Source organism: Delphinapterus leucas, chromosome 20, assembly GCF_059928025.1.
Source record: "Delphinapterus leucas isolate spDelLeu-1000000601 "Yukka" chromosome 20, BTC_Dleu_Yukka2, whole genome shotgun sequence".
Taxonomy (NCBI): Eukaryota; Metazoa; Chordata; class Mammalia; order Artiodactyla; family Monodontidae; genus Delphinapterus; species Delphinapterus leucas.
The window spans coordinates 31301876-31446054 of record NC_143148.1 but is presented as its reverse complement, the minus strand read 5'-3'; the positions used below and the strand labels follow the sequence as shown (position 1 = coordinate 31446054).

At 44.9% G+C, this 144179-nt stretch overlaps 2 protein-coding genes across 26 annotated transcripts; one reads left to right on the top strand and one right to left on the bottom strand.

Annotated features, from left to right (window-relative positions):
• Positions 1-76038: 76038 nt before the first annotated feature.
• On the bottom strand, positions 76039-80960 carry IRX5 (iroquois homeobox 5). 3 transcript variants are annotated; one of them, XM_089903058.1, is made up of 3 exons: positions 80180-80960; positions 77544-77949; positions 76039-77383 (listed from the first exon to the last, which is right to left on the bottom strand). In XM_089903058.1, the coding sequence occupies exons 2-3, from the start codon at positions 77920-77922 to the stop codon at positions 76587-76589; spliced, it is 1176 nt and encodes a 391-aa protein (XP_089759184.1). In that variant the 5' UTR covers positions 77923-77949; positions 80180-80960; the 3' UTR covers positions 76039-76586. The 3 variants fall into 3 exon arrangements, with proteins under 3 accessions (XP_089759184.1, XP_022410882.2, XP_089759185.1); XM_022555174.3 differs by lacking the exon at positions 80180-80960 and adding an exon at positions 79010-79751; XM_089903059.1 differs by lacking the exon at positions 80180-80960 and adding an exon at positions 78737-78936.
• LOC115802825 (uncharacterized) lies at positions 79863-143937 on the top strand. Of its 23 annotated transcripts, none has more exons than XM_089903062.1 (7): positions 79863-81675; positions 85264-85409; positions 86807-86872; positions 117615-117741; positions 121357-121579; positions 124741-135459; positions 139527-143937. In XM_089903062.1, the coding sequence occupies exons 1-2, from the start codon at positions 80939-80941 to the stop codon at positions 85331-85333; spliced, it is 807 nt and encodes a 268-aa protein (XP_089759188.1). In that variant the 5' UTR covers positions 79863-80938; the 3' UTR covers positions 85334-85409; positions 86807-86872; positions 117615-117741; positions 121357-121579; positions 124741-135459; positions 139527-143937. The 23 variants fall into 23 exon arrangements, with proteins under 23 accessions (XP_089759188.1, XP_089759192.1, XP_089759190.1 ...); XM_089903066.1 differs by having other exon boundaries at positions 124741-124875; positions 139527-143935; XM_089903064.1 differs by lacking the exon at positions 139527-143937 and having other exon boundaries at positions 124741-124875; positions 135334-139518.
• The last annotated feature ends 242 nt before the right edge of the window (positions 143938-144179 follow it).

Sequence of the window (144179 nt, the reverse complement as noted above, 5' to 3'; positions counted from 1 at the left end):
CAACTGCTCCCTCCCGCTGAGGACAAGATCCTGGGGGAGGCCAGTGCAGTGAAGAGACCAGCTCTTCCGGAGGCCTGCTCGCCTCTGGCCCCGGGTGCTCTTCCCTCCTCCCAGAATGGAAGTCATGAGTAACTCCACACAGCGCCTGACAGAAAATGTATTTGCTCCATCCTGGCCTAATTACAAGGGCCATCCTGGGCCTGGCCTGGCCAGCTCAGCCTCTCCCTGCTCCCCTGCCCGTCTACTTTCCCGTGTGCTGGGGAATCTCTGGCCAACCCGTTTCCCGGACATGGTGTCCATTAGGCCTCAATTACCTGGCAGGGCCACGGCCTTTGAAGTGGCTGCAGAGGCCGCTGGGAGGCCATTTTTCTCTCACCTGTCACCACTTATTTTCCTGGGCTCCTGGCCTGTGGCCTGCCATTTTTAACTAATGGGGATTAAATAATCCAGCTGTAATACAAATGCCCACTCCTGGCCCCTGGGTCCACCTTGGAGTCATTAAGACCTCAGATGGAGCTGGCAGGCACTCCCTCTGGAAGGGGTAAGGAGAGGCTGGGCAGCACACTCTGGATTTTTTTATTGCCTCCTCCTTATAGCTATTATCCACAAACACAACCGCTAATGAGAGGGCTGAGGAATTTGGGAGAGGAAAGGTTTCATTTGGGCTAGAGAAGGAAGCCATCGTCTGCCCTGAAATAGCAATGCCATGTCTGAGAGCGCCTCTCCCCCAGCACCCCACAACCCAGGGCATGAGCCGTGAAACTGTGGGCAGAAGGGGGCGGGAAAGAGACCTGCAAGCTGGGTTTCTAGTACCTGAAAAGAAAGGGATGCCCACGTCTCACTCGTGGGCTTGGCAATATTTACCACACACAGCCAAGTGCCCGGGTCTGCATTAGGGCTGTGGAGGGACTGTGTAATTTATCACACAAACCAAGACAGCTCGGAGAGCGAAAGGGAGAAGCTGTAACAGTTTCTCCAGGACAACAGGCATAAACCAGGAATGTCCTGGGCCGGGACTAGGGTGAAACATGCGAGGCACTCACCTCGGTTGCAAAATTTAAGGCTATGCCCAAATACTCAGTCCTCAAGATAAATATTTTAACAAGCTGTTTTTAAAAAATCGAACTCAAGTCCAAAAAAAATTCCAGGCACATGAGCAGATGCTCAACATTGCTAATTATTAGAGAAATGCACATTAAAACCACAATGAGATTACACCTCACACCTGTCAGAACAACTATCATCTAAAAGAACACAAATAACAAATGTTGGTGAGGATGTGAAGAAAAGGGACCCCTCGTACAGCCTTGGTGGGAAGATAAATTGGTGAAGCCACTGTGCAAAACAGTATGGGGGTTTCTTAAAAACTAAAACTAGAACTACCATATGACCCAGCAATTCTACTCCTGGATATATATCAGGAAAAAAAGTGAAAACACTAATTTGAAAAGATACTCATGCATCAATGTTCACAGCAGCATTATTTACAACTGCCAAGGTATGGAAGCAACTTAAGTGGCCATCAACAGATGAATGGATAAAGAAGATGTGGTGTACACACACAATGGAATATTACTCAGCCATGAAAAAGAATGAAATGTTGCCATTTGCAACAACATGGGTGGACTTGAAGGGCATTATGCTAAGTGAAATAAGTCAGACAGGGAAAGACAAATACTGTATGATATCACATGTGGAATCTAAAAAATAAAACAAACTAGTAAATATAACAAAAAAAGAAACAGGCTCACATATATAGAGAACATTAACTCGTGGTTACCAGTGGGGAGGGTGGTGGGGAAAAGGGCAAGATAGGGGTAGGGGATAAAGAGGTACAAAGTACAACGTACAAAATAAATAAACTGCAAGGATATATTGTACAACACAGGGAATATAGCCAAAATTTTGTAATAACTGTAAATGGAACATAACCTTTAAATCTGTGAATCACTATGTTGTACACCTGAAACTTATAGTGTACATCAACTATACCTCAAATAATAAATAAATAGAAGAATTTAATTCCAAGCAACTTAAAAAAGAAAGAAAAGAAAAAAAGTTAATGGGTTAAACACTCTAATTAAAAGGCAGAGATTGTTAATGAGAATAAAGGTCATTGTAAGACCAGAGAAGACATACGGTTGCATGTAGGCCTGATGTTTACCTCGTAGGGGCTGATGCAGCTTACTGGTTGTTAGAAATACTTCCATACCAGTTGCTAACTAGGCCTGAGTGCTCACTTCATCCTAAACCCTAGCCCTTCCCTATGAAGCCCACCTCTACCACCCAGCATCTCAATGCTACATGCCTAGCACAGGACAAGGATCCTGGGACCCTGCTCCAGCACGGAGGCCATGGTCCATTCTATTTTGACATTTCCACTGCTGCACCAGTTGGCAATCTTTTGAATATCACCCTTGGCTGAATGTCAGAATTTGAAATCAGGGGTTACAAATGCCTCACCCCTGGTCTTGCCAGCCTCAGCATGTGATTCATTTCAGTATTTTGTTTCTTGCGCGCATTAAAAAGAGTATCCTGATTCGCACCGAAAAATAGTTTCAAACGATAAGAGTTTTATTTTTTTTTGTCCACAATCCAACTTGCAATCTCAGAATATACTTCACTTTAGCAAAGGCACACGGAGAGATTTTATTACAAGGTGTTCTCCCCACCAAATATTAAATTGGCCGTATACAGTAATGTAGCAATGATCTCCAGCAGATTTAAATTGGGGAACAGACCTTGACATGTCTTTTGATGTTTTAAATTTTCTGTAATATTGTTTTTATTATAGCTTTTTAGATACTTAAAACTATATAAAAATTTAAAACTGTAATTAAACATTTGAAACGCTAAGGGCTGTATAGAATTTACTTTAAACTCCGCCTGCCTGTCCCCGCTCTATGTGTGGGTGCGTCTGTGTGTGTGTACACATGTGGGTGTACACGTGTGAGTGTGCTGTAGGTGTGTGTACATGTGTGTGCTGTGTGAACCAGCACTGTTTCACAAGCATTATCTCCTAGGTGTTCACTAGTATCTGATGGAGGAAGGAGAGAGGACGGCTCTGTTTCCCGGCCTCTGCCTCTGCCTGGGGGCTTCATCTGCTCAGCCTGGAGGATGGCACGTCCCCCGCCACGCCCACCAGTCGCACCCAATTCCCATCCCGCCTGGCGACGCTGGTGGCTCCCTGTGTCTGAGTGCAGAAAGGTCAGTGATGGGGTTTTAGAGACACTCATGATTACATCCTGGATGACCTCGGAGACGGGCCATTTGGGGGCTGACACCTTTCTAAACATAGCACGGGGGAAGGGCTGACATCCCGTTCGTCACCAAAGCCACTTACCCACCCAGACAGGCCCACACGCCAACAGGAGCCACTTATAGACACCTTCAAAAGGGCCCAGAGTGGATGCAGTGCCCAGGGGAAGGGAGGGTGTGACGCTGTGGCCTGAGGCCTCTTGACCAGAGAGGAATCTCTGGAGCGTGACATTTAGAGTGGCCGAGAGACCTGCGTTCAAATTCTACCTCTGCCCCTGCCCGTGTGGGATCTCGTCACTGCTCTGAGCTTCCTTTGTCCCATTGGCAAGACGGGGATATCGTTGCCCTGACTGTTCCTAAGAAGCAGAGCTCGCTGCTGGGGCTGAGGCCTGGAACTGACCCCCCGCCCCACCTTTGGCCTCTCCGGCTCAGAAGCTGGGGAGAGGGTCTTGGCCGGGTCAGGGGCAGCTGTGGGCATGCGGGTGTGCATAGATGTCCCCGATTCAACGCCATACGCGCTGTGTGTCTTTGGGTGAACCGCTCTCCCTTTCTGAGCCTAATTTCTCTGAGCTGCCCCCTGTCCTTCCAGACCTATTGTCAGTCCTTCTTGAGCCACTGGTCTTTAACATCTGCATAAAACAGACTTCATCGCAAGTTGGGCTGGTCTTCATTGTGGTCTAATTGCCCCAGAGCCGGCCCAGCCCTGGGTCCCCACGAGGGCTTGGGAGCCTCCAGTAATGCAGAAAAGGCCCGGTTCCCTTCCTCTTGGCACACAATCTCATTTTTACCAGGGGCCCAGTAGCTTCCATGCTGCCCTCAGGCTTCTGTCAATGCAAATTAATTCACTCCAAGGTGGCAGAGACTAAATGTGTCTCCAGACTCATGGCTTTTTCAAAGAGGGGCTGAAAAGGGCCATGCTTAACCCAGCAGCATGACTGGGCGTGAGTGGCACCTTAGAGGTCCACGGGGAAGATGTCTAGAAGCAGAAGCTCCTAAAGTCATAGGTCAGCGCTAACAGCCGTGTCCCCCACGGGGCCCAGTTCAATAGGATTCTTCAGGCCTTCCTGTCTTGTTTGTCCCGGTACCACTGGGTGGCAGGAGAGATGGGTTCCAGGGGATTGGATGCAGGCGGACCTCCATCCTCAGGCAAGTCCTGCTGGGGTGGGGGGGCTGCTCTGGGTGAACGCTGGAACTTCATGGGAGCTTTTGGTCGTGAGCAGCCCCTCTGCCCATGGGCTCAGCTTCCCAGGACATTGTGCCCTGAGGCAAAGGACACCCCAGGGGGTGGTGCGCCCGGCTTTGAAGTCAGAGAGGCCTGCGCTTGCATTCTGTCTCTGCTCCCAAGTGAGTGTGCAACCCTGGGTAAGCGTTCCCCTTTCTGGGCCTCAGTTTCCTCATCTGGAAAATGAGGCCAATGTGTCCTCCTGCATGGGCTTGTGCGGAGGCTTCCAGGAGCTGAGCCACTGCAGGCTCCAAGCGCAGAGCCTGGGGCAGGATCCAGCTCTCCACAGACGGAGGCGTCGGAAGTGCTGGTGACCGTGGGGAAGAGGAGGAAAAGGAAAAGGACCACGTTAGAGATGGTGATGGCTCGGGAAGCAGGCCGTAGCTCTGACAGCGGGAGCTAGGGGTGCTGCAAGCTCCTCTCCCTGCCAGCGATGCTCTTTGCCATCAGCGACATCTGGCTCTCTGCCCTGGATGTGTATTAGGAGTGATTACGTGTCCCTTTAAATTCTGGGAGCTGTCGCTAACGGGTGCCGAGGTTTATCTGCACCGTTTATTTCAGCTCCCTTGCAGCCCCTGCCCTTCTCTCCTGAGAGGGGCAGGGGAGGAGAGACACCTGCTCAGTGTGTTTAATTTCCATGAAAAGCGTGCTTCCTGAGAAGGAAGCCCTTTGAAGTGCTCCGGGTTGCCTGGAAATGAGTCCCGAGTGACAGCCCCGACCCCAGACATGGGGCTCCCCCTTTCTGGAGATGGAGAGGAAGAGGAGCCCTTTCTAAAGGGAGATTCAAATTGGTTAGAAATTAAGGTGGAGGAGCAAAATGATGATGAGCTCGACCTGGGGGTGAGGACAGAGTGGGGCTTTGGGCAGGTCTGGCCGGCCTGGGCTCCTGTCACATGATAGTCACATTCTGGTTGAGTTTCAGGGCACATTTCCTAACCTCTGGATAAAAAGGAAGAGCTGAGCCCCGTCCCCGAAACACACACACACACACACACACACACACACACACACACACACACAGCCGGGAGGATTAAATGTGCTAGAAAATGTTGGATTCGAATTGCAGAGGTTGTTGCTATCACAACCACCCAGAACATTTGCGGAGCCAGGGCCAAGAAGCCCCCCTTTTAATATTCCTCCCCCAACTGCATGGCTCCCTGTGTGGGCCCCTCACAGAGGTGTGTGGACCCTCCAGCCCAGCCACCCAGCCCTGTCCACACACTGCCACCCCTCGGAACCGGGGACATACACGCCGGCTGCGTAGCTCACTTTTGGGGGATTGGACTCACTGAAAAGACCCACAGAGCCCCTGGAAGGACGATTTGGGCAAGAATTCACGAGTCCCAGGTACCCAGAGCATCACCTAGAAACGGGAATGCAGGCTCTGAGCGGGCAGCCCCCTTTAACCCTTGACCCTTGCCTCTGAAGGCACCTCACTTTGTGGGGTGAGGCGCGGCTGCAGGAGGGACAGAGCTGGGCTTCTCCGGCCAGGTCTCCATGGAGTACTGACATCAGAAGCTGGGGAGAATGGGAGTAAACAGCGGCCGTCAGCCACTACCCGTGGGAGCAGAAGTGGGCACAGCTATTTTGGAGGGCGATTTGGCGGTGGCTGCTGAAATTTCAAATGCAAGTAGATCCTATGACCCAGAAATTACACCTCTTCGTGGCGACCCCAGGAAAAAACACCACTGTGTCCAAAGAGGTGTGTGCAGAGGTCACAACGTGACATATAAAAGTCATACTAGGTGAAGTAAGTCAGAGAGAGAAAGACAACTAGCCTATGATATCGCTTATATGCAGAATCTTAAAAAACGATAGAAATGAACTTATTTACAAAACAGAAACAGACTCACAGACTTAGAGAACAAACTTACGGTTACCAGAGGGGAAGGGTGGTGGGGGGAGGGACAGATTGGGAGTTTGACATGTACACACTGCTATATTTAAAATAAAAGGCTTTTCCATGAAAAGAAAGAAAAGAAAAAAATAAAAATAGGTACAAGGATTCTTTTGGGGAGCATAAAAATGTTCTAAAATTGGTTGTGGTGTTGGTTGTACAACTCAGTGAATATTCTAAAAGACATTCAACAGTACACTTTAAATGTGTGAATTGTACAATATGTGTTGTACCTCAATGAAGTTTTTTAAAAGAACTATAAAAAAAAGTTGAAAAACTGGAAACAACCTAAATGTCCATCAGGAGGGGAATGTTTAATTAAACCACAGCGTGGCCACACAAGGAACACTGTGCAACCATTAAAAAAATAATGCTAAGTCTGTACGTTCTCACAAGGGACAGTCGTGAAGGTGTGTTCTTGGTCAGAAAGAAGCGTGGTATTTTGAGCCGATTTATAGCAAATCAAAACATAACACCACCATATATGTCTACGAGTATACGCACATGTAGGTAAACACACAGAAACGCGTCTGGAAAAATTCACAACGTGATACCAGAGATTATCTCTGGGGAATGGATTAGGGGACTAGGACGGGATTAAGTTCAAAGGAAATTTAATCTGTAATGTGTGAATATCTGCCTATAGTTATGTGTTCCTTGTGTCACTAAAATTTAATCTACATTTTAGCTGAGTGGACACTCGATTGAAATCCATCTATGTTTCCTTTCCTTTCATCTTTAGAGCACGTGACAGTCTCCAAAGCATTTCTCACCCAGAGTTTGTAAATCAGCAGAGCCAAGAGAACCCCATTTCACAGATGGGAAAAACAAGGTTCGTTACAGGGACTGATCAAAAATCTCCAAACCCCTCCTAGTGAGGACTCTACCTAGGAGCATTAAGAGGGTGGCACATAAGGAAAATATCTAATTTCTTTAATGAGATAGAAAAAAAAAGAAACCCGTATTCCCCTTATCATTATTCCTTAGCTGATGAAATGTGGTCATCTGAGTGTCCTGCTTCTGCTATGGCCTCTGCCTGGAACCCCTGCCTCACTCTACTTGTGTTCATCCTTCTCAGCATAGCTGTATCTCACCTCTTCCAGGAAGCCATCCCTGACTGCCCCAGCCCTATCTACCTCTCCTTCCTCTGCTTCTGCGTCTGCGAGAATAGCACTATGTATCCACAGGGATACTTACTGTGCACCTTCTATAAGCTAGCGGCATAAAACATTTTTTAAATGCACATGAAATATTAAGGAAACAACTAAATGTTAAATCATATGGCACCGGGAGTAAATTATTCAAAGTTTAATTATTTGGAAACCTCATTAGTCCAAAATACAACTCTAGAATATTGTTGCTTTATCCATACATTTTTACTTAAAGAAGAGTCCCATGAGGTCCTACTGAGGGCTTAATTACCCTTACGTGACAAATTATTCTAACAATCACAGTGATGTGGTTTCCAAATCTGAAGAAGGAACACAAATTAGAACGGCGAGAGAAATGGCGTTTCAGCAGTTGTACATCAGGAAACAGGAATGACATCCCCACATCCCGACAGGAAAATGAGAGAGAAACGCTAAAAAGCAGACAGGAGACTTGAAAAACCAGAGCCCCTTGGGACATTCAGTGCAAGGGCCAACAGTCCTCCACACTTGGGTGGGTCTTGAGCACATTCTCGATGTATTAAAACACAGAAAAATAATGACATAGTTTAAGTCATCCATAAAAGTTAAATAATGTTCAGAGCTCTCTAAGAAAATAGGGATATACATGATTTATTTTAGAAAATGTTCCCCTGGAAAAAATTTAAATAAGAAAAAGTTGTATCTAGAAAGGGCAGCCTTCAATTGTCTAAAAATTCAAATATGTGAAAAAGCTTTGTTGCCTCATGATTCTGGGTAGCTGAGGTGGGACAGGTTACAGCTGATTGTCCCGTGAGTGCTAGTCTCAGTTTCCATGATCCACGGAAGATGCATGTTCTGTGGCCACACCAATGTGGCCCTAGCATGAGGCTTGGCTCGGCAGAGGAAAATGCCCACCGGATCACAGGCTTACAACTCAGAACTGACTTTGCACTCCAGACTCCTGCCCAGCTCTGTACCTGGCATGCAGCTCTGGCTCTAAGACTCTGGTGGCATAAGAGTGAGCTGGAAAAAAGCATCTGAAACAGATGACGATAAACCAGAGGGGTGGGCATCTGTGGTCTAAATTAAACAACGCCTGAGAGGAGGTGGGAGGCGGATACATAGACATGAAAGAGATGGAGCGGCTGATTTATGGATAAAGCAACGATGTTCTAGAGTTGTACTTTGGACTAATGAGGTTTCCAAATAATTAAACTTTGAATAACTTACTCCCAGTGCCTTACAATTTAACATTTAGTTGTTTCCAGGACTTTGTGTGTCAGAAAGCCTCAAGCTCACTGAGAAAAGCAAGAGGTTCAACACGGTGAAGAGGGTTCACTTGATTTGCAGACTGCAATCATCTGTGAATGTCTGCCGGGGTTAGAAGATTCAGAAGCCAGGTCCAGACCAGCGGGAAAGGCTGCTGTGAGCGACTGGCTTTCCGCCATCGATGTCTGCCACAAGCAGAAGGAGAGAGGGGCAGCGAGCGTGATAAAGATTTGCTATCCTTGATCTAGTCTAATGCCTTTATTAAACAAATGGGATGGTGGGTGGTCTAGAGAAAAGAGTGATTTGCCTGGAGTCACCCAGCAAGAAGCAAGGAGATGATTTAGAACTGTGCTGTCCAATATAGTGGCCACTAGCCACATGGGGCGACTTAGAACTTGGGATGCAATGGGTCCGAGTTAAGCCGTACAATTATAAAATACACATTGCGTTTTGAAGACTTAATAGGAAATATCTCATTAACATTTTTATATTGATTGCATGCTGAAATGATAACGTTTTGGACATACTGAGTTGAATAAACTCTATTAATAAATTAATGTCACCTGTTTCATTTTACTTTCTTAAAATGTGGCTACTAGAGAATTGTAAATTCGTGGCTCCCATTACATTTCTATTAAACAGCGCTGTTTTAGAACAAAGCGGAGGCTGTCTGCCAGGCAGAGGGGAGTCAGCTATGGGGGACTAATTATCCTAATCTAGGAGGTCGTCCTGGGGGCGGGTAAGATCCAGAAACGTTTTGGTAAGTCCTGGTATGCAGTCCAATTTTATCTTCTTAAGATTATTAAAATATTGGAACAAATTGATACACCACCTTAGAAGTTAGAGTCACTTCCGTGTCCCTACCCCGTACTGTCCCACCTTTTATGGTACCTTCTATGTCCCGGGCATATGTGCTTACCTACCTCCGTATCATCTCATCTCACCCAAAGGAGGATGGCATCTCACTGGCTCCATCCTACAGCTGCAGCATTTGGGGCTTCAAGATGCCAGGGACCTTGCCCAAGCTAACAAAAGCTAGGCAGTGACAGAGAGTCAGTGCTCTTTCCTCCATGGGGGTGCAAGGGAGAAGGAACTCCTCAGCTGGTGCCTATTTTTAGGGCCAGGCTAAGCCAAAGAATTGCGTTCGTTCTCCTGAAAAGCTCTAAATGGAATGCAGCCTCGCAATAAACCATAATCAAAACCTGACTTTGCAAAGCAGGGAGGGAAAGAGCCCCCTCCTGTTAGTCCTTCATTCAAATTTCCCTTGGGAGGAAGCTGGGGCATGGCTGGGCTCACATCTGGTGGGTGATGCTGCAGGGCACAAGCCCTGGGTGGCCATCCATGGGCAGATCGTGACTCTCTCCAGGACTCAGTGTCCCTGTCTCTGCCATAAGGAGGGTTGAGGTGATTTCATTTAACCCCTCCAGCCTCTCCAATTCCAGAAAATCTGCTCTGCTTCAAGGCTGGTGACTCAGGGACACTTGATGGGCTCAGCTCTAAGGAGAGTGGAATGGAGACAGCAGAAATCTAAGGATAGGGTTAGTGACAAGGCTTAGCTTTCCCAGCTCTGGGGCAGCATGGTTCTCGGGACTGTTGTGCAGGTTGTTCACTGCACCAGAGCATCCCTAAACAAAGCAAACAGGAGAAGAACTCTACTCCATCCTCCGAGCCGAGTTCCTGGTGCGGGAACCACATCTGCCCTGACGAAGTTGCACCCGTACTAATGAGCACAAAATCACTGTATGGGCAAGCGAGGGGTCCTGGTGTTGCCCTCCCACTGCGCACTCACTCCCAAAATGACTCCACCCACCTTTTCTTGTCAATACCTTAACGATCAACACTGAGGTAGCACCCACTCATGAAATTGGTACATCTTATGGCCTGAGGCTGGAGAGAGTGTAGCACCAGCCATGATCTTGGAGCCAAACACAGACAAGGGTACAGGGGCTGGGTGCAAAGGGCGCATTCAGGTGGGTGCATGGAAGCCAAGAGACCAGGCCAGCGACCCAGGGACCATCTCTGGCCCTGGGCTTGGACAGCCTCACGGTCCAGGAGCCACTCCACCACCAGCTCCTCATATAGCTTTGGACAAGTCACTTTCTCTTCCTGAGCCTCAGTTTTCTCATCTATCAAATGGGGGTGATTCTCCCAGGACCCCACTGAGGGTCGGTGGAAAGGTGGATATGGAAGCACCTGGTGGGCCACAGAATCCAGCCATGGCCAACTGACAGGTGCAGTTCAGGGCATGCAGGACCTCAGCTTCCCCTGGGGCCTCCCTGGGTGACTCAACCCACCCTGTCCCTGGCCTTGCACACACAGGCTACCCTATTCTTTGTCCTCAGGACCTTCCCAGCTCACATAAGCCCTGCAGAGCTGCCCCCCTGCAAAGCTCATCTTGAGAATGATAGATGATGGGGTGCAGGGATGGGGTAAGGAGACATACACTCCTCAGATAGTCACAGAAATTGTCAGCCCCGTCTTCAGAGAACCTGAGGGCCTCTCTCCCCACCCGCTGAGGTCCAGCTGCAGGGGGGCAGTTTGAGAAGGCTGAGACTTGGTCCTTGCTGTTTGGGAGCTGTTCCAGCTGAGGGGACAGAGAACAGGCCCCTGAACCCTGATGCAAAGTCACGGACACATCCACAGAACTGGGGCATGACTTTCACGGGTGCCGAGCCCCTGGTGCACTCCAGGGATGCCTCCGTCTGCAGTGCTGGGGCTGACGAGAGGTAATATACCCATCCAGCCCCAACTCTGAGGCCCAGGAGGGCCTCAGCTCCCAAATTCAAGGCCAAGACCGGGCAAGCGCTGTCCTGGGTATTAGTCAGCTTCCATCTGACGTGTTCAGATCATTCGAGGTGACGGCTGACCCAGCCACTTTCTGTAATTGGGATCAAGTGCCCTCTTGGTGTCTGAAGAGGAGGCTCTGGGCCATAAAAGACCCTCCAAGGTCTGGCCTCTCAACTCTCCAGGAGGATAGGGGGGCCTAGGCCATCCCCACTTACCAGCCCCCTTCCCCTCTGCAGCCCACTGCGGTCTCCCTGCCCTTGCTGCCAGCCCACAGGCTGAGGAGGCGGGAGCTAGGAGCCCACTACTCCCCGGCACAAGTACAAAGCAGTCCTTTCTCTTCCTCAGGCCTCCCCTTCTGCCCCTGGCACCCTTGGCCCAGATACCAGCTTGAGTCAGACAGATGCGGAGTCCTATCCTAGCTCTGCCACTTATTGGCTAGAAGCAAGTCCCGAGGCTTCCTGAGCCTCAGTTTTCATGTCTACAACATGGGCATCTTCTTATCGCCCAGCCAGTGTAGCGAAGAGGATTAAAAGAGATGATGCGTATCTGTTGTATGTCTGCCATTAATGCTCAATACTATTGCCCCACCCCACATCCCCTCCCTGCATAAAATGGGGGAGAAGAATGCCAACGTGCCCAACTCACTAATTTAGCAATGGGTGCTCACGTTCTTTGTTAGCTCTAAAGTGCTATGCAAATATTTATTGTTATTACATCGGTAATGAAAATTGACATTAATAACAACAGCCAACAACCTATGAGAGTTTAACTATGTGTGTCCAGCTGAACAGACACCTGTGCTAAATAGATTCCTTTCCTTCCATTGTCTACTTGAATCCTTACATCAACTCAACCCAGTGGGTACAACTGCCATCCCACTTTACGGATGGGAAAACTGAGCCATAGACAGGTTGAGGAGCCTGTTCAAGATCATGGAGGACGGATCAGCCCAGATTTGAAGTCGAGTCTGACTCACTCCAGAGCCTGCATTCTTGAAGGCTGAACCCTGCTGCCCTCATTAGCAGTGCACTGTCTTTTACTGAGGCCCCCAGGACCCCGCCTCATGCTAAGGGCTCCCACCTAGATAAAGACGGGCCCTGCCCCTAAGGCCCTGGTTTAGCCCAGGTGCCGTCTACTGTCCCCCCCACGATGTCTATCTCGGAGCCTGTGCACGAAGGTGTTGGCAGAGGGCGAGAGGGCCAGTCCTGGGAGGGCTGCTGCGATCCTGGCTCCCTTCCTTCCCCTACGCCATCCATTGATCTCAGCAAGGACTCTGGCAGCCCATCCTTAGGCCGAGAAGCCAAGCATGGCCCCTGCCTCCCACCCTCCCACCATCCCATTAGGTTGTGTTGAGTCACACTGTATAGAGAGAAGTTTGGGGGAACCTGTCTTTTTCCCATGAGTATCACTCCACCTCTGCCTAGCATCTGCTGTGCATGGACTCAGAGACTTCTAGCATTTTACAGAAGCTGAAAACTTTGTGGAAAAAAAAGTCATGTGGGTGAGAAAGCCCAGGGCATTTTTGGGAACTGGTGAAGACTGGAGGGGGATATGAGAGGAGCTGAGGCTGGCACCTAACAGCTCAGAATGCTAAAAGCCTCGCAAGCTGCACGAAGCCATCTAGACCTCATTCCGTACAGGAGGCACGGAAAGTTGGGGATCAGGAGACTGAGACACTCGGCGGTAACTTTTAGGAAAACAACTTGGGCTGCGGGAATGAGGATTCACTCATTCATTGCACAAACACTTACTGAGCACCTACTATGTTCCTGATACTGTTCCAGGCTCTGGGGACTGATTGGTGAATAAGATTGACAAGGTCCTTGCCCTGGTGGGCTTACACTCTAGGGGAAAACACAGCCAGCACTGGAAAAGCTGGGAGAGTGGGGAAGGGGGCTCTTGGAGGATTTCAATTCTCTTTCAGATCCCCTTGTTCCTCCTCTCCAGAACAAGCAAGGCCACCCTCCATCAGGTTCTATGGATCGCAGACATGGCCCCTGAAAGAGGTTCTTCTGCGTAAGCACCTCCAAGAGACTCTGAGCCATAGTCAATGCCCAGCCCCTCTGTAGGAACTCTGATCCCTCTCCTATGCTCCCAGGCTCCCCTGCTAATCTGCTAGGCCCTTGCTTGTCTGTGCTTGGCTCCTACTTGCCAGCGTCCTTTTTTTTTTTTTTTTTAATTGTGGTAAACACACAGAACATAAAATTTACCATTGTAACCATTCGTAAGTGTACAATTCAGTAGTGTTAAGTATATTCACATGGTTGTGCACCCAATCTCCAGAACATTTTCACACTCTTTCAAAAACAACTCTCCATTTCTCCCTCCCCCCACCCCCAGCTCCTGGAAACCACCATTCTACTGTCCCTATGAATTTGACTACTCTCGATATCTCATATAAGTGAAATCATACGGCATTTGTCTTTTTGTGACGGGCTTATTTCGCTTAGCATAACGTCCTCAAGGTTCATCCGTGTTGTAGCAGGTGTCAGAATTACCTTCCTTTTTAAGGATGGATTTTGTCATCCATTCATCAACAGTTGGGTTGTTTCCACATTTTGGCTATTGTGAATAATGCTGCTTTGAACATGGTGTACCTATATCTCTTTGGGTCCCTGTGATTCTTTTGGATATATATCCAGAAGTGGAATTACTGGATCATACGGTAACGCTATTTTTAATTTTTTGAGGAATCCTTGCCAGAATCCGAAGTTATTAATCAGTATAAAAGCATAGGCACTTTACCATCTTCCAGCACAGGTAACAGGTTAAAAATCTGCCTTTCCTATGGACTATTCAGACGGGTCAGACACATCTCAGGAGACAGCTTTCTAGGCCAAAGCCCACAGGAATAGCTGGTGTACAAATGGTTATGATCTAGGCTTACTGACCAGTGACAAAGTAATCACTTGTCTGTTGCTTTAGGCAGCATTGATTGGCGATGTCAGTATCTGAAGACTGCGAGGAAGCTTCACATGGAATTCAAATACAGTAGGATGAGCTTACACACCTCTTCAGTGGCATTAAGAACCTACTAAAAGGAAAATGGTTTTAATAAGGAGCAAACAAATAACACACGATTAGCCTTGTCAAGATCATGGTAGCCAATGTTTCTCCACCTTGGCACTACTGACATTTGGGGCCAGATAATTCTCTACTGGGGCTGCCCTCTGCTTTGGAGGATGGATAACAACATCCCTGGCCTCTACCCACTAGATCCCTGCAGTACCTTCCTTTCATTGCACCAGCCAAAAATGTCTCCCATCATCTCAAATGTCCACTGGGTGGTGGTGGTGGGGGGGGGGGGCGGGATGCAGAATCGCCCCTTGCTGAGAACCACTGGTGTAGCCAGAGCGCCACTCATCGTGTGTCGCAGTGGCCACTGCTGTTATTTAGACTGTGATGGTCTGGTGACAGTAAAACCGTATACATTTGAACTAAAGCCAACTTGGGCTCACGGGGTCAAGAATGTTTACGGAAAGAAGGGCTCAGAGAGGACCGCTTGGTCCGGGGCGTCCTCTACTGATGTTTCCCCTTGTGCTGCATTTGGAAATGAACTTGTAGACCAGAGCCTGCACACAAGACTGCAGGGGGCAGATGTGGCCTTCTGAACAAAACCAGCTTTCCAGGGGCTCTGCATGCAGATTGCCGCTGCCGTGTGCTAATTATAAATAATTATGAATTATTCTTTGACGCTCATGAAAGCGGGTCTTAGGCACAGCCTCTGTTGCTCCCTATGGCATTTGAGAGGAGTGAGCCTGGATTTGGGGGCCATTTTAAAGAAGGAGGGCCATTTCCATACCCATGACAGAGTCGACTGCATCTCGGGGCGGGGGCTGTCTTGGAGGAGGGATGCAGAGAGGTGTGGAATTGCTCCGTCCGTGCTGGACTGCCGACCCGGGGCAGCAAGCTCCAGGTGAGGTGGGCAAGGAGACCCTCTCGACTCCCCCACTGATCCATCCTCCACCTGCCATGTCAGGCTTCAGCACTTGTGCTAGGTGGAGAGGGGCAGAGTTCTCAGAGGATCCGGGGTATCCCCATCGCTGGCCTCTGTTTTTCAGCGTTAAGAAGTCCATATAGCTGTTCAAACGAATTCCCTGAGGTTTCCCTCCATCAGGTTCCAGGTTTGCCGTTAGGCCCAGACTGTCCGTACTGTGCAGCCCACTGCGGTGTCCACACCTTCCCCTGGGCCCTGTACCACAGAATCATCGCCAGAGTCAGGTGCTCAGGGCTGGACCACCACCCCCTGAGGGTAGCACTGCCTCGGGCATTTGTCACATAACAGACACGTTCCCAGCTGGGGGAGTGCATGCAGAGTCCTTTTCACATTCACTTCAGCAACCAGCTGGATGGGCCAGAAGTAGGTTTCCAGTCAGATTAAGCCGCTATTTATGAAGTTATCGGGAGAGGCTGGGCACTCTCCCCCATGGACACGGAAGAGAGGAGAAGGGGCATTGGAGCTGGGAAGGCCTGAATTGAACTCCAAGAAGCCATTTGTTAAGGTTCTACATAGCATAAGTTTCTACATAGCATAGTCTGTGGACAGCACAGGCTCTGTCCCCTTGGGGCCTGGGTTCGAAACCCGGCACAGACACTGTGTGATGTTGGGCAGGTCACTTCACCCTCTACACCTCAGAATCTTCACCTATCCAGGGGGCTGATAATAGACCCTATCCCAGAGCATCCTTGTGCAGAGTGAGTTTACGCATGGAAAGCACTAGAACACTTCCTGGCATTCGAGAAACCCAGCGTGAGCCTTTCTCATTGCAGTGTAGTCTCCAGCAAGTCACTTGAAATCTCTCTGAGCCTCAGTTTCCCACTGCATAAGAGAGAAACCATAACGCCTCCTGAAGAGGGAAAATTAAACAAGAACGCACATCTGACATGCCGGGCACAGAGCAGGTGTACCATAATTGGCAGCAGTTATCTTTATGTGATGGACAAAACCATGTCCCTAGCCTCTAATTCCTCTACCTTCTCGCTGTATTGTTTTCTCTCCCTCTTCTGTGTTGGAGGAGCTGAGGGATGTTCTCAGCTCATAATTACTCCTTTCAATAAAAGGGTCTGTGTCTAGAAAGTCTATTTGTCAGATCAGAACACTGAGTGAGCTCAGAGGTGGTGGCCACTTCCTATCCTCTCCTTGGCATTTACCTATCTGGTGACAATTTCCGTTGAAAGTAATTATGGCCACTGAGGGGATAATTAGAGAAGGGCTCCATCTTCCTCTCCCAGCTATGAAAATGTCACAGCTGGTTTCTCATCTCTGAGTGCAGTGAATTCTCAGGAGGCAATCAAGCCCACTGCTGGGGTAGAGATAATGCCTTCTCATCAATGCCCAGCTACTCCCCCTGGCGGCATGGCTCTGTCCCCAACTTGCTGGGTGACCCTGGGCCAGTGCTTAAACCCCCTGGGATTCAGCTTCCTTAGAGAAGGACTGAGATCCCCAACACCATGTTAGGACTTGTAGAAGGCAAAACAAAGCACAGGGCATGGCCCTTCTGCTATCATTCAGAAGAGGGTGAACTGGCCTGCAATTCAAGGGATGTGGGTTCTCATCCAGGCTGTGTGACCTCAGACAAGCCACCCCACCTGCCCAGCACTTGTATTGCACGTCTGTAAAATAGGCATTACACACATGAATCAGTTGTTTGTGTTCCTAGCTATTTATACTCTGCCTGCTTCCAAAAAGGATTTGAGACAGCTTGTAATCAGATGTTGTGAAAATAGACATGGAAAATCAAAGACCTTGAGGAAGGTGGGGGAAGAGGCAAATAGACCAGCCACATGGACCAACATAGCTTCTGTGGTTAATCTGACCCTTTTTGCCTTGGATCCCAGGAAGCTCAGGACTAAATTTGTTATTCCGGAGTTACACAATCTACTGTTCAAAGAAAATCCACTGTTACCAGTTGTTGAAGGGAGACAACCTTTTTCCAGAAGTAAGTTCTGAAAATAATCAACAAAGATACCAAACCTCAGAAAACGCTCTATAAATATTCTTTACATTGATTCACTCAATAACTTTATTGAACAAGATGCCAGGTGTGGAGAATGTTGGGGATACGAGATGAACAAAGCTAACAAAGTCGCTGCCCTCGTGAAGTATATTTTAGTGAAGGAAAACACACAACATATAATAAACAACACCAAGTGCATAAACAAGAAGAGAGGAGATAATAAATGCAACTCCAAAAAATGATAGGGTGGGGGCTGGTGACCTTGGAAAGTCAAGAAAGCATCTTTGTGGAAATAACATTTGAGCTAAGAGCTCAATGGCAAGAAAACAGAAGCTTTGACAACGTTTGAGGAGAGACAATATTCCAAGCAGAGGGAACAGCATGTGCAAATGCCCTGGGGACGGGGGGGAGAACTCAGCACTTGGAGGAAATGAAAGAAGAGGGGCAAAGCATAAGATGAGGAAGAGAGCGATAGGAGATGAGAGATGAAAAGTTAGATCATGGAAGTTGGAGGTTCTCACGCAGAGCTAGGCCTTAGAATCACCTGGGGAGCTCTTGCAAATACACCACACTCTGGTCCCATCCCTCAAGATTCTAATATAATTGGTCTAGGGTGGGCCCCACACCATAATTTGTTTCAAAGCTCCCCAAGTGATTCTACAGAACACCAGCGTGAGAACCAGTAGTGTAGGGCCTCGTGGACTGTCTTAAGAATTCTACTCACTATGATGGGAATCCACAGGAGGATTTAAAAGTCTTCTCTGCTGCTGGGTGGAGTATGAATCTAAATAGAGTAAGAGTGGAAGGAGGGAGCCTAGGGTATGTTGGGCCCTGGGCAAATATTTTTTCAGGGCCTCTGTCTATATAAATAATTTGAGTCACCCTGAATCAATGAGTCAGCACCATTCAGGTGACCAGAACTCATAGGATCCTGTGAAAGAAATAGTACACTGTCTAGCGTGAAGGATCTGCTTGCCAGACTGCTCTCCTGGAACTATGGTGAGGCCACAGGCCCTGGGATGACCCCACAGGTATGTGTTCTGGAGCTCCTTGGGGCATCTGGTCTACCCAATGTATGTGTTGGGTTGGGATAGGGGGTTAGAGAGCACAGAGAAGGAGAGAGATGGGGACCATAGCCTAAACAAGTCCCCGTCTGGACTGAGGGTGCCCAGTGGCACTGCTGGCACCAACTGGCTCCAGGCATTAGAAGGGGACTAAGACTTACAAACTTTCAAGAAAATGACTCCAAAGCCCAGGACCCACTGAGGCCCAGCCCCCAGACCAAATCTAAGGATGGCACTGAGAGAGAACACAGGTAGTGGAGGTGACAAGTGATGGCAGCCTGGGCAAAAGTAGTAGCAGAGTACAGGGAAAAGTGGACTGATCCAGGAATCCAGTATACACTGATGGGGAGGCAGAGCTGTTCTTATGAACAGAATTTATGACAATGATAGTCATCAAGGCAGCTGACAAATATTGGGTCTTCTTGTTTGAGGGCACATGGTAGAATCACACTTCTTTGCCCACCTGAACTTTTGTGTGGTCATGTGAGTCGCTCTGGCCAATGAAATGTGAGAGGAAGTGATGTGGCACTTTGAACAGAAGTTCTGAGATAGCTCACAGCCCACCATGCTTTCCTCTCTACCTCTGCAAGATGGAGCCTCCACGACCAAGTCCCCAGGGTGGCTGTGTTGAACAGACATCCCCCACCCCACAGTGGGCATGCCACACGAGTGAAAATGTAGCTTTATTGTTGGAAGCCTCTGAGATGAGGGGCTGGGGATATTTGTTATGGCAGCATAACCAAGCTTGTCCTGACTGATGCAGTGGCTCTTGATTGGCCAAGGCTGAGGTTTCACCCACACTTTCCTCTTGTCCTTGGCCCACTGGGAGGGGGGCCCTTCCCAGCCTTATCCACTTGGCAGGACCCTAGGCAGCCATTTTCTGGGCCTTTGGAAGCCTCTGGAATAAAAACAGGCTGAAAGAGAATGTATGCGTGGCCCTTACCCTGCAGGCTGTCCAGCCGGGGCTCTGGCACCTCCACCCCGGCTGTGGGCTCATTAGATGAAAGTACTATCACCTGTCAGACAAACTGCTAGAACTGTGATAAATTAATGATCAAATGATACAGTCAGCGCAGCTACTATACGGCTTGGCTAGTTACAAGCCGGCCGGGTGCTTAAAAAATGCAGCCAGCATTAAAAAAAAATCAGGCATTAAAGGAAAATGTCACCTGGCTTTTCAAAAAGGATCTGTTTTAAAATGACCACAGACGGCTTGGTTTCAGGGTCTTTATTTGATTCCTGTTCTTTGTATTTTGTTTTATTGCTCACAAGGAAGGAAGGGGGTGGTGGTGGAGTGGGGAGAGGGCAGAAGGAAGGTTGGAATTTCTGACAATTTTCACCAGCCTCCAGCCCTTTGGAGCATCTGACATGGGACTCAGCCCCTCTTGACAAACACAGGGAGGTTCTTCCCAGGGCCTGGCTGGATTGAGTATCTGAGCAGTAATTACTATACAAATACAATAGTTACACATCTTTTGTTCTAGGATCTTTGCTTTCTTATTTCATTTACTCATCCTGATAGCTCTACTAAGTCCCCATTTGTCAGATAAAAAAACTGATACTCAAGAAGTTACCATGGTTAACAGTCTTTTGAGTGCTAACCATGTATACTCAATGCACCTTCCACCTCTTGTTTTATGAGCTTAATTTATTCTTTTTAATATAAAATCTCATTACCTGAACATGATACCACCACTTCCACTTTACATGCACCATCTCATACAACTGCCATCATGGAGCTGGGTGGATACTAACATGACCTCCTTTTTAAAGAAGAAAGAGAGGATCAGAGAGGTTAAGCCACTCGCTCATAGTCACACAGCCAATAAGTGGTAAAGGGAGGACCTCCACAGTTGCTTCTGGCTCCTGGGACACTGAAATCTCATCTCTGGGGGCTTATGGGAGCAATTTCCAAAATGAAACAGGAAAAAGAGTTCTCTTGACTTAAAACCCAGGCCCAAACCTGGACTCCTAATCATGGCGGATACACATTCCATAAATGTATAGGTTTCCTCTGTGTGTCAGCCCCGCCTGGTCCTTCCACCTCCCGTTTTATGAGCTTAATTTATTCTTTTTAATATAAAATCTCATTACCTGAACATGATACCGCCACTTCCACTTTATCTTTGATATAAGAACAGAGAGAAACCTAAATCAAACCTTTAAATAAAGTCTATAATCATGCAGCACTTTCACTTGCTTTTCAAATTTCTAAACAAAATTAAGTCAAAATAGCTCAAGGAGAGGAGTGTGGAAAGGGAAGGGGAATTAGGGAGGGGAAGACCCCCACGCATGGCTTTGCTGGGCAGCCACCAGGGATGTGATTACTCAGAGAAGGAGAACAGCTTCTGCTTGATGCTTGGTTCCTGCTGTTCTTTGGCTCCCCGGCCCAGGTTTGGAGAAGAAATCAAATGAAGTCTGCCCAAACCTGTGTTTGCCAGGGATTGATCTCAAAAAGCCATTTGCCTCACCTTGATATATATTTCAAGGCATTTGCTATCCGGCGTTAATTTTCATAAAGTGAAAATTGATGAGCAGTTTAAAGAAACATAGTCAAGGGTTTTTACTCCCCAGGAGCCAAGGGTGGGCAAGCTGAGGCCACGGGGGATCTTGGCAGCTGAGGGTGGCATGGGTTCCTGGGAGAAGAAGCTCTTTCCTGGCCTCCAGAAGCATGGGTTCAGACCAGGAGCTTGGCTGGATGCCAGCAGAGAAAGAGAACCGTGGGCAAGGCATGTCATTACTCTAGGCTCCCCTCAGTTTCCCCATCTGTGAAATGGGGATGAACACTCCCCACTTCACAGAGCTGTGCACATAAAATTAAAATAAACTATGGGAAAGTGTCCAGCTTTGTGTCCACAGACAGGGTAAGTGATACCCATTGTCAAATCTGAGCATGAAGAGCTGGACCCCTTCTTTCCTTTCTTCAACACATCACTTATCTTGGGATCTGGCCAAAGTCTCTCCTTTTCCAGGAAGACTTCCTTGATTTTTGATAATGGATCTGAAGTATCCATGGTTTCACTTTCTTTAGACCTCAGGTAAATAGCACACATCATTGCAGCGTGAAGGGAGCAAGCAGGCTCTGGTGTCAGCCTTGCCTGAGTCCAAACTCTGGATCTGCACATCCTCACCTGTGACCTTGAGAAAGTCACTTGACCTCTGGGACCTCAGTTTGTTTTCTGTAAAGTGAAAAAATTCCCCAGAATCCTGCTTCATCGTTGTTGCTTACATTCAATGTATTAATTGCTGTTAAGGAGCTTAGAAAAATGCCTGATACATAACAAATCTCAATAAGGGATAACTAATATTATCAATATTATTCCTGTCATCTCTCAAAGCAGCTTAGACGTCTATGGCTCTGTGTGTGTGTGTGTGTGTGTGTGTGTGTGTGTGTGTGAATCTTATGTAGGTGATGTTTTTATTGAAGTTTATTCTACAAACAGAAATACGAACATACCAGAAATCCAAAAATTTTCACAAAGCAAACACACTTGGTAACCAGCTTCTAGATCAAGTTGCAGAATACCACCAGCCCCTTGGAAGAGCCCCTTGTGCCTCTCCTGGGAAGCAGCAGTCTCCTGGAGGAAGAGCTGGAATAGATAGAATCCCAGTAGATGCCAGTAGTATAGCCAATCTTAGAACAAATTCTTGAACCCGTGGGGTAGATGGACAAGGGAGAGAGTGGCTGCAATGAAAGCCCTCACCGCTATTCTATTTGGAACAGACCCCACCCCTATCTCCAACTAGCTGTGAGACTAATCCCTTCCTCCCTCCAGGCCTCAATTTCCCCTTCTACACAAAGAGGCATTTGGTTGAGATAACCCCTTAGAGCTCTAAGGATGAATTCAGTCATTTATTGACTTAAATATTTGAGCACCTACTAGGTGCCAGGCTCTGTCCTAGGTACTTGAGATCCAGCAGTAAACAAAATAGATACCCATCCCTGTCCACAAGAATTCTACATTGTAGCAGGATGGAGTGAACCATAAATACCAGACATCATAAGTAATTACACGTGATTCTAGGAGAGTGCCCCAGCTAGAAGATAAAGGGTAGCCACCTGCCACAATTGTCTTGCTTCTCCAGTCCCCCTGGGTCTGTGTCACAGCCAGGCCACAAATGGCTACAAGACGTACTTTTCTGAACTGTGCTCCCTGAAGTGTGAGCCTATCCCTAAGGGGATGAAGGGACCGGGACATCATTTTTTCCAATTTGTCCAAATTAGGACAAAAGATTTCAGACACACAAAAGGATCGTAATAGAAATGAACACCCCCCAGCTTATGAGATGGAGTTGGAGCTCTTTGTACCCCTCTCTGATTGCATGGAGGTATGAATTCTCCTCATAAGGAGCTCTGCCCCACCACTTATGCTCTGTGGATTTGAAGGAACCAGTCCCCACACACCTGCCATTTTCCTGAAAATGAGCACATTGCCTTAGGGATCCCCTGCTTTCTGCCCAGAGAAAGATCTCATCAAATGCACTGAGACCTTGGAGAACATTCTCTCTGCAGAATGAACCTCCCGCTGCCTCTCTCTCCCTAGGTAGGAAGTGAAAACAGGCTGAGCTGGGCAGATGCAGGCCTTCGTTGGAACTCAGTCTGGGTGGAAGAGGCGATAAGAGGCTGGTGGGTGGTGGTGGAAGTGAGTCAGGAGAGACCAGGAAAAGGCTGATCTTAAATACCTGCAGGAGGGGGCAGCAGAGAGAAATCGTCCTTGAGGAATAGGATCAGGGGTGATATTTCAATTATTTAACTTGAGTGCGTTGCATGGGTCCCAACAGGCCTTCTGGAGCACATCCTGGGTGGCCCATACTGGGTCAGGTTTTTCCCTTTACCTGCTGGATTGTGGGAAATCCAGGCATTGTAAGGAGGGCCTGGAGCCGCAGGGTGGGAAGGCACTCAGGGACTTGCTATAGCAGTTATTTGACAACAGGTTGAATATATTTTAATATTTTTACAACCAATGTGACTTGTCCTAGAACGGCAGAGATGTGGGCTTTGATTGTAAAGAGCCTTGGGAAAGAATGCTAATGTAGGGCTCATACTCAAGTGCGGAAATGTCTATTCCATCTTGAGTTTTGAGGGTCCAGCTTTATCCTGAGCACAGGAAAAAGACAGTTTTCTGACATCAGTAGCCATTTCAGGGATCCAACGGGCATGGGTTATACCAGCTAGCTGCCTATAATCTACAAACTGATTTGCTGGAAACATAGAATGTTTTTTTTAAAAATTGTCCCTAGTTGTCCACATTTCCAAACAGGGAAATTTCACGTAAAAATCTGAACTTCCAGTTTCTCTTAACAGATCAGAAGAGGGGGCCATTGTCGGCCCAGCACCAGCTCTACATAGTGCCTGGAGCAGGGTGGGGCTGCTCTCCCAGATGGTATGTGCCCTCCAGGTTGCCCAAGTCCCTCTATAGCCCACTTCACTTGCTTATGTTTCCTTCCTGGCCCTGAGTTTGTCATCCCTGAGAAAATGGAAAAAGCAGAGGATTTGAAGCCAGAAGACCTGGGTAAATGTCTTACTCCTGTCTTCTCGAGCTCATCTAAACTCTTGGAACCTCAGTTACTCCATCTGTCAAATATGGGTCATAATAATTTCTTCTTCACAAGCATTTGTGAGGATCAAATAAACTGTACAGATCACTGAGAGGCAGGACCACACAGATATAAAGGGCAGAGGCATCTGAATCCAACTGTGTTTAAATCCTGGATTTGTCACTGCCAGGCTGTATGACCCTGGACCTACCTTTAACCTTCCTGTCCCTCATTTTTCTCATCTGTAAAATGGATATGATAAGAAGTCAGCCTGACAGGCTATTGTGAGGATTCTGTGGATTGACACACGTGGAGGGCTTAGTCTGCTGCCACAACATATGTGTTCAATAAATGTATATCATCATCATTATTATTACAATTACTCTTACTATTATATGACTTGCTCTTTTTGTGCAGCTAAAACTTACACCCCTGGATCCGGGAAGGTGATCTGTCTGCAGAATACCACAAGAGCAATCTCCTTTCACCCAGAATATTATCCCAAGGGAGGATAAATTGTAAGTTGGAAAATTATTATTTAAAATAATTTTGATATCAGTAAAATAAAAAACCAGTCAATGATAATTATTGTGTTCAATGGGACTCTTTGAGGGTACTTTTTATACACTTCCCGAAATGCTTCAGGAATCAGAAAACCCAATGGTATAATTGCTCTCCACTCATCCTTTAAGCATCTTCCTAGGATATCTTTCTGTTGTGAGCAGACCACAGAGCTATATATTGGCGACAAAAGAAAAAGGCTTGAACCATCAACTTTGGTGGGTGCAGAGCTGTGCTGGAAAGCTCTTAGACTGTGCTCAGAACCACTCTTTTGTCCTGAGGCAGTAACACGACCATGTTCCTTGCATTTTGCAACAAAAGCGGGCTCTCTCCCCTGTCCAGAAGCAATCTGGGAAGAAGTCATCTTTTTTTTTTTTTTAATAAATACATTTATTTATTTTTGGCTGCGCTGGGTCTTCGTTGCGGTGCGCGGGTTTTTCTCTAGTTGCGGCGAGCAGGGGCTACTATTCGTTGTGGTGCGCGGGCTGCTCATTGCTGTGGCTTCTCTTGTTGCGGAGCATGGGCTCTAGGCGCGCAGGCTTCAGTAGCTGTGCCACACGGACTTCAGTAGTTGTGGCTCACGGTCTCTAGAGCTCAGGCTCAGTAGTTGGGGCGCACGGGATTAGTTGCCCCGCGGCATGTGGGATCTTCCCCGCCCAGGGCTCGAACCGGTGTCTCCTGCATTGTCAGGTGAGTTCTTAACCACTGTGCCACCAGGGAAGTCCTGGGGAGAAGTCATCTTAATGGCCCATCTCCGACGGGAATAAAACGAACAGGATGACAAATGCAGGTCAGGCAGCCTAGGAATTTGCCAAGGATGGAAACCAGTCAAATGCTTCCCTCCGTGATGAAAGTCTGTTCCCCCAATGTATCATGCCTCCTCCCTCGCCTGTGCCCCTTTTCCCAGCAGGCTGCGCCCACGGTGGGTGCTTTTGAAGTCCAGCCAGCGGCCTCCCGTCTCCGCGCTTACAGCTAAACACGCCAGCCCCGGAAGCATGAGCCATTATCATTTTTGCCCTGGGAGAGAAAAGCAAAGATCTAAAACAGCTCTAGGAGATCCAAACAGGGAATATTTAAAATACCAAAGGAACGGGAAATGGGGTCGGGGGTATTTCTTTACTTTTGCCTCCTTTGCGCCAGCAGCAGGAAGACTTTTCTGAGTGCTCCGGGGGGAAGGAAGGGTCGAGGAAGCAGGGACGGTGTTGGGAACCAAGGTGCTGCTGGCAGGAAGCAGGATTTAGAAGGTGGTAAAGAGCAGCGAGTTCAGAAAAGTCCCCTCCTGCCAAAACCAAAATCACTGAGGTCACATGCACAGACTCATGTGTATGCACTGGGCATCTTGTTACAATGCAGATTCTGATTCAGTAGGTCAGGGATGGGGCCCAAGTCTCTGCAACTCCAACAAACTCTCAGGTGCTGCTGGCCTGAGGACCACACTCTGAGTGACAAGGGTTAGAGGGCTGGTTTTGAAGCTGGAGTTGCACAATTTTTTCTTCGACTGTGCCTGTATTTGGAAAGATCTTGGGGTATCTGATTATCAAGGGGCTACAATCCATCATGACTTCCCTTTGCTTTCAGAATCGAGTTCAAGCTTCTTCCCAAGACTTGCAGAGCCTGCAGCATTCATCCCAGACCCATCCATGGCTTACTGCTCCCAGGCCCATGTCCTGTCCATCTCAACCCTACAGTCCAGAAACCAACCATCTGAACTGCTTGCAATGTCTGAACACCCCCATGCTCTGGCACTTCCGGGTCTTTGCACATGCTGTTCCCCCTGCATGGAACCTCAATGCCCATCTCTCTGTATGGTGAACCTCTCTGCATCCAGGTTTCAATTCAGATGACTCTTCCTCCAGGAAGCCTTCCCTGACTGTAGTGGTTAATTTTACATGTCAACTGGACTGGACCATGGAGGGTCCAGATATTTGGTCAAGTATTACATTATTCTGGGTATGTCCATGAGGGTGTTTCTGGATGAGATTAACATTTGAATCGGTGGGATCAAGCAGATTGCCCTCCTCGATGTGGGTGGGCCTCACCCTATCTGCAGAAGGCCTGAATAGAACAAAAAGGCTGACACTGCTGAGAGTAAGGGACAACTACCCCTGCCTGACTGCATTCCAGCTAGAACAGTGATTTTTTTTCCTGCATCTGAACTTGAACTGAAACATTGTTCTTCCTGGGTCTGTAGCCTGTCAGCTTTCAGACTGGAGCTATACCATAGGCTCTCCTGGGTTTTTAGCTTGCTGACTGCAGATCTTGGAACTTGTTAGACCCCATAATCACATGAGCCAGTTTCATATAATAATAGTAATAATAATAATAAATTCTATTGGTTTCTATTGGTTCTGTTTCTCTGGAGAAACTTGACTAATGCACTGACCCACCCAGGATTTTCTCTCTCATTTCTGCTGTTCTTGTATTTTCAACTTATACCAGGGATTTCATCTTATACCAGTAAAAATACCATAGCTGTACTTTAGAGCTGTACCATCCAATAAGATAGTCACTAGCCCTATGAGGCTGTTGAGAACTTGAAATAAGGAAGTGTGAACTGAGATCTGCTGTAAGTGTAAAATACACACCAGAATTTGAAGACAGTATGAAAAAAGAATTTAAAATCTTATTAGTGATTTATTGTATCCATTATCTGTTGAAATCATAATTGTGATACATTAGATTAAATAAAATATATTATTAAAATTAATTTTCCCTGCTTTTTTCCTCTCTAATGTAAAAATAGAAAAAAATATTAATAGTTTAATGTAAAAATACAAAATATAAAGTTGTGTCTACACCTTATGTTTATATTTCTATTAGATTGTGCTGCTCCAGAGCAAGGCCCAGTCAAAAGTCTAGATCCAACCAAGCTAGAAATGCTGAAAGTTACCAGAGCCTTCCAGGCTCCAGAAATCAAATTCCCACACGATGGTTTCATAAGAAAATATGTTAGGGCACTAGAGCAGAAATGAGTAAATTACAACCAAGGGGCCAAATCCAGCCTGCCACTGGCTTTTGTAAATAAAGTTTTATTGGAACAGAACCATGCTTATTCATTCACATATCGTCTAAGGTTGCTTTCATGCTACAAAGGTAGAGTCGAGTAGTTGCAACAGAGACTGTCTGGCCTGCACAGCTTAAAATATTTACCATCTGGCCCTTTATAAGAAAGTTTGCCAAGCCCTGGTCTAAGGCAAGAAGGTGGATACTGTAGCTCCGGCAGACAGAGAGGCCAGTGATTGGGTGCCGGCTCCACGGCTCATTAGCTGGACGCTCTGGGCATGTTCCTGCGGACCTCTGAGCCTCAGTGTAGTCTGTAAAATGGGAGAGTTATAATAGTTACTTCATGGGTTGCTCTGAGAAGTGAGAGGATGCGGCTAAAGGGGCTGGTACCTAAATCATAATAGTAATTTATATGTCTGTATGTGTCTGTTTGTTTTGCTGAGTTAGGGGCCCTGCTCTGTGCCTCCACAGGCCCCTGCAATGCTCTCTCTATATAAGATATTTTTCTGCTCCACGGGTGTCTCCTTACCTGGACCATGACTTCTCTAAGGGCAGAAGAGTCTTTTTCTTGCTTTTGATAGTTGCAAAACCAGTGCCAGGAAGTGCTGTCCGGCTCCCTCTGGTCTGGCCCTCACTCCTCTTTGCTCTATGGACAGCTGAGGGGACACTTCTCTGAGGAAACTGAGTGAGCATGTGGCCTTCCCACACTGAATTCTCCTCAGTGCTCTCCCCATTTGGGTCTGGGGGCTATGGAACCCTGAGGGGCTGGGGGTGGCAGCCTCTCCCTGCAGTGTTTCGCCCGACCCGTCTTGTCCAGTAGTTTCCACCCTGGTTCCTTATGGGGTGCCTCTGAGTCATTGAGGGACCCAGAGCGGGCATCCAGATGGGATGGAAGCCTATTTTTATCCCCTATTGATCTCTCTTGCTCAGAAACCATCATTATCCTGGTGTAAAGTGGCCGCTCCCAATGCAGGAGACTCTTGGTGTCTCTGGCCAATGGACACCCAGCAAATTGCTCCAAGCCACACCAGCCAGGGAAACCAAAATAACGTCATGAGACAGCCGCCCAGCCAGGCCCTGCTGGGGCTCTCGGAAAACGGCTAACTTTGACCCTTTCTAACATTATCCACAGCTTGTCTTGTCTTGTCTTTTCGGAAACAAAGATGAAGCTAGTCTCTAATTGACCTGCTGTCTGCAGTTCTTGGCTGTACCTGCCAGCTGGGCAGAGGTGAGGGGCCTTTGCCAGGGTCGAGCCCGGCAGTGCCCATCCTCATGGAGCCATTGGTGGCCCAGGGCTCCGGGCTCACAGAGGAGCCACAGGGACCTCGTACACCGAAGGGCAGCTGCGGCCGAGGAGGAGGGTAATGTCTGGTCCTCATCCAAGGTAAAGCCAAACTCCCATCCAATAGCCCAGAAATCAGTCCCTGCTCCTCTGAGGGCAAGACGAACAAGCTTACCCCTTATGCACCCAGAACTGCCCTGTGGTATAGGAGTCAGCGAGGGGGATACAGTGGTGCAGGGGGCACAGTCTTGGTAGCTGGACCAAGTGAGTCCTGTCCCATGGTTTGCCAGGAAATGTTTGACAACCAACTTCCGGGGGAAGGGCAGTAGCCCTTATCTGTGGCCTTATTTGCTGATTCCCACAGTGGGAATATTACCCACATGGCCGATTTCAAGGCACCAACGTGACTAAAGCAGAGTTGGGAAAAGACGCACACGATCGGCTCTCCCGAGCCATTCCACACCAGCTCCAGCTCACCAAGGGTTCCAGCTCTACCCCTGGTTGCTCTGTGGCCTCCGACAAGTTACTTAACCCCTCAGTTTAACTGTGCCTCAGTTTCCTCGGGTGTAAAACAGGACTCATAATAGTGCCTACTTCTTAAGATGATCCTAAGATGTAAATGATAAATGACTGGAAAACAGTCCATGCTGAGCCTGGCGCATCGTAAGCACTCAGTAAATGCTGGAAGTAATTACGACCCCTGGGATTATTGCTATTAAGTTCATAACTGAGCTGGCAGGGAAGCACTCACGTACGTACACGCTCTGTCACTTAGAGATGGGTGTAAGACAGTGCATCACGGGGCTTCCCTGGTGCCACAGTGGTTAAGAATCTGCCTGCCAGTGCAGGGGACACGGGTTCAAGCCCTGGTCCAGGAAGATCCCACATGCCGCGGAGCAACTAAGGCCATGCACCACAACTACCACGCCTGCACCCTAGAGCCTGTGAGCCATAACTTCTGAAGCCCACGCACCTAGAACCCGTGCTCCGCAACAAGAGAAGCCACCGTAATGAGAAACCCGCGCACCGCAATGAAGAGTAGCCCCCGCTCGTCACAACTAGAGAAAAACCTGTGCACAGCAACAAAGACCCAACGCAGCCAAAAAAAAAAAAAAAAGATAGTGCGCCACTAACTTGTGAAGGGCCAGGCAAAGAGAGATGAGCCTCGAGCGGAGCAGTCCCAGCAGGCTTCCTGGGGAGGCAGGATCCGGATCGGCAGGAGGTGAGCGAAGAAGAGAGCAGTGAGTGGAAGACTGGGGGCCAGAGAGAGGACACACAGAGAGAGGAACACGTGAGGGCTCAGTCAAGGGGACGAGAGTTCACTTAGGGAGCGGGCCCAAACCCACTTAGTGTGGGCCGGCTGGCGCATGCGGGCTGAACCTCCCGGGGCTCCCAACAACCGGGGCCCAGAGCGGAAGTCCAGGCCACGGGGATTCTGGAGCAGGGCACCTGGACCCCGCTGGGTTCTCCTGGCAGGCTGTGACCTAGAGAATTGGCCTGAGCAGCGGGTCCCGTACCCCCGGACGCCCAGAGTTTGCAGCTGTGCCTCCCTCCACGCCCGCCGCCCACTCCCAGCCCGGCGGCCCCGACGCTGGTAAGGGCGGGTGATAATCAGCCAGTGTGTACAAAGGCCTGGCTTGTTTTCTCATTTGGGTGGGGTGGGTGGGTAGCTGTGTTTGCGCCGGGAATTGGCGTAGGGCCTCTGTCCAGCCAGCGCTGTCTCCTCTTTGTTAACATTCCTCCCTAACTGCGGCTCCTCCGGGGCTGGAGCCCAGGGCAGAAGGCGGCACCTCGGCCCGCTGGCCTCCGCGGCCCCGCTCCCGGCCCCGCAGGCCCCTGGGAAACCTTGGCCCGGCTTCCTTCTCGCCACGGCCCCCAGGGACAGGCCCAGAAATAGCCTAGCTCACCTGGCAGGTGCAAGACCCACATCTCAGGCAATTGCCTTAAACACGGGGCCTCCCCCGCGACCCCACGTGGGTTGAGAACACTCCTTAGGTGTCACTTTCTATGGCGGCCTTCTCTCTCTTCAGGGCCCGAGGGGCTAATTACACAGCTGGGCCCTCCCCACCTTGCACAGCCCCCAGGACAAATGCTACCTGGGTCCTCCCTCGGTTCTTGGAGCCCACTCCCACCCAGCACTTACACGGCCGACAAATGAATGTTTTTGCCTGTCCTCGGTTCACATAAATAGCCACAAATTCCTATAATTAACTACAGTAAGCTAGGCTGGGATTAAAACAAAGATGGGCTTGTTTACTGGGATGTCCTGAAACAAGCAATTTTCAACATTACAGTGACAACTACTGTCTCTGTCTTTGTTAAGCAAGGCATGGGGTAAGGAGGCGGGGGCGGGCATGAATGGTGAGGGGCCCCAGATGGGAGCCAGGAAGGCGTAGGGGATGATCGCTTCTCATGTTTCAGCCAAAACTCCTTTGTCCATGGGTCATCGGACCCCTGAGGCCCCAAGACCCACTCAGCGTCTAGTGCAGACAGTGGAGTCAGGCATAGCCAAAGAGACACCCTCTCCTCTTCCCAGACGTTGGGGTTCGAGTGTTCCCCGAAGAGCTCCCTCCCTCACTCTTGGCAAAAGTGTCTCCCACTCACCCAGCAAAATTCCCGAAATTTCCACCGTTAGGTGTTAAAGTGGGATAGGACTCTGGAAACTGTCTGGCCCAAGCCCGCCTCTTCCAGATAGGGAAAATGAGCCCCAGGAGGCTATCGTAGCTAGCTGCTCATGGTAATGGTCTAGCAGGACTTGGCCCCAACTTTTCTCATCGTAATCTACAAGGGTCAGCAAACTAGGGCCCACGGGCCAGTCCTACTCAATGTCTGTTTTATTTTGTTTTGTTTTTTAACAGCCTGAGAGCTAAGAAGAGTTTTTACATTTTCTAATAGTTGAAAAAACTTAAAAGAAGAAAACGACAAAGCGTGTGAATATTCCATGAAATTTAAGTGTCTACGAAAAAGAAGTTTTTGTGGAACGCAGCCTCTCATCCATTTACAGGTTGTCTATGGCCTCTCTCAAGGTACATGGGGTGAGTAGTTGCCCTCGACTCTATGGCCTGCAAAGCTGAAAAGATTTCCTATCAGACCCCTCACAGGAGAAGTTTGCTGGTCCCTGTGCTAGTATATTACACGCTACTCTATTACTTTAGTTAAGATAAAAAGGCAGAATTTTTTTCCAAAAGTTTGTTTTCTACTCAGGACTCTTTTTCCAAACAAAATCTTGGGCACACCTTTGGTGTAGAATGCTTATCTCAAAAGGGGGTCTGCTCTGTTTAGTTGAGTGGGAGTGGGGTAAAAGCCCTGAGGAGACTTTGTGGGCTCCCCGAGCAGGTGGAAGAGTGTCTGAGCCCCCAAGTAAAAATAGCATCTCTTGCTAAGGCCTCCCTGTCACCCCAGAGCTGCAGGGGTGTCCACATGTTACAGTCATCAGCGGATGAGCCAGGTCTCTGGGCAGATCCACTCTGAGAGAGGAATTTTAAGGAGACTTTTCTGATGGGATTGCCTTACTCGGCATGGGTTGGGCAAATGAATTTAACATTCAGTGACTATTTCCTGAGCTCCTCCTCTGTACCAGGCACTGTGCTAAACTCTGAGAATCCCGAGGTGAACATCAGGCAAAGTCCCTGCCCTCCCAGAGCTGACATTCTAGCAGGAAAGACAGAGCATGAAGACATTAATTAATTAATGCCAAGTAGTGACGCACTATAAGGAAGAAAAATTGAGTAAGGGCTTAGAGAGAGATGAGACAGTAATACGAAATAAAGGAAAGAAGGAAGGACCCTGACAGGGTGAATTTGAGCAGGGAATGAATGACTGAATGTTCAAAAAAAAAAAAAAAAAAAGAAGAAGAAGAAGAAAGAAAGGGTAGAGAAAAATCCAGACTTTGGAGAGGGCTGGGGCAGGCTGGCCTGCATAGGTCACTAGAGCGAAAACTCAGGGACCCTTAGAGAGCGGCAGGTTGGACATTGAAAGATGACCTTGTAAACTTGGAGATTTGAGCTGGGAGAGGGGTTGCGGCGGGGGGTGGTCCCCCTGCAGACACAACCTTAAAACCCTGTGTCCCATCACTTGTGATCCTAGTCAGACCACTGCAAAAGAACCCAAACCACTGGCAAGACCAGGTATCAAAGGCACAAAGAAATCAATGGAGAATACCCTGGAATCCAGGTCCCTTGACCCCCAGAGAGGTCTTTCTGGGAAGGGTGGGCTGCTGGGGGTCACGCCCTGCTCACAGTGTCACATGTCTGCAGTCTGTGCTCTTGAACTCCCCAGTGTCCAACCATTTATACGTGAATTTGTTGATCCTGATGGGCTGCCATAAAGGCAGCTCGGTGCGTGGCACGGTGACAAAGCTCTTAAAAGAGTCAAGAGTGTGTTTACTGGCCACCCAGCGGTGATGAGGGCTCCTGCCAGCTCTGTCTCTGGGCCAAGGGGCCAAGTAGCTGCAAACGCATTAGTCTGAGCCCAAGTCTGGGCTGAGAGGGCAGAGCACTGTGAAAGCAGAGGAAGCCAGGTGATTCTACCCAAGGTGACCTTCTGCAAGTCACTTACCCTCTCAGGGGCTCTGCTGGCACTTCTGAAAAGTGGGGGGAAATGAACAATGCAATCTCTTGGGTATGCTTTGAAGCGCCAATGAAGTGACATGTACAAAGCCCTTTAAAAAGCGTTAAAGGGAAGTGCAGGCACGGCAGAGGCAGAGCAATGGGTGTCCGGTCTGGCCAAGGAAAGGTCATGACCTCTCTGAACATCAGGAGTCTCATCAGACAACAGGCTGTACATGCAGAAATTAAGACGGGGCCTCTGGAGTCAGGCTGCCTGGGTTCAGATCTCAACACTGATACTTAGGGGTCGTGCAGTTTGGGTCAAATTGCTTTATTTCTTGGGATTTCGGTTTCATCATCTATAACGTGGAGATAATAATGGGTCTGACTTGACTTAGGGTTACTACCAGAACTGCCTGTGTTAGTAACATAAATAAAGCAGTTAGAAGGAGCTTAGGGAATTCCCTGGAGGTCTAATGGTTAGGACTTCGAGCTCTCACTGCTGAGGGCCCAGTTCAACCCCTGGTCGGGGAACTAAGGTCCCACGCACAAGCCACGCAGGGTGGCCCGCAAAAAAAAAAAAAAGGAGCTTAGTTCATTGTTATTAACCAGGACCTTCTCTGCCACCCAGGGCTGCAGGGCTGTTGTGAGGACAGAGAGTGAGCTCTGAGATCAGCAGATAGCTGGGTACACGGGGAGGATTGTCTTACTGGTGTCTGGGGGCTGGTTGGGGGAATTTGGTGCTGATGGGGCCTTGCTTCTTGCTTCTCCCTCTTCTTAGGGCTTGTCACTGCGTGGCAGAAGTCGGGAACTGGCCAGAGCTCTTGTTTTCTCTTCATCAAATTATTTGCTAATGTTGAATTTACTGAACGCCAGGCATTAGTCTAGGTGCTGAAGACACTATGGGGAACCAACAGAGCCCAGTACCCTGCCTTGGGGAGCTGGTATTCTAGTGGAAGAGGCAAGAGATGCAGACGCAAACAGATGCACCATATCATGCCGGGGAGTGAGTGGTGCTGTAAAGGAAACTAAAGCAGGTAAGGGGCTAGTGCCTGGGCCCTGCTTCAGCAGGGAGGGGTGAAGATCTCTGTGAGGAGGTGACGGCCGAGCACACAGTCCTCTCTGACCCTCGGTCTCTTCATCTGGATGACTTGTGGGACAGGAAGAACTGAGCAAGATGTTCGCTCTGGTCACCTTGCCCACCTTGCTGCTGCCTTCCTGGTGCCATCCTGCTGCAGACCCCGAGGCGTCCACCCTGAGCGAGCCCAGGGGCTGGCACGAGGCAGTACCTGGCTCCTCAGGCCCAGTGCTGCCATCAGCCCTGAGCAGAGCTATTTTTTTAATTCGGACCAAAGGTACAATTAACAGCCTCCGCTTGGGCCTCGCCCAGCCCCAGGGCCTCTGCTCAGCCTGACTGACCGGCAGGAGGGAGGAGACCCTCCCAGTGCCCCTCAGTCCAGTGCCAGGGCTATTTTGATGACTGTTATTTGGGCAAGGAGTGGGCTAGTGGCTTGTGGGAAGGAGGGAAGATGCTAAAAATACGGAGGCCAGACTGAGGTGACCGGCCTCTACCCTCTCACGGGCCTGGCCTCCCTTCCTGGGTGAGGAGGGCCTGGTCCTTGGTCTCTCCTGCGGGATGGGCTGCTGAGGGCTCAAACCCACTCAGGAGCCCTTTGGTTTTGGATCATGTTAGTTGTGGTTTCCATTAGTAGGGAGGCTGGGGGGGAGGCGGTTAAGTGACCTGCAGAGGTCATGCAGCTGGTAGGTGGAGGACAGATGTCTGAAAAGTTGAGAAACAGCTGTAATTGGAGCAAAGGCCAGCCGGTCAGAGTGGCGTCCTGCTGAGACGGTTTGGGAGAAATCTGCATGATGGCATCATCTCCCCAGGCCCTGCCAGTCCTTCCCTTGTTACAGGAAGACCCCAGCCGTCACCCCCCAACCACCAGTGCCCCTTCTCCACACATCCAGTCCCACAGGCCAGGGCCACCTCCTCCAGGACGGCTGAAGCGAGGACCCAGTCAGCTGCTTTCTCATCCGCTGAACTGGTGGGCCCAGGGGACCAGGAGGGAGAAAACTCTTCTGAATCCTGGTTTGGTCACACCTTGATCTTGGGTGACCTTGGACACAACACCCAACTTCCCAGGCCTCAGATCTCGGCTCTGACCACCTTGTAAACAGATATTTGGGTGACTTGCCATGACTTCTACCAGATGGGAGCCCCAGCTGAACTGTGGGCTCTTCAGCTTGAAGGTCAAGGTCTAGTGCATGAGTGAGCCCACCTCTACCTGGGAAGATAGGATCCACTGGGGGAAGGAACCTAAGAGGCCCTTGATGTTGGGATCTAATCATTCATTCATTCACTCATATGTTCCTTTCTTCAGTTATTCCTTCAAGATTTTTTGAGTAAGCACCACCTACATTTAGGCATTCTTCTAGACAATAGGAATCCAGTGGGAAGCAAGTCCAAGCCCTACATCCTTGTGGAACTTGCTTTGTAGAAGGAATGGACAGCCAGTGCACCAAGGAATGAAGCAATGTGCTCGGAGGTGATGGGGCCATGAAGAAGAAAAAGCAGATTAAAGAAATAGGGAGTGTGTGTGTGTGCATGTGTGTGTGTGTGTGAGTGTTTCTATGTGTCTATGTATGTGTGTATGCATGTATATGTGTGTGTATGCATGTGTATACGTTTGTGTGTGTATGTGTATGTATGCATGTATGTGTGTGGCATATATGTGTGAGTGTTTCTATGTGTCTATGTATGTGTGTGTATGTATGCATGTGTATACGTTTTTATGTATATGTATGCATGTGTGAGGGTTTCTCTGTGCGTGTGTGTACGTGTGTTGTGTGTATGTATGCATGTATGTGAGTGTGCATGTGTGTGTGTGTGTATTTGTGTGTGTGTGTGTGATGTGTAGGGGGCTAGGAATGGCGGTCAGGAAAGGTCATGTTTGAAGCAGGACTTGAAGAACGTGAGTGTATGAACCATTCAGATACCTGGGGGAAGAGCACTCAGGGAGAGGCTGTGAAGCACAAGGGCGCTGAGGCACGGCACGCTCGGAGGAGACAGAAGGAAAGACCTCCGCACCCTTGGTCCACCTTCTGCCACGGGTCCTGGGGGCAGAGGCAGTCCCTACACTCCCTCGCCCATCACAGCACCCTCTCCCCAGGGCGGGCCTCGCTCCCCTCTGCAGCCCCTGGTGAACCTTCACCCTACAATTACCATCCTCTGCCCAGGGCTATTTCCTGCAGACTTGTAAATAGAACCTCTTTCAGCTCCACACACATTATGGTTTGTCTAAAACGGTGTCAAAGGAGCCAATTTTCCTGAACGGGGACCGTTGACTAGAGGTGAAGTTTACAGAGGGTCCCCGCAGGACCTGGGTCTGCGGAGTCGAAAACAAGGACCCAGGGGTGACGCAACCACCTGGCAAATCCAGCTTGAATGCTTGAACAGAGGGGCAGACCTCGGGCATCTCTAGGGTGGATTTCCTTGGGGACGTGGAAATAAATAAGATGGTTAGGGCACAACCTGACTAGCTTTATCAGGGAGGGGCCCCAGCTCGGGCTCCGGGAGTAGGAGGGCCTGGGTGCTGGGCCTGGCCTCTCTGCTATCTTTCCCTCTCCATGGATCTGCTTACCTCTTGTGAGCAGACGCCAATGAACTTGACTAGCCAGCTGAGACGAGTTGCAGCCATCTTGCAGAAGGGAAGGAGGTTTATGATTGAGAGAGGAAAGAAGTATGAGTAAAGGGGAGATGGTTCTAAGGACTCTCCCCCACTCTCACGTAGCCCTTAGTGACTTCCCAGGAGGCTGCAGGTCCACGTGATGGCTGCAAGTTGAGAAACAGCACCTGCTCTGGGCACAAGCAGTCCACAGGCACGGGGCTTGGTTGAGTAGAAGGCAGCTGGACTGGGGTCCTCCTGTGAAGTGAGGGTGATGATCTCCATCCTATATATGAAGAAACCGAAGCCCAGAGATGTCACACATTTAATGCTCAAAGTCACACATTTGATAAGTGGCAGAAGCAGGGTTTGAACCCAAGCCCGTGTCGCCCCAAAGCCTGTGAGTCTTCCACACTTCTGGACGTCTCCCCGTCCTGACCCTGCTCTGCCTTAGCAAGTCCTGGGCACAGCCCTCTGAGCAGGAACCTCTACCGACCGTGACCTTCCCGCGGCCCCAGAGGAGTGTCCCGTGCCAGCTCTGCAGCTGCCGGCCCTTTCCAGGGGCCAGGCCTGAACCCTACAAGGCTGATGCTGCCCGTTTTGGCCCAGGTTCCTGTCTTACTTAGGCTTCTATGAATAAAGGTTCAGAGAGCATTTTAGGAACCAAAACCACCTAGTAATCTTCCCTGACTTTAAAACAAAACAAAACAAAAAGAACAGATGTGCAAGGAATATCCTAGCTAGAAAAGTACACTCACTTGAATTATATAAAGATGACCCAGGAAACAGAGGTCCAGGATAGGGTTCTGGACCCAGATTTACCTCTAAGTCATTCGACTTCGCTGAGCCTCAGTTTCATCATTTACCAAATGAGAAAGGTGTTAATATCTACCCTGTTCATATCCCACTTGAGAAACAGGGCAAAGTGGTTAAGAACACAGGTTTTAGGATCAAACACACCTGGATCTGAACCCTCAGCCTCACCGTTTCTAGCTGTGTGATATCTGACATCTGTTAGTCTCCTCTCTGAGTCTTAGTTTCCTTAGCTGCAAAACGGAATTAACAATCCTTGCCCTGCCTCTCTTTCAGAATGAGTGTGAGGATACTGAGAAAGCAGGGGGGTATAATGTATCAAAGGGTTTCTTTCTCTCCCTGGGGATTTTTAGTTGTTAAAAGATATATATATATATATTCACACACACATATATATGTATATATATATATATATATATTAAAATCATGATTTACATACAAAAAAAGGGAACATGTATCAAAGATTTTATTTAACTCATTAATTAATGAGGCAACAAGCAAGATGTTACAACTGTTCAAAGGAGAACTCAAAAGAACCCACATATATAGGCAATCGAGAAAGCAGGAAATGAATTTACAAATAGATGCAAAAATAATCCATCCACATGGCATTAATCAATTGCATTCCAACCAAACAAAATTCATTTGCATTCCTACGGACGAGAAGCGTTTGAATTATTATTAGTTCTCTATAACTTCAGAGATGTAAAATACCTTAAAGACTAAGAAATGCGGAAATAATCCAGAAGGGTGGGCTATACAGAAGACACAACAATTTTTTTTCTGTTCATTTCAAAGCATTTCACAAATTTTCCTGACACGGTCCTGGTGCCCTCCCCACCTCCCTCCAAAATAGAAAGCAAAAAAACATGTGTTGCTTGAGCCACTGGAATCATGGTGGCAGAAAAGTTTCATGTTAGGTATCAACTTCAATTAATCAGTAACAGCTGCCTAGAGAGCTCTTTGGAGGCTGCTCACCATGGGAGAGAATGGGTCTGGCCTGAGGGTAAGTGGTGCTCAGAACTCTCCCACAAACTCCCCTCTGTGGACCTGCTCCTCTCTTTCTCCTTCCAGCTGGCTGGACTAAAAAGGTCCCTGGTGTGACATTGAGAGTCAATTACTGCAAAGGACAGAGCCACGAGAAGGAAGGTGCCTGAGTCTCTGGACTGCAGGAGAACCTCCCAGTCAGGATACCGGACACAAGTGAGAAATAGACCTCTTTCTTCATTAAACCACTGAGATTCTGTGGTTTCTTTGCCTGTCTGGATTTGAAATCTTACTTACTTGCTGTGCGATCTTGGAAAAGTGACTTCATTTCTCTGAACCCTGGATTCCTCAAATGCACAAAATGGGGATTATGATATAACCATCACAAGTGAGGCGGGAGAATCAAATAAGAAAATGTTTATGGCAAGAGCCCATGCCCCCTTTCAGGCAGACACTTAAAATCAAAAGCATCTTTTCTCCTGGACTGCACAGACAGACCTCTTTACAGTCGATATGATATTCTCTATAAGAGAAGCCAGGGCCAAGCAGGAGCAGAAAGAGAGAAATGAAATGCTTCTTAGCACAATAAGGGTGGGGGGTAAGAATGGCAATAGTTCCCAGTGGGCAGCAGCAAAGCCACGCTAATGGGAGAAATGGTCCCTCCTCCACTTAGGAGCAAACTGAACCAACCCCAAAGGCGATGAATGCCCGCTGTGATGGTTTGTATCATTCTCGCAGGTGATCTAGAAAGAACATTGGTACATGTCTCTTGGATGCAGAGACTGAAGTGGAATCCACCCTCACTCATGGAACTTGATCCCATCCCTAGCTCCCTTTTGGGGTTTGCAATGGCTGAGCTGAGAGAGTCCTCAAAAGGGTTCTGTTAGGGACACAGAAAGCACGGAGCCTCTTTCCCTTTGTGTTGTAGGAAGCAGAGTGTCTTGAGGACAGACAAGAAAATGCCCCCATATGGAGCGATGTGGAATGTTAGGAAATGTTTTTTAAAGAGAGAAAGTAATCAGGGGGAGAAAGATCATCCACGGTGTGGGGTGGGAGAAGAAGTAGGGGAGCATCCCAGTGAAGTCTGAGTTTGCAAGGATCTTCACAGAACAAGGGAATGACCCTGAGAGTTACCATTCCCAACCTTTATTTCTGCCACCTTGTCCTTTCTGAGAAGTAGCTGACCCTTCATTAAGAAACTCCACTGTTAATGACTAATAAGTGAATTTAATAAAGTTGCAGGGTACAGAATCAATATACAAAAATCAGTTGTATTTCTATACATTAATAACTAGCAGAAAAAGAAATTAAGAAAATGATCCTGCTTACAATTGCATCAAAAAGAATAAAATACATAGGAATAAATCTAACCAAGAAGCTAAAAGACTTGTATACTGAACACTATAAGACATTGATGAAAGAAATTGAAGAAGACACAAATAAATGAATCCATGCTCGTGGATTGGAAGAATTAATATTGTTAAAATATCCATACTACTCAAAGCCATCTACAGATTCAGTACAATCCTTATTAAGATTCCAACAGCATTTTTCACAGAAATAGAACAAACAATCCTAACAAGTATATGGAACCACGGAAAACCCCAAATAGCCAAAGCAATCTGGAGAAAGAAGAACAGAGGCAGAGGCATCACACATCCTGATTTCCAACTATATTACAAAGCTATATTAATCAAAACCATATGGTATTGGCATAAAAACAAACACATAGATCAACGGAACAGAATAGAGAGCCCCAAATAAACCCATGCATGTATGGTCAACTAATTTATGACAAAGGAGCCAAGAAAAGAAAAAAAAAAAAAAGAAACTCCAGGTGTTCACACTGTAGTCTCAAGCCCTTGGTTTGGCAGAGACTGATGAGGCAGTGGTGGCCAGAGGAAGTGGCCACCATCTCTGCTTCTCTTCTTTTGGGGGCGCTTGCAGAGATGATGCTGGGGAGGAATCCACCCCTCCTGGATGAAAATGTGTAGTCACCACTTGTTGTCAGCAGCCAAGTGAGACTCATGCCCCAACAGCAGGCAGACAAGACCTTGAGGTGTGGGAGAGCAAGACCAAATTTCCTGATCTCCACCCTGACATTGTTCAGGTCCCTGCCCCCCACCCCGGCCTCTTCTGAGTTATGACATGAATGGGCCTGATACATGATGGTGGGTGATGGCACATGTATGCAGTTGTATATTCCCACGGGCTGGCACAGCCTTGCAATTAACAAGTGGTAGGACATCATTTCTCCCAAATGTGAGCACAGGGTGCTTGTATAGAAGCATAATATCTAGAGCCAGGGAGATGTAGGCTTTGCACTGATCAGACCCCATTGAGATGCTGGATTGTCATCAGCACCGTCACTAGCATGGTTACCTTCGTCATGGTCATCACCATCACCATCATTACCATCATTTTCAACATTATTATTCATTACTACACACTTAGCACCTAGAGCAGAGTGAATATAAGTGTTGAAGAATGAGTAAGAGGATGCATAAGTGAGAAAAGGGAAGAGCTAACGGCTCTGGCAGATATAAACATGTAGGTGTCTTATTTCCAGATAAGAACTAAAATGAGCCTGGTGCCCGGGGCCCTGGGACCAGTTGCTTCTGGTGCCAAGTGACAGGAAGCGTGTACTGAGCATACTCAGCCCAAGAATTGAGCTCTGAACTCCCAATGAATGCTGCGTCTTTGGGAGAAAATATTGGTTAAAATATGCAACCCCTGCCTACTTCCCAGGTGCATCCCCTTAATGTCCTGTGGGAGTGACCCTGAACTTCCAATACCCCTTGGTGTTTTCCTGAGTTACCTGTCTTACAGGCCTCCAGATGAGATGTTTGTTTCTCAAGTGAAGGTGAATGGAACCCTCAAGGCAGAAAGTAGAGTCTCTCTCCTCCAAACTGCATGGCCACCCACAGACTCCAGGACAGTCATCACTCCTGTGAACAGGTTTACAGCCAGAGACTGCTTCTTGGCATGGAAGCTCAGCAGCTCCAAACACATCTATCATCTTGTCAACCGCCCTGGCTGCTGGGAAGAATTTGAGAACTATGACTTTTTAAATTTAAACATTCAGAATGCCTCACTATTAAACTTGGGACACTTTGAAGTGGAAATGTACTTGGCACTCAGAATGATCTTTTACATAGGTGGCTCTGAAAGCTGGTACTCCAGCCACCAAGACATGCCATGTTTTCGATCAGCCTTGCTTGCTGGTTGTAACCAGTCTCTGTAGAGACTCTGTCTTCTCCCTTGTATGAGTTGCTGGGAGAAGCATGGGATTTGGAATGACCTGGATTGGGATTTGAGTCCTACAGCTGAAATTTTTTAGCTGTTTGACTTTGAGCAAGTTTCTCAAACTTTCTGTGCCAGAGTTCTTTGTTGTGTTAAAAGGAGATCACAAAAGTTGTAACCCCTATCTAACTAAGTGTATCAGTCAGGACAGGCTAGGTCATGCTGCGTAACAAACAACTTCAAAATTTCAGTGCTTTAACACAAGAAAGATGCATTTGCTCACTCATCTACATGTCTATCCCACTGGCATAGAGTTCTGGTCTATGTCCTTTTCATTCACCTAGGTTGGTAAAGGTACCACTGCCTGGAATATCACTGGTCATCGTGACAGGGTGAAGGGAAAGTGGAGAATTGTGAATTACCTCTGAAATGCTTCTACCCAGAAGCAACACATTCACTGATCTGGGCAAGTCACAAAGCCACACCTGAATTTAAGGGGAGAAGAAAGTGCAATTCCTCTGTGTCTGGAACGGGAGGGAAACTGGAAATTTTTGTCCTGCAGGACTCATATCTACCATGCCAAAGTTGGAAGGGGAGCATGTGTGAGAATCCCTTAGATTGTGGAAGACTCAAGACTGTAAAGAGTTTTCACATTCATTACTATTTTCAGAATTTTCTGGCCACTGGGATGACCACCTTATAACTAAGTGACACACTTTCCAATGCCACGTCTACTTTTGTGGTTACACTCACATTGGTGTCAAGAAGTACAACTATAATCATTGAGGGCTAAGGAGAAAAGGAACAGAGATAAACTTAACATGAAAAGATACATTAGTGTCAAATGAGAACCAATTGGCAAATGTATTACGGAATGCTTCCGGAACGCAAAAGAGCATCGGTGTAGCAGTCAGCACCACATTCTTATTTCAGGTGATGATTTGGTTTTGGTAAGACAATGTTATTCTTCATCTTAAATATTTATATTTTAAAATTTGAATGTTAATATTTTAAAATGTGGATGTTACTACTTTTTAGCGAAGTTCATATTTAATTTGTCAATGTGTTTGCATTGTATAGCTGTACAAGGGCTCTAAGCTAGTTTTATATTTGTAATTTACAGAGGACACTTGATCATTGTTTTGTCACTCAGCATTTGAACACTCTTCTGATGATAGTCAAATCCCCATCTTATGAATCAAGTCCACCATAAAAATGGAGAAGCTGAAAATGCCAGCAACTTGCTTTCCCAGCCTCACTTGCAGCTAGGGAACAATCACATGACCTGGGTCCACCAAACAGATGTGCTCTCACCAGAGTTTGAGCAGGAGCTTGTGATGGGAAAAAGGGGACCACGTGGAACCTTTCAGAGGAGGTTGGTGGCTGTGGTAGTGGCCACACCTGGGGTGCAGCACGGGTGATGTCTGCAGAGGGCTCTTGACATCTATGCCAGCAGGGGCCCCACCCCAAGCTCTGTAGGACCAGTTCTGCCATTTGATTTGAAGTTATGGCATCTCCATCCTTGTTCCCGGTCTTAAAGGAGAGTCTATTAGCCACTCTACAGTCTTTCATTAATATATTTTTTGCTCGTATTAGCCACCATAGTTTTCTGCTGTTTGCAACATACCTATAAAAATCAGAGTGATATTAAAATATTAAAATAAAAATAGTGTGTGTAGAACCTCAGCATCCACTAGAACCATGCCTCCCTCCTTGAAAGGACTGGGTATATAACTTAAATATAAGCATTAACCTAGCGGGTCTCTTTTTAAAATGGAAAGATGGATGATGTGACGGGGAAGGAACCTGCAGGGTCCCACAGTGGATGAGTAACAGAGTCCAGATGGGGACACAGATTCCGGGCCTTCAGTCCCCAAGTGTCTTCCAATGAAGTAGCCCAGCTGGGGCAGGGCTGACCTTCTCTGGGCCTGTGGCAGGTGGGGAGGGCAGGAGCCGTGAATGGGAGCTGATAATGGAACCCAGTGAAACGTCTGCACCCCAGTAACTGCCCCTCTGAGCATCCTGGCAAGGGCCACCCCAGAACTGGTCACCAGGATTCCTGGCATGGGCCCAAGAGCAAGCAGGGGGTGTGGAGCAGCAGCCATTGCCCCCGGAGCCACCAGACAATCACCCCGCAGTCCTCCTGTAAACAAACGTTTGTGCCTGAGAGAACAGGATAATAGCAGCCCCTGCCACCCTGCCTTCTCTCTGTGTTGGGGAAGGTCTGTAATTACTGTCTTAACTGACTCAGATATGACTGGCAGAGGGTAGACATTTCCTGAAGCTGTATACAATTTTTGCAAGCTTCTTCCTCCTCCCTCTTCTAGGGCTGGGGGTTCAGGCTCCCTCCCTCCAGCCCCACCCCTCAAACTTCTCCTGCAAGGCCAATGGTGGGGCGTGCTCCAGAGAACCAAAACACAGAAACTTCCTCTCCCAGAACTCACATCCACAGCTGTGGACCAAGGCTTGGAGGTGGGGTTGGGGGAGGGACAGTGAAGAAAGGTCTCTGTCTAATGGTCCCTGCCCAGACCTTTACTGTGCACGGAATTTCTCCATCAAAGAGCCAATCCTTTGGCAAAGCATGGCTCTCATAAAGTACCTGCTAGACAATGTTTTTCTCTTCAGGACACCAAAAGGACTTCAGAGAAAGGCAATGGTTCAGATGCCTAAAACAGAGCATATTCAGAAGTAGATAAATCCTGGAGAGGGTGTGGAGAAAAGGGAACACTTCTACACTGTTGGTGGGAATGTAAATTGGTGCAGCCACTGTGGAGGACAGTATGGAGGTTCCTTAGAAAACTAAAAATAGAGCTACCCTTTGATCCAGCAATCCCGCTCCTGGGCATATATCTGAAGGAAACTATAATTTGAAAAGATCCATGCACCCCAATGTTCACAGCAGCACTATTTACAATAGCCAAGGCATGGAAGCAACCTAAGTGTCCATCAACAGATGAATGGGTAAAGAAGATGTGGCACATATATACAATGGAATATTACTCAGCCATAAGAAAGAATGAAATAATGCCATTTGCAGCAACATGGATGGACCTAGAGATTAGCATACTAAGTGAAGTAAGTCAGACAAAGACAAATACCATATGATATCACTTATATGTGGAATCTTAAAAAATGATGTGAATGAATTTATTTACAAAACGGAAATAGACTCAGACATAAAAAACAAACTTATGGTTACCAAAAGGGATGGGGGGGGGATAAATTAGGAGTTTGGGATTAACATATACACACCACTATATATAAAATTTAGATAACCAACAAGGACCTACTATGTAGCACAGGGAACTATATTCAATATCTTGTAATAAGGGAAAAGAATCTGAGAAAAGAATATAAATGTATGTATAACTGAATCACTTTGCTGTACATATAAACCTAAACCTAATACAACATTGTAAATCAGCTACACTTCAATTAAAAAAAAAACAACGAAGTAAATCTGCCCAGGCCTGAGCTGAGTGACAGTGGCTAAGTGGCCTGGATAGGTCAGACCCGAGTCTCTGAAATGAGATTTGGTGCCCACCACTCACTGTCGGTCCTGGAGGCTCAGAAACGGGTATTAGGGAGTCACCACAGAATGAGGAGAGAAACTGGGAAGTAGAAAGAAAAGGAGCCAAGGAGACTTCTGGGCTTTAGAGAAATTTACTGATAGAGCCTGAACCGGACCAAGTATTAGCCACCAAATCTCTTTGTGCCTTAGTTTTCTCATCTGTAAAATGGGGATGATAATTCCACCAGTCAGGACAAGCTAGGTTATCTTGCAGTAACAAACAACCCCGAAGCTCGGTGGCTGTCAACAACACAGGTGTGTTTCTCACTCACACTACAAGTCCACCGTGAGTCATCGAGGAGTTTCTGCTCACTGTGTTCAGAGCAGCTACCAACCCAAATGTTGCTGGTTGATAACAGGAGGGAAAAGGAATGATTGAGATCTTGAACCAGCAATTGTGGTCTGTCCTGTAAATAACACAGGTCTCTCCTGTTCACACTCATTGTCCAGAAACAGTCCCCTGATCCATCCAGTTATCAGAAGTGCAGTCCACGTGTTCTGGAGAGAGAGCGCCAGAAATACTTGGTGAACAGCATTGATGCCTACCACAATAATCATAGAACAAACTTCTAAGGTTGTTGAGAGAATGAAAGGGATTCAATTTGTGATAAGTTCTGTGTAAGTGTAGGCTGTTTGCATTATGATAATAATGATGATGGTGATGTTTATTAGTAGTAAGAATATTAAAATAGGACCCGAGGAAACCATCAATGAAAGAATAATCACTGTTCTGAACTCCTATTAAAATGATATTAGAAAGTTGGATGTCATGTCAAGAAGAGCCACATCCTGGGTCTGCCACTAATTTGCTGTGTGATCTTAGGAAATAACGCTCTTTGTCTGAGCTTCCAATTCCTCTTTTGTGAAAAAGGGTTCTTGGGCTCATTATTCAGGAATGAGCTTGGGGGTAGGTAGGGGTAGAATGTAAGTAAAAGGAGTCCAGGGCCTGGCTTGGACTCACCCTCACTAGCTTGGGTGACATGTACCCCTTGATGCTGAGCTCAGGAAAATCCTTGACATTGGAGCTGTCTGTGTCAGGGTTATAAATCTCAATCCGTAAATTATGGGTGACAGTGGCTTCTTAAAGAGGAAATGAATTGTTGCAACACAATCCAGCCATGTTGCATCGATATGATTAGGTAGTTATCCACGGAGTGCAGTAATTTGCTTTGATTTTTAAGTATCCGTTAGCAGCCAAGTCCTAATGAGGCGGCTCTAAATTGATTAGATACTCTAAGATACAGCACGGTTCACAGACTGTTTCAGAAAACTGTCAAGATCCCGAGACTGGCGTTTCATTGGATTTAATGATTGCTGGAGAAGGTGTGCATCCCAGCCAGATACAATCACATTTGTCAGCATGATCCTTTTAAGCACAATTCAATTAAAGTGTTATTCTCTAATTTTATTAGAACCTGAGCCCAGAGCTAATGCAAACTCCCGATATTGCGTCAGCAGGGGAGTGTGCACAATTTAATTTCCCTAATTGGAGTTTAGTGATCTAACATGCTTTTCATATCTTAATTCTTGGGATAATCTCCGGTTTTTGCACCTGCTACAATTCCTTTAATGGAAATGAGGAATCAGATGCAACGGTTACGCCTGGCATGGAATCACTGGGTCACATCTGCCTCATTGAAGCGAATTTGCACATCTGGATCCTTTGCTTTTACCTGATCCTTTCCCACTGACCTTGGCCTTGACTTTGATAAGAAGCATCTCTAACCTGGATATGATCAGCTTTTCCAGCCAGGCTGAAAATCTTAGAATGAAGATGGTGGAAAGAATGTGGGCTAGTTTTGGATCTCAGCTCCATCAGGCATCCATCCATGCAGCGGATCAATATTTTGTGGGTTCCTACTATGTGCTGGGCACAGTGTTAGGTGGTGAGGGTACAAGCGTGAGCAAATCAGACATGGCCTCTGACATCATAGAACTTAGAGCCTGCTGGGGAGAGGGTCATAAATAGTAATCACACGAATATCCAAACAATCGTTATTGTAATAAAAGATGTGAAGGGAAGGAATGATGTAAGAAAGACCTCGTCCCACTCCAGGCTTAGTTGTAGCAAGGGCCTCTGAAAAGGTCCTGTGGCCTGAAGATCCTGGATGAGAACCAAGGGAAGTGCCATGTAGCCTTCGTGCCAGACCCTCTCTCTGGCTGCAGTGCCCCTCTCCCTGCCCCAAACAAGTCCCAGCCTTCAGGTTTTGGGTGGAGCCCCAAGTGGGAAGAAGCTTGGAACATTTGTGAAGCTAAGAGTTGGCTGTTCAGTTTAAATGACGTAGAAAGGGTCAAGGAATTAGGTTAGAGAGGTAGCTGGGGGCCAGATCCCATGGGATCATACGGGTCTCAGTTGACATCTGTTGTCCTAATGCCCCAGTATGGGCGATAAATTACAAGGCCACCCACTCACAAGTCAAAGTGGCGAGGGGTGTCTTATTGCTAACATTGTCTAGAATTGCACATGCATGGTGCTGATAAGAAAAGATTCATAATAGGAAAAGTAGCTAAAATGTATTGAGTTCTATGTGCTCAGCTCTTCTATACATTATCATTTGATGCTTTCAACGGCCGTAGGAGGGCACTGTGACAGTGTCCCTTCTACAGATGGGAAAACTGGGGCTCAGAGAGGTAAGTACTTTGCAAGGTCATCAGCTAGTACGTAGCAGAGCAGGATTTAAACCTTGCCTAGCTGACCCGAACCACCAGAGTGAATTGCTTGATGTCATAAGCCTTCTCCTCACCCCCAATCTTGAAGTGCAAGTCCTGTTAAAAAAAGGGGAGGTACCAGAAACTCACCAGGCCACACTGGATGTCTAGAGCCCTGTGGACCCTGCATATCCTCTCCTCAGCTCTAGACTGGCATAGCAAGTCCAACTCCAGCCAGGATTCAAAGGCAGGACACCCAGGGCCTGCCTTATTCCTGCCACTGTCACTTCTGGGACCTGGCCTGGTTACATCAGCTTTTGTTGGACTCTGTGGGGAAATAACACCCCAGCAGTGATCACAGCTAGATGACAGGCAAGGATGCTCCTTGCTGGCTAGAAATGGCTTCCCATGGCACTCAGGACCAAACCTCAAATTGTTTCCATGTTTCCACAAAACTCTGGAAAATCTGGCCTCTGATCTGTCACCAACCCCTCTTCTAACACTTTCGCCTTCATGTGCTCCCACCACTCTGACCTTCTATCTGCTCCTCTATTTCCTCTCAGTCCTTCAGAGACAGAAGGCAGGTGAGAAACATTTTTCTGGGAGTAATCAGTAAAAACTAACACATGCCTAGGTATTGCTCTGTGCCAGACAATGTGCTAAGTACTTTACATGAATTAACTCATTCTCATTCTCCCAAAAACCCTAGGAGGTTGGGGATGCGGGAGTATTACAGGCAGATGAAGTATCTGGGGCACAGAGAGGTTAAGTAACCTGTGCAAGGTCACACAGCTGATAAGTGGTAGAGATGGGATTTGAACTCATAACCCTGCCTGGCTTTAGAATTTTTGCTCTTAACATGCATTAACTCATTCCAGCTTCCAAACACTCCTGTAATGGGGTACTATCAGCACTTGCATTGTGACGATAGTAAAACAGATTCAGGGAGGAAACGTGATTTACCCAATGTTTAAGCCTTGTGAGTGGCAAGCTGACAGGCTAGTTCTATTTGAGTCCAGGCCAGACAGTGCCTCCCCAGGATGGAGGCAGGAGATGATAGATACTAATGATAGCTAACATTGAATGTGTACTTACAATGTGTCAGCCACTGTTCTAAGTGCTTTCCAGGAATTAACAAAGGTAATCCTTACATGAACCCTATGAAAGAGGTATAGCTTACCCCCATTGTACAGATCAGGCAACTGAGGCCCACAGAGGTTAGGCAGTTTGCCCAGGATCACACAGCTGGTAAGTAATGCAGTCTGGCTCCAGAGTCCTTCTGCTTTTCTAACTTATCTCCTAGACAAATGCCCTCTTTAGGCCTGAGGAGCACTAAACAGCACTCAAAATTTGCATCTAGGTATGGGGAAAGGTATCTGGGGAAACACTGGCCTCGCTGACTCTGAGCAGCGCCAGATGATAGCTGATGTAGCCCGGATCAGGGGTTGGGAGGCACCCTCAGCTGGGACAGTGAAGACCCAAGAATAAGATGTTCAAGTTTGAGGCTCCCCCAGGGGCTGGGTTCACTAATGGAAACCCACAGGATGTGCCAATAAAAGATGTGATGGGGAAGGTGATCACCTTGCTCTGCTCTGCCCAGGAGTGATCTTACTGTCAGAAATGATTAGGGGTCAAGTTTGTCTGTGAGCCAGCTTGGGGGCCAAGGCGGTGGGGGGTGAGTGGGAAGATGAGAGGGGCCTATTAAAACAGAAAGAGGGGCTTCCCTGGTGGCGCAGTGGTTAAAAATCCGCCTGCCAATGCAGGGTTCGAGCCCTGGTCCGGGAAGGTCCCACATGCCGTGGAGCAACTAAGCCCGTGCGCCACAACTACTGAGCCTGTGCTCTAGAGCCCATGAGCCACAACTACTGAGCCCGTGTGCCACAACTGTTGAAGCCCACATACCTAGAGCCCATGCTCCGCAACAAGAGAAGCCACCACAATGAGAAGCCCACGCGCTGCCACACTAGAGAAAGCCCATGCTCAGCAACGAAGACCCAACACAGCCAAAATAAAAAAAACAAAAAACAGAAAGAGAAGCAGACTTACAGAGGCCGGGAGAGGGGAGGAGGAGGGAGTGAGATGGAGAGAGAAGGGGAAGAGAGACGAGAGACATATTGAAGCAATTGGAAAAAAAAGTAAAAGGAGAGAGAATCATTTCGAGCAAGCTCTTTTTAATCTCCCCTCCCCCCATATCCCTCATTCCATCCCAGTTTCCCTCTCCGCTCAAAGTTGTGATTAAGTTATCCATACATAACAAATAGAATGAGACTGGCCTCTTGGAAAGTGATTTGGGGAAATAATTAAATTATTGTCTTCGTGAGCACCGGCCAAATAAAATGATTCTGGCCCCTTTTCATTCCAAGATGGGGCCGGGGCGGTGGAGGAAGGGAAGGGGGACCAGGTTAGCAGCCTGCCGGTGGAATTAACTTCTCAGTCTTTCTCTCTCTCTGAGGAGTGGTAAAGATTCATTTCGTCTTCTTGTTTGACTGTCCTGGCCGAGGAAGTGCTCACGACAGTAAAAAATGGCATGTGGCTCCAGGAATGACATCAGAGAAATAAAGGTAGCTCTCCAGCCTCCATCCCCAAGTAGGAGCCCAGATGCCAGTGCCCAGGATGACAGAGAGCCCCGGACTCCCCTGAGATGCCAGGAAAATCCACAGCCCTTGGCTCCACGGTTTTAGGGCAGAAGGCTCTGCTCCCCTCTTGGACTCCAGGGAAAGAGATGATGATGCCCCGCCCCAAAGGAGCTGGGTAGGTGGACCAAGCTTATTTATGATGCTGCTCGAGTTTCATTTGACTCAGGCAGAAAGACCAGTTTGTCCCCCGCAAAAGAGCGGCTTTTGATAACACGTTTTCCTCGATGACTCTTACTCCTCAACTCAGAGCTTCCAGTTAGAACTCTTAGCGATGGATGACCAGTCCCTGTGAAAGACTGTGCAGGTCATAACTGGTGGTGGGATTTCTTTTTGTCTTTGTGTTTTATAGCAACGGTGCTGACGGTAGCTTCATAATGCATTGCTGTCTCCTCCTTGGGTGTGGCTCCTTCCTTCCTCCCTCCCCCCCTCCCTCCCCCCCTCCCTCCCTCCCTCCCTTCCTTCCTTTCTCACTCCCTCTCTCCGTTACTTCAACAAATATCGACTGAGCACCTACTCTGTGCCAAATCCTGTCCTAAGCTCTGAGAATCCAGCAGTGAACAAGACAGACAAGATCCCTGCTCTCATGTAACTCGCATTCTGTATAGAAATTATAGACAGTAAACAACAGCAAAAAAAACAAAGCCACAAATGCTAATACTATAAATTATGTTAAGCACTATAAGAAAAAAAAATGGACAAGTGTCATGGGGTGGCAGTGGGGGATGGAGCGGCAGGGGGCGCTGTGTGTTTGGAAGGCATCTCGGAGTGGGGTCTGGAGCAGAAGGGAGGGTGGTAGGAGGCGAGCTTGGAGGAGATGTGTGGTCAGATGGTGCAGGACCCGATGTTACTCTGGGTGAGATTGGAGCTGTCTGGCTGCTGGGTGGGAAATGGACAGAGAGACAATAGTCCAGGTGAGAGATGGACGTGGCAGAAGGAACGGAGATGTAATCTGTAGGTAGAGCTGACCGGATTTGCTTAGGAATTGGAGAAAGAGCAGGGTCATCCTGGGATGATGAGAGGGTGAGTGCTGGGCGAACGGAATGCAGCTCCCTGCCTGGCAGTGCAGACGAGAAGGCCCTCACCCCCTCGTTAGGGTGGGTACCTCAACTGCGGGAGGGCAAGCTGAGGCAAACACCTTGACCTTCCTGCCAGAGCTCTCTGGTGACCGACAAAGGAGGAGAAGGCACTCCTCATAGAACAGTTACTCTTGCCACCCCTGACGGGGGGCCTCTCTGCAAAGTGTTATTACCCCCTTTTTGCACAGGGAAAAAGAAAAGATAGGCCTCGATTTCCGTTGATCCATCATGAATCAATGCTTTTAAAAAATCTCACGCACATACGCACATTTGGCTTAAGAGCCAAAGCATGCATTTTATGTTTTGACATGGTGTCATCGATCGGAGGCATGCGCGCACGTGTGTGTGTGTGTGTGTGTGTGTGTGTGTGCGCGCGCGCGGGCGCACGTGCGCGCCCCACCTGCCGGAGCCCCTCAGTCCACCCCCGGGACGGCGGGCCTGGTCGCGGTGCGTCCTTAATGGCCTTGCCCCCGCCTGCACCTTCCATGCCTCCCCTGGCCCTCAGCACGGGGCCCTTTCTCAGGTTTTTTGAAAGGATCGATAAGGTGCTGAGGCCTCCCGCTGCTGCCTGTCACTCATACTCCGCCATACCATAAATTATGTATCTGCCTCTCTCTCTCTCTCTCTCCCGGCTCTCATTCCTCTTGCATTCTTCGATGACTCGGCGATGGTTGTCTCTTTTCAGCCCTCTGAGGCAGGGGTGCAGTTCAACTTTAGTGAGGACGCGGGTCGGGGCTGCAGGCTTAGGAAGAGGGGCTGGAATGCGGGGAGAGGGAGTCGGCAGCTGCTGGTGAGGGATGGAGGCTGGGGGGGCGGTGCTGGGGCTCGGGACGGCTGAGCTGCTTCCGGTGGTCCTGGGACCTTCTCAGTGGGGCGGCGGTGGATCAGAACCCAGCCTCCCAGCCTAGGAAAAAGGAACATCTTTCTGGGGGAGAAGGGAGAGATTGAAGTCGGCATAAAATACCATCTCCTGCTGCGTCTTTTACCCTGGCTTTTAGACCAACAGGGAATTTTGCTAAGACTGGGGCAAGCAGAGGGCAGTGAAAACAGGGTACAGCGTCCGTTAGCTGGAGAGTGGGCTTTCCTCACTCGGGAGCCTCCAGACCACCCACCCAGAATGCTGAGTGATGTGTTAGAAGAACAGTGGGCTGGAAGGTCCCTCATTTACTGTGTGACTAGAGACGAGCCTGTTCCCTTCCCTCAGAGGTACAGCCTGGAGATCAAAGGAGCTAATACATGGAACAGCTACCAATTATTGAGCATTTACTACAGTTCATCTTCCCAACAGCCTCGGCACAATCCCAACCCCTATTTACAGATGAGCTAACTGAGGCCAGAGAGGTTAAGTCAGTTACTCAAGATCACACAGTTAGAAGTGAGGGACATTTGAACCCAGGCCTCTCCACATCAGAGGCTATGCTCCTAGTCACTCTGCCCTGCTTTGTTCCTCTTTGATTCTCTTAGAATCTGTCCATGTGATCTTTGCACTCTTATCTCAGGGTAGAGACAGGCTTGGTAAGAGGGGCTGTAACTGGGAGAGAGGGAATCGAGCCTGTAGCCCAGCCACGCTCTAGCCAGGCCTCTCTTCCCCGCACCCTTTCTCTCCCACTCTCAATCTACACAACCACCATGCCTTCCTCTCTGTTGATGACAACGGTGGCTAGTGGATTGGTATGTTTTCTCCACCTGTGTAAATGTTTGCGATGAAAACTAGAAAAAGATTTGAGCCAGAAGTCCAAGCAATAACTTCTGCCTTCTGGTATGACCTAGAGCAAATCCTTTCCTCAATTTTCACCTCAGTTTCCTCATCTGTAAAATGGGTAATATAAGGTAATGCATGTTTTATGTACCTCCTAATGGAGATGGGAAGGAGGGAAAGAAATGAGGTCATTTTTCAAAAACCGAGTAGATAATGAATGAGGAAATATTTTGAAGCCCTGAAACATCATACACATGAAACAGATTGGTGCAGATTTTGGTGCAAAGAGTGTTTTATTCTTACCCCAGGGAATAAAACTCTAACAGATTCTCTGGGTGACACTGGAAGGGAAACTAAGAAGATAGTCTAACTCTGCAGCTATAGTGACCTCTGTCTACTGGTCTCGGGGTTTCACTGAGGCCCAGCACGGCTCTTTGGACAATGAAAGATGTTTTCTGGTTGGTAATGATCACAATATATGTGTCCCTATTCCACTGATGTGAGTGGATCTTGTTAAGGCCAAGACCTAGCAGTTGGATGGAGCCCCCAAATCTACCAGGTTCAGAGCTGGAATATCTGTTCATATCTCGCAGAGAGAAGGGGTCGGCAGCTCTGAGCTGGGAATGGAGCAGAGAGACCCATTCATTAGGTATTCATCCATGTGTATTCATCTATCTGTAAAGTACTTGGTACAGTGCCTGGTATATAGTAGGTGCTATATAAGTGCATGCCTTCATCATTCACTTGTCCTTTCCCTCGCTCACTAGCTCAGTCACAGGGCTGGTTTGCACAATTCCAGGGGGTGACATTCATATGGATGGGAGGGGGGCTGTTCATTCCATCTCTGAAGCTAGACACTGGGCCAGGGCCTTTGGGCTTACCAGGTGAATAAAAGAGAGTCCCACCCCACCCCCACCCCAAGCATCTCACAGTCTGTAGCAGAGGAGACGAAGATGCCTATAAACATCCGTAATCCCCACAGAAGGTAGAAAGCAAGAAATAGCCCCTAGAGGGCTTCCCTGGTGGCGCAGTGGTTGACAGTCCTCCTGCCGATGCAGGGGACACGGGTTTGTGCCCCGGTCCGGGAAGATCCCACATGCCGCGGAGCGGCTGGGCCCGTGAGCCATGGCCGCTGAGCCTGTGCGTCCAGAGCCTGTGCTCCGCAGCGGGAGAGGCCACAGCAGGGAGAGGCCCACGTACCGCAAAAAAAAAAAAAAAAAAAAGAAAAGAAAAAAAATAGCCCCTAGAAGAAAAAACACAGAGAGTGGAAGAGGAGGGGAAGGTTGGGGAGGATGGAGAGGAGGGGGAGGTGGGGGGGGGGGTTGAGGAGGGGGAGGGGAGGGGGAGGGGAGGGGAGGGGAGGGGGAGGGGAGGGGGAGGGGAGGGGAGGGGGAGGGGAGGGGGAGGGGAGGGGAGGGGAGGGGGAGGGGAGGGGAGGGGAGGGGAGGGGTGGGGGAGGGGAGGGGGAGGGGAGGGGAGGGGGAGGGGAGGGGAGGGGAGGGGGAGGGGAGGGGGAGGGGAGGGGGAGGGGGAGGGGGAGGATCTCAGTTGCCTTCAGGTCTCAGGCAGGAGGGGAGGGGGAGGGGAGGGGAGGGGGAGGGGAGGGGAGGGGAGGGGGAGGGGAGGGGAGGGGAGGGGGAGGGGAGGGGAGGGGAGGGGAGGGGAGGGGAGGGGAGGGGAGGGGAGGGGGAGGGGAGGGGAGGGGAGGGGAGGGGAGGGGAGGGGAGGGGGAGGGGAGGGGAGGGGGGAGGATCTCAGTTGCCTTCAGGTCTCAGGCAGGCAAAGTCCACCCTGGAGTAAGTGCAGAAATCGTGAAATGACTGCCCCACCTGCAGGAGGCAGCAGTGACCCATCTCCAGACGATTTTTTTTTTTCACGATTTTTTTTTTTTCACGATTTTTTTTTTTTTTTTGTCCAGGAATGTGGAGCCAGGATTGCCAGGTCTTCCGACTCTTTTTAGAGCAGGTGGAAATCCAAAATTTTCGGTGACGTTTTCTGATTTTTAAAAATATAGTGCAGGTCAAACAAAAGAGCCGCTAGCTTGTAACTCTGGCTTGAGCTTTGCAAGAAGAAATTAATTCCTTCCCAGGGAAGGCTTCATGGTGGCATTTGAGCCTGACCTTGTAAGACTGACATGCAAGATGGGAAGAAAAGATTGGCAGTGACCTTAGAGAGAATCTAGTTTCTCTATCTCACTTCATAGATTAGGAAATTAAGGCCTAGGGGTCTGGTTCCTTTTGGTTGCCAGTTAAGAGAAGATGGGAAATGGGCAAGAGTTTGGAAGACTAGGTTGGAGACAAATTACAGAGGAGCTTGAATGCCAGGCTGGGGAATTTGGATTTGAATAAGCATGTATGCCTAAGGGCTAACACTTCTGAGCACTTAACTATGTGCCAGGCCCAAGCACCATCTCATTTAACCTTCACAGTACAATTATTATCATTCCCATTTTACAGATGAGAAAACTGAGGCTTTAGTGAGTTTAAGAAACTTGCCAAGTTCACACGGCTGGTAAATGGCAGAGCAGGTCCTCAGATCTAGGCCTTTCAGACCCCAAAGTTTGTGTTCTTGACCACCAGTTCCTACTGCAAGAGAAAAACGGAGCAATGGATTTTCAAAAGATGTTCCATTACCTAGACATATTTTTAACTTCTCTAACTCATTTCCTCCCAGAGCCCTGTTTTGTTTTATTGACTTGAAGATTAGGTTTCCACATTTCTTGAGAAGTCTCTCTCCACCCCTTTTTAAACACAGCTGTCTTTGAGGGTGGAGAGGAGGAGTATTTTAAACAGGAGTTGTTTAACTAATTGCCAATTATCTCTGAATAGGGTATGGTTTCCAACAGCTGTAAGGGATTTTGGTCTCCATCCATTGCCTACTGTTGCTGGTACTTGGAGTGTGTTGAGATATTCTTGGCCTCTTGCTTCAAAGGGACAAAACCAGTGCCTCACCCCTCCTCCACTCATGCAAACAGTCTCAGCCCTGCTTTTCACTGACTGGCTGGCTTAGGAGGGCACTGGCTGTTTCTGACTGTAAGAAGATCAGTAAAGACTTTCTATCTGTCTGTCTCTGAGTATAAGTGGCCTGGTACTTGTGAGGGCAGAATTCTCCCCCAGGACTTGGCACCTTTACTATCATTTCCCAGTGCTTTTTAACATCTCCCTTGTGTATGGAGGTTTCTTGTTGAAATAGGAGACCTGCTTTGCCTCCTCCATCCTGAACCTAGCTGAAAGCTCAAAAGAAATTAATATGAGACGTCAGAAGACCCCAGTGCAGATGGGTGATGTTAATTGTCCCTTCTGGCTCTGTCTGCTGGATTCTTGGGAACCGGCCGAGGGGCAAACTTTTGTAAATGTTAATCTCCTTATGCTTAAGATATCACACTGCCTTTGATGTTCCCAAACATGTTCACTCCTATCTTGGTTAAGGGTGTGTGGCTCAGACAGGCCAAATGCTTGTTTTGTCTTCTGTCTTCCTCCAGGAGGGCTCAATTGATATTATGCTCACCTCCAGTTGAAATATGAACAAGTTGCTCTTCAAAGCCAAGGTGGTATTGGGGGTGGGGGGTGGGGAGGAAAGATGCAGTGACACTCAGGGCCCCTCCACCTCTATACCCAGAAACGAAACTTAACTGGAGTCATTTTCTCACCCACGGCCCTTTGCATTCAAGTGGGTTGAATTCAAGTGGATGGCCCTGTCCGTTGCAAACCCCTCCGCTACTATAGAAAGGGGAAAAAAGGAAAGATTTTTTAAAATCTATTTAATATATATGTATGGTTAAGGTAACGCTGATTGCTGTAACAAAAAAAACCAAAAACGTATGATGGCTCAAATACAATGGAAGTATATTTATCCCTAATGTCAAGTTCAAAATGGATGCTCCTAATTGGAGGTGGCTTTCCTCCAAATGATGATTCAGGTACCCAGATTCATTGTCTTGTGGTCCTTTCATCTTCAACAATTGTTTCCAAGTTTGCTGTGTTCATCTACAAGGAGCTGTGGAAGACGGAAGAGAGGGTGAGGAAGGCACACCCATTTCTTAACTGCTGGTGTCTGAAAATGGTACATATCAGAATGAGTCACATGACCTCACCTAGAAGGGAAGCTGGGAAATGTAGTTCTGGCTCGTGGCTGCTTCCCACTAACACCCTGTATTACAGAAGTGGGAGCATGACTCTTTGGTGGACAATTAATTTCTCTGCCATATACTTGAGCTGTGAGGAGACAACTGTGACACCAGAGGAAGAGAAGCAGTTAGAAGCTATGGTTTGAGTTTCAAAGTCTGGCCATGTCCTTTTGGGTAGGTCATGCTGTAGTAGTTATGCTGTTATAACAAATGACCCCAAATCTCAACGGCTTAAAACAACAAAGGTTTATTTCTTGCTCACAGTGCATATCCATCGAGGGTCAGCAGGGGTCTCTGTTCCATATTGTCCTCAGTCTGGGACCCAGGCTGACAGAGCCACCACCATCTGGAACACCATTATAGGAAGGAAAGAGAGAGAGTGGTGAATTGTGCACGACTTGTAAAGAGCCCACCCGGAAGTGACACCTATCACTTCTACTCCCATTTCATTGACAAAGGAAGGCATATGCCCTGCCTCGCTCAGGATCAGTGGAGAAGTACAATTCTCCCACATGCCCAGAATGAGAAAAACTGGAAAGTTTGTGAATAGCCTTAATATCTACCTCTCAGAGGATCCAGGATTCTAGATCTGGAAAGAATCTGCACTAGTTGGAACCATTTGGGTTGCAAATATAGAAAGTGAAACTCAAACTACTTTAAACGAAGGACATTTATTGACTCACAAAACTAAAAATTCAGTGGTAGGTCTGTCTGTCTTCAGGCAAAACTTAATCCAAGGGATCAAATTCTCTAAGATCTGGTCTCTTTCCATCTCTCAGCTCTGTTCCCTTCCATGTAGGCTTTGTTCTCAGGTCTTCATAGTCCCAGAGTTCAAGTTCAATGGGAAAAGAGAGCCTGTACCTCTCTTCAATTTTAATAAAAATCCGAGGCCTCAATCTCTCTGGACCACATTGAGTCATGTGTATATTTCTGAACCAGTCACTGAACCCAAAAGGATGGAATGTCAGGCAGCCCTAAATCATACGTCTAGCCCTAGAATCAAAATTGAATTAACTTCATCAAAAGCATTTAGACCGGGCTTCCCTGGTGGCACAGTAGTTGGGAGTCCTCCTGCCAATGCAGGGAACACGGGTTTGAGCCCTGGTCTGCGAAGATCCCACATGCCGCAGAGCAACTCAGCCCGTGCGCCACAACTACTGAGCCTGCACTCTAGAGCCTGTGAGCCACAACTACTGCAGCCCACGCACCTAGAGCCCGTGCTCCGCGACAAGAGGAGCCACCGCAATGAGAAGCCCGCGCACCGCAACGAAGAGTAGCCCCCGCTCGACACAACTAGAGCAAGCCCGCGCACAGCAACGAAGACCCAACACTGCCAAAAATAAATAAATAAAATAAAAATTTAAAAAAGCTTTTAGACACAGGGGAAGGGAGAGATGGTTCCCAAGGGAAATTCAGAATGCTGGACTAGAATAAGTATCCAAAAATATACACAAATTAAATAACACATATCCACTATAGGATGTAGAGATGCTCTGACCCAGTGGCTTTCCAAGTATTGTTTTGTGGATGGGAAGAGTAGGACGGAGTTCCTGCACTCTCCAATCTCCCTTTCAATTAGAGCAATTGTGCTTTGTTATACATTAACATTCTACGTAAGATTTTTTTGGAATTAAAAAAGGGGGATCCTCTGCTTTTAAAAAAAACAGGGGGATTAAGCAACGCTGCTGTTTGATCCCACCTGCTCGTTTTACAAAAGTAGAGATTGAGATTCAGAAAGATTAATAGATTTCTCTTCACGTCTCATTGGCCAGAATTAGTCACATGGCCTCCTACCTGTAAGGGAGGCTGGGAAAGTGAGCATCTGGCAAGGAGAATGGAATGATCACAACTGGCCTAGAGATAAACGGTCCATCCCCTAGGGCTGGGCACATTGCCACCCCACACAAAGGTGGGGTTCCTTTAGGAAAAGAGAAGGAAGGAAATGGCTCTCAAGGAGCTGTCAGCTGTGGTGGTATGAGTCTGATCTCATTGAAAGTTCCTTAAGGCTAGGACTGGGCCTTGTGCCTCTGTTTATTCCTCCACTGGTCTATGAAATGTGCCTGCAATGATCTCCTTTAATCCTCACAGCAATCCTATGAGGCAGTGAATCACACACTGACTGTTAAACTGTCCAGCTAGAATGGACTTTTATTATTTTGATTGTGCCCAATTTTACAGAAAGAGAAACCGAACTTCAGAGATGAATTAATTACCCAAGGTCACACAACTAGTAAATGTTGCTTGTTTCTTACTTGACACCTTTAGCACTGAAGGAGGAGGGAACTTTACCCACAGATCTTTAACCATGTAGGAGTTGACTGTAGAAAGGTGGGGGGCAGACAGTGAGAACTGGGGCATGACAGAGGGAACAACAGCATGTGCAAAGGCCCAGAGGCAAAATAGTGTATATGAATGGCAAACAGGTTTGCCATTTGCAGGTTTAGAACCTAATGTTTAAAGGAACATTATACTTAGGAGTTCAAGTCTTGTATGAGGGCAATAGAGAGCCGATAGCTATTTCAGGCAGAAGAATTATATCATCACATATGCAGTCTATCTTCAGTGGGGAAAATCAACTTCAGGAAACAGGACTAGAGCTGGAAGGCCATTGAGGAGGTGAGAGATGACAGTGGCCTGCATTACAAAGTTGGTGATGGTAACGAAGTATAGATTCAGGGGAAAAAAATCAAGGACATTGAATCCACCAAGTCTGAATCCAGATTTCGTAACCAAAGGTGACGATCTGGAGAAAATGGAAAAAGCCAAGACTGAGTCCCAGGTTTCTAGATGGTGGTGCCATTGGCTAAGCTGGGGTAGGTGGGAGGTGAGTGTGGAGGGCAGGAACCCAGGCAGCCTGGCTCCCAAGGCTGCACTCCTCGTCACAATTCAGTCTGAATCCCTGACACTTAACATGCAGTAGGAAAATGTGAGGACTCAGGACCGGGCCAGGGGCATTAAGGGAAACCTGATGGAAGTGAGGAAACCTCCCTCATTGGGTGTGGGTACAAGTCCTCACACAGCCAGTTCCTCACCCTGCAAAGAACACTGGGCACAAGTGAGTGCCCCTTGCCAGGAGCAGGTAGTGAGCCCCTCCCTCATCCTGCCTCAGAGCCACCATCTTTGCCCCTCCCCTGCACCCAAGGTAAGGCATCTGGGCCCTCAGATTCATCTTAGACTGACTGCGGTCTATTTTGGGCACCCCAGACTACGCCTTAGGGTGCCCAAGATAGATTCTATAGCATCTGGTATGCACTTGATTCATTTCTCCACCTGTATCCTCAGAGAATCACCTGGGTGCTCTCACACCTGTTACCCTGAAGCTCAGACTCTGTGCCTGGTACAGTACTGAGGGAAGGAGTACCAAAATTAATGATTTTGACACTTGTTAAATTCATCCTAAAACTTGTGTGGAAGAATAAATGCCCCCAAATAGCCAAGTCAAAGAGTTCTGAACAAGAAAAGCAAAAAGTAAGGACTGCTCTGTCATATTGTAAGATATATTGCAAAGTCATAGTCAGATAAACAGTATGGAGCTCCAGACAAATAGCCTAGGAGAGTACAGAACCAGATCTGTGTGTTTCTGGAAATGTACATGCAAAGATGAAAAGCCAGGTCGAAGCTCACAGAAGCATGTACTTTTTGGAATCACCTTGTTTCCAGTTCTGTACATGGATGCTAATATGTGAACAAAGAACATACTGGCTTTGCAGGTGGTCCTGGAACGAATGACTTCTAAAGCACTCCACAGACAGGCTCACCCTCTAACCAAAAACCAAAAAACAGATAGCATCATCATTACTTCACTCTGGTGGAACTGAGGCTCTGAGAGGTTAAGCCACTTGCCCAAGGTCACACAGCTGGCATGTGACAGAGATGGGATGCAAACCCAACTTTCCCTGACCCTAGAGCCCATGCGCTCTGCTGTCTCTCCCTCAGCAGCAGCCCCATGTGGAGAGGAAGCAGTGTGAGCTGGAGCCATTGTGAAAGCCCTAGAAGCTGCTAGAAGCACTTGAACTCAATCTCTGAAGGGCAAGTGGATTTAGACAGGTGACTGGGATGATGGTTCTGAGGCAGGGGACCCGGCCTGGGGAAGAGGGCTTGGAAAGTGACTGTTGAGCCAGTGTGACCAGAGCACAAGATACCCAGGAAGGGTCTAGGGAGACGGGGTCACCTGGGAGAATGGGGTCAGGCTGATGAAGAGCTTCAGATGACTTAGAGAGGAATCTGGTGGAGTATAGTTTTGATTTTGTCACTCTCCCGCTCTACAACCTTCTGTAGCTCCTTTGGCTACTGTCTCCTGGCTAGTAAGGTAAGAGTATGTAGATGGAAAGATGGGGGAGAGCCTGGAGACAGAGAAACCAGTTAGGACGCTGATGTCACAGTCTAAGAGGGAGGGGCCAAGGGCCTGGAGGGGATGGGAGAGAGGAAGAGCATGCACTTTGGGACAGGGTTTTGTGAGATGCACGCCAACCCCTCGCCCTCCCCCCGCCCCTGGCCCTCATCACATTGAGGATCACTGCTTCTCTGTAGCATCAGATAGCATTTCAAGGTCAGCAAATAGCAGGTACCTTATTCTATTCACAGTAGAATTGAGCTGTGAATAGCCAGAGAAACAACTGCTGCCTAAAACTGCAAAGAACAGCCAGCAACTCCCTCCTGGCTCCATCTAGGCACAGAAAATGAGAGTCAGACATTCCTAGGTTCATATGTCACTTTGACGCTTACTCAGGCAAGTAAACCTTTCAGCACCTCAGTTTCTTCACCTGTAAAACGGAGATAGTGATAGTACGTACTCCATAGGTTTGATGAGGCACTACTGAGCTCATGTACATACAGTCTTCCATAGAATAACTGGTATACACTAAGAGTTCAATAAGGTGGCTATTACTATCAATAACAAAATCATTGTTTAGGTAATACGTTAACTGTTAACTGTACTTTGCGATTGTTATGCAGCTTTTAGCAAAGGAATTGGTGTTAGAGTTCTCAAACATCACTTATTTTATCACCAAGGTGGCGACATGGGCCTTATGACTGAGAAATGTCAGAAGATGAAGCAAATTCCATTCAATTCAATTCAGGAAGTTGTGAATTGTCATTCCTAATTATAAATGATTAGAGAGATAGATGGACAGATAGTAAATCATGAAAGCTAACCATATTTCCCTATTTGAAGTACTGATTGCTATTAAAAAAAAATAAAGAAAAGGAAAGAAAAGCCTATTATATCTCCCTCCAAAAGCCCCTGCTTCTGTGACAGAAGTCCATCGTGTCACCTCTAAGAGTTTTCATTATTCAGCAGTTTTGAGAATGAGTGATTGATGTAATTAAATTTATTGGTAAAGAAAGACTCAGTTACCATGGAACAGATGAGTCAGCAGAAAGTTTAAGTAATGAAATAATGTTCCAAGGAGTGATTCTTAAAATAAGATTTTTTTTTCCACTCTAGACGTCTTAACCATTGCTGATCAGCAAAAAGATATGAAGTAGTTAAGAAATGGAGAAAACACGCTACACAATTTTAGAAATTCTCAGATGAAATCATTTGCAATCATATGAAACCATATTTATTGAGTAATAATGGTAAGCACTCACATTTCTTGAGAGTCCACCATGTGCTTCGGTGTACTTTGCATCCATTATCTCATTTAATCCTCACCCTGTGAGGTAGGTACTGTATTATCCCTGTTTTATGGATACTGAATTTCAGAGAGGTTAAGGAACTTTCCCAGGGTTGCACAGCTGGCAGAGGGCACAGATAGGAACAGAATCCAAGAAGTCTGGCACCCAATAGAGTCCACCTTCTCCATCACCACAGGTCCTGGGCCTCTCTGTTTAGATTTCTTAGTCATCTAATCTGGTTCATTAATATACCCAAGATAGTAGAGGGCAGTCAGGATTTGAATTCACATCTGTCTGACCCCAGAGCTGTTTCAAAATTCATTTCTATGGGGAAAATCCAAGTACACTGGCTTGGAATCCATTTCTTTGTTTTCATTTCCATCAACATGTGTTGAATATCCAGGACGCTCCAGGCTTTGGGCTCTACTTTGGTGCTACAAAGATGGCTGGGGCAGGGAGACCTTCAGGAGGTATGTGATGGTCAGTATGACAGACAATGAAGTTCAGACTAGTGCAGTAGGCTGGGGAGACGGTTGAACAAGATCCCTCAGAAGGATCTATGGGACTTGGGGAGTGGATGCATATGAAGCATTGGGGAAAGGAAACCGTTGGCATGTTTCTGAAGTCCTTCCACTGGGTCACTGGATGAAGGAAGGCAAGAGAAGCCAATCTGGGGTTGGGGTGAGGCTAGGAATGGGAAGGAGGTGACTATAGTTTGGGATATTTTTTTTCATCTGTCATTTTATCTGGCTTTATTCTTTTATATATATACATATTTCTTTTTATTATTTTTAGTTTTTTTGAAGTATAGTTGATATACAATATTATATAAGTTACAGGTGTACAATATAGGGATTCACAATTTTTAAAGATTATTCTCTACTTATAGTTATTATAAAATATTGGCTATATTCCCTGTGTTGTACAATATATCCTTGTAGCTTTTTTTTTTTTTTGCCGTACGCGGGCCTCTCACTGCTGTGGCCTCTCCCGTTGCGGAGCACAGGCTCCGGACGTGCAGGCTCAGCGGCCATGGCTCACGGGTCCAGCCGCTCCGCGGCATGTGGGATCTTCCCAGACCGGGGCATGAACCCGTGTCCCCTGCATCGGCAGGCGGACTCGCAACCACTGTACCACCAGGGAAGCCCCTTGTAGCTTATTTTATACCTAATAGTTTGTACCTCTTAATCCCTTACCCCTATTTTGCCCTTCCCCCTATCTGCTCCCCACTGGTAACCACCAGTTTGTTCTCTATATCTGTGAGTCTGCATCTTTTTTGTTATATTCACTACTTTGTTGTATTTTTTAGATTCCACATATAAGTGGTATCAGACGGTATTTGTGTTTCTCTGTCTGACTTATTTCACTTAGCATAATACCCCCCAAGTCCATTCATGTTGTCACAAATGGCAAAATTTCATTTTTTTAATGGTTGAGTAGTATTCCACTGTATATATATATACCACATAGAAATTAAGGAAACAATCCCATTTACCATCATGTCGAAAAGAATAAAATACCTAGGAATAAACCTAGTTTGGGACATTTTGAATTTGAGTTGCTTGTGGTCCTTCCAGCTGGAGATAGACTTCAGGTAGTGGATAGGTGGCCTGGAGAAGAGGTGAGAGTGCGGGCTGGATGTAGGCCAGGTGTGCTGCAACACCACTGAGGGGCATGGCAGGCCTTCCAGGGCAGGTGAGGGAGGGCCTACCCAATAAACAAACTATGCTAAAGGTCCCCACTCAGGGAGAAAAGAAAAGAGAGGAGAAAGGAGCAAGGGGTGTGTGTGTGTGTGTGTGTGTGTGTGTGTGTGTGTGTACAGGGGTGTTAACTTTGAGTGATATTACAGCCGGGAACCTAACAACACCCTACTTGTTAGCACTAAACAAAGTTCCCGTGTGTCTCTGTGGCCAGCTTCAGAAAGGCGGGGAGAGGGGTGGGAACCTCCCACTTGTAAGTATCTGGAAAAAGGGGCACTGATAGGGCAGGAACCTCTCAAAGGGAGATGCATCCACCTCCTCAAGCCCACCCACCCCTTCTCCAAATCTTGCTCAGAGCTGGAGGCTCCAACCCTCTCTTCTTCCCCTGCAGAAGAAATGGAGAAGGACCAGAGTCCTTTGTGGCGTCAAAGAGCATACTGGGTTGTGGGTCTTGGCCTCTTACCCCCAAAGAGTGACTCACAGATAGGAAAAAAGAGATTCAGGCCTTGCAGAACCAGTGGAATGGAAGGAACAAAAGTTTACAAGGTTTGTACGAATTCTCCCATCTCGGTCCTGCCTCCCCAGAAGCTCACCCAGAGGTAAGGATTACAGTGCGAGGAATTCATTAAGAAAAAGGCGTAGGGGGAGCAGGGTGGGGATGGGGGCAGCCACCCCTGGCTGCTCTGTCACCAACAAGCTGTGTGATCTGGAGCAAACTGCTTTACCTCTCAGGGCCTCAATTTCCATATCTGTAAAATAAGCAGTTACTATTTTTTAAAGTGTGGGAAGCACATCTCCGGGGGGACACAGGATGACTTTAGGTGTGGGTGAAAATATGCTCACGTGACCTACATAATCATGGGCGAAGCAGAAGGGATGGGGTTGCAGTAACCTCTAGAACAACCAGAGACCCTGAGAGACACCAGTTGCCTTCAAAGCCCAGGAGGCCAAGAACTTCACTTAATTAACTGGCTTCTTAATAATTGTCTTCCACTGATGGCGAGTGATACTCGTTTTTCAGTGACTGTAGTGGTACAAACATTCCTTTCAATATAAGTAAATGGTAACAAAATTCAAAGGAAATTATTCTGTAAATAGTAGTTTCAATAATCGTAGGCTATGACAAGGACTGGGAGGGCAGGGCTCAAATGAGTAAGTTTTGGGGAACACGGAGCAAGGACCCTTTCCTTGCAATTTCAAGTCCCACGGAGCCTTCTCAGACATTCCTCAGACATTTTCTAGGACCTGTCAGGCACTTACAAGATTAAAAGAAAAAAATTAAAAAGAAAAAAGAAAGTAAGAAAGAAAAAAATGTCTGGAGAGAGGGGAAAAAAAAAACTCCACCAACCAAAATAAACCAGGCCAACGATTTTTCTACCACATTCTTCATGAGCACAAAGAGGTGGTGTTTATTCCAAAAACACCCTTTTCTCCAAGTCACCACTCATCCACTCTTTTATGTGATCCAGGAAAATCAGTCGTCAACTACCCATGAACATCTTTGCATGTATGAGTATTTAGAAAAAGAGCCACCTATTACAAATAGAAGGCAAATGAAATCAACCAACCAACCAACAAACAAACAAACAAAAAACCTTGTGGCTTGGACCTTAAAAAAAAGTCTCAGCAATGACAACTGTGTGGTAAGTCTGATGTCAAACTCTGTTAGCTGGGAAGGTGTCTGGGATGTTCTGGAACTATGAGGATATTTGGAATCTAGGGCTAACAGATGTCTCACTCTGCTTGAAAGACATTGAGATGCTATTCCTAAGGGCCTGTGGGTTCCCTTGGGGACAAAGCCACTGATAGATTTTACAGAAAAAATCCCCAAGCTGACGACCATATATATGACACAAGGAGTCAAGAAAAGGATTGAGGTGGGGAAAAAAAAGCAAAAAACAGTCAAGGTGAGGCACTGAAAAAAGAAAAAAAGAAAGAAATACAAAATACATGCATGAAAGACCTATGATTGGAGTCCTTGTCCCCAATTCAAATCTGTTTGCTAGGAGCTGCTCTGTAAAATGATGGGCAAAGGAACATTCGTTTTTGCTGCATTATGCGAGATCATTGTGGGCAGGCAGGCAGTCACTTCCAACAGGAGAAATGAGCAAATCTTTTCAGATGGCAATTATCTAGGGAAGTAAACACTCCTTGGCAGGGGCAGAAGTCCTAGTACTTCCTTACTGTTGAGTATCTGGGAGAGATGACATACTCCTAGCTTTTCCCTCATCTGTACTTCACACAGAGTCCTGAGGAGGCAGCCTGTCCTCCAGCAGCTTTGGAGGAGGGCTAAGATATTTCCCGGCCCTGCCTAAAAATATCTCCCTTGACAGCTTGTCACAGTGTCTGAGACTCCACCATTCTAAATTCATTCCTCTCTGTTAAGGTATTTTGTTTCCAGGAGTTCTCCGTTAAAACACAGATATCCGTGAGATCTTAGCTTCGCTGAGACAGAAGGAGAGCACACAGCCTAGGAGTTAGGAGACCCGGGTTTCCGATTCGGTGCTGCCTATAAACTCACTCTGTGAGCTTGGGCAAGTCATTTTCATTTCCTGAACCTCAGTTTCTCCACTGATAAAAAAAAGAAAGAAAGAAAAAGGGAAAGGAATAAAAGGCAGAAATAAAAGGGGAGATGGGGTTAGAAAGGTCTGAGATCTCTGGTCTCAGGCGGCAGGATCTGTTCACTTCAGGGTTTGGCCTGGACACTGGATGACCAGCATGTCCACGAGAGCAACTCCTTTGGGCCAAAGGGCTTGGGGATCAGGTCAATGAGTATCTTACTTCCCCCTTCTCCAGAAAAAAAAAAAAAAAATCCCTGCTCCTCCCTTACCACTGGACATCTCAGCAAATGGCAACCCCATGCCTCTGGGTTTTCAGGCTCAAATTCTTGGAGGCATCTAGAACTCCACTCCTCTTATTCCCAACATCTAATGCATCAACAAGGCCTGTTGACACTACCTTCAGCCCAGATCTGATTGCTTCTCCCCACTTCCCCGGCTACCATGCTGGACCAAGACCGCATTTCATTACCTCCCCCTAAATTCTCCATCACCCTCTTAACTGGTCCCTGCCTCTACTCTTGTCCTCCCAGAGTCTCAGCTCCTCATATAGGGGGATGCCTTTAAAACATAAATTTGATCCTGTCTCTCCCTTCAAAACCCTCCCTGCCTTCCTCTCCCTCTCTCTCTCCCTGTCTCTCTGTCACATCATAAAATCCACAGATCTCACCAGGACCTACGAGGCCCCATATAACCTGAACCTGGCTTTGCCTTGATCTAATCCCCTCCCATAAAAGTCTTCTTGGTGTTGCTCAAACCTGCTCCCACCTCAGGATCTTTGCACCTGCTATGCCTTCTTCCCAGAACTCTCTCCCCTGGGATACCTGCCTGGCCTACTCCCTAACTTCTTTCAGGTCTCTGCTCAAATGCCCCCTCCTAGGGGATGCTTCCCAGACTGCCCTCACTCCAAGAGCACACTCCCGTCCATGTCCTTACCCTACTTAATTTTTTTCCTAACATTCATCACCTGGAGATTGTGATAAGCCATTATCACACTTATTTGTTTACTTTCTGCCCACCCCTCTAAAATGTAAGCTCCAGGAGGGCAGGGACTTTGCTCTGTTCATTGCTGTATCATCAGCACCTAGAACAAGGAATCTGGCATATTATAGATGCTCAATTATGTAAGTTGCAGGAAGGGAAAAAATAGTTTAAGTGGAGCTGCACTAACATGGAGGCCAACCAAGCCTCTTACTGGAGAGGTCAATGCCAAGGGCTTCCCTGTGCTCTGCTTCAGCAGGGCAGGATGTCCCAGGGAGGCAAAGGTAGAGCCAGGTGTTGGGAGATCTGGGTGGGGCAGTGTGCGGGGTACAAGGTAGGCAGGAGAGGTAAAGACTCCAAGCTGAGTTTATAAGTTTGTGGGCTGCAGGGTTTTGATTGAGACTAGAGGAAGTGGCTAAAAGGAGTTGGGGACACATTCCAAAAGACAGGAGCCTGAAGAAAAAGGGTGGGTTATATATAAATGAGAGGAGGTCTGAACTGTCCTGTGAACTAACTTGAACTTCAATTCTGCCCCCATAGGGGATCCCAAGGCAGGTCCGGTCAGCTCCCCAAAGCTCAGCTGTGATCAGAGCTGCCTTCCCAGGCTCCCCAGTGTCCCCCTCCAATCAAGCCCCAGAGAGTGATGTATAGCCAGAGGAGGCAGGGAAGAGGAAGAGTGCTAAAGAACAACAGCCATTCTGGCAGGATTCTCCCCAAGTCAGAACCCAAAGCCTTGGTCTCCCACCCTCTCCCCTTCCCCCCGGGCCTTGGCTAGCATCTCCAGCGAAGTGAAGAGCTAAGAGAGCATGACCCTAATAACTGTATTGAAGGATGACTATGTGCCACCCACTAGGATCCTCACAAAACAGGGGTGGGGGCTTCCCTGGTGGCGCAGTGGTTGAGAGTCCGCCTGCCGATGCAGGGGACACGGGTTTGTGCCCCGGTCCGGGAAGATTCCACATGCCGCGGAGCGGCTGGGCCCGTGAGCCATGGCCGCTGAGCCTGTGCGTCCGGAGCCTGTGCTCCGCAACGGGAGAGGCCACAACAGTGAGAGGCCCGCGTACCACAAAAAAAAAAAAGAAAACAGGGGTGGTACAGGCCCATTCTACAGAGGAGGCCATTGAAGTTCAGAGAGCTTATTTGATCTGCCCAAGGACCCACAGCTTAGTAAATTGCAGAGGGAGGTAGGATTGAGCCACCAAGGCCCGAGGACCCAACCAGTACACTGTAACGCTTCTGGACAACAGCCTACATCTCCATCTTCACAGTGCCTGGGGTGCCCTGGTCACACTCAAGTCCTGACTTCTAGGACGCTGGAGAGGTGCTGTCCACCTCCGGGCCTGCAGCCACTGGAGTCCTGGCCTCCCCCCACCTCCACCCCCCCCTTAGCCGGTGGCCCGCAGGGGGCGATGGCGGCATGGCTGGAGCCCGCGCCCCAAATCTGAGGCTGGTCAGCAGAAAGCGGCTAAGGTCAAGGAAAGCCCCCAGGGCCAGGGCTGGGTGCAAGAGAAAACCGTTGCAGACGCTGAACCCCCGGAGGCCGAACCCCAGCTGTGCTGAGCGCCGCTGCCAGGCCGCCCCGTGTGGGCCTGAGCTCTCCAGCCGTTGTTTGATGAGCAGCGGCCAATAAATTCATTAATCATCATTTTATGCCTCATCAAACCCCCTCCAAGCCCCTCCATGGGAGTTACACAAATTAGCCCCTGAAAAGACAGTAATTTCAGTTTAGCGAGGTAAGTGCTTTCTGATGGGCTCCGCGCACAGAGCTCTCCTGACAAGCCAATCCATCAGTGAGTTGGGGATGGGACGTGGCCGGCCTGCCCTGACCAGCCGGGCCTCACCAGTCCCAGCCCTGCCCAGCCTAGCCTCTGGGGTCTACCTGGCAAGGGTCTCCGCCTAGGGCGCCCCCTTTCCCAGGCTCCTTTGCACCCATCCTCCGCAGTCTGTCTCAGCCGGCCTCTTGCCTTCACCCACCCAGACCTCCTCCACCCTCCTAAACGGAAGAAAAACTTTGCCGGAAAAACTGAGGCCCAAACTTGGGGAACGAATTTGTCGAGCATGGCGGAGACCGACGCACTGGTGCTGAAGTTCTGAACTCCTGCCCAGTGGAGCTGGGAGTCAGGTAGTCCTTTCTCCTCCTACAGTCTGGATGTCCGGGTTCTGCGACCCTTTGAAACTATTGAAGGGTTGTGTGCATTGCGGGCATACATTGGGGGAGGGGGGGTTATCCACGCCAATCCTGAAAGAAATCCCAGAATCCAAAAGAGGGCCATCTGGGAACAGAGAAGGGTGGTCCTTCCATCTAAGGGGCGACTCCATGGGACCCTGGTGGCCGGGGGTCGGGGTGGAGGTGGAGGACGCCCCTGGCCTTTTCCACGTCCCTCCCGTCTTTCTTTCGGAAACCCCCGCCTGGGGTGAAAGACGACGCCTGGGGAGGGGAGCAAGAAAGGATTTTCTATCGAATGGGCCCTGCCAGTAGGACTCCAGTAGGGAAAGCTGGGTAAAAACCGCAGAACACTGTGGCAAGAGGTTGGGTATTTGCAAGCGCGAAGCCGAAGCCGCGCCTTCTCACTTTCCCGTCCCTTTGCACAGAAAGTCCCAAGGGGATCCTACCCGGCGGGCAGGGTGCATACAGAGGGGGTGGACGAGGAGCCGCCGCCCAAGCCGAGTCGACCGACCAGCGCTCGAGCGCCCAGCGACGCGCCTCTCCTTCATTAGCTTCCCCTCCACGCGGCGCTGCATGCCTCGGAAAATAAGTTAGCAAACGGGGAGCCGTTTATCTCTTTTATCTTGGGGCCTGATCCAATTAAATAAGTGCACATTTACATTTGCATCCATCAGGCGAGAGCGCTGAGAGCCCGGGGTTTGCTCGGAGCAAATAAAAGCAGATTTCACTGAGAAAAGTGGCGTCTGGGAGCGCCAGGCTCGTCCGGGCGCCGGAAACGAGCGCGGCCGGGAGGGCGGCCTTGGGACCCAGGGTTGGGGCCTGCGGCCGACGGGAGGCCGGAGATCCCCAACGGCCCGGAGGGGCTGGCCAGCGCTGGGTGTGCAGCCAGAGCTGCAGCCCGGTCCCCGAGGCGATCGTGTTAGGCCACAACCTGGGTCCCACCTCGTGCCTGGGACCCAAGTCACATTTAGCGCGAAAACGAAAAGGAGATTAGCTCTGGCCTGGTCCAAAAGGGAGACCCGTGGGGTGGGTGTAGGACCAGTTCCACAGCTTTGGCCACTTTGGGGGGAGAGCAGGAGACAAGATTCCGGTCGGGCCGATTTTCCTCCTATTCGGGGGCCGAGTGGCAAAGAAGGCGAAAGTCAGGTAGAGGGCGCGCCCCCCGCTGTCCCCAACATCCTTGCACCGGGGGAAACCAGCTGAGACTTCCCGTTAGCGCTTCTGGATGGGTAGAGGGGGACGTCCAGGTGAGCACCTCCTCCTTTGCCACGCCGAGCTCATTAAAGGTGCTTTCGAAATAGGGTTTGAAGAATTCGAGGGTAGTTTTGTTTTGTTTTTCCTTTTCCTAAAGATGTCCAACCTACAGGCCAAAAGATAGAAACGATCTTTCGGGGCGCGGCTGCGTCGTAGGCCCCCGACATGCCAAACCGCAAATTAAAACTGTGCGGGGCCCAGAGGCCGGGAGTGGAAAGGCCAGCAGAAACGGAATACCTGCACCTGAAGCGGAGCGGGCGCACCGGCACTGCCTGGGCTGCGCACCGCCGCGCCCCCGTCACTCCCTGCAGGCTGCTCCAGCAGCTCGCATATTTCTCAACTGCCTGCCGCCAGGTTTTAAAGGCTGTGCCGAAGCCGTGACAGGAATCTGTAGGGTTAATACTCTTCCAGTCGAAGGCCGTGCTTTCCGAATCCCCAATGTTAACTGGGTCCTGGGTCCCAGGCCGAAGCGAGTGGGATGGCGGAGCAATTTACGTTTGACCCTCTTGGGGTCCAGAGCTAAGGCCCCGCGGAGGGTGGAGGGCATAGCTGGATGTCGCCTAACTCCTCCTCTCTGCGAGCCGCGTGGCGCCCGGGGACCAGTAGGCGGCGCCCTTCCTAAACTGCATCCGCCTCCGGCTCCCTCTTGGGAGCGCAATCACATTCCTTTCACTTTGGGCGCTTTGCAGGGCGCTGTTCTGTGCCCCCGCCCCAGCTGGCAGCTTGTTAGGCGGGACAGGTGGGCTGGTAGGAACGGCCAGTTCTGAAACCGCTCGCACGACCACCGCAGCCCAGCCCCCAACCTTCCAGGCTCCAAGAGCTGTGCACATCTCAGGGAACGAGAGGCCCTGAGGGGTTTGCAAACCAGGAGGCCTCGATGAAGCCCCCTCACCCAGGCCGAGGAACAGCAGTTCGGGCCCTGGCACCCCGGTCCGAAGAGCGGGAAGGAGAAAGGGCCCCTTCTGCAGCCTCACCTCAATGCACCCTCGGGGATTGACCGGGCTGTTGGTTCCTCACCCCAAATCCCAGAAGCTGATTCGGCCCTGCACAGGGGGGCAAGGGAAGAAACCCAGCCGGGCCCTGGTTTGGCGCTGCCTCGTGGGGCTGACTGCAGGGACCCCACTCAGTGGTCCCGCGGCCTCTGTTGCCAGGGGTTCAGCGACTCCTAGTCCCCTTAGTGCCAAGCTAGGCTCTGCTTGGGGGCTGCAACCAGTGCAGCCAAGAGCAGGTGACAAACGCCTGCGATACCCCAGCACCGAGGTGTATTAGGCGCTGCTTCGCATAACTTCCGCGCCCCAGGCCAAGTCTGCGAACAAACCCCTGGCACACGCCGAAAGGTTTCCCCCAGCCCCCCTTGCAAGGAGCATCGCCTTCGACACGGCCCAAGATGCGGCCAGGCTGAGGCTCGGAGGCTCGAGGAGGGACTTGGGACCTTACAGACACGCATCTACTTCTGGGATTAAACACGGGAGACATTTCCTAGCTGCACATACCTCGACCCGCCCAGCAGGCCGCCCCCAAACTGAGAAGTCTCTAGACAACAGAAAAACCACTGGCCACCGAAACCCAGCTCTGCAAAGGAGAAAACCCTAAACTTAATTTGGGGCTTGTACTTAGGACGAAGTACGCAAAGAAAACCCTCGACCCTGCAGAGGCCAAGGGCAGGAGGGATGCGGACAGGGGGCAGCGATGTGGGCACCAGCCTTCCAGACTCTGGCGGTTTCGCTGCGCAGCCGGGAGGCGTCTCGCACAGCCCCTCGTTGGGGAGAAACGCCACGGGCTCCCCGGTACGCGGTTCCCGTTCCCAGGCAGCCCCCGCGGGCATTCGGCTCCCAGCCCGGAGCCTCGGCAATCAGACCCGGGAGGCCCGCGCCGCGCCATTTGCATATTCCCGGGAACACAAGGAAGCCTACAATTTTCTTTTTAAAATCGTTGGGCAGGGTTTAGGGCCAGTGCTTCCAAATCCCGCAGAGTTGATGTCGTCCTTAAACTCTCTCTTAAGAGAAGGCGACTGGCCTATTCTTCTGACTTTTTTAGAAGAGAAGGTGACTCCTGGGGCTGCATATTCAACAGGGGGGGAAAAGCTGATTGTGAACCGGGCTGTCGGGAGGTGGATGGAGGGGGCTGGGGCGCGGGGGGTAGGGCAAGTCATCTCTGGAATTCAATTGTTTAAAAAAATCATTTATAATTAAAGGGACAAAATAAAATACGATCGTCTCATGCATATTTAATCGTTCACACTTCCAGCTTTGAAACCATTTTCCCTGCGTGAATTTTCTCACTAATTTAAACACTGAAGTCGACTGCTGTTCAAGAAAACATCTGGACAATGCTGCTTTCAAGCTTGTTTAAATTCGAATAACTAAAGGAGCCCCGTTGCAGGTTAAAAAAAAAAAAGTAGCAAAAGTGAAAACTCCGGTGAAAATTTGGGCTGTGTTTAACAAAACAGGGTTAAAGTGGTCTTGAGTAGAAGTGCAAATATGTGAGTTTTGATTTAGCCTAATTAAACCGGTGTTATGTGCAAACACATTCTATCTACGCTCAGGCTTGGGTTTAATAGAGCAAATTAATTCCCCTCGCTGGGGTATGTTTTTGCTGTAAAGCCTCCCGTCCGCCGACCAGGGAAAATTTCCCACGAAATTCCACAAGTCCGCGGTTCCCCATCTCCCGCGCAAAATGGAGAGGCGAACACCGACCGTGCTGGCGGGCCTCGGGTGCAGGGCGGTATCTCTTTTCCTCATGTGGGATTGAGACGTAACCTGCCTTTTCGTTTTGCGATGAAAGATGCGGGATTAAACGGAGAAAATAAAACCTCAAAAATACTTTTGTGGCTTCTCGGACTCTTGAATCCGTGATGGCAAGAGTGCTAAAGTGACAAGCCTGATCAAGTCCACAACGGCCTCATTATCTAGGCAAACGTCCTCGAACTTTTGAATGCCGCTTGTCCAAAAAGGGGCCCTTGGGGGTGGGGCGGGGGGGCTCTTCTGGTCCGTTCGGGGCTCCCCTTGCTTCCCCCAAGCGCTTATGGCACTCCCTCCCCCACTTCCGCCCACTCTCTCTCCAATCTCCGACTCTGCAAAGTGCAGGCTTGTAATTCAGGACAAGTGTGACACCTACCTGTGAAAGGGAGGAACCGTCCCCTCGCTGGTCCCGCGGCCCAGCCCCGCGGCTGCGCGGGGAATCTACCCGGCCGCCTACCACCCGCACGGTCGCGGATGGAACATTTACTAATCTAATCAAATCCAGCGAAGAGATCAATGCCCGATTTTGAAGGGGTAGAGAAGACAGTAACTTGGGAAAGCCTTCTCCTTGTCATCCCCTAACGCTTCCCGCCCGCATTAGCCCAGAGCACCTTTGAAAGAGTAATAAGGGCTAAATCCGGCATAAAATCGAACTCATTAGCAAAGTTCACCAGCTGATTGCTTTGCATAAAACACGACACTGATTGGAAGTAATTAGGTTAAGCAATGGAGCTCGGGTGGTGCGTGTCTCTAGCTGCCTTTGCCATCTCTTCTCCCTTCTGGGCACACACTTGGGTCTCTCTCCTCCCTCCTTCAGGGTCCAATCTCCCCACAGCAGCCCGCATCAGTGATCCAAATCTGCATTCCGGGCAGGGCCAGGTTCCCCGGGGCTCGAAGCCTAATTACAGTTTCCCGCTGGCACAGGTTCGGTGGAAACTTTCATTCCCCACTTCGAAAAAAAGTTGCAGTTTGCACCTTTTGTCCAGGGCGATGGACACTTTACTGTGGCTTCTAAAAAGTAATGAGTGGCTCTGATTATGTTAAAATCTCTTTTAATTAAATATTTTGCATTTTACAAAGGTGGCTGCAGTTCCTTTTACTTTTTAAATCTAAGAGTATAACCTGTTCCCTTTCTGTAATAATACTTCAGCTCATACCCAGAAAAATCAATAGGTGTAAAAAATTAAATTAAACTTGTATTTTTAAACTATGAAACAGTTCTGGGGGAAACACAAATGTATATATTTATATTACAAAAAAACATTAAATGCCTGTACAGGTGTCTTAATTTCATAATTTACTTCAAAGATATTGAGTTATCAATTTAAATACAAAAATGCTACATTAAATATACAGAATAAGATTTAATACAAATCCTTTTTTAAATTTTTCTTTTCAGTTGGTTAAGACATTTTTGTTTGTGTGTGGAGATGTTTACATTTTTATGTCATCCATCTCCAGGAACTATAAACTTTTTAGTAGGAGGGGTAGTTTTGTTTTTCTCTCATGTTGATGGAAAAATAACTGCCAAGGCCATTTTTTTTTTAATAAATTAGGAAAGTCCAGGACCGACGCAGCCCGCGTTAAATGTCGGACATACCTTTCTTCAATTCATAGGGAGAGTCTTTGCACAGGTCTAGCTGGGACTGGCTCCGCAACATTTTCGGGTCTTTAGCCAAAGCGTCCGCTCGGTTCAACACGGTCTGGTTTAATCCATTGAAATGCGAGCTCGGACCCGTTGTAGGGCCTGGCCCGGGCCCCGGGTGGCCGTGAAGGTGTCCGAAGGAGCCATAGTTCGTGTAGCCAGGATAGAAGGGCGCCGTGTAGTAGAGAGGCCGGGACAGCACTGTCCCGCCTGGAAAGGGACACTGAGCCGAGGGCGAGCGCGATGGCGCCGGTGCTGGTGACGCGCGGCTGCCTCCTAGGGCTTGCCCGGCTACGGGCCCGGGGCACGGTGGGCACGGAGAGCCCTCGCTCCCGCCGCCCCCGTCCTTGACCTTGTCCGAGGATGTGGCGATCTCCGCCAGAGACCACAGTTTGGGCTTGGCGAGCACCGCCTGAGGCGGTGGTGGTGGCGGCGAGTGTATGACCGAGGGCCCTCCGGGACCGGGGGGCAGCTCTCCCGCGGCTGGGTGTGGGCCCGGAGCCGGCGCGCCCGAGGAGTAGTGAGGGGCCGGGTCTTCGGCCAGCCGAGCTACCGCAGGCCCGGCCGGGGAGGGCCCGCCGGCGCGGGGGGGCCCGGGCAGCGCGTCGAGGCGGCCCTCGGATGGCGGCTCTTTAAAATCCGAGTCGCTGAGGCTACCCTCGGTCTCTTTGCCGGCAGGGGTGGGCGGCCCCTGCAGCCGTTCAAAGCCTGAAGCCGCCTTCTGCTCTGCTCCTCCTGCGGGCGAAACCCAGGCGGTCAGAGGCGCGGAGGCCGCGCGGCGGGGCCCAGGTCCCCGCCCGCAAAGGCAAAGACCCCTGCCCTCAACCTCCAGGCCCTGTGCGCCCCCTCTCCAGTCCCCCTTTTGCTTAACGCACCCTTTCCCACGTCCACCAACCTGCATCGGGGCCCTCGGGGTCGCCCTTGTCCTCGGGCTTCTGGGGCTCATCCTCGTCGTTCTTCTCCAGATCAATGTTCTCTTCCTCCTCCTCGTCCTCGCTGCGGTTCCGCGGCGTCCACGTCATCTTGTTCTCCTTCTTGAGGCGCCGGCGCGCATTGGCGAACCAGGTGGACACCTGGGTGAGGGTCATCTTGGTGATGATGGCCAGCATGATCTTCTCGCCCTTGGTGGGGTAGGGGTTCTTGCGGTGCTCGTTGAGCCAGGCCTTCAGTGTAGCGGTGGCATCTCGCGTGGCGTTCTTCCGGTACGCGGGGTCCCCGTAGGGGTACGAGCCCAGGGGTGCTGCGTACGGGTGGTACCCCAAGGAGCCTGCCATGCCGGGTGTATGGTCGTAGGGAGAGCCCTGCAGGGAAGGGGCAGAGAGAAAGTGAGAGTGGGCCGTGGTCCCCAGTGCCACCTGGGCGACTGAAAGACACTTTCCCTGCGCCCAGGGGTCTTCGGGCTGCGAGGCCCGCACTCAGGCTTCCCCTGGGGTAGGGCTGGAGAGCTCAGACCCTGGGGCAACGCCTCCTCCTCCTCATAAGGAAGCGGGGGCGCCAACTCCTGAGTCCTTGGGGGCGCTTGGAGCCGTCCTGGCTTCCCTGGCCCCTGGGAGGCCCGGGAACGTCCTCCCTCCGTGCGCAGATCCGGCCACGGCGGCCGGGCCCTCTACCCAAGGAGAGGCCTGGGCAGCGGCGGCGACTCTGCGCTCCGCACCCGAGTGGTTGCGCGTTGGGAGCAAGGGTGGTGAGCAAAGGAAATCAAGGACTTTTTTTCCCCACAGAGAAAGGCAAACGAAAAGCTAAGCCTTGCCTCGGCACTCCCACCCCTCCAAAAGTGTTACCACAAACCGAAGCCAAGGCGCTTTTCCAGAAAGTGCACCCGGCCGAAAAATCCCGGATGCACCGCAGCTCGCCCGACTTTTCAGAAATTTAATACCTCCAAATCGGATTGCAAAGATAGGATTACGGATTTGCAACATTTTGGAGGACTAATTAAAGGCGAGGCCAAACACATTTACACAGACTTAGCACGCTTCTGTTCAGATTTCGGGTCCATTTCTTTTGAACTACTTTCTCCAAATGGCAAAACCAAAAAAAAGAAAGAAAGAAAGAAAGAAAGTACAATGTGCTGGGCGGCCTGGAGCTCACGTTTGAACCAAATGCTGCTCTTTAATCGCAGCGACCTCTCCCCAAAAAACCCTTTCGCCAACTCAGCGATCCGAGCAAGACGCGGCTCTTCTCTCCGAGCAACTCCTGAGCCCGAGGCCCGGGCGAAGCCGAGGGAGACAATCGCCCAAGTTTGCAGGGTCCGCGAGGCTTGGCAGGGGCGGCCCGCGGTGGAGCCGAGGCCCGTGTCCGCAGCCCCCGACCGCCCCAAGCTGCTGCAGCTGCCCTCGCCCGCCCCGGCTCCAGCTCACTCACCACGTACGAAGAGAAAGCGGCGGCTGCCGCCGCCGCGGGGTCGGCGCCGTACTGGAGGTGCGAGTTGTAGCCCGGCGAGGGCGCCGTGAAGGCGGTGGAGCCGGCGTAGGGCGAGAACGCGGAGCCCGACGACGAGCGCCCGAGCTCATCCGTGCGGGGCCCCGAGATGACGCTGGTGCTGTACGCCGGGCACGAGTAGAGCGCCAGCGAGGCGGACGGCTGGTACAAGTAGCCCTGCGGGTAGGACATGGCCACGCACGGGCATGGGGCGCTCCGCGCCGCGGCCGCCAACGAGCCGGGCGGCGCCCTGCGAGGGCGTGCGGGCGGGCACCTGGCCTCCGGCTGCCCCGGCCCGCCGCTCCTCGGGCCCCGGCTCCCGGGCTCCGGCCCGCTGCGCCTCCTCGCTGGCTTCCCGCGCGCCTCCGGCTGCGGCCGCCGAGCCCGCTCCTCTGCGCGCCTCGCTCGCCCCGGCAGGGTTTTCCCCCCCCCTCCCTTGCTGCTTTCTCTTTTTCCCCCTCGCTCTTTGCACTGGGGGGCTCTGCTTTTAGCTTCGCAAAGGTCCTGCCAAGATGCTAAGTTGGAAATTGAGGATTCTGACGCCTTGTGCGCGCCTGAAGCTCCTCCTTCGCGGGGTGTAGTCGGTGGGAGGACTGGCAGGAGCCTCTGGGCGGCCGCAGCCAACCCGGCCGCCAGGCGCGCCTCGCCCTCTCCCTCTTCCTCCCCGGCTCCCTCTCCCGCTCGCTGGCGCTCCCCTCGCCCCTCCCTAGCGCCCGCCTCTCCTCCGCGGCACTCCTCTCCCCCCTCCTCTTATTCCCCCCCCCCCCCAGGTCTCTCCCTCTCTCTCTCTCAGACTCTTGAGCGCCGGCCCCAGGATGACAAACACATCCCAGGCGCGCCGATCTCTTCCAACTTTCCTCCCCTGCTAAGTCGGGGTGGAGCGGCGGTTCCGACACAAGGCGGGCCCTGATGGCCGGTCCCGCCGCTTCGACGCACAAAGGGAACGAGGCCGCGGACCGCGCGCCAGCGAAAGCTCTGCTTTCTGTACGCCGCAGTAAATCGCGGAGTTAGCGGATTTCTCGTTCGCCAGAAGGCTGAGCTCCAAGGCAGATCGCCGCCCACCCGCCCCTGGCTTCTCCCCCAAGCTAGGGGACCCGAGAGCGAGTTGGATACCCGGAATGAAGGCCCCCGAGAGAGCCGGATGGATGCCAGCGTCCAGGGCGCAGGGAGTCTGGGGTGACTGTCCCTCTCCGCCAGCAGCAGCAGGTGGGCGAGAGACAGGCCTTGGACATCTGCACGTCTCCGGCCCGGCCTCCCTTCCACCAACTCCCCGCCAGACGGCGAGGGAGGAGGCACTGGGGACCCAGTACTACGGGGGTAGCCTTTCTCTAGAGAGGTAGTGGGCAAGAGCTGCCAGACGGAGAAGCAGCTACACCGGAGTAGGTCGTTGGACTCCACTACACCTCCTCCCGCAATGCCTGGCTGCCTCTTTCTCGGGGCTCTGCATTATCCGCAGCTCGCCCCGCCAGGCCGGTGGTGGTGGAGAGTGCGGGTCCTCTTCCCCTTCGCACCCACTCTCGCATCCGCCCACGCTCCACTGCTAACATTGCGGAGCAGTAACCAACCCAACCATTTGTTCAGCGAGGCGCTGGCAAGGCAAACACACACAACCGAGTCACCGGCCGAGCCCTTGCCCACGAAGGCCACACATTTAGAATACAAAACAGACCCTTTGCCTGTCTCTCCACACCGCGCCGCCACAAGACACAGAAGCACTCGAACTGTGGGACAGACAGGGGCGCTGGTGAACCAGGACAGGGGCTGGCACAGTATTGGGCACTCCGCTGGGGCCCAGTAGATAGAGGACTTTGTGGCCTTTTATAATGAGGTCACACGGAAGCCGAAGTATGCCTATACACAGAGTTTCCCTCAATGACTCTGACGGGAGAGATACACTTTTACTTCCTGAGCTCCAACCCCTGCACACAAACCCACTCTCCACAACGGCACACTCTCCGCAGCGCGACTTCACGCACGCGCGCTGACTCCTCCCCTCCGTCAGTTCCCTCCAGGCTCCGCCCCTCAGGCGGACGTCCTCCTACAGCCGCTCTAGCCCCATCCCTCCCTGCTTTCACCTCTAATTGGACGCGGGCCTCTATTGGCTCCGCCCTTCGGCGACGTGAGCCCGCTTTCCTCCGAGTAACGGCGCCGAGAGGGCGGGGCTGGGCGGGGCGACGGCGCGCTATTGTCATGGAGACGGGAAGCCGGCGGCGGCGGTGGCGGGAACAGCCAGGCTGTGGTGGCAGCAAGCCGGCCGAGACTGAGGCGAGGCTGAGCGGCCTGACGTGCGGAGCCGGCCAGTGGTGGCCTCTCAGGCAGCCAAGGGGCAATGTCTTCTGGGGCTCGGACAACGCCCGGGTGGTCGCGGGGAGTGCCCCGAAGCGTCCCCGCCCTGCTCGCATCGCTCCCGCCTCTCGCTGCCCCTCAGCTCCCCAGCGCCCGCCCCCCGGCTCCGCCCGCCGCCGGCTCCGCCCGCCGCCGCCGCCGCCGCCGCCGCCGCAGCCCTTCGCGCTAAAGGTCTGTAGCGGCCCGCGCGCGCCGCCCGCCGGGGGCTCGCGCCAGCCACGAGGGAGCGTCCGCGGCTCGCGCGCCCGCGCCGTGGAGGAGAGGTGAGCCCCGGGTCCTCCATGCCACCGCGCACCCGCCCCGTTGCGGCCGGGCTTCCTGTCTCTCGAGCCGCGTCCGCGTCCCCTCGTGGACCGGACGGACGCGACGGTGCCCCGCGCGCCTCCGTGGGCATGGGCCGCGTGAAAGTTGGGCGGGCTTTTCCTGGTGTGACGGTCCCCGGGCGGGCGGGCGTGGGCGTGTCCCCTCCATCCACGCGCGGCGGCTTCACCCTCTCGGCTCTCGTCAGAGATTTCTGAAATGCTGATTTCTGAAATGGAGCCTTGGAGGTTTGTGCCACCGAAAATCTGAGTCTGTCAACACAGACATTCTCATTACATCATCATGTAACTCTGGGCAGCTAAGCAACCCCCCGCACACACACACTATACTTACAAAACCCCCCTCCCCCCCACTTCGTTTCTTTCTACTGTCTTTTTGGTGCACGGACTGTAGAGAATCCTGCAAGATATTGAGGCATTTAGAATTTATGGAGTTTATGGTTCTGTTGCTGTGGCTGTCACCTCCGCTCTACGTCAAATTTGAGACTCATTTCTTAAGGATGTCTCTATTTTCTGGTTTATTTGCACATTGGTGGCTCTGATGCTCGGCTGGCCACGGCCGCCCGGCGTCTGAGATAGACTCGTGTTAATATGTGAAAGGGAAGAGCTGATCATTAGCGTGCAGACGGGATTCAGATAACATCTGGCGGGTTTTCTCCGTTTTCATGTGAAAGCTTTCACGTTTTTGCTGGTAAACCGGAGGTTTTAACTTTTAGTCTTGGTGGCAGTGACGATAAGGATACGTTCCCTTCTCTCCACCCCGCCCCCGCCCCTTTTCCTCCTTTATTCATCAGCTTTGCCGTTTAGGAGCCTGCGTGCTTTTAGCAGTAGTTTAACTCGTCTCTTGTCACTGAAGCTTTCTCCCCCAGCAGAGGTGGGAGCTAACTCCCTCTGGTTCCAGGTTACCAAGACGACTCCTTTTCTTTTTGGCTTACTGCTGCATTTGTATCTTTCCGAACATTTTAACTTACACTAGGGATAGGTATTCCCTGATTGTTCTTAATGAAGGACTTTAAAAAAAGAATCTAATTTTAAAAGTTCCTAAGAGTTTATTGGTTTGTCATGTCTGCACGGATCCTGTTAGGCATAACTCTTAAAATTTAGAGCTTTAAAATAAGATCCACAATTGTATTGTTAAGACATGGTCGTGGAGCTTGCTCTTCGAGTTTTGGCTGTACAGTTGTCATTGTTTAAATCAAGTGCAAAAGAGGTTATTCCTGTTTATTTAGTGTAATAACTGTTTACAGTTAAAACTTTAAAGACTCATAAAAGGAGATCTGCTGTATTTTAAAGATCTCATCATTCTTGTGGGAGAGACACAACACTGACGCTAGGAAAGGCAACAGATTGCTTCTGTCATATCGCTTTGCAGTTTTGGAGTGTACTTAAAGGATTATGATTGATAAGGCTGTCTTGCCAGAGAATGTTGACACAGGTGTGCATCGTTATCTTAATTAAGATCTTGAGAAAATGTTGTCTATAAAATGGTGACATAAGAAGGGCGGCATATTTCTGTACAGTTTTGCTTTTGGAGAATTTAATTGCATAGAGACCTGTCTTTGAGCTTCCAGCACTCTGGCAGCAGAAGTTTTAGAGAGAAATGATAGTTCAATGTTAAGTGTTTTGGCATGTATTAATACTACTTGTGGCTTTTTGGCAATGCCTTTGTCGACTTTTTTTTGTGCTTCCATCTTTGTGGAGTAATGGTTCCTGATTTAGAAAGAAAAGCATAAATAGCGTAGTATATTATTAAGCAAACGTTTATTAGTGTTCAGTAAAAATATGTAGAGGAAGGCATGCTTAATGTGCAGAAACAGGATTGTAATGAAAAGGTAAATATATAAGAAATTTATGTCCCTTCACTTTTTTTAGAAGACAGTCTCCTAGAATGTTTTAATGATCTAAAACAATTTCTTTTTTCTTATTGTCAGGTACTTAACTACATTTTTTATGCAATGCCTTGTTTTTATTTCCAGACGTAGAAGAAAACTGTTTTATTTCTTCCAAAATGTGGTTCTGTAAACTTGAATTGATGAGCAAGTGAAGATAGTGCATTTAGACTCTTATTAGTTTAAGGATCTGAATCATAACCTGGATGACCGCTAGAATAGTATTACTGTCCTTTACTTCAAATCTCTGAATACCAAATGCCAAAACAATAGCAGGACAGATGCTGTTGATTATATTACCCCTTGGCTTACCCAGCACCTAATACCCTTCCACATAAGTATTGCATTAAGATTTCCCCCCTCTCTTTGTAGCTCATGATTTCCTGGAAGCTGGCTGTCCATCAGTGTGTATGTAAGATGTGTGAGTGTTTTTCTTTAATATTAAAACTCATTGCAGAAAGAGGAAATGAAAGTGGAGGAGGCCATAGGCGTTATGATCGGAGAGGCCAGGTGTAGAATCACAGCTCATTCGTGACTCCAAGGATAATGAGCTGCCGAGCATTACATGGTAAACTAAAATCAAAGAATGACTTATTTAGATTTGTTTGCTGAAACTAAAACAAGAGCATTAATTTTGACATAATTGCTTTACTTATCCCCCAACTCCCCTTCAAAAATTTCTTTTCTGGCAGCTAAGATCAGCATCCCAATGCTATTATCCATACATTATTTTCAAATTTGATATGCTGTGTTAAAAGAAATGAAATAGGAATATGAGCTAATTACCTGTCATCTGTTTTAATAAGTAACACCAAGTAATTATTACTATATTAATATATAATAATATAATATATTTTTACAGTATAGAAATCTTGTGGAAAATGTCAGTGTTCTTCAGTTGATAATGTGCAAGTAAATGAGATCGTGTAATCCTGAGTGAATTAAACATGTTCTTTAAAACAGATTATGAAAACAGGATCGTATTTTGGAACAGTGTTTTACCTCTGAGATAGCACAGCCTATTTTGTGTGGTAATATCTCAATATCTTTGCGTATTTCCCTTCAGTGTCTGCATTGTGTTGGCTCCTGTAGTTTAACATCCTTTCGGTATAAGTGTTAGCTGTTTTATAGAGAATAATTGTCCTTAATAGAATAGCAGCTGATACCACTCTAAGAAGATGTAAAATCTTGGAATTATTTTTTTCTTGTTCAGTAATGACTCTGGTTTGCTTTCTGGTTTAGCACTACTCTGGAGTGTGATACTCATGACTTATTTCTGCATAAATCTGCAGTATTTTATAGCTAGAGTATACCTGAGCACCAATTTAGCTTGGCAAATTAACTTAGATGCTTCAAAATTGAAAACCAGTATATTCAAATGTAGTTAAAGTTTAAATCTTTATTAGTAAGGATGCACTTAACATTTGTTCAAGAGAATAGAATATAATTTTCTCCTGCAGTTGTCATTTATGTAATCCATTTTTCTAGCCTTTTCTCAGGCTAATGATATTCCACACCTTGATACAGTCTTTAGTTGTTTATTTGCGATAATATAGAGTGATACCTTGGAGAAAATTAGATTAGATATTCATATCTAATATCCCTAAAGTATTTAACCAGACTTCTGTGTTTCCTTAAACAGAATCGTTTCCATTTTCTGTGCAGGTTTTAAGTATGATGTTTCCGTAATACATTTGGATGTTTTCAGCTAAGCTCACTTCTGAACCATGGGGTTCCTCCAAATGTTGACTGAAATTTGTCCTTGCGCATCCCCAGGCTCATCTGCAAGTGAGTGTCTGCACAGTTGTGCTTGTGTGTGGAGTAAACCCAAAATAGCATCAGCGTTTGTTTTACCAAAGTATTTGTATTGGAAATAGGGATGGTCTAAGTACAGAATGTAGAGAATGTCACTTGAGGCCTTTGATTATTAAAATTTTACCAATGCATTGGTAAGTAGGAAAATTTTTGATTCATGGAAATGCACTTAAAATGCATTTATTTTTTAATGTTATCATCGGATAGTGAAACTTTTGAGCTCAGTGCTTTTTGTAAAAATCAAGACTAAAGTTACGATATGGTATAGAAATAGGATTATTATTTAAAGGAAATAATGTTTATATCAAATTACAGTTTTTGATTATTTTCATTACCCCAGTTCTTTTAAGAATAAACTTAGAGGGAGTATCAGCTCTAGTCGTGGGTACTAAACTCTTTTAAAAAGACAAAGGATATACAGGTGTGCACAAAACTTGTCACTTCTCATCAAAATAGGGGCTGTTGAATACAAGCAGATGAGAAAAGCTATGAGAAAAAAAAAACACTGTGCAGAATATTTGTGTTGCCTAGTGGGGAGAGCAAGTACTGGATTTAGTGATAGAGAATATTTTCTTAAGTAAAAAAGATGGTTGAATGACCAAAAAAAAAAAGCTAATTCTACAGAAGGCAACTCTAGTACAGCCTGCAGTAGAATAAGTGCTTCTCTGTGGATACTTTCAAAGGTATTAAAGTGATTTTTAATGTTATATAATTGTTTTTAAATAACACACTTGTGTTCTTCTATCACTGATTGGGCGTTATGGGGCTTCATGTATGACCAAGAGCTGAAGCATTACAGTGACTTAGGAAACACACAAATATGAAGAAAATGTTAAACAGTGAGCAATCTGATTCCTCTTTGTTTGCCTTTAAGCTTAGTTTTTGGTTTTGGTTTTGTTTTTTTAACCACATGTAAACTTGTTGAATTTATAAGACAGGAGGATTAGATTTTTCTTCCCTCCTAAGGATGAATATAGGAAAAATCTAAACATATATGCAAATTGGTTGAGTTTTATATCTGTTATTAGCCAAAATTTATTATAAAGATTCATGTTCATTTCTTATATATTAATGGTATTCAAATGTATTAAAACCGATACTTCTTTTATATAAAATACGTGGTGTGAGGGGGGTTCCCCACTCTTGAAAATATGAAGAAATCATGTCCTTTCAACAGTAATAGGTTATGGTTGATTAATTGAGAAGGTTATACTAAATGTTCTCTAGTGGAAATGGCTAGAGTATGCTTTTTGAGAACTATATCATTCAGGAATAAAATCAATTGAAATATTGGTAATTAAATTGTAATTCAATGAAGGAACGAACTGGTAGGAAAGATGAAGCTAACTCTTGCTGTTTTTCTCTTTAAGAATCTACAGTCCATAATGGAGCTACTGTACTGGCTATTGGAAAAAGGAGATTCTGAAGATAGGGAGGTAATATTATCTCTTTTAAAAGAATACTTTCCTCTGTAATCCTGTGCCTTTATTACATATAAGAACTTTATCTAGTAGAGAGCAATTTCTTTAAATTTGGGGTATGGAAACAATCTGATTTTCCTGTGCTGAGTTTTCGAGCTCCTCCTCCTGGGGTAATAGGCTATGTTGGGAGAGCTGAGAAATCTCATCTAGGCATACTCAGCACCCTTAAAATAGCTTCTTTCTGAGAATTAGATCTGTGATGGTGGCCTACCCCGTTCTAGTAGATGTCATTTTAGCATGTGGTTGATGTGCAGGCATTGAGCGCGTTGCTTAGCTGTCCTCATTTACCTCTCTGGCTTTGTTGCCTTCTCTTGGGGAACGTGCTCTCGGCAGGGTGGTTCACTGCCAGCCACCACCCAGCTCTGAGTGGGAGACTTGCTGGTTGACAACTGGTTCCAGGGCTCTGCCAAAGACCTCACCGGGCCCAGCCTGGGCTGCTCTAGCACACTGGAGGCCAGGAGCTCCCACACACAGGTTCCTTCCCTGGTTGTCAGCTTTAGGTCCCTTTCCATTTTTTGTGTAATCCTAGGCTATGGGTAATACTTTCCGTTTCCTCTCACTAGGTTGGCTTGTTGCTTTCTTTGCAGCTGTTGCAGGGATTCACATGGAATGGAGGACTCTGTTTTATTCTGGATGAGATCTTTGATCATTTCCCCACATGCTTTTCCAGTTTCAGAAACCTAATGCTGGTGTTACAGAATGAATCTAAGATTCTTGAACAACAAAAATGAAAAATGAAAAATCTGTGTCAATAAGAAAATCTTCCATCTTTTCATGCTATGTTGCTACATTGCCCATGCAAGTTAAATTAAAAACAGAGTCAAACCCTTTTATAAATTATCAGTCGCTATGTCTAAGAATGTTTATAAAGGCTTAAATTGTGTAATGGTATTTATATCATTTTTTTTCCTTTTTAAGAAAAATGATATACTTTTCTAGTCATCAGAAATACTCCCTGAACTATATCTATGGAGGGATATTAATGTAATAATAAAGGGCTTTATGATGTCTAATTATATAATTGGGAAATTGGTAAGCAACAGTAGTAGATAAAAGCAGTTTCTTCTATTAAAGAGCTAGTATACATTTAAAAACAAAAACCTTCAAGAAGGGGACTCTTTAATCTTTAAATCATATGATGTTTTTGGTTAATACAACAGGAAGAGGAAATATACTAATCTCAGATTCTTTTATTCTTGCCTAGGTAGAGGTTGGAAGCAGCTGAGGAGCTATTAACATGTAGCCTAGAAAAAAAATGATATAAAAGTGATTACTTGGAAGGCAGTTTACATTTGCAGAACAATTCAATATTATGCCCTTGACCAACTTTTACACTTCATATACTTGGGTTATTACTCTAGCTTTTAAAATATCAGTCTATGGTGTAGCTTGTGTATGGAATGCAAGGGTATTTTTGAATTGACTAGGTCTTGCTGGTCATTCTAAAATGTGCTACAGTATTACAAAGTTGAAATGTAATATTTATTAATAGAAGGAAAATATAAAATTTAATATCTGGGCAACTGTGACCTTTAAACCTACTTTAAAAGTATAATCTTGACATCTGTGACACTATTTTTGTCTTTGTTTATAGATAGAATTATGGATATTCTACAATCCAAATGATTTATTTATTAATTCCAAATTTTGTTCTCTATAATGGACTTTTAAAATAAAAAGAATACATGCTTTAGACATGGACTAATTTATTAAGCATTAGTACACAGAAAAGCAGCCTTGATTAATTTAAAACTGTGAAAGGGGGCAGGTAAAACTGTTTTCGGCTGAAATTTACTAACGCAGTAACCATTTAAATTAAATGTTTGTTAACGTAATAGTGATGGCATTTTCTCCTCCTCCTCCTTGTGGTTTTGTCCAACTAGATGTTACAGTGGCAGTTGCGCTGACTGTTAAGTGTTTAAATGATGACACCATTATGTGAAGTGATTTTGAAATGAGAGATTCCAGCCAAGAATTACATCTGCTCCCATCTCCTTCAAATCATACTCTCTGGCAGTACAGATTATGATTGATTTGTTTGTGACAGATTGCAGGAAACAGTCATTGATTTTTCAATATTTTACCTTAAAATTATTTACAGTTGTAACCATGGGGAGGTATTTCCACGGGCTGTCAGCCCCTGAAAGACTAGGATAATATTCCCTGCTCTCTGACAAGACAAATTACCTGTAATGAGTGCAGTAGCTGAAGGGTATACTTTTATTTTAAAATATGTCAATAACCCCAGTGACTAAACGAATATTGATTTAGCATAATGAAGCCTGAGTAATGTGAAAATGAGCTTTTTCAAGGAGCATGGTAAAGACTTTCTTTTTAGCTGGTTGTAAGAAGCTTTTCATTCTTTTCAACTAGCTAGTGGAGATAAGGAGTTTTATATGCAAACCATCAGGAATGATAGTGTTGTTTGTGATAACCAGGGTCCAAATATTTTGCCCTTGCTTTTATCGATTCTTTTTCAGATCTTATTTGGAGTCTTACTTTCAGTCATAGAATAGCTACTGATTTGCTTGCTCTTATCTTGAACCAAATTAATGTATTTACCATTTCAGTATATTTTGCGTTAGAACCTCTGGTATTGAATATTAAAATATAAGTCTATATACAATCATTTGTAGATGACATAATAATTATCTTAAGACATTTCAAATGGGTCTATTGTAGTATTTAATGTGCTGTGTGTTATGGTAGAATAATTCCTAGTCCCTGGACATCAGACTGCTTTCAGTGGGAATGAAGATTAATTTACTTAAGCCCTGATATTTTAGGCATCATTGCATGTTTTCATTTTTGTCAGACTTCCGCCCACCCTTTTCAAATGTAATTCTCAACTTTTTAATGGATTAAGATCCCAATACATAAGGTCCTTCAAACAAGAATGATAATAAAGTAGTATATTGCTTTATTTTATAGTTCATCAAGAAGCCAAAGATCTTATGCCTGACTAAGTATCTCCGTATCTAACTTGGTAAGGAGAAAATAGGGTAAACAATGCCCATAATATATAGTAGAAAAGTCAGTATTTGAAGATGTCTAACTTGTATTCCATGGGAACCTAACGTATTTTATGATAACTAATAGTAATAAAATTTTATTGAAAGCAATAGGTAAAGTCCCTTTAGAAATTAAAAATGAGTTATTCAGATGGCTCTTTGTCAGTGCTAGTTCTTTTGTAGCATTGCATTGGAAATGTTGCAATAAAATGAAAAATATAAACATATCTTTTAATGGAAAAAAGGATAGACTCTAGAACAGAAAATTATCATTTTATTTTTTCCCAGGAATTTGCCTGAGGGTGTGACACAGATGATCTCTGTTACTCTTCTTAGTTGTGTCCTGCAATAAGCTGGATGCTTTATAAAATACTGGTCCCTTGGTTTCAAATGCTGTAAGATTTTAGTTCTCCATCACCCCCTCCCCCCAATTTTTTCCTTTTTTCTATAAAGGACCTTTGAAAACAGAAATATAAAGGTTGCACTATCATCACATATGAAACTGGTAGCCCGAATTCTTCAACCATTAATTTGGTTTATAGTTTTCTAAGTTGATACTTTATCCTTAGAACTTACCTGTGGTTAAGGCCTATCTATAGATGTGCCCTCCAGAAAAAAATGAATATAGATTTTCTTCCTCAATAGTTTTTTTAAATGAAGCGTATTTTCTTCATACAAATCTACGTTAAGGAAAACATCTATATTGTTGTTTAGTTTATTTTGGAGTAAAATAATAAATGTATATGGTAAGTACCTCCTGACCCCATTATTTAGTTTAAACCTATCTGTTCATTTTATAGTACATGTGCAGAACTATTTACGTGAATAAAACTCAATAAATATGTAGATAAAGTAAAGCTTTTTCTGGGGAAATTATTCTCTTTTGGATACTCTGCCCTTTTCCATTTCTTTTCTCCCCTTGGAAAAAAAAATCTTGCCCTTGTTCTCCTTTAAGGAAAAACTATTTAGATAAAGTGTTTTTAAATCATGCAAGTCATTGCCTGGGGTTGGTTAAAACATTTACTTTTTTGAAAAGGAGAAAATGCCCCTGTTTTAAAAATCTTTCTTGTATTTGTATCTATTAAGATAAACAGTTTACTTTGATACGGTACATACCAATCTACTTAGTTAATTTTTTTTCCAGAATTCATTTTACTGTGCTTGGTATGACCTTCTATGATAACTTAATATAGGAACAAATTAGCATATAATTCTATTTTCCATGTGACCTCAACCAGTTGCAGAATTGTACCGCCACTTTTGGGGCGCAGTTTGATAGTCTATGTAGACTGTAGCATTTTTAAGTGTTTGCAAATGTTCAGTGCATCCTACCTAAGGTGTTATCGAAAATGTTTAAAAGTAAGCGGTTAGAGGAAATACCCCTATTCCTAAGGTATCAAAATGCCTCCTAAAGGTAGCATTTTAAACTAGTGTGCATAATTGATTAGTGATTTGTCTTTCTCCCAAGCATAAAGCAACAGGGCAAAGTTAAGTGAGGTTGGTGAAGTATAAGAAGATATAAGGGACTGATGGTGACAATGATCATGACAACTAAATGGATTTCTTTTTTCTTTTAGATTCAGCTGTCAGTCTGAAATTTCCTGTGGCCTGTTCAGTCTAGATGCAAAGGCCATGGAAAAATCAAGTGCTCAAGTGATTTAAATATGTTTTGGATGTTCTTATTTATAGATTACAGTATTTTTCCACTTAAAATCCACAGTTGTCATGCAGAAGAAGGTTGTGCCCTTCTAGATCACCAATTTTATTTGACACGCTTAGCGTTGTAATGTATTACCAAATGCTATCTGTTTTAATCAAAGTATAGAAAAAATAAAATCAATTTTATATGTTGACTTTTTTTCTAAAACGACTTTATTGGATTGAATGAATGTTTATACCTGAAAAAGAGCATTCCAAGAAAAAAAAAATCACATTCTCCAACATAGCAATTCTTCTGGCAATCTGATATCATTAGAATAGGTTTAAAATCACTTTCTAATGTGACTGTATTATATTTATGGGAGAAAAAAGACTTGAAATGTATCCTTATATATATTTTAATTCTCTATATTAGTCCCTCTGGAATAGAACATTTTCTTCTCAAAAAATCTATTAGCTCAACTCAGATACAAGATAAAAATCATAACTGGCAGAGCATTTGTTACGTGTTTGAGCATCTGTTATGTAAAGAAGGTTGACATCCAGTCTTTCACAGAGTTCTTACATTTGGGGAGACTGAATAATGACCGTTTGCCTTGCCATTGGGAAATTCCTCGTTGTGGCCTTTGCGGTGGCTGTAGGAAAATGGAAGGATTCCTCTGCGGTAGGCAGGCCTCTGGCTTCTGTGGTGTGAACACTGTCAAGGGGTATGTGTCACTAGAGGTGGCCCTTAGCGAGGGAACTGGGGAGATTCACAGATGCTGATGGCACTCGAAGAAGCAGTTGTGAATGACCCAGTTCGTACTTCATCCACTTCTGTAGTTTTTACAAAGAAAGTGCTATGATAAATTCTTAAGCTCAAGCCTCCATATGGCAAAGTAAATTTATTAGGCTAGAGTGTTTCTTTTTTATTTTTAATTAAACTTAGTATTTTGAGATCATTATAGATTTCACATGCAGTTGTACTAAATAATGGAGAGGTCCTTTGTACCCTTTACCTAGTTTCCCCAAATAGTATGGTGTATAGTGCCGTATCACAACCTGGACATTGGCATCAGTACAGCCAAAATACAGAACAGTTCCTTCAGCACAAGGATTCCTCATGTTGCCCTTGTGTATCCATAGCTGCTTCTGTCCTGCTCCCCTTCCTTAACCATAGCAACCACTAGGCTGTTCTCCATTTCTACAATTTTTTCTTTTCAAGGATGTTATATAAATGGAATCATATAGTATATAACCTTTTGGAATTGACTTTTCTCACTCAGCACAATTTTCTGGAGATTGAACTTGAATATTTCAAGTCTGTTCTTTTTATGTTTGGGTAATATCCCACGGTATGGTTGTCCCACAGTTTGTTTAACCATTTACCAGTTGAGACTTCAGGGTTGTTTCTGGTTTTTCACTATTACGAATAAAACTGCTGTAAACATTCATGTATAGATTTTTGTGCGAACGCAAGTTTTCATTTTCCTGGGATAAATGCCCAGGGGTGTGATTGTGGGTCATATGATAATTACAGAGAGCATTTCTTTTTAAGACTAGAATTGATTTTGTGTATATGGAAGGGGAGACAAAGAGAACATCTACATTTTTGTGGTATTTTTGCTTTAACAGGATTTGTTTATGGTTTCAAAACATGCAGACTATCTTAAATAACTTGTAGCTAGATATCAAAAAACATTTTTTCCACAACGTAGATTTTGTTCTTATTTTTAGAGAAATATTTTTGAGAAAAAATTACTTTTTGGGGGGGTAAACAATTTCTATGTAAAGGAATAAAGGTAGACATACACTATAGAAAAGATGCTGCAAAGCTGACAGGTTACTTGGGGATATTTTCCAAGTGTTGATAGAGAGACTTGACGTTCGAGGATATATTATAATAGTTTTTCAATTGGTAGACTCTAGCTTTTGTCACCACCATGTTGCCTGTAGTTTTTATTTGTAGAATGAATTCATTATCTTTACAATTTGTGTTCAGCGGTATTGCATTTAATGTCCATTTAATTCAACTATATGCACTTAGGAAGAAAAGAAGGAAATAAAAAAACAATAAGTATCTTTTCTAGTACACGGCCCCTAAAAGGCAACTATTGACACTTTACATGATGCTTAATGGAAGAAACAGCTCTGTTCCCAACCCTGGTGAAAATTATACTGTTATACTTCCTGAGAGGCATGTATGAAACCATCTATGCTATATTTTGGGAGAGACTTACTGAAAGGATTTTCAAGGATAATTTTTATTCTAATTTTCCACCGTATATATTGACTTTGGAACTCTTACTGAAGATGTAGCTCCATTTCTTTTTTAGAAACATTGGATGCCTTTAACTGGTTACAATAATCCTTCTAACAAAAGTCAATATTTTAAATCTTTAACCTTTTTGAGTGAGGCCCTAGGCCCAGGGGAACCCCAATCATGCAATTCTTCTAAATATAGTTCATCTTTAGCCCATATGGTCATGACCACAGTGATATAAATGACATAAGATAATAAAATAGTCCTTGCCCTTAAAAATGACCTGGACAAAAGATAGTATGGACATATAGAATCTTTGAATACCAGTAGTCACTCATCAAGAAGCAGCTAGGGAAGCATCTGCTGTCTAGCACTTCTAGGAACTGGGACCCTAACAGTAAAGAAGAGCAATACAGGCCCTGATCCCTTTGCGGGGTTCTCGCGGCTCTTAGATTAGGGGGTGGGGACAGGGGAGAAGTAAAAAGAAACTGAGATAGAGTCCAACGTGATTATGTGTTACTAGAAATCCAGAACCTTCGGAATTTAGGAGAGAGACTAGGAAAGCTGAAACTGCTGGAGCAGGCCTCACAGAAAATGGTGGGCTTGAATTGGGAAGGAGCATGTATGTGACACAGAGAAGGAGGACATCAGGAGCAGAGGGAAATGAGCTGCAGTGTGGTTGTTGGAAGTGAGGTGCAATCTGGTCTGTTCATCAAAATAGTAGGTGACTGCCCCAAAGTATACTTAACAGCTTCCTATGTTTTAGGAACTCACCAGAAATGTGGCATGCTTTAAGAGTAATATTTGAGTTTAAATATGTATATTTGAGTGAAAAAACAAATGGATACTCTTCTTCTTAAAACTAGGACTTGGAAGTAGCTTTTAGACTATGAGGCTCAGTATGTGTGTGTGAATGTGAAAAACAACCTTACTTTCCTCCATTTGTGTTTGATAAGGAATAAGATATTTTGTACCTTTCTGATGTCTTAAATGCATAACCTGTAAGACTATAATACTTTAAAATGTTTTATTTTAGGCTTAAAATAAAAGAACTTAAAGTTCTTTTAGAAGAGCTCCAAAATTAAAACTGCAAGATCACATATAGATACAAGTTACATAAAGAATACATTTGTAAGATGGTACATAGAGCTGATGGCTTTACTAAGAAACTATTTGGGGCACCCTAAGGAAATACAGGCATTTCTGTGCATTCTTTTCAAGTGTTCAAGGTAGTAAGAGAGCTGAGAGCCTTTTCTAAATATGCATCCAATTTTAGAAGGCTAAACTAGGAAGCGCTAATATGCCTGAGGCCCTTTAAGTCAGGAACTTGGAAAAAGGAAGACACCTAAGGGACTATCAGAGTTTCTTTAAATTTATATAAATCATAGATTTGATCAATGTGGTTATAAAAGACATCAAAATTAAGATACTCAGGATTTTATGTGTAATAATACAGATTCCAGTGCCCCCAACTATATGCCATTGCCAATGAGGCCAAAATGAATTGTGTTTTAGGAAAGTGCTACTACATTAGGTAGACGACTTAAAAGTTCTGAGTATGTATAACGAGCCAGCACCGTGGAATCATCTTGTAATACTGTTTATCTAGCAGTTTAAAAAAAAAAAAATGGTGCTATTTTAGACGGTTAAAAAAATTTTTTTTACAAATATTGCAAATCATAGATTGGTTACCACTAGACTTCCTGACTCTGCTGTGATTGCTGTATTCTCTGTATATTCTTTTAAAATACGAGGCACTTTATAATTTTGTCTATAATTGTTTATATATTATTTTCTCCACAAAATGTTTTTAGAACAACTTATTGCTAAATTACCTTAACCTACCTGCCATTTTTAAACTTTATGTATGAATGTACTGAAGTGTCAGTTGCAAGACACATTAGCAGACTATTTAATTTTTTTTTCCAGGAGTCTTTTTATTCAAAACACCTTGCAAACTCTATGCATAAAAATAGCAGGCAGCTTCCACTTGCAGGCTTTTGAAGCTGGAGAAGATGTGTTTTTCACGTGAAGAAACTTGAGTCCCAGGAAGATGAAATGCCTTGCTACTAAGTGGTAATAAGGATCTTTTGACTCCACAGCAAATGCTGCCATCTTGAAGATGCTTGTCCCCAGTTCTGGAAATTCAATCTGCAGATGGTTGTATCACACCCCTATTCTTCATAATATTTTATTCTATACACATCAGAAATAAATGTCTACTTGCCATCTGTAGATGTCATACAAACATTTTGTCATCCAGTATGGGTACAAGTAACAAGTTAAAGTATGTTAATCTCAGAACTGAATTTCAACCAATAGAATGTTCCATGTATTCATTACTATTTATACATACCTGCTGGCTTTTAACATTGTGATAAATCCAGGGAATCAAATATGAATACAATATGTTCCCTGAATTCAACAACGTGGGCATTGGGCTCAGGCATGGAGATGAAATGGTGAACAGCATGCAGTGTTTACCTTTGTGGAGCTCGGAGCTTAGCATCTATCTTGGCTACAGAGGCATAATCAGACCATTTCAGCACAGCACGGTGAGAGGGAAAGGCCAGGTGCCATGGGACCCCAGGGGCAGAGTCCTCAGCCAAGCCTGACGGACGGTGGGCAAAGTCAAGGAAGGCTTCCCAGAGGAGAGGGGCATTGGGGTTGAGCCTTGAAGGAAGGGGGAGCAAAGAAAGACAAGGGAGAGCACGTGCCTTCAAGAGTCAGCAAGGAGTTTGAAAGAAGCAGGAGAGGTGCGTGCGGAGATTAGAAGGAGAGATGAGAGTAATCAGGGGCCAGGCTACAAAGGGTGGTTTATACGCTCGAGAGAGCAGCTTGGACCTCATCTTACTTTCCCCTGACCAGCTCTGCATTGTGGAGGTATCATGTTTGGTGGCAGCATGGGGAGTACATTGGAGACCAGCAAGACTGGTGGTGAGAGACTAGTTCGGTGGTTTTTGCAAGTAATTGTCCAGGGGTGAGAATAGTTGCGGGAGCCAGGGGAAGGAGAGCTGTCTGTGGATTGATGGGGGATACTAAGATGCTAGAAATTAAAGGACCTGTGGCTGACTGGTTACGTATGGGGGTAAAGGAAAAGCCTGTCAACGAGGGCGTCCAGAAGGCTGCAGCAGTTAGTTCGTGGTGGTGGTGTTTTGAGACAGGGAACCTAGGACAAGGATGTCTAATGGGAGAAAAGAGTGTGGGCCGAGTAGATGGTGAGATGCTAGTAGAATATCCAGGGGATTTGGAACTCACAGTCTAGTAGCAGGCAGGGAACACAATCTATTCTTTCATATCCGTTTGTTTTCATTTCTCTGAAAGGCACATTTCTCCAAAAATGTGTTTTCTTTCATTATTAAATGTTGTTTTCCTTTTTTTCTTATGTGATACAGCTGTAATGGTCCTATGAAAAGCAAGTCTGAGATGAACCGTTCAATATTATTGGGCAGCGTTTGTTTTTAAAAAAAGATGGGGTTCAGGATACGAAGGAAGGAAAGTGAAAGAATATTCCTGGCTATAGCTGTCCCCTAAACCATTCAATGGATTAAGTATACTCAATTTCATTTGTGCAGAGGGATTTAAAGATAGAGAGGGAGGGGCAAAACATTGCCAAGAAAAAAGCACTGGAGAATATTTTTGTTTTTAGACACTTGGTGAGTTTGGATTACAACATATGCTTAAGTGATTAGTAAGTAACATTATCTGGATCATGTTCTTCCAACATTCACCCACAAGTCCTTACTCAGCATGTACTGGGTACTGGACAGTGTTGGCATCGAGTAGAGACCATAGTGGGCATGGTCCTTCCCTCACAGAGTTTATAGTCTAGCTGGAGGGTTATAAATCCTGAAGGTAGCTTTTTATGATATTTCTGTCCATGTTTGTTTAATATAGTTGACATGCATTGCGAGGACAACTTACGACTCTCAAATCCTATAAAACCGAACGTCTATGCCTCCAGAGGGCACTGCCATGTTCACAGGAGGAAGAAAAAGAAAGGATTCAGGCTGCCTTGACTTTCTATCTGTTGAGCTGGGGCTAGTTGGAATTGTTCCTCAAATCAGGGGACTGGAGCACATGTGGACAGTAGCTCCTGGCTATTCCTGAGTAGCTAAGAAGTGGAGCTGTGACTTACTTGCTCAAAAGGGTCAACATTCCCCACCAGCGTGGTGCATTTGTTATAGTTGATGAACCTGTATTGACACCATCACCCAAAGTCCATAGTTTACATTAAGGTTTACTGTTGGTGTTTTGTATTCTGTGGATTTGGACAAATGTGTAATGACATGTATCCACCATTAGAGTATCATACAGAATAGTTTCACTGCCCTAAAAATCCTCTGTGCTTTGCTCATTCATCCTTTCGTCTCCACTAACCCCTGACAGCCATTGATCTTACTGTCTCCATAGTTTTGCCTTTTCCATCATGTCATACTGTTAGAATCATCAAGTATTTAGCCTTTTCGGATTGGCTTCTTTTAGTTAGGGATATGCCTTTAAGGTTTCTCTCTGTCTTTTCATGGCTTGATAACTCATTTCTTTTTAGTGCTGAATAATATTTCATTGAATGTACCAGTGTTTTTCCATTTACCTAATGGAGTGTGTCTTGGTTGCTTCCAAGTTTGGGCAGTTACGAATAAAGTGGCTGTAAACACCTGTACGCAGGTTTCTGTGTGGATATAAATTTTCATCTCCTTTGGGGAAATACCATGGAGTGCTATTGTTGGATCATATGTAAGAGTATTAAGTTTTATAAGAAGCTGCCAAGCTGTCTTACAGAAGTGGCTGTATTGTTTTGCGTTCCCACCAGCAAGGAATGAGATAGACCCATGATTAGGTCTCTGTCTTTTAATAAGCCTGCTGCACCTCTTGTCAGAACTTCGCACTCCTCAGTCTCCCGCCCCCTTAGGTAGGACAGGGTGGCTAGAGCAGGCTGCAGTTACATACCTCCCTTCCTCCCTGTGGAAGGCTATGGCCAGCTGGAAGTGAGTATTTCTTTTCCTTCAGGTCAGTTAGGTTAGGCTCTATGAAAATAGTTTCTCCTGAGAGCAGACCTTGTTACGAAGAAAGCTCTGGCATGTTTCAAAAATGCTTCCTTTTCCCCTCCCCCTGCCAGAAGCATGAGGGGATTTTTCCTGGACCTTCACTGTGAGGACCTGGTTGAGCTCCTGGAGGTGAAACTCACAAAAGGGTGGGAACTCCCTGTGACTGGGCCCCCCTGGAACTTTTGCCTTCAGAGTTGTCCACACTGAGCCTCCAGCAACTGGGCAATTACAGTTCAGGTTCTCCCACCCTGCCATTGGCTCCCATGGAGGTTTCTGCTTACCGGTTTCTGCTCTAGTGAGTTGTGATTTTCTGTACTCTTCTGTCTCTCACTCCAGCTTTAGGGGCAGAAGTTTGCCCTGTAACTGCACTTCCCTTATGCATCTCACGAGATGGGCTGATTTTTCAGTTTTGTTCATTTTTTTACTTGTTTTATATTGGAGTTGGTGACATCTAAGCTCCTTACGTGTTGGACCAGAAACCAGAAATCCACAAACATTTATCAGCCTGTGACAAGATAAATACCAAATAATAAGAGAAAGCATTTAGAAACCTACATGGCGATTTGACTTTGCCATGATATCCACGTGCACGATTTTATATTTTACAAAAATATTGGTCTGCAGAAGATTGGAAATTAGAAGCAAAACAAAAAGACAACGAACGATTGGCCCTTCACTACAGATAGGTGGAGGAGCTTGGAACTGGGAGGCAGTCAAGAAAATGATGATTGGGGATGGGAATTATACCACTTTATCAGTTGTCCAGAAGGTGCTCTGAGATGCCAGGGGAAGAAAGTCAAACTGCTTGGAGTGCAAAGAAAAGGGTGATTAGGGCCTTTCAGAGTGGCTGTGCTGGGCAGGATACAGTGGCTTATGGGAGAGCATAGACATCCTCCACCCCCCACCTACCTCGCCCCTGCTGTCAGAGTGATCTTCCTAACATGGAGATCAGATCATGTCACCCCCCTTGCTTAAATCCTTTAGAGACACCTTCTGCCTAACGCTCCTCAGCTTCTCAGCACCATTCCTAAGGCTGCTCTCCACCTGACCAGAGGACCCCTCTCACATCGTTTTCTACCACTCCAGCTTGTGACCCTTCTCTCCAGCAGCTGGTTTTCCTGGAGTAGATTGTGGCATGCATGCCACCTCAGTCATGCATGTGCAGCAACTACGCATCTGTGACCTCTTCTGTTGGGAAGGCCTTCCCTCCTCTCACTGTTCCCTGGTGAAATCCCACATATCCTTTAACATCATCCTCTTGGGGGTTTTCCTGCATTTGATGTCAAATGCACAGGTGAGGCGGGCCCAGGTGCTCCATCAATGTGGGGTGAGTGTGGAGCTGGAAGGGAAACTTACAGATTCTGCTACATTTCGGATGATTTCATGTTCTTGTGTCTTCTTTGGGCATCTCATGACTGGAAAGGGGGATGTGTTTCAGGCCATTAGGTAGGAGCAATTACCAGATAACACTGAAACTAGCACCTGTATGCCTCAGGGCTGCGGGGAGACCAGAGAAGAGGCCATTGAAGGTCAGGCTCTCCTGGGGCAGCTTTCCTGGGGTTCCCATCCTTCTCAGAGAGAGAGAGCCTCTAAAGCAGGGCTTGGCAAACTTTTTCTCGAAGGAGCCAGATAATGGATATTTTTGGCTTTGTGGGCCAGACAATGTCTGTTGCAACTATTTTGTCATTGCAACGCAAAGGCAGCCATAGACAAGTGGGTGTGGCTGAGTTCCAGTGACACTTTTACAAAAGTGTTCCAATAACATTTATGAAAACAGACTGCAGGCTGAATTTAGCCCATGGGCTGTAGTTGCCAACCCCTGCTCAAAGGAAAGAAAACGTCCCCTTTCTTCTGCCCTGTCTCTAAATAGCCTTTGGAGGCCTCGCTAAGTTTACCTTTATAGTTTCTAAATTCCTGGATTTTTTTTCCTTCAAAATGGCATAAACAATGAGTAATCTGCCCCTACTTGCCAGTCAGTTGCAGCCTAAACTGTTCTTTATTGGTGGAGTGAAAGATGCAGTGGCATACACTGAACATGTATAAGTGTTTGTAAAATTCATCCTTAACCCAGGTCTTTATGAGATAGACACATGAGATTCTGACTATGAACTATATGAGAGCTAAAACCTTGCCATAAAGTGATTTGGTAATATCCTTGGTGCTCTGACTACCTTTTGGTGGGCTATGTGAATTTTGGACCTGGAAAGTAGAGTTAAGCTTTTCACAAACTGGGGTAAGGATGGGGACCTAGAGGATGCCCACGTCCATGGCCCAGTATACTGTCTAGAATTCACACCCAATGGGAAAAACTGCGCAGCTTACTGATACCTTATCTTTGAGATAACAGAGTGGTAGATAGCACAGCAATGCATAAACTAGGCCAGTAGACATTGAAGGCAAGTATACCTGCCTCAGATGGCTCAGATGGTCATATACTCTATAAAATGCTCAAGCCAAATAGCCACGTAAATTAAAGTCGAAAACAGCGGGGTTGCTAAAACCCTGACATCATCAGCACCAGGGAAGCAGGTAGAGGAGGCTTGCTAATGCTATGATAGCCTTTGTCACCTCCCTCTGCCCCCAAGGGGCCCCATGGAGGTCACCCTGCTACCCTATTTCCCCAAAGCCACAAATCAGGACATCTTTTGTGGCCCGACCAAACAGGACGACCTAGTAGCAAGGCTCACGCAAGCTGTGACGGGGGGACTCTGACTTGGTCCTCGTCATCTTCTGGTACTATTTGGAGTATCTTTAGGTTAGCCACAGTCTCCTACTCTGAAAAATAACGAGGATGGGACATTCTTCACCCGGCAGTTTTTGCCCCCAGATGCAGTCAAAATCAATGTGTGCTTTGTAGCCAGCAGTGGAGTGGTTTCCTTTACAATCTTGAACTCTTTCCCTTTCCTTATGTCTTAGAGGTCTAACTAAACACCCCCAAGAAAAGTTGGTGATATTCTCAGTATCTCTCTTCTTTTATTTATATGACAACCAGACCAGTTGCAAATTGTATTTCAGATAAACAACAATATATTGAGCACCTACTAGGCCATTATGATGTGAAATCAAATTAGAATGGTGTGAAATATTACTAGATCCTTACCCAGATGCATAGGCTAGGTTTGTTCTCCTACAGCCTCTTCTCATGAGTGTAGTGTGTGATTATTTAGATTTTATCAAAAGGGTATAAATTAGTAATTTTATGTCTCTTTTCTCCCCATTCACCTTTGGAGATTTTCACTTTTCATTTTGAAAAGTCCATTTTGAATATATTTATCGTCAGTGTTGAAGAGGGCTAGTTTTAGTTTATTCTAATGTTATGTACTTTAGGGCTTGACTTATTTACTGTGGGTTTGGTTATTGACCTATTTTATTTGTCATTTTATGACATACATATTTTCAGTGGAGACGCTTAGGCTAAGCTATATTTATTTTTACCACAGTACATTAACCATAAAACTATCTAACTACAGTAAAAACCACGATAATCTGGAACCCTCGGGGAATAGGTTATTCAAGATAGCCAAGTTTTAAGAATGAACATTAACTATTTGTGATGGAAACCTTTGTAAAATGGACCATACCTGTCCCTCTTATCTTGAAAAAAAGGTAGAGTCTCACTGCACTTTGATAATAACTCATGGTCTTCAGTAAGAATTGCACTGCGTGACTCAGCTCTCATTAAAGGACTTAGGTGTTCTTTTTTGTTTTTAGTTTCTTGTTGTTGTTGTTGGTTTTTAATTCTCATGGGCATTTCTTAAACCAGTCTTCTTTCTTCAATGGCTGTCAGCTGTGTTTCTCACGTGCCCTCCTGGTAGCCTTCCCTCTGCCCTTCAATTTACTGCTTTTATAGTTCTGTGGACTTGGAAACAGGTGACGGAACTCATGAGAATATAGGCAGGCATGAGAAAGGACTTCCGGGGACCCACTAACGGGTCAGATGCCTCAGTTGTGTATTAATAACTTGCAAGCAACCCTTGCCTCCCTGAAAACTCTCACTCCTTAGCCTGTCGGTTCTCTGTGTTCTAGCCAGGGGGTGGTAAAATGGGGCAGATCTGCTGTAATTCCTCCCCTCAACATGCTTCTCTACTCAGCAAAGCTCTGCAGAAGCTGATTCTAGCCAGGATAGGGGAGCTCTGAGCCTTGTGTCTGGGAACTAAGGCAGCTAGTTGAATACACCTTAGAAAAGAAAATCAGGTTTAAAACAGGCCTCATTTTAAGTTCATAGTATATTAAATGATGCCTATATCATGATAATATCCTGCAAATTCTCCTTCTCTTTATCCTATTGCATCTTTTTCCTTTTTTAAAAAAAGTAAAATGCTAAACATATGCTCTTTGGGCTTGTAATTTATTGGGACTAAAGCTAGAGCCTTAATTCTAAAAAAGCATCTCTAGTCAAAACTGCCTAGCCCTTAATGATTCTAGTTTTTTTAATGCACGTTATTATGGATGCGTTACATATATTTTTTACTTTAGTTTCTTCGCACAAAAACAATGAAAAATTCTGTATTAAAGATGCTGGCAGGTGACCATTAGACTAGAAACTTGGTTGTCTGACATTTCCATGGTGCTTTGCAGGGTTTCGTCATGTTTTCTCATTGGATCCTCAGAGCAATGCAGTGGTTATATTGTCAGAGCCCCATGTCAGAGCCAGGAGACCAGAGGTACAGAGGTGTCCAGTGACGCGTCCAAGGTCACACTGCTGTTAGCGCTCTCAGGATTGAGCTCAGCAGCTCTGCTTCCCAGACCTGTGGGCTTTCCCCCATTAGCTCCTAAGTTATCGTACTGGTGAGTAAGAGGTGAGACTTATTAGTTTACAGTGTGCAGACACATTAGTTCTCAGTGTGCACTTGGGGCTGCCAACCCCTCCGAGTATGTGAAGTGTCAGATCTTCCAAAGCGAGAGGAGGAGAACTTGATCAGCATGTGATCCTAAGGGAGAAGTCTGTCATCTTCAACCAGCCGTCACCCTGCTGCTGCTGGAGGGCTGGAGACTGCCCGTTTGGGATCCAAGGACTGATGGTCAGTTGTGTACAATAACCTGGGGACTCTGGTACTAAATATAGTGGCATTAGTTATTACTGTAGATAATTGTCCAGTGTTTTTAGAGAACCAAATATTGTTTTGTTTAGTGGTTTTGGCCACATATGAGTAGTCAGTTAATGAAATTATTAGTTTTCAAAACCAGGTGCTAAAGAGTTTGGGAGTGTATTCTGATCCATTTCTTAATACAAACAATATATCTGTACCACTTGTATCCAAATCACAAGTTTCCTTTATTTTTACTTTCAGATTTCAAAATATAGCTGTTTTTGAGCTGGAAAAAATTAGTCTTTGGCAAAAACAATTTGCGTAACTGGATTTAATTTGTCGTTTACAAACTCTATTGCTTTTTGTTTTAAGAATTGTAAATGGCAGGTTATATTAAACCAATGTTTTTGAAGGTCTATTAAGATGTTACATTCCAAATAGATTAATATTTAAATAAACCTTTAACAAATTTATATTTTTCTTTTCATTTATATATGTGTGGGTGTGTGGGTGTGTATTTGCTGATGGAGTAGAGATTGCTTCCTGAGAAGTCAACCCAACCCCCAAATTCTAAAATGTTCGGATTCATTATCCAGTTTAGCTTTTTAAAAATCGGAAATTTAGTCCGATCTATTTATATTAACAGACTGGTGCTATCAAGTTAATCCTGTAATTAAAGTTCATTTCTCAAAGATGTTACTAACATCTTAGAAATATTAAAGATTTAAACCCTAAAAATTGGTATGGAAATTATTAAATTTTCCCTATTTTTTTCCCTTCTCTCCCAGAGTGATTCATTTCACTTTCTGTGTCTTCTTCCATGAACCATAATGCTTTTGTGGAGATCCCTAATTCAGTGAAACCTGTTTAGGGGATCATGTCTGTTAGAAAGACAGCTGCCAAAAAGGCATTCACTCTCCAAGTATGGACTTTAGATTATGGCCGATCAAGACTTGGAGCTGGAGGAACACCTGTCAGAGACGTTTTTCTGCAAGGAGATGGTGTCTTTAATCAGGTTTCATTGCACTTCAGAAAAATATTCATTTTAGAATGTGGGTAAAACAGCATCTGCTTTTATGATTCATCCTCATCATCCTTTTAAAGCTGAGAAACCAATTTAGAGTTTATTTACGACATTGTTCTATGGCAGAAGGAGAAACTTCAACAAAGTGTTTAGCAAAGAAGGACTTTCCCAGATGTTTGATTTGTAACTTTCTTTCGCGAAAGAAATCTAAACATTTATTTTTGAACTTTTTTCCTGTGAGTATAATTGACAATAGGAATTCTTATGGATAAACTTTTAAAACTGTTTAAGCTAAGTTGTGAATATGCATCCTGAAAGCTGGGAAACTCTCCTACGTTGCATTTATATGTGAACAATGCAAAGTATTATTGATACGGACTGGTGTTTAGAGGTATGACACTCAGCTTTCAACTCTGCTCTAATTAGAGGCACGGTTAAGTACATAAAACACAGGTACCTTCTCATATCTGCAGACTATACTGAGCATAACTATTAGAAGACAAACTTCATTTCGCAAACTGTAATTTAATGGTATAACAGTGTGCAGACCGGAATATTGGTTAATTTTCAAAACATTTTATTCTACACCAATTAGCTCAGGTCCTGGAGGGCAAAATGACAAGAGGTTACTCGTTTACTATGTATTTAATTAATTGAAAAATGCTCAAATTGCTTTTACAGTTGTTATTAAAAAGTAGAATCAGTGTTGCCAGTGCTCAACCATAATTGGAACCCCAGGGAATTAAATATTTAGCATTAGTAATGTAACAGCACTTAGGACACAAATTTCTATTTTCGTAATGAAAGCTATACACTGTGAGTGCAAGCGGCTGAAACGACAGCTGTGACAAGTGAAACGGCCTGGGATATTTCAATAAGACACCTCATTGGACAGCAAGTCTTACCACATTACTCGTTTGTAAGAGATCTGCAAGTTTAATTCCCAAAAGAAACCCGTTACCCAAGTATTTAGATTTCTAATTGCACGCAGGATGAACAGTTGGGCAAATGTCTTGCCAGAAGTGGCTGAAATGTATAGTGCTTTCTAAATAATCCTATATAAGTTCATGCCTTTGTTAATTTAAAAATAGCAGGACTGTCAGGGAATAAAGATCTTGTTTGTTTTAAGTTTAATTACATTTTAAGCATAAATGCTCTCAGTGTTACAATGAGAAAAGTTGGATATTAGACTCTAATGAGCTACAGTGGTAGACGGCTGGAGACCCTAAGGGATTCCCTCCGTAAATTAACTGGATAAAAGTACTTGGTTAGGATATAGTTGATGGCTGAGCTGTTCTTAAAACCCAGTTATAGAGCTGTCTCTCACTCCTGTTTTCATTCCAAACAGGCCCTGTAGAGACTTTAATGGCCGCCTGTTACAACTGTTCAACTTGTCAAAATGTATTATATTACTCCACTAATAAATAGTATTAAAGGGTATTTGACTTCATTTCTCCTTTTCAGAGGAGATCAGGTTGATAAACACAACTGGCTTAGGTCAGTCTCATTTTAATTTATGTCATCTAAGTAATATTGAAGGTCCCTGGTTTGAATTTGGCAAACGTTATTTTCCCGGGGATGTAAAACTTACAAAATATTATGGACAATGGAAACAATTAATGGAGACTATTTATTATAGACTCTTTGTCTGTGAGAGATGTATGACTTTGACATGTTTAGCCCATGTTCAAAGTATTTGAAAAACCGTAGCTAAACTGACATTCTTTGAAGCATAACTCGACTAATTCCTTTGCCAATCATTCTGTCTTCTTGAAAAAAGAAAAAGTTGCAGGGCTTTTTGATTTCATAATTTTCTTTTGCTTACCATTGTCTGAGTCAGTTTTTTTGAGAATTTATTCTAACTGATCATGATTTCTATTTTATTTTTTGTAATGTTTAGAACATACATGCTTATTTTTAAAAAAAGAGAAAGAAGAAGAATGTAGAAATTTATTTGATAGTCTCCCTTTCACCCTTTCCCCCAATCCTCCCTCCCTCTCTGGTGATCACCTTTGCTAACAGTTTGATAACATATCAAGCATTCATAACATTTTCTGTGCATATTATACACGTGCACATACAGATGTTATTTATTTATACATAGTACACATAGCGTATTTAAAGAACATAATTTGGATCACCCCATAGAAGTCAGTGATTTGCTTTTTCCCCACACTTACTTACCATAGATATTTTCCTATACTGGTGTCCAAATCTTCCTTATTCTTTTTCATAGCCAGTTGTCGTTTCGTATTTTAGAGGCATAAAATTTATCTATTGCCTATTGATGTCATTTGAAGTCACCTCCAGTTTTTCCGCTATGGCAGATAGCATTGCAGTGAACTTCTGATTGTGCTTGAGTGTGTGTGTGTGTTTGCAGCAGGTGTGTGTGCATCTTTGTGCACGTGTCATAAAAAGATATTGAGCTAACATTTATTGAGTGATTACTCTGTGCCAGGTGCTATTCAAAGCACTTTACATATACAGTATTAACTCATTGCATCATTACAATAAAGAGCTAAAATGTATTATAATCTATATTTTACATATAGGGAAGCTGAGGCACAGAGAGGTTGAGTTGCTTGCCAAAGGCCACAGGCAGGTAACAGCAGAGCCTGGGCTCAAACACAGGAGGTCTGGCACACCAGCCTGAGTGTTTAACCAAACCAGCGTGCCTGCAGAAATACTTTGTTTTTTCTTCTGATTTATCTTTCCTAAGTAGTGAGTTCAAATGTGGTTTCATATGTTTATTGCCATTACATTTCTTGTTCTGAGAATTGGTCCGTTTCTGTCTTTTGCTTGTTTTTCAGTAGTGCTGTCGTCTTAGCAAATTACAATAGATCTCTATTGATAATGGCTATTGACTCTTTGTTACAGTTTATCAAATTTTTTTCTAAGCCTGTTGCTTATATTTTTACTTTGTTTTATTTTAATATTACCAAGTTTTGCTTTATAGATTGAGGTATAATGAAGCCTTTTATCACCTGCAAGATTACAAGTATGTATTCCTACATTTTCTTCTACTACTTTTAATTTTTTTAAAGTTTGATCTTTCACTCAAGTGGGATTTATTTGGGTGTGCAGTGTGAGATAAAGATCAAACCTTTTATTTCTAGTAACATCCACAGGTTACTTTTGTAATTTGTCCATTTTTTTTCTCTATGGTTTGAAAGATAATCTCTGTCTAATGCTATATTCCACCTATATATGTCCCTGGATTGCCAATTCTCTGGAATATTCCACTGGTCTAATCCTGCAGCGTCACACTTTTTACCATTATAACATAAAAGTAAGTTTAAAATCTTATAATTAGAAAGATAATCTCTATCAAATAATCTTAAATTATAAAAGTTACAGATATTATAAATATTATATAATAAAATTGTATATAATATAAAATTTCAAAAGATATTTTAACATACATTTGCTTTTTCAGATAAACATTTGTATCAGCTTTCAAATTTCATTTTAAAATTCCTTTGGGATTTCTATTGGGAATAGGTTGAATTTATAGATTAATTTAGGGGAAGGGATGAATCTTTCTAATCCTTACTCCTTATGATAGCTCAGAATAACAGCTAATATATATTTGTTGAATGAATGAATATATGCTTTGTTTTGTTTTTGGAGATGAGGAGAGGGAGTAAATATTTGATCATTTTCTAGATGTTTTAAAAATTCTTAAAAATGATCATTTCACTTAGATTTTCAATTTATCATTGTAACGTTCTACATAATATTTTCACTTAACAATTTTCCCCATATTTCTAAGTATGTCTGTTTTCTTAATCCAAATGTAGTTTACTTTGGTTTCTCCACTTTTTGTCTTTGTCAGACTTGACAGAGTTTTACTTTATTGGTCTTTAAGTATATTTTTAAAATTGCTTTTATTGATATGCTCTCTTTTTTACTTGTTTGATTGCCCTTTCATCTTAATTCTTCATTTTACTTGTTTTAGTTTATATGATTGACTTTTTCCTGGGTATTTTAGCTGAATGTATAGTGTGTTTATTTTTTCTCTCTCTTAGTTTTTAATACATATTTTTAGGCTATAAATCATCCTCTAATTTCTGTTTTGGCCATGTCCAGTAGTTTTTATATGTATTCCTTTCATTGTCTTTCATAAGTGAATAGTCCATAATTTTATACTTTTATTCTTTTTTAACCAAAGAGTTATTTTGAAAATATCATTAAAAAATAAGTGGTTAGAGCAATATTTTGGGGGGGGGCGGTGGCAACAGGTAAGGAGGAGAGAGCTATCCGTATATTGTTTATTTCTAGGGTCTTTTTTTTTTTTCATTATAGGTAGAGTATAGAGCCTATATGATTTCCCCTTTGGGTAGTATATTGAGATTTCCTTTGTAGTCAAACAGTTAATTTTTGTAAACATTCTACAGGTTTAAAGAAATGTGCATTCTCTCTTTAGGAAAAGTATCTTAAGTCTGCTTATTAAATCAACCTTGTTAATTATGTTTTTCAAATACTCTACAGTCTTATTTTCCATATATCTTAACCTGTCAGTCTTTAGGAGCTTGTGGTTTTCAGACATTCTCCTGTATTTCCAATAATGTGTTTATATATTTTGAGGCTTTGTTGTTTCATGGAGTAAAGGTTTGTTTCCACTGTATCTTCTCAGTAGATTGTACATTTAATTGATACAAAATTTCTCTCTTTGTTCCCTTTGATTACTAAAGGAAGCCTTTTCCCTAGTGTGGCGCTCCTTGTGATTTTTGTTTTGAAGAGCCTGGAGTTATTTCACATTTTTCTTGCTTCTCCCTCTGCTCCAGCCCTCAAGCAGTGAGCCTTCCCCAGGCACATTTCTCCTTCTGTTTGGTGAGCAATTCTCAGCAGCAAATACTGCTGCTACAACCCACTGTACCTATGGGTGAGGGTGGGTGAGTGTGGAGAAAGGCTGGCACTGGGGTGGGCCAAGGGAGGCCCAGAGGGTGCAAAATAGATCACTGTCAGTGTCTGCAAAGTCAGGCAGACCTTGCGTGCTGCTGAGAGCGAGCGCCTTCCTGAATTTGGCACTCTAGGGGCCTCGCCTGCCTCCCCAGAGTCCCAGTTCTGCTAACAGAATCCATTGTCCTCCAGGTGGGCCTTTCAGGGATCTTGAGAGATTGCCCATCACTCACTCTGGGTCTTTCATATCTGTCATCTCTGAGTTTGCTCTTTCATCACTCCACTGGGAAGGACGACCTTCATTTCCATAGTAGCTATTCCTATACCTGTTTGGATTGTGGTTTACTCTGGTATTTCTGTTAATCTATTCCTGTCTTTTTAATTTTTATTTTCATCAGGGTAACAATGATAAATTAGTTAACAATGAAATAACCCTAAAAGAAAAACAGAAGGTCTTTACCTTGCCCTTCTTCACTCCCATTCTACTCGTCAGAGATAACCCTTGAAAAATTTCTAGCTGTGTCTTCTATTATTTGCCTTCACATTTCTAAATAATATGATTTCTGCTTTGCTTACCACTTGTAGGAATGCTTTATTGACTTCCACTCGTGACATATGAGTATATAGCTTTGTTACTTTACCATCCCCATTGCTCCAAAATTTCATTCTCCCAATATAATTTTTGGCTAAATTTGGTTTTTACTGCTGGGAAAAATAGTGTACTTATACTTCCTTAATCATTTAAACTTTTTTTTCTTCAAGCTAATAATGGACTTGTTTCTATATTGATTAGTTTCCATGTGTTCCATCAAATCCATTATTCACTATCAACAGTTTCTAAGCAGTTATATCTATCAGATAATAATTTATCAATTCTCTTTTATTTAGTTTTTCTTTTCTAGGGAACTCTCTCTGCAAATGTTTTTTTCTCCTTCTCCAGTTTGGATCGATTGCTTTCTTGCTTTGCCACCTGGTTGTCATCCTGAAACTTATCTTGATGTTTTCCTGTGTTGGAGTCTGTGTTTTCTCTTGTTTTATGTCTTCCTCTTTCTTGCTTCTCATTTTCATGGAGCACATCCTTCCACAGCTTTCTACAGAAATATGGATGGAAGTAAAATATTTTCATGTGAAAATGTCTTTATTGGAGGTGTCACACTTTTCCAAGAGCTCTATCTTATACTCTGATTGCTCCTATTCTTTAACTGTCTATTCTTGTTTCATCAATATAGCATCTTTTATTTCTCTGAGGTTGTTAATAACTTGATTTTAAGCACTATTTCCTTTTGTGCTCTGCATGGTCTCAAGTTTCCTCCAGATCCCATTTTTATGTAAATTTAGGTCTTTCTCTTTCATGTTGGAGAATCTGCTCAAATGTCTTGTAGTCATTAGCTATAATATTTAAGAAAAAGGTGCTCAAAAGCTGATGGAAGCTCTGTGCTCATCTGTGGAGCTTGTTGGTGGATGAATTTCACTGTTGGATGATCAAGTGGCAAGGCATCCTTGGCTCTGGGGGACCCTTGAACTTCTGGATCTGAAAGTGTCCCTTTCCTTAGGCTTGGGTCTCAAGAGATGAACCTTCCAATCTCCTCTTTGGGAGGTATGATTTAGTGACTGACTTTCTGGAAGCAGAGAGGAGGAAGGGCCCAGGGAGCTCCCCGTTCACTACAACATTTTTAAACCCTGTGCCTTATTGCAGCCCTTCTCTCTGCCTGGTATCTTTGAGTCTGGAGCCTCTAATTTAATGTCTCCTGCCCCCGACAGTTGCCTGAATACATACGAGAGGGGAGGAGATCTGGGAGTCTGCTGTGTACACAGACTTTGAGCCTATGTCCACCTTAAGGCTCAGCCCCCATGCTCCACCATACCTGCTTCCTCCCATTCCTGAGCCTTTAGGTGTCATGGGCTACATTCTCATTTTTGCTCCCCTTTGCAGAATTTAGCTTCTAGCTTCCTTTGCTCTTTGAAGCCAACTTATCACTCTCCACCCACTCTCCACTTTTGAAAATTGTTTTGATGTCTTTGAAGATGACTTTGATATCTTTCATGCAGTGATGTCTTCATTCTCTCTTTTTCCTTACGTACTGGTGTCCTCTTTGCCTGGAACCCTTGTCTCTTCCTTCACTTTACTGTCACCTCCTCAGAAAGCCGCTCCTGGGTCTCCATTTTCTCCCACTTGTATTGTCCCTTGGCCTCTCTAGGCTGCAGGCTCTATCTTTTATCACTCTTTACTCAAATCCTGGCACCTGCTTGATACTTACTTGTTGAGTGAATAAACAAAGCAGAGCTAGGTTGTTCTAGACTGGAAGAAGTGTGACGTTTTCCTTCTGCCTGGCCTGGAGGAAGCTGCCATCAGAAGCACCCAACGTTGCCTTTAAAGAGCCAGATCTGGGACCACATACTGCTTTACGAGCGAGTGAAGTTGGGATCCATGCAGAGAGGAAGATGATGTCTGCTCCTCACTCCCCCACATCTGTGTTCCAGCTGTGATGACTTAAGCCCTGTCCCTTTTGGAGAAAAGTGTGTAGATCAGTGCTCTGGGGTTGAGACTTGATTCATAATGTTAATAATGACAACGCACATATATTGAGCACCTCCTATGTGCCGGGCACCATACTGCGTATGCAACGTGCATAATCTCATTTAATTCCCATCCGGGGTAGATTATCCCTATTATTTCTGTTTTTATAAGTGAGGAGACTGAGACTTAGAGAAGATGAGTAACTCACTCAAGTCCATGGGATCCATGGGATTCATGAATGAAAGAACTAAACTTGGACCCAGGTCTGTCTGATGCGAAAGCTTCTGCTGGTACAGTCATGTTCTACTGGTTTCTGTGATGTTTTCCTGCCTCTACATTTAAGCATCACAGAATCACTGGCTGGAGTCATGACATCTCAAAGGAAGAAAAGATCACAGAGGTCATCTATTTGTTCCAACTTCTGTTGGCATTGAGGAGAAAATGTAAGCCTGACATTTCCAGCCACATATCATTTGCACGGTGAGCACTGCATTTAGCATTGATGCCTCACAGGAAACAGTAGGATCAGAATCTGTAGCTAACCGAGGCAAAGAAGGGCACAAAAGCTGGCCCCAGATCATTTTTGGCAAGTGCACACAGCCCTCTGCCCACAGGGTGAATGAAGCTATACACCAGAGTAACTTAAGTAAGTACAGTGCTTATCCTGAGAAAGGCACCTTGGGAATCTACTCTGACATAGATTTCCTTCTGACTTATAGTTGATATAAAACACCTAATATTCCATTGGTCAGCTTTCCGAATCCCCTGTGCCACTGGGCTTTGTGTTAAATACAACACACACGGCCCGAGACTGCAGACTCAAAGGACAATGTGGAATAAAAACAGCAGGACATGATTCCAAGATTCACTATACGATACAAATTTTGAACTAAAATCACAGGATATTTCTCCCCACCCTTCCCTCCAAGTTCACCTACTCCCATAGTTCCTTAGGTTTGCAAAGATTTGAAGGCAAGGGGATTACCACTGAAGTAAGTAGATTTCAAGTCCTGGTGATGTTTTTGTAGCTGCCACATGTGGCCCAGTGTTAAGTAGCTGAACATTTCTGCTTGCTGGCAGCCAAAGTCAGCCCTCACCTCCTATGGAGCTCTTTCTTACTTCAAAAAGCATTCCACAGGGTTGCAGAGAAGAGGAAATGTGGGAGAGGGTTACCACTTACGCTGCCTGAATTCATTTTCCATCTTTGTGCTTTCTGGTTATTAAAGCCATGCAGGAGACAACAGAAGGGCAGAGGAATTTGAGGCCTTCTTCAGATAAGGTGCTAGAAACCCCGATATTTAATGAGAGATTGCATTCTCCTGGAAGCAACTTTTTTAAAAAGCGTAACTAAATGTAATTTCAATTGGGAAAGGTTCCTGTAACAGATGTGCAAAGTATGCTGAATCAGTTAAGGGATCCCTTGCTATATATGAAAGCTCATCTCTTTGCATCTTTCTGGGGAAAAAAACCAGTCATTTGGAATGTTTTCCACAGTATAGCAATTCTGCTGGTGGCAAGCAAAGCCTGCTTGCCAGCCCAAGAAGGCACTGCTTACAGAATGGCATAAGAAGCATGTCATTTACAAACCCTCGCTGTGCATAGCTGGAAAGCAGGAATGAGGCTGGAATAAATATAAGCTGGACACTCCCTGATGGGGGACATCTTAACAGCAGCTACCCTGTTGAATTTTTGAAAAAAAATTTGTTTTGCCTGTTAGAATTTCTTAAAGCTTGAAGAGGGCGTTAAAGTCTTCTAGATCATTTCGACATTGAAAATAAACCAACATAATTCTTATTTTGTTCTACTTTATATTTTGAATGAAATTTTAAAATAATAATTTTTTTTTTAATTTGCAAACTTTTGGCAGAACTCATAACACAGTACAATAAATTGCTACATGAGCCAACCTCCTCCAACCAATTTAATGAGATGTGAGCAAAATTTGTTCGATCAAACGAACAGTAATAGGCTGATTTTTATTTTCAAATGTAGTCAGTCAACAGATACTTACTGGACCTACCTGCATGTAAGGAGCTGTGTGAGACCCTATAGGCATCACATGTTTAGGACACAATGACTAACTTAGAACATTAGACATCTTCTGTTTTCCTTCTGCAGTGATACGCATTTTTTTTTATTATCTTTATTGGAGTATGGTTGATTTACAATGTTGTGTTACTTTCTGCTGTACAGCAAAGTGAGTCAGTTATACATATACATATATCCACTCTTTTTAAAAATTCTTTTCCCATATAGGCCATTACACAGTATTGAGTAGAGTTCCCTGTGCCATACAGTAGGTCCTTATTAGTTATCTATTTTATATATAGTAGTGTGTATATGTCAATCCTAATCTCCCAATTTATCCCTCCCTGGCTTTCCCCCCTGGTAACCATAAGTTTGTTTTCTACATCTGTGACTGCTTCTGTTTTGTAAATAAGTTCATTTGAACCATTTTTTTTAAGATTCCACATATAAGCGAGATGTCATATATTTGTCTTTCTCTGTCTGACTTCACTCAGTATGACAATCTCTAGGTCCACCCATGTTGCTGCAAATGGCATTATTTTGTTCTTTTTTACGGCCGAGTAATATTCCATTGTATATATGTACTACATCTTCTTTATCCATTCCTCTGTTGATGGACATTTAGGTTGCTTCCATGTCCTGGCTATTGTGAATGGTGCTGCAGTGAACATTGGGGTGCATGTATCTTTTCGAATTATGGTTTCCTTTGGATAGATGCCTAGGAGTGGGATTGCTTTATCATATGGTAGCTCTGTTTTTAGTTTTTTAAGGAACCTCATATTGAGTGTGGACTATGAATTGGTTGTGATGATCTTGGGGAGGAAGGAGGCAGGGCCCTCTCAGCAGCACCTGCCCTTTGGTGCTGAACCTGACTTGAGTCAGTCTCTCTGTCACTCTGGGTTTCTGTCTCTCTCTCCTCTGTCTAACCCACAGGGTGGACTATGGTTGGAGTGGAGCTGGAGGTTTCTCTGTGTGAAGCTGATTGGCCCATTTGGGGCTTCATCCCAGATTCTTAGACCTCTTAGTACCTTACTGTAGACAACTGGGCTTGGAACTTTGGATGCAAACGCTAATTGTTGATCACTAGGAATGACTTTCTCCATTGGGGTCCCAGAGGAGACAGGGGGGCTGGCTGGCTGCTGCATCAGCCGTGACTCACACTTACAGTGAGAGCTTTGGTCCTCTGTGTAGAAACAAATGAAGTTCAGGCATTGCAGGGCCAGTATGTCCCTCTAACATTCCAGGGGACGACTCAGTGGGCGACACATCCCACAACCTGGCCTCCTCCACGAGAACGTGCGTTCATCAGGAGTTAAGTTAAACAGTACCTAGAGATTGATGCAGATGTGTGAGCCACACGCCTATTTTTTGGTGGTAACCTAAAGGCTACCCTGGTGACTTTTTGAGGAAAAACTGTCTTCCTCTTCTCTGAGTCGATGGATTTGTTGGCTTGAGTTTTAGAGCAACCCGAACAGTGATTAGGCTAATGGCCTTTGTTGGCTCAAGGCAGTGTTCTCCTTATGTTCTTAAATAATAAAGCTTAAACATCCCAAGAAATAGATGTATAAAGAAAAACATTTACTTTTTAGTGAATTCAAAATTGCTGCCTTCCGGTATTGAAATACATCCAATATGCACAATAGCCTGAATCTCTGATAGGCCTTAAATTTAAAAGATGGATGTCAGAAGGACCCGTGAGTCAATGTCCAGATCCGGGATGTAACTGTCTTTCTCCCCATGTTCAAACAGCCATTCCTCATCTACCCTGGCACTCTTTCGCAAGCCCAGATGTGTCATTGGAACCTTTCCTCAACACAAGTTTAAGTCAAGGGATTGGAATTGGCCCTTGAGGTGACATTTATAGACCAGCTCTGATCTAGGTAGCTTCATTCAAGGAAATTTCAGAGTTCTGCTTTTTTTTGCTCTACACTGGCTTATGTTTGGATATTCTCACTCTCCTTTTGTCATGACTTTTGTGTATTTCTGTCCAAATGGCGTCAGTTTCCAACCTGGACTTAACTACCTGTGCGGCCTTGTAGTTGCATGGGTACCAGGAAGCAAAGGAACTTTCCAAAGTCACATGCAGTTTTACATCATAATATGATGTCATGTAATAGTAAATGACTTTTAACCAGTGTTAAGTAGACTGTATTACTTTGAAAAGTGAACTATATTCAGTCTTTTAATTAAGGCTTCATGAAATGTCTATTGTTTGGAAAAGAAGCATTTTTTTCAGATAATGTACCTTAGGATACATGTTCCTTAAGCCAGAACAAAGGCTGTGAGGCTGTGTGTCATAAATGTGACACAGCACTGAGAATCAGACCGACAGTACCTGTTTTTAACACATGTTGGACACACCGACAGGGTTTCCTTGGAGTTAGGAGTCACGCTGAGCTGTTGCAGCACCAGTTTTCTGGGGAGCCCTGAAAGACCATAAGAGATTATTCCCTAAAAACCAATTTTCAAGTGGCCCCATTGCAAAATGGCTCTGCAATTACTCTGTCATGCAGAGGCCTAAACTGGGCACATGGAGTGTTGCAGTCAGAGTTCCATGAGGGCCCTGCTGGCCCACTGGACTCTGCATGGCTGCCGTGGTCTTCCCTTGCTGGGTTGCACTGTCATGGGTGCCAGCCCCCTGGAGCAGTGCTCCTTGAAGTTGCTTCCAGACATCCAATATTGCAGATCATGCTGCACTGCAGGGCCTCATCCATCTAGTCTAAGGTACTTTTGCAAGTATTTTTCTAGATTAAATTCCTAGCAGTGGAGTTGCTGGGCTAGAAGTTATATCTATTCACAATTTTGATGGATATTTCCAGACTGACCTTCAAAACAGTTGAACCAGTACATTCTTACCCACAGTGGGTGAGTGTGCCTCTTTGATATTATCAAATATTTTCATTTTTGCCAACATGATAGGTAAGATCCATTCTTCCACAATTGCTTTGATTTGTATGTCTTTAATTATGAATATGATTGAGCACCATTTCATCCATTTGTTCCCTGTTTGTAGTTTTTACTACTGCGTGTGAATTGCCTATTCATATCCTTTGCCCACTTTTCCACTGGGTGTGTCTTTTTCCAAGTGAATTATATAGACCCTTTGTCAATTAAGGAAACGAGCCCTTAAGGCAGATATTTTCCCCACTTTACCCTTTGTCTTTTGTCTTTGTTTTCAGTATTTCGGCCCATCCTAAGTTTTTAAATTTACGTTTTTAAATTTCTCAACACCCAGGAAATTTGTGGAGAGTTGGACTAAATCTCAAGATCCCTTCAAGTCTAAAGAAGATTCTACAAATACTAACAACCACAAAATGAAAGGAACACAAGTCCAGTGGTGGATTTTTTGCAGACTTTAGCAGGCGGGTGAAAGCCACTTCTGTTGTCTAGGCCTTTCCAAGGATTCTGTCATCTCTCCTGTAAAATACTCTACTCTGCATTGTAGCAGCTGAACAGTTGACATTACAATCAAGATATGATTTTTAAAATGTTTTAAAAGTGTTTTTATTAGTGTTATAAAAGTCGTATGTTTCACTACAGTGATTGAATTTTTAAAATCCAGGCTCTGGCACCATGCCTACCCCTCAGGAATGTGCTCAATGAGTCTACCAATGTTTGTGGTAAAGGAATGTGATTCATGAAAGGATGAACCTCCCTAGAAGGCTTGGTAAGCTCAAGGATGCTCTCACACTTCTTCAAGGGGAGGAAAAGAAAGTAAGAACTTTGAATGCAGACACGAAATGACTTGGAGATAGCTTTCAGTAATTTATGATATAGTTTTGAACTTTTTGGAAAATATGGATCCTCCTTAAACTATTAAGGTAAACTCAGTTATCTAAATTAGAGAGCTTCTCAAAACCTTGATGTGCATATGAATCATTTGGGGATCTTGTTTGAACGCAAATTCTGTGATTGGGTGGGGGGCTCGGGTAGGACTGAGATTCTGCATTTCTAGCAAGCTGCTTGTCCCCAGACCTCTCAGTAGCCAGGCTCTAAAATATAACTCTCCTGAACACGTTCCCCTACTCCATAGTACTATATGCGCATATACACATGCTTTATATATGTCTTTATATTCCTGCTTTCTCAAACATTAATTGGGAAATAGGCCATTGTTACAGAAACCGCAATGTGCTTCATGGAAAAAACATTGGATACAAAGGCAAAACATTGACAAATTGATACTTTCTTGCTTGGTCATGCCTGATTTAAGGAAATGAAGCCAAAATAGGCTATGTGAATTGGAAATTGACTTCAACCACATTTAAATTATTCTCTTTTAAAATATTAGCAGTTGAGTGTGTAAACCAATATTTATTTTCTAATCAAAGGTTTGTGGCAAATGGTCTATAAATGAAAGAAATGAGGGAAGAATGCTTTGAGATGCTTCTAGTAATAGAAATGGAAATAGGGTATTTTATTTCTTTAAATGGCAGACACAGGCCTCAACTAAAATTCATCCTGCTCTAGGAAAAGGAAATTATATGAAAAATTGATCATAGTATAAAAGCACAGGCCAGCACCTCTCTGCCAGCGATCATAATAAGTATTTTTTGGTGGAAAAAAAAGTTGAAGATCCAGCTACATTAAGGGAGAATCTATTAACAGAGTAATTGTATAGAGAGGATCCCTTAAGAAAAGCTTCCAAAATTCCATTATCTTAACTGTCACTCGCCACTTTGAGTTGTCTTGGAGCTGTGTGTTTTCATGAATTACCAGAGCTGTTTGTTTTTTCCTTTATCAGTCATCACCCTGTCAGCCCGGCCATTCATAACAACTTTTGGCAGCTCATCAGGAGAGTTCAGAGCTTGAATAGGACCCTATCAACTCTCACACCTCATTGTGTGAAACTGTTTACCACCATTGCCTTTTTCTGTAAATATTACAAGCAGAGCCCTGAAAGTGGAGATGTGTGAAAACAAAATGGACAAATCTTGTAGCAGTTGGCTGAGATGGCAGATGGGGGGTGACTGAGAATTTGCAAGTCCTTGTGTTTCCTTTATTCAGCTGAATACTGCCTAGTCACTGGGCTTGCCTTCTCGTGTATGCTTGTTAATTAGACAATATTTAATTTGACTTAACATTTGTGTCAGTTTGGTGAAAGTGAGACTTTGTAATTAGGGAGTACAGACCAGGTTTCTGTCACAATTCTACTCACTTACCCTAATTTAATGCCCCCTTTTCCAGTGTATTGTCACACTTGGTGTGCTGAGTTCCCCCCCGCTGTCTTTTACGCTTGACTAGTAACAAGGTGGCCCACATTATACAACCACCAGCAAATGGACTCTGTCTCCTGGACTTAACAGCCTGAAGTTTCTGCCAGATTCACCCATCAGAAATAATTTCTTATTTAAAGCAAATGTCAACAATTCTCTATTGAAGCTAATATCATGAACTTGCAAATGGGTATGATTTTTTTGTTCTCTATTTTTATTGAAGTTATATATGCACAGATTTTGAAGTGTCAAGTAGTTCCAGGTTTTGTGACAAAAAATAGCCATGTCCCCAATCTCCCACCCCTACCGCCACAGACAACCACTTTCATTTCCTGCAGCAGATTATTTAGAAAAATAACTTCACAGTGAGAAATAGGTTGTTTCACTGTACCTGTTTTTGGATGTTACATAGATGGAATCATTGCTGTGATTCACTTCTTCCACTTACCATGAAGGTGGGTTTTCTTTTTTTTTTACAAATTTATTTATTTATTTTTGGCTGTGTTGGGTCTTCATTGCTACGCGTGGGCTTCTCATTGCGGTGGCTTCTCTTGTTGCAGAGCACGGGCTCTAGGCTCACGGGCTTCAGTAATTGTGGCTCGCAGGCTCAGTAGTTGTGGCTCGCGGGCTTAGTTGCTCCACGGCATGTGGGATCTTCCCGGACCAGGGCTCGATCCCGCATCGCCTGCATTGGCAGGCGGATTCTTAACCACTGCACCACCTGGGAAGTCCCGGTGGGTTTTCTTTTAATTACTTTTTTAAAACCAAGGTATAATTTATATACAATGAATGCACAGATTTTCAATGTACAGTTCAATACATTTTAGCAAATGAATGTACCCACGTAACTGTATACCAAACTATGGAACATTTGCAATACCCCAGAAAGTTCCCTTATACACCTTTGCAATCAGTCCCCATCCATGAAGCAATCACTTTTGTTATTTCTTTCATCGTAGATTAGATCTCTCTGCTCTAGAACTTTCTGTACGGCATTATACATTAGGCACTCTTTTGTGCCTGACTTCTTTTGCTCAAAGTGACATCTTTGAGATTCATGCAGAAATTTATTCCTTTTAACTACCAAGTAATGTTTCATTGTGTGAAAATACTACTGTTTGTTTATCAGTTTACTTGTTGATGCTCAGTTGTTTCCATTTTGGGGCTATTGGGTTGTCTTTTTATTATTGATTCATGGGAGTTTTATATATTCTAGATAACAAGTTCTTTGTCAGAAATCAGCTTTGCAAATATCTCTCCCAGTCTGTGTTTCATCTTTTCATCTTCTTAATGATATCATTTGATGAGCAGAAATTTTAAATTTTGGTTTTGTTCATCTTATGATTTTTTTTTATGGCCTGTGCTTTTTGTATCCTGTCAAAGAACTCTTTGCCAACCACAAGTTCGTGCAAATATTCTTCTATGTTTTCTTTTAGAAAACATTGATGCTTTCTAGTTTCAGATTTTACATGAAAGATTCCTATCTAAATATAATTTTTGTGTTATGGTGTGAAGTAGAGGTCAAGGTTCTTTCTTTCTTTTTTAAAATATGGATATACAATTGTTCTAGCATCATTTGTTGTAAAAACTTTCCTTTCCCCATTGGATGTGTGTATGTGTGTGTGTGTGTGTGTGTGTGTGTGTGTGTGTGTGTGTATACTTCAGAACTTTGTTCTGCTTCACTGACTTGCATATCTATCTTTATACAAGTAACAGTGTCTTAATTATTGTGGGGTTTTTTTGTTTGTTTGTTTTTTTCAGTACGCGAGCCTCTCACTGTTGTGGCTTCTCCCGTTGCGGAGCACAGGCTCCAGAAGCGCAGGCTCAGCGGCCATGGCTCACAGGCCCAGCCGCTCCACAGCATATGAGATCTTCCCGGACGAGGGCACGAACCCGTGTCCCCTGCATCGGCAGGCGGACTCTCAACCACCGAGCCACCAGGGAAGCCCAATCATTGTGGTTTTTAAGCACAATTTAAAAGCAGGTAGTGTAAGTCTTCCAAATTTTTTCTTCTTTTTCAGGTTATTTTTACTATTCTTAATCTTTTGTGTTTTCGTATACATATAAAATCAGCTTGTTAATTTCTACTACAAGCCTCATGGAATTTTGATTGGGATTGCACTGAATTTGTAGATCAATTAGGGAAGAACGGACACTTTAGCAATATTAATTTTTCCCATCCCTAAATGTGTTACATGGTTTAAGTTTTTTATTTAATAACTTTCTGCAGTATGTAGTAGTTTTCAGAATACAAGTCCTACCTATCTTTTCTTAAATTTATTTTGAATATTTTATGTTATTCCTTCAATAGTAAATGAATTGCTTTTAAATTTCATTTTTTAATAATTTGCTGGTAACATTTTGAAATATAATTAAACTTTGTGTATTGACCTTAATTCCTGTGACTTTGCTAAATTCACTTTTCAGTTCTAGTAGTTTTGGGGGTAGATTCCTTAGAATGTTTTATATATACAGTCATGTCAACTGCAAAAAAGACTGTTTTGCTTCTTTCTTTTAAATTTTTATACCTTTATTTCTTGCTTACATTGTTGTGCTAGATAGGGCTTCCACTATTTTGCTGAATAGACATGGAGACAGTGGGTACCTTGTTCCTGAACTAAGAAGCATTCAATATTTCACCAATAAGTATGCCATTAACTCTTGTTTCTTCATATATTCCCATTATCAGGTTGATGAAATTCCTTTCTTTTCCTAGTGTTTTGAGAGGTTTTTTTTATGAATGGTGTGACATTTTTTGACATTTTCAAAAATGTTTTTGCATCAGTTGAGATTTTATTTTCTCTTTGATTCTGTTAATGTAATGAATTAGAACTATTGATTTCATAACGTAAAACCAACCTTTAATCCTGGCATAAGTTCCATTTATTAATAACATTTATCCTTTTCATATAATGCTGAATTTGATTTGTTAATATTTTCTTGAGGACTTTGTATATTTATTCATGTAGGATATTAGTCTATAATTTTCTTTTCTTGTAATGTCTTTGTCAGGTTGTAATAACAGGGTTATGCTGGCCTCATTAAACTACTTGAAAAGCATTTCCTTCTATTTTCTCAAAGAGTTTGTATAACACTGGTATTAGTTTTGTCCTTAAACCTTTCATAGAATTTGTGAGGAAAGCCGTCTGGGCCGGGGTTTTCTTTGTTGAAAGGTTTTTAATTATGAATTTAATTTTGAAAATGAATATAAAGCTCTTTGAATTTTTCTGTTTCCTCCTGTGCTAATTTTGGGAAGATGTGCTTTTCAGGGAATTTGTCCACTTGCTCTAAGTTGTTGAAATTATAGGCATAAAGTCATTAATGTTTTTGTCTTCTTGGAAAATTGAATCCCTTTTCATTTTGTAATAAGCCTATCACTGGTAATATTTTTTGTCTGAAGCCTACCTTGATATTAATAAAGCAACTTCAGCTTTCTTTTGAGTAGTGTCTGCATGGAATATCTTTTTTCATTCTTTTACTTTTAATCTAGTTATCTCTTTATATCTAAAGTGGTATTCTTGTAGGCAGCATACAGTTGGGTCTTGCTTTTATCTAATCTAACAATCTATCTTTTAATTAGTGTGGCTTACATTTAATGTGATTATTGATATGGTTGAATTAAAATCTACCATCTAACCAGCTCTTTTCTCTTTCTTCCCTTTGTCCTTTGTTTCTTTTTTCCTTTCTTTTTGCTTTCTTTTTGATTAATTGAGCATTTTCATGATTCAATGTTATTTCCACTATTGAATTATCATGCACACCTCTTTTGAAAAAAATTTAGTACTTTTAGGGTTTACCATGTACCTGTTATTTAATTGAAGTCCACTTTCACCTAATATCCTGTCATGCCTAGTACAAAGACAATATATCCCCAATTTCTCCCTCTCATTCTTCTTCTATTCTTGCCACATACTGACTCCTACATATGCTGTAAATACACAATACTACTATTTTTGCTTTAGGTAGTTATCTTTCAGAGCAATTAAAAATAATGAAAAATAAATTTTGAACTTTGCTTACCTTTAGTTATTCCATTTACAGTGCTCTTAATTTTTTTGTGTAGATTCAAGCTTCTGTCTGCTATTATATTCCTTCTGTCTGAAGAACTTTCTTCAATATTACTTATAGCATGGGTCTACTGGCAATGAATTCGCTCAGGTTTGGTTTTTGGTTTGGGTTCAGGAAAGTCTTTATTTCTTGTTCCTTTTTGAAAAACATTTTTGCTGGGTATAGGATTCTGACTTGACAGGTTTTTGTTGTTGTTCAGCTACAGAGACCTCATTCCTTATCTTCTGTCTTGTGTAGTTTCTGGAGAAGTCTACTGTAACTCTTATCTTTAATTTTTATTCCTCTGTATGGTATGTGTCTTTTTTCACTGGCTGCCTTCATAATTTCCTTTGTCTCTGGTTTTCAGCAGCTTGTATATAATATGCCTATGGTGTGGGAGTACTTTGGGTAGGGTGGCACTTAGCCTGCTTGGTGTTCTTTGAATGTCTTGGAACTGTCGTTTGGTATCTGTCATTCATTTTGGAATATTCTCGCGTATTATTTCTCCTTATTTTTTCTTCCTGGGATGCCAATTACACACAGGTTAGACCTTTTGTTGTTATACCGTATCTCTTGGATGCTCTGTTGTGTTTTTCCACCCACTCTCCATCCTTCCCCACTGTTCTGCAATCCATGCCAGAATTGTTATAAATCCAGTTTCCACAGATGTGAGGGTCTGACTGGAGAAACTTCATTGCTTTTCTCCTCTTATTCTCCAAATCCTTGCGGGTTTATTCCTTTAAGATTGTTTTCTGCCATTTTAGTGGTCTTGGGAAGGAGTGAAAGGAGATGCACATAGTCAATCTACCATCTTTACCTGGAAGTCAAGTGTGAGTTTCGTTATTTAAATTAAGTTTAGTGGTGGTAAGGAACTAAATTTCCTATTATCTTTGAAGTAAATCAATCTATTATATCATATTTTCTAATTTTAAAGGACTTTTACATTCCCCAAAATAAAAGGATCACAAATAATAATAGCTAACATTTATTATACACTTACCATGTGTTAAGTGTTGTAAATGCTGCTACTGTATTAACTAATTTCATTCTCACAACAGCTTTATAATATAGATATCCTTATTTTTTTCATTTTTACAGATGAAGATAAACTGAGGCACAGAAGATTAAGTAATTTTTCCAAAGATTCAGAAATAGGAAATGACAGAACTTGGCTCCTTAACCACTATATGTATTCTGACTAGCTCCAACAAATTGGAAGATGGTGGCTTTTAGGTAATACCTTTGTTTTTGGTCTCTGCAATCCTTCGTATACTACTGTTACCTCTCCAAGAGTCTTAATCTATGAATCAGTAAGTACATATTCAGTGCCTGTTACGCGACCAGAATTGTTTTGTTCACTGCGGAAATATAAAGAAATATAGCAGGGCTGCTTCCTTCAGGGAGTTTACATCTCTCTAAGAGAAGGCCCCCACTAGTCTGAAAATAAGCTTAATGGTACAAAGTAGTACCATCATTCAGGAAAATGAAAGCTTGATTTGATCTGGGTGCTCAGAAACCATGAAAAACTCATTAAAAACACTGATGGTTATTCAAGAGTATACTTAGCTTCTGGCTTACCCATGCTGCCTTTCACTTCTCCCTTTACCTCTCTTTTTGGCAGCCTAATTTTAGCTGCTGTACTGTTATAAATATTTCTTCCGCAGAGCAAATTAAGAGGATTGTTTATAAGCTCAAAAGATCTTTGTAAAAGTGTAAAGTGGGAAGAGTCTCAAATTCTTGGTCACAGTGATCTATAGATATATAGATATACCTTTTATTCCAACTACCTTCTTTCTCTGTCAAGATGGATAACTGAGAATGAACATGTATTAACATTAGGTGTTCTCTAGTATTTCTGGAATGGCTGTGAGTAAACAAAGAGTTGATAGATGCAATATTATCTTTAGATTGGCTAGCACAGGGACTGACTCCTAATAGATACCTAACAAATATTTATTGTTTCATGGATTGAATGAATGAAATTAAATCCTAAGGTGAATCTTTTTTAGACAATGAAGAAAATCCTCATGAGTTTGTATTTTAATTTGAAGGAATTTTCCTAATTCAATGCACGTCAACATGTCTTAGGGAGAAAGTTTTTGTCGTTGATTCATTATCCTTACCTGGAAGCTCTTCAGGATTAAGGGACGGGATTCACTCATAGCTTATGACCACTCCCTCCCTGGGGCAGTACCTAGAATTTGTTGGATGGAAAGTTGAATCATTTGACAGTATGTGGTTTGAGGCTGAAGGAAGTCTAAGTGCTCTATAACCACCTATCCCAACAGTAGGTTCTACACAAAACTAACAGTAACAATAGAACACATTTTCAGGAAAAACTTGGTAATGTAGTAGTCAGACCATGTACTTTTTTTTTTGGTGTTTTTATTTTTTTTAATTTTTTTCAATTATTGGAGATATATATATATTTTACATCTTTATTGGAGTATAATTGCTTTACGATGTTGTGTTAGTTTCTGCTGTACAACAAATTGAATCAGCTATATGAATACATATATCCCCATATCCCCTCCCTCTTGAACCTCCCTCCCACCCTCCCTATCCCACCCCTCCAGGCGGTCAAAAAGCATGGAGCTGATCTCCCTGTGCTATGCAGCAGCTTCCCACTAGCCATCCATTTTACATTTGGTAGTGTATATATGTCAGTGCTACTCTCTCACTTCGTCCCAGCTTCCCCTTCCCCCCTGTGTCCTCAAGTCCCTTCTCTATGTCTGCATCTTTATTCCTGCCCTGCCACTAGGTTCATCAGTACTACTTTTTTAGATTCCATATATATGTGTTAGCATATGGTATTTGTTTTTCTCTTTCTGACTTAATTCACTCTGTATGACAGGTCCATCCACCTCACTACAAATAACTCAATTTCGTTCCTTTTTTTTTTTTCTTTTTTTGCAGTACGCGGGCCTTTCACTGTTGTGGCCTCTCCCGTTGTGGAGCACAGGCTCCGGACGCGCAGGCCCAGCGGCCGTGTCTCACAGGCCCAGCCGCTCCGCGGCATGTGGGATCCTCCCGGACCGGGGCACGAACCTGCGTCCCCTGCATCAGCAGGTGGACTCCCAACCACTGCGCCACCAGGGAAGCCCAATTTCGTTCCTTTTTATGGCTGAGTAGTATTCCATTGTATATATGTGCCACATCTTCTTCATCCATTCATCTGTCGATGGACACTTAGGTTGCTTCCATGTCCTGGCTATTGTAAGTAGAGCTTCAGTGAACATTCTGGTACATGACTCTTTTTGAATTATGGTTTTCTCAGGGTATATGCCCATAGTGGGATTGCTGGATCGTATGGTGGTTCTATTTTTAGTTTTTTAAGGAACCTCCATGCTGTTCTCCATAGTGGCTGTATCAATTTACATTCCCACCAACAGTGCAGGAGGGTTCCCTTTTCTCCACACCCTCTCCAGCATTTATTGTTTCTAGATTTTTTGATGATGCCCATTCTGACTGGTGTGAGGTGATAACCTCATTACGGTTTTGATTTTCATTTCTCTAGTGGTTAATGATGTTGCGCATCTTTTCATGTGTTTCTTGGCCATCTGTATGTCTTCTTTGGAGAAATGTCTATTTAGGTCTTCTGCACATTTTTGGATTGGGTTGTTTTTTGTTGTGATATTGAGCTGCATGAGCTGCTTGTATATTTTGGAGATTAATCCTTTATCCATTGCTTCATTTGCAAATATTTTCTCCCATTCTGAGGGTTGTCTTTTCGTCTTGTTTATGGTTTCCTTTGCTGTGCAAAAGCTTTTAAGTTTCATTAGGTCCCATTTGTTTTTTTTGTTTTTATTTCCATTTCTCTAGGAGGTGGGTCCAAAAGGATCTTGCTGTGATTTATGTCATAGAATGTTCTGCCTACGTTTTCCTCTAAGAGTTTTATAGTCAGACCATGTACTTTGAAACCAAGCAGACCTAGAGTCTAGTCCCACCTCTACCACTTAGGAGCTAGCTGTGTGACCTCAGGAAGTTGTTTAACCTCTCCAAGTCTCAATTTCCCAATCTTTCAGTTTGGAGCAGTAACAGTATTTCATATGTTTGTTGTGAGGATTGAATAAGATACTCCACACTGTGAACAACTACAGGAAGTGCTCAACAAATGGTAGATAACTAGTTATTATTCTACAGAGATTTCAGGAGTTGAGGCTGTGGCCATTTTGATCTGTAAAGACTCTTGACAAAAGTGGGGAAATCTAAAACAGAGATACCTATATGCTTCCTGTGTTTGTCTTTTCCTGCTTCAGGAATTTTGAGTGGTGTTTGTTTGACTATATGAGTGTGTGGAAAGAGGTGCGATAGGACAGGAGCTAGAAATTCTTTCTACTTTTAGAGAAATGCCCTCTACCGAGGATTTATGCTAACAGGACCCCATAGGCCCACCCTGGCAGCTGAGGATGGAAACAGCCAGAGACAATGGAACATGACACAGTAGTGCGTTCTCATTTGTCAGGTGTCAGCTTGCCGATATGGTCTAAGGATATGGTGTTCAGTGATTCCTAGAAATTGGTAATAATGACAGCATTTACACAGCAGCTCCTCTGGCAGTTTTCAAAGCACTTCCACATACACCATCTGATTTAATTTCCACCACAATGCTATGAGGAACCTGAAATAAATATTATCATTCCCATTTTATAGATGAGTAAATGCATTCTGAGAAGCAAAATGACCATGCCCAAGGTCACACAGCTGCTCAGTAATCGACCTCAGACTTGAACCCGAGCTCTCACTCTGGGATCATTATTTTTTTTCCATCAAACAAACAGCTTGTTTGTTCTACATAATCCATCTCGTATTTTGAATATTAAGTGTGCTTGCACCCATGCTAGACCCTTAAGAATTTGTGTTTATAAGATCATTTAGTAATCAGTAGCAGCAGCTAACCTTGTGTGTCTTTTTCGTCCAACAAAGAACAAAGTTGGTCATCCTGATGCACAGGTCTTTAATGATGTCAATAAAAGAAACAGCCCACCCTTTGGTTAAAAGACTCTGAGCCTAGGGCTTCCCTGGTGGCGCAGTGGTTGAGAGTCTGCCTGCCGATGCAGGGGACACGGGTTCGTGCCCCGGTCCGGGAAGATACCGCGTGCCGCGGAGCGGCTGGGCCCGTGAGCCATGGCCGCTGAGCCTGCGCGTCCGGAGCCTGTGCTCCGCAAAGGGAGAGGCCACAACAGTGAGAGGCCCGCGTACCGCAAAAAAAAAAAAGACTCTGAGCCCTCAAGGACCACTGGTTGTCCAGAGGAAGCCATGGTTATTCTGGTGAAGCACGAGGCCATGGTCGTTTTGATCAGTCACTCAATGGAGGGTCCAAAGCTTAAGCAGAATAAACTCAGGACAGACAGCACTGGAACTCTAGGAGTGTGACCTCACCAGCAGATGAGATAGTGATGGATGACTCCTGATTATGGAGTCCTTTTCATCTCTCAATTTATATTCTGTGTTGTTACCTAGAATAAATCCTACTGTTTCTAATTAATGCACTCGTTGTCTTTGTTTTGAATGGAAAAGGGAAAACATGTGTTTATACCCCTGCTAGCAGCATACAAAGTATGCCTAAAGTGGAATATCTTTCCCCATCATGAATAACATTAATCTTTGCAGTTCTCCAAAGTAACTAATTGCTGTATAGTTGAATTCCTGTTTGTATGGATGGGTGAGTTTCCAGGTGACAGTTTGTTGCAGGAAGAATTCTCTCCAGAACCATTCTTAAGATTATTGTCAAATTCCTTAATCAAGAATGAGAATCCAGGGAATTCCGTGGCAGTCCTGTGGTTAGGAATCCGCACTCTCACTGCCAAGGGCCTGGGTTCAATCCCTGGTCGGGGAACCAAGATCCCACAAGCTGTGCAGCGTGGCCAAAAAAAAGAAAAAAGAAGAAGCCAAACTGGTTAGGCTAAATACACAGACAACCAGTTGGCAACAGGCTGAGCTCATCCTTCCTGGATTCTTAATTGTCAGAGAGAATTGATGGATAAAGCTACAGAGGGCTTGTCATCCATTACAAATCTTCGAACGGGAGGGGAGCCACCATGCCACAGTTTTCTTCTATCCTGAGCCTGTCTTGTGTTTTTCCAAGTTCGTGAGTATGAGATGCCTGCACACACCCATGCCCTCTGATGAGATGATGACGGTAATAGTGAACCTGAGGATGCCACGCCACTGTGCCATATTCTCAAAAGAACCCAGTTTTGTTCCAACAACAATTTTCAGTGGAAAGAATCATCACATTTTGCATATTCCCTTACAAGGACTTGGGGAGATTACATCCCTTGTTCAAGGTCACACAATTATTAAATGGCAAAGTAGGAATTTGAGCCTGGGTCTGTCTGCCCCCAACCCCAGGCTTTCGAGCATCAGCCTCGTTGTCTCTACTGTGATAATGGCTTCCCTGTGGTAACTGTTAGAGGCTGGAAAATGTGGGCCCGAGAGAACTTTTAAATATGAAATAACTCTTTGCCTACTGAGATTCTTATTTTTAAAAACGCAGAGGAAATTATATTAATATATTTATTTAACATTTATGTACAATATTTACATTTACAAAATGCTTTATAGTATAACAGAATGGGCAGAAGTATTTATTGGGGCATATAATTTGCCTTTCTTTCATATTCATTTATTCCTTTGATTTATATCAAATGTTCTCCACTTGGTCTTCTGAGATCATGTACAATGGTAACAAATTTAAAATAAGATTAATAAAAGATTATTTTATATCACTCCTAGGGAAAACCGAGCAGGGCCATGCCATTCTCTGTTCTTGATAAATGTTATGCAAAAGCGCATAATATCGTCCCCAGCATACTGTCTGTAGCACCAGCTATGCTTGTTCATGGTGCTTTGAAACTCTTATTCCTCATTGATTTTGTGGTATTCATTTCTGCCCTTCAGCTGGTCGGGGTGCTCCACATTTTGGATAATAAACTGCTGTGCGCAGCATCTGAAGAGGCTGCACTCTGGCCTTTCTTCATTGATCACCAAGCCAGAAGCCTCTGCAGAGTTTTCTCGCTGATGATTCCCTCTGCCTGGACATCTTTCTTCCACTGATGGTCCCATAACTGCTACCTTCCTTCCCTCGGGCCTGAAATCAAACGGCACCTTCCTTCCCCAAGAGGCCTGCGTTGATCTCAGATCCCAAAGAATCACACCCCCCATCAGTGTATCCTGGCATGCTCTTTTATTTTCTCTTGAGCACATAAGACTATTAAGAGCCCTAGAATTCCAGCGTTTGGGAAGAATAGATAAATGTATATATATATATTGATAAGCTAATATTTTGTCACTTTAAGTTGCTATGATCCGCTTTAAAATTAATCTTTTAAGGAACCTCTTTAATGCAAAGTGCTCTCAAGGTTTGGAATACACTCCTTGTCTTTTTAGACTCAGATCGTTATTCTGGAGGGCATGCCAATATATGGCTAGGGGCAAATGCCCATGTTTGGTTACCTTCCAGGTTCTAAATCTAAATGACTTGTGTGTATAATCAGTAGGTTAAAAATCTACTCTCAGAAAAAATGTTTTTCTCATCCTTGTGTATGTGAGTGTGAAAATTTACTTTTTTCTTTAAAGAATTGAAGGTAGAGTGCCTAACTAAACTGTGGTTTAGAAGGACAAGTATAGAGGTCTGCCCTGGGAGGGAGGGTTGGGGGACGGGCAGATTAGGTATGCGGTTCTCCACCCCGGCTGTACGTTATTAATAATGATCTAGCCTACCAACCGGGACCAATCAAATCAGGATCTTGGAGGGTGCGCCCAGGCACTAGTGTTTTGCGTACTGTGCTAGGCGAGCTGGCCAGGCGTGAGAGCCACTGGATCAGCAAGCAGGCTGCTGTAGTCCAGTCTTGAGAAAAGGGAGTTACCAGGGTAGTCGTTGTCAGCCCTGCCTTCCCCACGCCTGCCAGTTAGAGGCGCCTGCTTCTCATCCAGCTCTGACCGAACCTGGAAAGGACCTAGGATCCCCCTCTCTGCTGGTGGTTTCCGGAACTGGTCTTGCTATCTTCAACAGTGTTCAAAGAGCCTAGCGCTGCCACCACGGCACCCTCTCCTCCGTTCTGGTCCCCTGTTTCGATTTCCCTTTTTTTTCTTCCCCGCCGCACTACGTGGCTTGCGGGGTCTTAGGCCTTAGCTCCCCAGCCAGAGATTACACCCCGGGCCTCGGCGGTGAAAGCTCGCAGTCCTAACCACTGGACCGCCAGGGAATTGCCCTGTTTCAGTTTCCTGATTGGTTTCCAGCTGCCCTCCTGAACCCTCAGCCCAGACCTTTTCCGGCTCCTCTGTGCCTGGCTACTCTTTGCTTAGCTCCTGCTGGCTTCCTTTTCATGGACTCAGGGCCTTATTCCCTCTGTCCAAGCCACCAGCTGGGGTCTGGCTTCCAACAGATTGAACCACCCAGAATCCCAGTGGAGGCTCCCTCCTGACTCATCCCAGCCTGGCAAACTCAGCAGCTGCCAAAGCCCCAGTGGGACAATCTCCCTGAACATGGCCCCTCAACATGGCCTTCGAATTCCTGGAGAAACAAACTCCACGCCCTTAGCAGGGGGCTGTGCAAAGCTATGTGCAAGGGGGCCTGAACACAGGGAGGGGTGAAAAATGGGGGCCAATTAATGCAGTCAGCCAACCACAGATGGGAAGCAAATAAGGGAGATATGGACTGAGCATTTCTGGGGAAGAAGCAAAAATTGTGTGAACATCAGCTCTACAGGGAGTTTAATTTGATCTGAGGTGAAAATAGGTGACAAAATGACAATTGTGATCATGTTGCCATGAAGCATCCGAAAGTTCGGCAACTTGGATGAGAGTCGAGAAAGGTATATGAATTATTTAGACAAGTTAATAATGGCAACTTGAGTGCTGCTCACAAGCGTGAACCAGGGGAGAGAACGGGCTTGGATGGGATCCTGGCAAAGACTGGGGGGTCCGCCATGCAAAGCTGCTTCCTCCCAGGAAAGGAACGGGGGAGTCAGGGCTAGAGCGACCGCAGTGTGGTTCTTGGGAGCCTCTGTGGACTCGGTTGTACGACGTACACTCAGTTCATCCCTTTGCTTCTGGCACAGCAGCCTCAACTCTCTGAATTTCCTCTCCTCCAGGCACGTGGGTGGATTATACCTCCCTGCCCCTTTGAAATACGAGAGGAAGTGTCATATGTCACTTCCTTGTGGAAGCCATGAAGAGCCACCACTGTATTTTTTTGGTGTTCTCTCTTCCTGTGACAATGAATTGTCAACCTTGCATTGAGATGGTGGCATCAAAAAATGGTAGTCTTGGGTCCCTGCGTGACTAAATTAAGCACAGCTACCTGCTGACTCACAGTGGACAAATAGCATGAAAGAGACATAAACCTTTACTCTGTTAAGCCACGGAGCATCAGAGGTTGTTATTACTGCAGCAGAGCCTAGCCTATCCTGACTACTGCAAGGACTTTCCCCATGGACGTGCCCCTGTTAACTCTCTAGAACTTTTGCTTACCTCCAGCCTGGTAGAGTGAAGTAACCAGTTTTTATCACTGAGAGGGGGAAAAAGTTTCTGGCATTACCCTTCTGTGCTCCTCTAAGGTGGATGGACTCAGGGAATGGAGAATGGAAGAGAACTAATGTTTGTTGATTTCCTACTCTGCACCAGGCACCATGCTGGTGCTGTGCATGCAGCCAGTCTTTAGAACAGTATGGTTAAAGGATTTTGATTTTTATATTATTGATAAGGAAGAAGAGCTCAAAAGAGGTTAACTTGCTCGTCTGTAAATCTAGCTAGGAGATGACAGAGCCAGGAGAAGAACTGAAGTCCATCTGACTACAAAACCTATGTTCTTTTCTTGTAAAATAAATATACAAGTAATGAGCGTTTAACCCCTGATAGCCTGTTAGTGTTTTTCTCCAGACCATAATCTCTTTGGAATAATCTTTAGTTAGATCAAGCTATTATTCCAAGCTATTATTCTTAGAATTATTTTCTTCTTTTATTTCACTCAGATTTGTTTTTACTGATCTTTGACACCTGAGGTGCTACAAATCTGCATGTTTGTTTAAACTCCAACCAAACCCACTCATGTTTAATTTGGAATATCATCACCAGGATGTCTGGAAATTCTTCTACCGCGGCTACGGGTTTTTTAAAAATGTGAGGTTTGCCCTTTCTGGCAAGGATCTTGGAGGAGGGAAATAGAATGAGATGAGATGTGGAGGGAGAAGATTTATTTGTAAAGAGGAGAGCATGAAGGCTGCACGCAGTTACCAGAGGCCCTTTAGTACATGGGCTCTTTTCAGCTATCTCTCCGTGACGCTTAGAAATGTGTGATCCATCTACTCCAGGAGATCCCTTGTGACTCCCGCTGGGCCTCACCAAAATAAGATGAAATCTCGATGCAAACCCACGACTCACCCTCTGATTCCCTTAGCTTTCAGAGCGCAGCCAAGCCGCCCCATTCAGAGTTCGGCAGAGGGCATGCCTTGGCCTGTGTTCTCCAACTCATGACATGACTTCAGGATGGAGGGCCAGGATTTTTCTTAAGTGTAACAATATTAATTATCAAGTCACTTTAACACACGTGTGATGTATGTGTGCATTTATTTCACGGGAATAGTATAAAGATTAAATACTTAATGAATCCATTTTTCATATCAAGGATATATTTGCCCTGTGCCTAACTATATCTCTCCCTTCTGTTTCTCATGAGAAATATGGCTATCTTTATTATGTAATCAGTAATATATCATTCCTTCTAAGCAGGATCTAATTTTAGCAACAAGATGAATGGCCCGGGAATGTATTCCACTGCCCTCTGCAGAAAGGAATATATATCAGACCTGCTCAGGTGTGTGTCACTTCTTTATATTGGGAGCTTTCAAGCTCCCCAAGTGGCAGCCTGGGTTTTTCTGGCTGACAGCCCCAAGTTCTCTGTTATGGCTGCACAGACAGCATTAGGAGACGGCCATGTGTGAACAATAACCAGGCTTGCTCGCTGCAGCCAATGAGGGATGTGGCTCTCCTGGGCCTAGGATTATTGCACCAGCTGGAAAATGAACAGTTGGGGCTTTAACTTATTTATGTGCAGGATCTGTTTGTATAGGACCATCCTCAACTTCCTACCCACCACCTCCCATTTTTTCCCCTGATGCCTTTAAGCAGTGAAATTTCTTTAAAATGCAGGAATAATTCCAGTTTGACTAGCAGCATGAGGAATTAGTTTTTCTTGAGCTTTCAAGGAGAAAATGATCATTTTCTTTCATGCTGCCTGTGAGTTTTATAGCTTCTTCTGCCCATTCATAGCACCTTGTATCTTGATAACATTTTAATTTTGAAGCTATTTTGAATTCATTTTTGAATTGGTCTGTAGGAGAATCAAAGCAATACCTTATCTACATTTCAGATGTGAAAACTGAGGCTCAGAGAGGGTTAGTGATTTGTTCAGGTTTGGGGACATGGCCAACTAAAAAGGAAAACTCCATATCACACGGTTGCCTATGCTTAATTTTTAATGATCTCTATATAAGATGGAAGATAAAAGTTAGAGGTGTTTGCTTTTGCAACAGTTGTATATGTGAAAATCTGAAATTCTTTGTGCAACTTCTGTATTTGCTGAGTCTAAGATGTACTTTTCTCTCATACTTGTGTCCCCAAAACTGGGATACAGCTGATAATCAATGGAGTATCTTAATCTAATTGGTACTGTTTTTCCTTTCTTAGTGGTTGCAGCAGATTCACTTAAAGTACCCCAAATCTTCACCCATCTCTGTCTCCACGTCCTTCGCAAAGATGTCACTCTGCAACTCTCCCATCAATCAAATCTATTTCCCTAAGCCTGGAAAATGGGTGGGTCTTATCTTTATTTGTTCTTGTAGAGGGCACGTTGGTGCCCACCCACTCCCCTTGGCCCTTACTGCCTCCGCCTGCCTGACTTCCACAGGCACCTGCATTCTTTGCTTGAGGCTGTCTTTGCCTACTGTGATGGCTTAAAATATGTTCAGAGTCTTTGACATGCCTCCCTCCTCTCCTCTTGAATGTGGGCCATGTTTCATGACTTGTCTCGCTCCTCTCAAATGGAAGGTTGGAGAGATAGTGTGACTTTCAAGAGGAGGTTATAAAAGCACTGTGGCTTCACCCTCTCGGATCACTCACTTTGCGGTAAGCCCTATACCTTGTCCTGAGGACATTCAAGGGGTCAAAGGAATTAAGACCTCCGGCTAAAAGCCAGCCCTGACTGGCCAGCCATGTGAGTGGATCATGTTAGAAACAGATCCTCCAGCCACAGTCCAGCCTTTAGATAATGAAAGTCTTTCCGATTTCTTAACTGCAGCCTCATGAGGAAACAGAAGCCAGAACCCACCAGCTAAGCTATTCCAAAATCCCTGACCCTCACAAATAATATGAGATAATAAATATTTATGGTTGTATTAAGCCACTAAGTGTTGGGATAATTCATTGCACATCAGTATATAACTAAATATATAAACTTATCCATGTGGCAAGCTGGAAAGTTTGGTGGATTACATTTTGGAAGCATCCCTCAACCAATGACATGCAGTAGTTTGTATAAATACCACAGCTTCCTCATGCCTTGTAGATCACTGAACTCTCAGAGTTTCCCTAGGGGAAACTCCATTTGCCTGGGTTAGTAACTGGATTGATAACACCCTTTATTGACTACTTTCCCTCCCCTAACTTCTTCATGTCCCTACTGGTGTTTCCTTCACCTCCCATATTAATTACTTGTTCTTAAATCCTTGTCTCAATACCACCTTTTTTGGGGGAGGAAGGATGCAAACTAGGTCAATTCCACATAACCAGTTGCCAGATCCTGTGTATTTTTAATTTGAAATTATATTTCCATGGTTGCAGTTCAATAGCGCCAACCTGACCTAATGCAAAAAAAAAAAAAAAGCTAAAAGGAACCCTCCCACTTCACACATATATGAATGTTGGTGAAAATATACCCCCTCCTCAATTTTTAATACAATTTAAAACTCAAAACTAGGGGGAAAAAATCCTCAAGTGCCAAGCACAAAGAGAATACTCAAAGTTACAGTGATAAGAGGGAGGTGAAATAAAAATGCTCACATGTGAATCAGGAGGAGAGAGAGACCTTAGCAGCTGAAGCTTTGAAGCTCTGTGAGCAGGATTATGTAGGTCTGAGCTCCGTGAGACCATAATCAGGAACCAGGCTACCTGCATAAAGCCAGGGGTCCTGAAGAGATTATCTAGCATCTTATGAATCTGGAACTAGAGAAAACTTCTGCTAGCCTAGGGGAATTGCAGGAAAGCATCTAATTTTCTTGGGGCTGTGAAAGTAATAGGAATCACCAAAAAAAAAAAAAAAAAAGGGAAATTTGTTCCACAAGTTGTATGAGGCCTGAATTCTGATTACTCATGTACTATGGGAACCCCAAACTAAGAAATTATCCTAAAATCTTGTCCAGAATTGGTAAGTGTAAAAATGCTCCAAAAGGATGTTTTAGGGCACATGAAAATTCTGTGGCCTCCCCTTTCAATCTCATCTCTTTAAGGAAGAGTTTATGGAAAGAAAAAAAGAGAAATGAAAAAAAAGAAATCATAGAAGAAAGCCAACCACAATGCAGTGGAGCCAGCAGATGAACAAATGGGAGAACTTGTACTTCAGGAATTGGAAATAATAGAACAACAATCTAAAAAAGACTTTAAAATAAGTAAAAACAAAAAACATTTCAAGACATGGAGAAAGGAGTAGTAGTCACAAACCAAGAATAAAACTATTTGAAAAAGGGCAGATTTTGGGAAAAAATTCTAAAAATGAAAAATATAGTAATTGAAATAAAAAATGTAATAGACCAGTTGGACTGTAAGGTAGAGATGGCTGATGAGAGGTTAAGTGAGTTGGAAGACACATTGCAAGAAATCACCCAGAATATAACACACAAAGAGATGAAAAATATGAAAGTTGATCAAATGAGCAGGTCCTACCTATGTCTATTAAGAGTTCCAAATAGAAAAAAAAGGGAGTTAGAAGCAAATAGATAGTAGTCAATAATTTCCATTGTCTAAGACATGAGTCTTTAAAGAAGCACACCTGGCCTCATGCAGTATAATTAAAAACAAACCTACTTTTAAACACTAGTTCAACTGCAAAGTATCAACCTTAAAAACTACCAGAGAGAAACACAAATTTACCCTACAAATGAATGACATTTAGACTGAGGGCATACTTCTCAAAGCAAAAATAGCTGGCAGAACATGGCTGTTGTGTTATAAATGTAGTTACAAATGCACAGGAATAATGCATTTAAATTGCTGAGAGAAAAACTGTCTTTCCAGAATGAAAGTAAAATAAAGTCAATTTCAGACACAAATGACTATTTTGACCAGTAGTACTTTGGCATGTTGTACATGAAGATTTACTTTGGCAAGAAAGAATATTACCTTGAAAAGAAAAAGTGGGATGCAAGAAGTATTTTTAAAATGGATAAATATGTTGGTAAATATAAACAAACACTTGATAATACAAATTAAAATGCCTATGTGTTTAAAAATAAGGGAAAAATAAATTTGTAAGTATAAAACCATGGAACATGGGAGAGCAGATCAGAGTTAAAACATGTTATTTAGAAGGAGGTAAGTGATATTGATTAATTCTAGACTTCAGTTTAGGTGTGAACATGAATATAAGGGTAGCCATAACAGAACAGAAATGGAATGCATAATTTGCATACAAGTAGAAGAAAAATATGAACTGGAATACTGTCCACCAAATCATGATAGTAGTTTCCTCTTGGGAGAGAGAAGAGGCGATGGCCACCAGGAGGGGCTGGGGCAGGGGGTAAAGGAAACGTCAACTTTATCTGAAATGGTCTACATTTTAAAAACATTTAGAAACAAGCCTTTTTGTCCCCTTTGCCTCTGGGATATGTTCAGGATTTTCCCTGATATTCAAGGTCCCTCATAACCTGCCTCTATTTTTCAGCCAGCTTAGCTCCCTCTCCACCTCTCAACACATATTTTCTATTTCCATCAGGCCAGTCTCCCCATTTTTTTATAATCCTTGGCTTATTTTAGGATTCGTATCTCTGTTGTCCAAATCCTGCCTGTCCTTGAACACCCTTCTTCCTATCACCCAATATTGACAACAGCAAATAGGACTGTCTGTAACACATAATACATAATTACATTCTGTTTAGCTCTCTCTTATTTGTACGTAACTATCTTACATTTATGTTTTCTATTTCCTTTTAATTGCTTTCTTTTATTCAGTATTTAACGTAAAAGATTATAGAATCTCAGAGGTCAAGAACTGTGGTGTTTATGATACCCTGCCCTGAAATCCCTCACGGCATGTTCTACAGCTAAACACGTTGTAAAGAATGTATTTGTTAAATTGAAAGCAGTCCCTCTGATGGAAAGGCAATAAGAAAAGAAAATGAACAAGCAAGTTTTGATCATTCTTTGGTGGATAAATTGCACTGACTAAACAATAATAAAAGTCACTTATTTCAAAGTTATTGATTAATCTCAGTGATCTGGAATATATTTGAGATTCAGAAAAAGTTGGTTAAAAACATGTGCTTTGGTGTCAGACAGATCAGTTTAACCATGTGATTACTATCTTTATGACTATGAATAGGCAACCTAACTAGTTTGAGTCTTAATTTCTTCATGGGTAGAAAGGGAAAATAGTTCTTGCCTGGAAATCACCTAGCTCAGCACGTGGAACGTAGTAAACGTGACCTGGGATTATTATTACCTAAAATATGTAAACCCAAAGCCATGCATGAGATAACTCAGTTCTCTCCCATCCCGCTGCCAGCCCACAATAGAATTGCATTTGTCTGCCCTCTAGAAGTTAAGTGTGGCCATGCTATTTATGTTTGCCAATAAAATGTAATCATAAAGACATATTTCATTTCCTACAGAATTTGTAAGACCTACTGAACAATTCATCACTTCACCTTCCCCTATATGGGGAAGCACATGTTGAGATCGAGCCTCTGCCAGCCTGGGTCCCTGAATGACCATGTTGAGGAGAGCTCTGCTGCAACCCAAGTGGACACATAAAATGAATGAGGAACAAGCTTTTGATGTGTTAAACTCCCTGAGATTTTTGGAGTTTTTTTGTTCCTGCAGCAAAACCTAGCCCATCCTGATTAATATAATGCATTAAAAGTTGTAGTTTCCCACCGTCCCCCCGCAAAAAAAAACCTACCTAGAGCCATACTTTAGAATTCATTTGCTCTTATTTAAAACACTTCTTTCCAACTTGTTTATGTGGTTTCCCATCTCACAGGATGTTTAGAGCAAAATATTAGAGGCAATGTCACCAGAGGTAGGTACTCACCCCAACGAGAAGGGAAAACTGTGATAAGAAGATAAGGAACTCAAAAAGCATTATGATCTGGGGCCATTTTGGATAGGTGGAATTAATGATGCTTACTAAAAAGCCTTTGAAGCCATCTCTGTATCGCAGCAATGCTTTTCCAGTTTATTACAGTTTCATTACATTTTTATTTTGCTTATTCATTTTCTTTATTTTATCGTACATTTAGTTTTTACTACACTTTTTTTTTTTTTTAATGCTTACTATCTCCCAAGCATCATGCTGAACACTTTGAATGTGTAGCAGGTCACTTAACACTCTCAGCCTCTCTCAGAAGCGGCAGGTTTTATCCCATCTCTGTGGCAGCACTCAGAGATTTGTAACTGCCCGAGGTTTCTTGGTCACTATGGCAGCATCAGTTTCACGTGAACCCAGCGTGTCTGATTTCAGAGTCCTTTCACCATCATGCCTCTCATGCATTAGCATAACACCGTAGGATGACCCTCAACAAAGGCTAAATTATGTTTCAGGAAAGTCTGTTTTAAAAGGCTGGGAGACATGTGTAACATTTTGGACATATTTCTATTAAAAAAAAAAAGATTCAACTTTAACAAGTGCTGGTGCTTCAAAGGCTAGAAAGCTTGGGTTATCAGGAAACGCACATGTGGGAAGCAGCTCTCTCTCTAACAGTGTGAGATAAATGAGACAGTCTTGAATTTCAATGATCTTATAAATGCAACAGGAATGATAAATATAAATCTGTTAAAGCGCTTTCATTTAGAACAAGGAATCTGTATTCTTTGCCCATAGAACTTTTTTTCTTTACTGCAACTTTCAAACAGAAAAAGTTGCTGGCCACGGATGAGTCAGTTCCTTGGTTCTTTACAATGTGAAGAGAAAGGACCCATGGTTGGGGGTGGGGAAGTTGGGGAGAAGGTGAATTTCTCTGCTGCTGTCCAAATGGTTGCCAGAGAGGCCCCAGTTTGCCATTTCATCTCTGTAGTTGTTTCCTTATGCGAAGGATGGCGGCTGACACCCAGGGGTCTTCGCCATAAATGAAAAGAGCAGAGGACAACCAAACTAGAAGCCCAGAGAAGTTTCCTGCATTGAGAGACATTTGGCAGACAGCGTTTCTTATAGGATAACAGCATCTCACTCCTCACTGCCAGAAGGACATCTCTGGGGCTCAACTAACCTGCTCTGGAAACCTACATTGTCCCTACTTACCACAAACAAGGTTTCACCCTCAGTGGAAATTTGATTTTTGTTTGTATTTTTGTATGACCGTTCAACAGGTAAGCAACATATTTGTCGTAGAACCGTAGCACTATCGTTTAAACATCACAGTGGCAATTTCAGTTCTCTGGAGGAGCTATTAAGCACGTAGGGTCCCTTCCCTGATCTGTGTTTTTGTCCCCCGTTACTGGGGGTGCAGCCTATTCACATACCTTCAGAGGGGTTCAGAGGTGCCAGAAGGGGGGTGATTGCAAATGCTTACTATCAGGCTACTTCTGACAATTCCTAATGTAATCCATACACTACACATACATTCTAGTTATACAATTTATGAGGTATAACAAGGGGAGAGAAGTGAAGCTGGGATATAATTGTGACTGATGTGAAACAGACATGTAGAATGAATGGCCTTACAACATTTTCTTTGAAGTTTGTTAAAAGCAGTAAAGTGATATTCACTATAAGTGAAACCTGCTGTTATAGATATCCACTGGCTTGGGGAACATTTTCTTTTGACTTTATTTCTTGAATTTTAATTTGCCACTTGAAGTTTTCAAAATTTTTTTTCTTTTGACGTGCAATGGAAGAGAAAGGGAATAAAAATTGTGGAGCACCTACTACGTGCTTATTCCATACCAGGCACTTGACATCAGGGCTGACTCACAAGCCACAGTAGGGCACAGTGCCTAGGGGCCACAGGAATGTTTTGGTTTCTTTTAAAGTCAGAAGAAAACAATGATATAATAATAATCCATTATCAATTCATATAATAAAGTTAAAATTTATTATAATAATAATGAATATAACAATGAATCGCACATGGATTATATTTGTCTTTTAATCCTTTCTTTATGGAAGAAGGGGCCCCCAAAGGCAATGTGGCAAGGGCCCACGGATTCCATAATGTGGTGGCCCTGCTTGATAGAAATTATCACGTTTAATTCTCCTGAGTAAATCTGAAAGACTGGAAGACATGGAGAAAGTGACATTTCAGAGACTTAAGAAGTTTTCCTAAGGTCCTAAAACTAGCAAGTGGTAGAGGCAGGTCTTAAGACTATTGTCTAATTCTTTCCACTGAAGAAGAGCTTAATGTATAGGTAATTCTACATTGGAACACCTGGCATTAGGAATGAAAAATGTCACGTATATTTGGTACCAAAGAAATGAATGGAAAATCAGTTCTGAGGTTGGCATGTGTTTTTCCATACAATATAGGAAGATGTCTAGAAATATATGTAACCCAGATGTCCCCAAGTTTACCAGCTTCAAGGTCAATACTTCTTTTCAATGCTCAAATTATAGTTTACGCACCCACAGGAAGTCCGGCCTTTGTCCTATCACTATCGTCTTCCCATCTTTCTCTTGGGACCTGTGAAGACCACTTATGTGTTCCTCTAACCAGTTGGTTAATACTCAACGTCTTAGCAGACTGCTTCTCACCACATTTGGGGCATCATTTTTGGGGCAGGTGGTCACAGCTCTCTCTTCACACGTTGGTGCGTGCCCCTCTCTTTATTCCCCAGAGCACAGCTAAGAGAGAGCTGGGACTTCCAACCAGTTTTTACTGAAGTCTTGGGGGCATCGGTAGTACAACATGAAGGGGAACCCTCGACGAATACCTAGGTCGACCAAGCATCCTAATTTGCCCAGAACTAAAGGAGTTCTCGGGAAATTTTAGTTTGAAAACTGTGTCAGTCCTGGGCAAACCTGGACAAGTTGTTCACCCTACAGATGTCTCATCTTGAACCCACAGCCCTGACTTACCTCACTTAGGGCTTCATCTTGGCTATTGATCTATCTCCACTTGGCTAAGCTGGTTCTTCCCAACCCTGTCACCTCCAAGAATGCTCTTTCCTTAGATCCCAGACCCAACTTTTCTTGGCCTCAGAGAGGGGAAGACCTCTTTCCTCTAGTTTAAGACCAGCCTCCTTCCCTGCCCAGCCTCATTACTAACAGGAAGACCTCTTACCTTGCTGGGAAAGACCTGTGCTCCTCCATTAGCATGTCATTAAATCCTCATGACCTGGACAAGACAAACCCAGAAGTCCACAAGACTGTTCCCAGACTCAAAGTCATTTGGTCTTAAATGACATCATGTATGGGACCCCAAGAGTCTAATATGGGTTGTTCTGTATCAAACCCATGCAGTTTCTTGTCACAATCTCTTGGCCTGATAGATGAATGCGAGGTTGGGTCATCCCCGTAATTTGGAATCTCTTGTGAGAAATGTTTAGTTTAGAACACAGACACATCTCTGGCGTGTCATGAGAAAAGAGGTTTATAACCCCTACGCAGCACAGTTCTGTTCAAACACACCACAGATGTTACCAAGAAGAGCACTCAGCCCCTTGAAGTGAAGTGTCTGAATTTTGGTTACTCTGTGAATTCAAGACAAGAACAAGACAAGAACAATGGGTAGGTATATGTCCTATATATGCTGTTGACTAAACACCTTTAAATTGGACCTCCCTGAAAAAAAGGAAAGTTCTTTTCCAACACCAATTCCAAATCCTACCCTAGAGTTCAGCAACATTTGTGACTCTCGATGGGTTTCCAACTTTGAAAATTTAAAACTTAGGTCTACGAAGAACCCCATTACGGGTAGGATCAGAGAGTACGTAGAGATTACAAAATTTGTAACAATGCAATTAAGTGTCACATGAGTTGACAATATTTATCACAAAGCTAAGAGGCCATCTTGGGCAAACTGACCAAAAATTTATTATTTCTGAGAAGGGAAGAAAAAATGAAATGAGACAAAGTTAAGAAAGCTGATTTCAGAAGACTTTACACTGAGGTGGTAAGACTGTAGGAGGGCTTTCACCAGACTCTGTAGCACTAACTTTACCATACTTACATTTAAAAAATCATCATTGTACCTTTTTCTATACCCTGTCATTATTACATCACCTGTTTCAGTTTTTTGACCAATGATTATATGTGTGTATGTTAAACTTGAAATTAAAAATCAAATCATCTGTTTTAATAATTTTGCTGTCGCTCTACCCACTAAATA

Excerpts from the sequence above, each read along its gene's own strand:
- IRX5 (XM_022555174.3), bottom strand. The coding sequence starts at position 79,258 with ATGTCCTACCCGCAGGGCTACTTGTACCAGCCGTCCGCCTCGCTGGCG. Across the intron at positions 77,950-79,009 it reads CCGCTTTCTCTTCGTACGTG|GGCTCTCCCTACGACCATAC; the intron begins GTGAGTGAGCTG and ends CCTTCCCTGCAG. Across the intron at positions 77,384-77,543 it reads CCCCGAGGGCCCCGATGCAG|GAGGAGCAGAGCAGAAGGCG; the intron begins GTTGGTGGACGT and ends TTTCGCCCGCAG.
- LOC115802825 (XM_089903062.1), top strand. The coding sequence starts at position 80,939 with ATGACTCTGACGGGAGAGATACACTTTTACTTCCTGAGCTCCAACCCC. Across the intron at positions 81,676-85,263 it reads GCCCGCGCCGTGGAGGAGAG|AATCGTTTCCATTTTCTGTG; the intron begins GTGAGCCCCGGG and ends TTCCTTAAACAG.